This window comes from Sminthopsis crassicaudata, chromosome 1 (assembly GCF_048593235.1).
Source record: "Sminthopsis crassicaudata isolate SCR6 chromosome 1, ASM4859323v1, whole genome shotgun sequence".
NCBI lineage: Eukaryota > Metazoa > Chordata > Mammalia > Dasyuromorphia > Dasyuridae > Sminthopsis > Sminthopsis crassicaudata.
The window spans coordinates 498,650,783-498,794,961 of NC_133617.1; the positions used below are offsets into that span (position 1 = coordinate 498,650,783).

The following is a 144,179-nucleotide window of genomic DNA, read 5'->3' on the forward strand; positions in this document are numbered from 1 at the left end:
AAAACAAATACTATATGGATATGTCCACAAGCAAAGGTGACTTCAACATAATTTTGTCTTTCTGTTTTATCTTTGTTATCTTTGTTAAGAAAACATAAAAGGAAAAAAATTAGGCACATTGTTCATAAGTTGATAGTTCCACCTTCTCAGATGATTAGGCCCAGTTGTCCTCAGTGAGCAATAAATGAATAATGAAATATATGATTGGCTGATTACATACCTGATAAGGGAAGAACAGAAATGATCAAACATAGGATAGAGAATTCTGGGTATTCTTCTAATCAGATTTTTAACGAGAAAAGATTTCTTAAGGTATATATGTAAGTCTTCTAAACAATAATGGCTAAACTTCTAAAGTTAAAAATTATTTTAAATGCATAGGCACCTTTTATTATCATGTTTCATGGGAAAAATAAAGGCTATATTTCCAGTATCCAGAATCAAGTTGTATTTTAACTTATAAAGCACTTTGTCTTTTGTATGAGACATTTAACCCACAATGAAATGTTAGTGCTTATGACTTAGAAACTAATAGCTGTTTTATCAAATCATATTTCCTAGAAGGCATCTTCAAAGACAACTTTAAGATCTCCATCCAGTTATGAACCGGCAGGATTCTCCCTTCATTGCTCTGCTTCTTATCTATTGTGAATAAAACCAGATCTGTTTTGTTCAAATATCTCAGAATTACATTAAACTCTGTTTGTATTTCCTACTATGGCAAAATCTCTTTCTTATAATCCTAATGTATTCTCGAAACCCTGCCTTCACCACAGCTTTTCCCAAGCTAAATGGAAGCAAAATAACAAAGCCATTTCTGCCTTTTCTGATAAGCAATTAAAACATGTTATCTCTGTTACAGAAGGGAAAAAACATATTATTCTGCATGTGCACTCTCTATATTAGATTATAAAGACACTATTTTTTTTCCTTTTTTTAAGTTTTTATTAGTATCTGACAAGTCAGTTCTTAGTATATACTTTTGGGGATGATGGTGACTCACTCAATATTTATTCAGGAAAAAAAATTTTCTAGATCATCTATTATGTACAATCATATAGGTTACAAAGGTGAAGAAAATACTATCCCTGCTCTTAAGTCTGAAAGAGGGAACACAATGTAGTATTAGTTTACATGTGTATAGCACTTGGAAAATTTAAAGTTTTTTTTTCTACGTAACCCCTGAACAAAGTATTTAATAGAAATATTATCATATGAGATACCTGGGACAGTGAAAGTAGCATTAACGTTATAGTTGAAAATCTAAACTTGAATTTTGGCAATGCCCCTTATATCTTTATGTCCTTGGACAAGTCATATTGGAGGACCTCATTGTTTCATTTGCAAAACAAACTTTACTCAATTACCTCTAGAGCCTAGGACCCCCATTTTCATAGATAGAGAAGCTAACATTAAATAACTTATCCCATCCTTATGGTGGCAAGTATCTGAATTAGAATTTAAAATCAGGTCACCAGATTAGAATTGATAAACTATACTATACCACATTGCTTTTCAGATCAGCAAATAACTATGAATGTGAATGGGATAAATTAGATAGCAGACTGGATTAAAAGCCAGAATCTTACAATATGTTGTTTACAAGAAACACATTTAAAGTATAGTGATACATACAGAGTGAAGGTAAAGGGCTGGAGCAGAATATATTGTTTCAGGTGATGAAAAAAAGTAGGGGTAGCAATCCTGATCTCAGAGCAAGTAAAAGCAAAGATAAATCTAATTAAAAGAGATAAGGAAGGAAACTATATCCTTACTAAATGGTACCATGGGTAATGAAGCAATAGCAAACTAAACATATATGCACCAAGTGACATAGCATGGAAATTCCTAGAGAAGAAGTTAAGAGAGATGCAAAAAGAAATAGACAGCAAAACTATACTAGTAGGGGATCTCAACCTTGCTCTCTCAGAATTAGATAAATCAAACCACAAAATAAATAAGAAAGAAGTTAAGGAAATAAACAAAATGTTAGAAAAGTTAGGTATAATAGACTTTTGGAGAAAATTGAATGGGGACAGAAACAAACATACTTTTTTCTCAGCAATACATGGAACCTATATAAAAACTGACCATGTATTAGGGCATAAAAACATTAAAATCAATTGCAGAAAGACAGATAGTAAATGCATTTTTCAGATCATTATACTATAAAAATCAAATGCAATATAAAACCAGGAGAATATAGATCAAAAAGTAATTGAAAACTAAATAATCTCATCCTAAAGAATGAATGGGTGAAACAGCAAATCATAGACATAATTAATAATTTCATCCAAGAGAATGACAATAATGAGATGACATACCAAAATTTGTGGGATACAGCCAAAGTGGTAATAAGGGGAAAATTTATATCTCTAGAGGCCTACTTGTATAAAATAGAGAAAGAGAAAATCAATGAATTAGGCTTGCAACTAAAAAATCTGGAAAAAGAGCAAATTAAAAATCCCCAGTCAAGCACTAAAGTTGAAATTCTAAAAATAAAAGGAGAGATTAATAAAATTGAAAAAAAAAAAAAAACTATTGAACTAATAGATAAAACTAAGAGTTGGTTCTATGAAAAAACCAACAAAATAGATAAATCCTTGGTAAATTTGATTAGAAAAAGGAAAGAGGAAAATCAAATTGTTAATTTTAAAAATGAAAAGGGAGAACTTTCCACTAATGAAAAAGAAATTAGAGCAATAATTAGAAATTACTTTGCCCAACTTTATGTCAGTAAATTTGATAAATGAAATGGATGGATACTTTCAAAAATATAGCTTGCTCTACAAGTAAATTATAGAAGAAGTGAATTGATTAAATAGTTCAATTTTAGAAAAAAGAAATAGAACAAGCTCCCTAAGAAAAAATCCCCAGGACCAGATGGATTTACATGTGAATTCTACCAAACATTTAAAGAACAATTAACTCCAATGCTATATAAACTATTTGAAAAAATAAGGAATGAGGAGTCCTACCAAATTCCTTTTATGACACAGACATGGTACTGATACCTAAAATACATGTGCAGTAATGATATTTCTGAATTGTCTCACCTCTAAAGTTAAAGGAAATTGGACTAAAGCAGGGCTTCTTAAACTTTTTCTATTCACGATTTCTTTTCACCTGAGAAATTTCTATGCTACCCTGGGCATATATAATTATATAAAATAAGTGTATTTGTTTATTTTTATTTATTGATTTATTTAAAATTTTTGATAATAAATCATAATTTCATGATCCTCACATTCACTTACACAATCCTATATAGGGTTGCAACCCACAGTTTAAGAAGTTTTGAACTAGACAATCTCAAAGGTCCTTTCTAAATCTTAAAAGCCATGATTAATTATTTAAGGGAAAATATTTTTAATACATGTTCTGCTTAGTTTGCAGTATAATTATGATAATCAAATGAAACAATGTATAAAAAGAAATCTTATACAAAATAATCTTATAACATTATTTGAATAGCTTTCATGAATATTTTGAGCTAGTATGAAGTATATCCCCAGTGATAAGACAAATTTGGTAGACTGCTTTTATTCTAAGCATTATTCACCAATACAATGATGTCCTTTCATACTTTTATTCACATATGAATGCAAGAGACTGCATAATTTACTTTGCTTTTTGTCAAAATATTCTGCATTGTGACATAACGGTGAAACATACTAAGCATATGACATACATGTGTGGTACATAAAGATATCTTTGTGCTGGCCACATTCGCTTGATATCCCAACAGAAACTTGTACTCCAAACTAGGTAAATAAAGCATAAAAGTGGTGTCAATTTTGAGATTACATGACTAGATCTCATAATATCATCAAGTGATGATTAATAATATTTGACACTTAGACTCCCTGGAAAAGAAAACAAAAAAGTTCTTTCCTTCTAAATAAAGTTGAGGGAAAACTTCCTATATCTCTTTTCTTGGTTATATTTCTCTTTTTTTCTTCTACACTTTAAATAAACAAATGAATAACACAGGCATACAAGTCTTGAAATCCTATGCAATCGGAGCTCTAGAAATCCTTATGGAACTGAAGAGGAAATATGCATAAATTCAAGTCCATGTTTTGCATTAAGTCTGGCTCTCCAAGACTTATCTCCTGTCACCACAATCAGTGTTCTTGCCAAGCTAAACTACACTACACTTTGCCACACAGACATGTTAATGTGCTTTATTTCAGGGCATTTGCTCACATCATTACATATGCTTGGAATGTCCTTCCTCTCCCTCTTCATTTGTTTAAATTTTGCTTATTATTTAAAACCCAACACAAAGGCCACTTAATCCACAAAGCTTTCCCTGAGTCCTGTGTTAGTAAGTCTTCTTATTTGAACTTTACATAGCTTCTTGCTATATCATTACTATGTAATTTTGCACACTATGTTTACCTGTTTGTTTTAGAAGTGTATTAAGGGTTGGATTGGGGGTGTCCCATGGAGATGAATGAGAATGGGTCTTCAGAGACCAATTAATAGTTCTTTGAAAAGCAACTTAAATTGGCCTTGGTGCTTGCAGGACTTGTGCTTTGAGAAGCAAAACCTGGGTTTGGAATTCCTTCTTCCTGCCTCCTCTCCCTTTTTCATAATAGTACCAAGGGAATAGGATGCTAATTCAGTTTCTCTTTTTTACCTCAATTTCCCTTCTCCTCTACTTTCATTCTCCACTCTCCTTTTTTCTCTTTTCCCCTCCTTGCTCTTCAAAAGGTTAAAATATCTAATATCCCTACCTATGACTTCCTATGAGGAATGGAGTTTCCTTCTCTACCCAGAGGCCCAGGACATAAATCCCAAGCTTGGGTTATATGCTACCTCTTCTATTTTTTCCTTTCCTGATTATAAGTGCTCCTAAAATAAACATTTTCAGTTTTGGAGTCAATCATATGAGTTGATGAAGTTGAGATATCCACTGCTGGTAGTATTTAGGGAAGAATCCCAATAAGTACTACAGTGCTTTTAAGAGAAGATAATCACCAGAAAAATGAGAGAAATTCCTGACCTATCTTGGGAGAATATATGAATCTGGAGAGAATTGGGCAGAATTGAGGCAACAATAAAAAATCAATTCAGTAGGTCTTTGTAATAGGCATGTTTGAGTGCTTCAGGGAATGTTTAGGTTTTCTCTACTATTAGCTCTAGCCCTCACCACTTGTGTTCCCAAAATTTAAGGGTTACCCTTTATAAAGGAATAAGCCTGAACCTGTTCACAGGTGAGGCTAATCAGTGCAACCCATCTAACCCATCTGTATTGTTTGGGAAAAGTATTTCTCCCATATGAGCATTCTCATTCCAGTATTGCAAATTTTCTATACTACTCTTCTAACTGCTAAGAAAGGATTATAGGACAATTTTCAGGTATTACATCTCTTCTAGATTTTGGCAAAAATAGGGTCACAACAGTAACCTCACAGGGGGTGAGGATTAAATGAGATAATATTTGTAAAGCACTTAGCTCAGTTTCTGGCATAGCAAGTATTATATAAATGCTTATTCCTTTCCCACCTTCCTTTTTCTCCAATAACAGCAAGAGCAAAAATCAGCAAGGTACATATACAGCTAAATAGCTATATCGATAATGATATAGCATTTATACATCAACAGCTAATTACATAACACTGTTCATTTTGGCATCATCAAATAAGCATTATTATACAGATGCAATGTGTGGTAATAGAACAAGCTCAATAAAAACTCTTCTATGGAGAAAAGAAAGCAATATAATCCAAACAGATGTAAAAATAAAATAGCATTGAAAACAATATCATAACTTCAGAGAGAGAAGAATATAAAACAGTATAATAGAAAAATAAATTACCCTTCAAAAAGAAATTTATACAAAATTTTAAAACTGTAAATTTAGTATCCAATAATTTTCTTTAAAATTAGCTAATTTGGGGTTAAATTAAACTTTAAGGTATAAAGAAAAAAATATTGATTTAAGATAAATATTTAGAATTCATAAAATATGAACCATAATTTAACTAGAGATAGTAAATGAATGCAGTATTTTTAAATGTTAAGAAATTATGATTAATAAGAATAGGTTGAAGAAACTTAAATGATTTTTAAACCCTCAAAGCAGAGAACTAAAAAAAAAAAAAAAAAAATTCTAAAGTTTCTACTTTGAGCCACTAGATGGTGCCATCCATCAATGTTTGAATGTTTAGATGTATGAGAAACCCAAATTCCCAGCTTTCAAATTTCAGAATTTCAGCAATCTGGAACCTGTTTACTCATAGAACTTGATAGCTTAGTGATTAATGGTCCTGTGTCTCATTATTAACCTATTCTTGCCATTTGGAAGCTTATGAGCATTAATAAAAATGAATGAAGCAGTAATAAAATAAAAACTGTAAGGTTCTTTTTCAATTTCAATAGAAATTGGGGGTGGAAGATGGGTAGGAGGATATGTAGAGAATGCCTGGCCCTATAGTCAGATAGAAAAGGTCTATACTTTCTGACTATTTCTATATCATAAACCTCTTACTGGCTATTCCTTTGCAATCCCTCTAGATGCAATTAATAATGTAATGGCACCTGGCCAATAGAGCTCTATCCTAAAAGTATTAAAAATGTGTTTCCTATTGTCAGTCCTTAAGAAAGAGGATATGTAATGGAAAGACCCTACTTGGAAACATATGCAGACATTCTGTAACTGGTTCTGTTCTACTAACCATGTAGTAAAGAGACAGACTATTGATTCTCTGTTGAATCAGAACTGGGCCTGTTCAAAAGGAATTAAAGAGCCACAGAGAATCTCTTTCCTTTTGGGTGAGGTACTTTTCAGAGGAGACAGAACTACTGTAAGCCTCTGGATAGAGGAGAATTTGCTTTAATAATTAGGAAAAAAACATTGTAATGTCTCTGCTGACTATAGGCAAAGGCAAGGAAAAATGGAAAGAGTTAAACCTTAATTATCCTTTTTGTTGGTCCAAAGAGCAGCAATATCCCTCAGTCTCAGTCCAATCCAATTTCCGGATTCTGAATTTAAACTAAGAAATGAAATATTAATATTGCTTTGAAATATGAAATTGGAAAATATTATAGAATATATGACTTACCCTCTATGTTGACATAACACAGGCAATCAACCTTCTGTGGTTACATAATTTATCAGCACTGAAAAAGTAAAGGATATTACTTAAGTGCTCCCTTCATAGAATGCTTAGCCTAAACTATCTCCAGTAGCCCCATCTTATATATAATCTCATCCTGGCTTTACCTCTCAGAGTATCAGAGAGATACACCTGAATTATTCATTAAAATCCTTCACAGGTCATGAAAAAATCAAGGGAATGGAATTGTACGTGGGACTGGGACAATGATTATTTTGGAAGCATAAAGAAAATAAGAGGAAGGGCAGCTAGGTGGTGCAGTGGATAGAGTACCAGGAGGACCTGAGTTGAAATCTGGCCTCAGACACTTATTACCTAGCTATGTGACTCTGGGCTTAACCCCACTTAACCCCAATTGCCTCAGCAAAAAAAAAAAAAAAAAAAAAAAAAAAAAAAAGGAATAGAGGGATGTGGATGGTCTTTCATCTTTCTCACTATCTGGTGACATTTTCAGAAGCTGCTTTTTCTCACTTCCTGATTTAGACTTTCCTCTTCTGGTTTTCCATTAGCTTCTCTGAATCCTAGTCACAATCTAACTCTTTTGGTTCTTTTCTAGATTATATTGGTTAGGAATGCAGATGACAGCAACTGCTTGGTGGGCCAGGAATTCCTAGATCTCTTGCTACAGTTTTCCATTCCCATGTGCCTAACTGACCAATAAGACTGTGACCATAGCAGAGGCCATAGTCCAATAACCCCAGTTCTTAAAGTTAATGGCTACTAATCCTTATGATAGTCACTTGTCCTGAATTCACCTGGCAGCAGTCCATTTCCAGCAAGCATGAGTGAAGAATTTAATCCTCAATGGACTTGCCTGCAGAAAATACTTTTCTGGCAATCTAAAGGCAAAGGAGGGACAGACAGTCTGGAGCTTTCTGGTGTTAGAGGTCATTAGAAATGCTCCTTTGTCGCTTTCTGTGTTCTCAACAGCTTAGTTTAGCTCTGGTCCTTGGGCAGATAACAACCTAGAACTGATAAGAGAGTTTGGTATGGCTAGTCCCACTTGGGCATCCCTTACAGAGGGATTGAAAATTAGATGAATAGCCTTAGAGTCCTCTCTTCAGTGTGTATGTGGGCGTATCTGACAAATACTGAAAATGCAAAATGGAACTACAATTAAATAGGAGAGCAGGGTAGCTTGCCTTCCAGAAATTGCAAAACACTAGCATTATTGCAATGGAAATATAAGAATGGAATGTGTAGAATGGCAAACATAGAATACAATAGTACAATCTCTTAAGAATTAAAAACTAGTATCATTTGGAAGCAATATATGGTGTTTGTTAGACTAACATAAAAGGGAACAAGAATGTGTGTGAATATGAAGGGGCTGGAGATAAATGGCAGATAAGAAAGAATGATTCTAAAGAGACTCCAGAGATACATGAGGTAGAACCTTCTGAGAAATTTTCAATAATTAGGGGAAGAGTTTTAAAAAGAACAAGGAAAGGGAAAGGCACAACAGCAGAGGGGCAACCACTTGGATTAGAAAAAGAAACAAGAGTTTGCTAGTAATAGGACTTTATAGATAATTGCTGTTAAACTAGTCTATTTATTTATTTATGTATTTATTATTATAACTTTTTATTGACAAAACATATGCCTGGATAATTTTTTTTGGTAACATTATCGCTTGCACTCACTTCTGTTGTGACTTTTCCCTTCCTTCTCTCCATCCCTTCACCTAGATGGCAAGCAGTCTTCTACATGTTAATTATGTTATAGTATATCCTAGATATAATATATATGTGCAGAACTGAACAGTTCTCTTGTACAGGGAGAATTGGATTTAGAAGGTAAAAATAACCTGGGAAGAAAAACAAAAGTGCAAACAGTTTACCCTCATTTCCCAGTGTTCCTTTTCTGGGTGTAGCTGATTATGTCCATCATTGATTGATTGGAACTGAATTAGATCTTCTCTTTGTCGAAGATTTCCACTTCCATCAGAATGCATCCTCATGTAGTATCGTTGTTGAAGTGTATAATGATCTCCTGATTTTGCTCATTTCACTCAGCATCAGTTGATGTAAGTCTCTCCAAGCCTCTCTGTATTCATCCTGCTGATCATTTCTTATAGAACAATAATATTCCATAACATTCATATGCCATAATTTACCCAACCATTTTCCAATTGATGGACATCCATTCATTTTTCAGTTTCTAGCTACAACAAAAAGAGCTGCCACAAACATTTTGGCACATACAGGTCCCTTTCCGCTCTTTAGTATTTCTTTGGGATATAAGCCCAGGAATAGCACTGCTGGGTCAAAGGGTATGCACATTTTGATAACTTTTTGGGCATAATTCCAGATTGCTCTCCAGAATGGTTGGATTCTTTCACAACTCCACCAACAATGCATCAATGTCCCAGTTTTCCCACAGCCCCTCCAACATTTATCATTATTTGTTCCTGTCATCTTAGGCAATCTGACAGGTGTGTAATGATATCTCAGAGTTGTCTTAATTTGCATTTCTCTGATCAATAGTGATTTGGAACACTCTTTCATAGGAGTGGAAAAGTTTCAATTTCATCATCTGAAAATTGTCTGTTCATATCCTTTGACCATTTATCAATTGGAGAATCGCTTGATTTCTTATATATTAGAGTCAATTCTCTATATATTTTGGAAATGAGGCCTTTATCAGAACCTTTAACTATAAAAATGTTTTCCCAGTTTGTTGCTTCCCTTTTAATCTTGTTTGCATTAGTTTTGTTTGTACAAAGGCTTTTTAATTTGATGTAATCAAAATTTTCTATTTTGTGATCAATAATGATCTCTAGTTCTTTGATCACAAATTCCTTCCTCCTTCACAAGTCTGAGAGATAAACTATCCTATGTTCCTCTAATTTATTTATGATCTTACTCCTTTGCAATGGTCCAGTCTAGCTCCTCTGAAGGGCTCAGAATATGTCCTTGTCAAGATAAGTAAAAGTCCTTGCCCCACATTGTGGACTCCAATTTGTAACGTGCTGTTGTCTCCAGAAGCTGCTGATTGCCCTCTGGGAGGAGATCTGCTGGGTCAACTCAAATCTCTCGGACAGATTCTTCTTCCTGTAGAGAGCCGTTGTCTCCAGACAGTTGCCATTAACTCTCATCCAGAGAAGTGATTACCCTTCCTGCAGAGAGCTGCCTCTGGTCTAGAGCAAAGACTCCCTTTTCCTCCAGAGCTGCCCTCTTTATCCTCCCAGAGAATGGGCGTGGGATAATGCAAGGGCTTCTGGGAAGAATTACTTCAACCAATGAACTTGCTCCTCCTAAGCACACAAGCTCTTCCCCAGGAAAGGCTGGAACTAGAGAATTGTCAAGTACCGACTTAGCACTTAGTAAGAACCTAATATCTCATTATCTCATTAGCGCTTAGTAAGAACCTAACACTTTTTATGCCTAAATCATGGACCCATTTTGATCTTATCTTGATATATGGTGTTAAGTGTGGCTCCATGCCTACTTTCTGCCATACTAATTTTCAGTTTTCCCAGCAGTTTTTGTCAAATAGTAAATTCTTATCCCAAAAGTTAGGATCTGGGACAGCTAGGTGGCGCAGTGGATAGAGCACCAGCCCTGAATTCAGGAGGACCCGAGTTCAAATCTGATCTCAGACACTTAACACTTCCTAGCTGTGTGACCCTGGGCAAGTCACTTAACCCCAGCCTCAAAAAAAAAAAAAAAAAAAAAAAAAAGTTAGGATCTTTGGGTTTCTCAAACACTAGATTGCTATAGTTATTGACTATTATGTCTTGTGAACCTAACCTGTTCCATTGATCAACTAATCTATTTCTTAGCCAATACCAAATGGTTTTGGTAACTGCTGCTTTATAATACATAAAGTAGTCTATTTAGAATAAATAAATACATACACATTTTAGGAAATTATTTCAGTCATCTGAGAGATTTTTTTGGTTGTTGTTGGCTTTTTTTTTTTTTTTTTTTTTTTACTGTGAGTATTCCCTAGTCTGATGGAAATACATCTTTACAACTTAGTAAATAGTATTCAAAAGTTGTTCTGTCCTAAACATTAATCATACTGTAGTCAAATTGGTGATGAACCTTTTTGAAACGCTTAGATAACAGACATAGCTCATAATTGGGCCATATTAAGAGTCTTTCCAGCTTTGTATTTGCTGGCATATCATGATGAGGCATTCTACAAAATATAAGGGAATTAGAAACTCAAAAATTATTGGTTAAACAGAAATGTGGGTGTATGTAGGGGAGTAGTCTACTGACAGGCTAGACTAAACTAAGATAAAAGTACTTGGGGACAAGCTCATCACTTTCAACATTTGTCACAGGTTCATTTCATTATTTACTTTCTCTTTAAATTTATAATTATACTCTGAAACATACTCAAAATACTCTCCTCTTCTTCCTCATTCTCATCCTTTTCCTTCTCTTCTCTCTTCTTTCTCCTCCAGGTTGAAAGACAAACAAAAATCTGTGTCTGCTCTTATGGAACTCACAGTCTAATTGGGTAAACAACATGAAAATAGCTATTTATAAATAAGACAAATTCGTAAGGGTAAATTCACTTTTAAAGGGATAGAAAAATAGTATTCTCTTGTATGCTTCAGAGAAGGAGGGAGTCTCAAGAGTTGCCATAGTTCTTTTTATTCTCCTGAAGAAGCTTCCCCAAAACCAGGGGAAACCTGACGTTTTTTAATGAACTTACACACATATCATTTCTTTGACAATATTCCTAAAATAATGTTCCTATCTATTATAACCAGTGTTAGATAAAGAAATATTTTTAAGAGAAACACAGAAACTATGGTCACATAAATTGAAAATAAGAACCATTCCTCAATAGATGTATGGATTCAAAAGATATGAATTATGAGTTCTTGAAGGAAAATAATCCAAGCTATCAACAACCACACAAAAAAGTTCCAAATCACAAATTAGAGAAATACACATTAAAACATTTCTGCCATTTCATTTTACACATATTAGCATAGATGTAGAAAAAAAGAAAAATGAACATTTTAGAGGAGTCAATTGGAAAACAACACATTAATACACTATTAGAGGAGACTGAGATGTGTCCAGTCACTCTGGAAAGTAATTTGGAATTATGTCCCCAAAGTCATTAACCATGCATATTTTTTCATTGTGATACTATATTACTACATCTATCTCTGTACCAGAGATCAGAAAAAGAAGAAAAGTATCTGGAGAAACAAAACTATTCTTAGCAGGAGTTTGTATTATAGCATGGAACTCTGGGTTTAATGTATCATTAAATGAGCATTTTTGGCCATAAAGAAAAAAATGTAATCCTTATTTCTAAGGTCTAGATTATAGAGATTATGGAGACTGTTCCTATCTCTTTTCAAGCTCTAGGTAAAGGCTCAATTATTATTACTAGAGTCTTAAGAACTAAGATGAAATATTAGGAGAAAAACGACTAGAAAAAGAGCAAATTTCTATCAGCTAATTTGTGTGTCCTATTTGGTTTGGCCATTTAAAAAATGACAGTTGAGCAATAGGTTAATATAAAATACTTTTTCCTATGGAGTCATGGAGAAGGATTGTCTGTGATCCATAGATATCTCAGAAGACTCTGTGAAAGGGGCAGGGAGGAGGTACCTCTTTTATTGTGGACTATTTCTTAGCTTTATTGAAGGGAAAAACTAATCCTGAAGAGAAATATTAAAAGAGAGTTTAAAAGATCTTAATTATGACTTAAGAAATTGAATGATTTGGAATTAATTTTTCACTATTATGTGTATATGTATACATATGTATATGTTAAATAATGACAGAATATATTATTTCTTTGTTATTGCTCTAATTTGGTAACAACTTATATATTTAGCAATTTCATTGAATAATTTATATTTAATGGATTATGCTGGAGGCTCACATAAATGAAGAGATCACAAATTTATTAATGAGAAATAAATAATCCAAAATATCTCTTGATAGCTATAGATATTAGTATTAATAAAATATTACAATGAATGAAGTAAAAGTCTAAGTTGGGTGAATATGGTTAGACTCAGATCCTATTTATACCTATTACATAGATATTATCCTGTAACATTGCTACTAAAATTATTTATTCTCTAGAAAACAAAATTCATGATCAAAAGTTTTAATCTTGCTTAAGATCATTCAGCCAACAGGTATAAGAGGCAATGTAGACTTTATTCCATAATAATTTACTGCCTCTTTGGAGTTTCTTGGTGTCTTTTCCCTTTGGTAAGTCCTGAGATTTAGCTAAAGATATTAACAAATAATAACAATATATTTTCCTTCATGCATAGTAAGGCACTTGATTAGTTCTCTAAAACCCAAAGGGGATGCTTAATAATCAGTAGAAAATTCTAAAAAGATTTCAATTGCCAAAGTTGTGCCCAATATTTTTTAAGTCTGCATATTCTTTCTTCCATTTACATTCCCCACTCCTATAATTCTTGACACCTAATCACTAATAGTACTTCATCCCTGTCACTAAGCTATGTCAAAACTCAGGCTTTGCCATGCCTTCACACGGATCTATTCATATTTCTAAGATATTCACCATAGATGGTTATATCTTCTAATGTGTAGAGTGAAAGAGAGTTTAATTTTCTTGGCATTGCTTTTAATTAGGATGGAAAATGGTTACCATGCTCAGAACAACTGCCTAACTTGTAGGCTTTAGTCATCAGATAGAAAAGATTCATATAGATTTACTAAAAATATTATATAATTGTGATGCTTAAATAAATCTCTTCAAAATTTTAAGATAGTTAAGATTGCTATAATTTATAAAGGAAAGAAATACTTTCTTTTAAAAGGAGTAATAAATCTTTAAATCTGCTTTAATATAGCTGCTTGTTTTTATGTATTCTATTTGCAGAAAATTTAATTGCTCTTTAAAATTTTATTGCAAAAATTTAAAGTGACTTTTCAAGCTTTTCGAAAGTGCTTATAAACAATTTTCTGTTGCTTCTAAGAATAATAACTATTAGCCTTAAAAGTACTGTTATTAACTTCAAAAACCTAAAAAATACTTCTTTTAGGAAATTTCAAATATTCTAAACACAATATTTATAATCTCTTAGTAAGTGTTTTTTTCTTCAGAGGTGAGCTGGTCAATGTTTAAAAACTATCAGAAAAAAATTACTTCTTGACATACCTTTAAATTTAATCTGCACTAACGATTTTTCCCCCCTGAGGCTGGGGTTAAGTGACTTGCCCAGGATCACACAGCTAAGAAGTGTTAGGGTGCTCTATCCACTACACAACCTAGCTGCCCCTGCTTTAATAATTTTTAAAGTTTTAATCAATAAAACAACAAATCAAGCTTGAGTGTAGTTTCGGAAGAATTATCTTTCTCCACTTCACTAGAGTTAGCTCTAGCACATCCTTGGTCTTCTTCCATGTCTTTTTCATTATACTTTGTAGGTCCTGGTTTGTGTTCACTACTAGGTACCTAAACCCAACTATCATATTCCTCATTGCTTCTGTTCTTCCTAGAAATGGTATAATTAATCATCATTTGAATTTAAGCAATATTTGAATCAAAATTTTTGTTTTTCTTGGGAATACATTTTTCAGGTCATGCATCTTCATTTTCTCTTCAACATTTTAGCTGACTCTTTTTATTTTAGTTTGACTTCCTGGAAATAATCCAAAAATCCAAAATTCTGACATGTAGAACATTTTCCACCTGGCTATATTCCTTTGAACTTTTCCATCATACCTCAGAAACCTCTTCATTGGGGCTCTCTTCATATTGCAAGATGAACCAGCCTTCAGATTCATCAGTACTCTCTGCACCTCTGAGTAGTAATCAGAATAAAGAACTCTTTCCATATTTATATCCCCAGACCTTAGTACATTTTCTTCCTCATAAAAAAGTGTTTGGTAAATACTTATTGACTGATTCATATATGGTAGTATTACTTATTTCTTACAGGATTTCTCAAAATACTCAGAGAGATCAGACACTTGATATCAAAAAATGATCTATCTCACTCAATTCCTCAAAACTATTCTTGGTATATTAAAAACAAAGCATATTGGGATTAGGCAGGGTACAATTACCACCTCACTTCTTGATATATTCATACTATTGTTATTGATCAAGAAGGCTGTCTAGCCTTTTCAACATTGAAAAAGCATATGACTTCAAATTTTCATTGTTAAGAAAATCAATACTTAGTGTAATTTAGTCAGTCCAACTCCATGTTCTCTTCAAATCCCAGTCTCATTGGGCATTGTAAATTATATCCTGCATTATATTATGACCCCAGTCAATTTACAGTTGAACAATATGTTTCTGTAATTAACCCACAACACTCAATTTATTAGTTGTTTCTATTTTTAAAATATTACCAGTTTCTGTGCTTTCACCTGAGGCAAGCATCTAACAAACTTCATTTGATCTGTTTGAGTCTGTTCATAAAAGCTTTCCACAAGGCCATTGACTAGGGAGCACATGAAATTCTGAACCTATTAATAATATTGACTTTTGAACATTCAATGAAAATGTGCATTTCATTAGTCTAGAGGCTAATAAAATTGGTGCTGGGGTCTGTCAAGATCTGAAAATAGAAGGAACATAATTTCTGGGAGTAATATTCTGATTTACCTGATGAAATCAATGATACTATTTGAGCACAGTACTATTATTGTCATCTTTATATCCATTAAAAGTATGATCAAACAGAGTCCCAACTTTAGTGAGCAGTTACTAAAGCTTCTAATTTCAGAAGAGTTGATGATAGTGGTATTATTTAGGTCCCTTTGATACACACACACACACACACACACACACACACACACATATAATTATATGACTTCTTGAAAATACATTTGATAGACATTCAATGACCATGAGAAACAGTTTAAAATAGTGATGCTGCTTTTTAAAAATAAGTCCGCTTAGTGACTTGTACCTTGTCAACAAATTCACCAGTAGAATTATATTATAAATTATATGTAGATATACATATATGTCTCTACATGTGTCTATTTGCCATAACATGAGTACTTTCATCTACATACCCTGTTACCACAGACCAAGAACAGATTCCCTATTCTGAGCAATCCATAGATGAATAAAAATAAAAGATAGAAATGCTGGCAAACAGGAGAAATCTAGTTAGCAACAAAATATTCAACATCTTTACTTTGAGGCATATTAGAAAAGTAAGCACTTTAACAAATTACAAATGGAATTATTAATGTTGTCAAAATAGCAAAGTCAGTCTGAGTTACTATAAACCCATTACTATAGATCTTTCTAAAGGCTCACTTCCATTTCTTTGTACAGGTGAAAACATATTAATCTTTTAACAAGAGTTGTTGTCTACTCTTGTTTTGGAGCTGGTTAAATATGGCTGGAATTGACACTTCTTACCTGTGTGGCTCTCAGTGAGTCACTTAACCCTAATTACCACACAATAAAATTAAATTTAAAGAAAAAGGTGTGAGGTAAAGCTTTGAGTCTATTTAGTCCTAAAGCTGTGTCGTATTTGGGCTAAAAAATTCTTTAATTTTCAATTTGTCTCAATGACTATGGTTGGTAAAGAATGTGAAAAAAAATAGGAATTTGTAGACATTGGCAAAGTTCTTGAAGGAACTTAGCTATAAAATAGCTATCTCTGTCAGATTTCAGATATTTTGATATTACCAATGTAGGACAAATATAATTTATCTGACCTTAACTATTTCTAGGTTATATAACTTTAAAAAGTTATTGAAAAAGCCCCATGTCAACCTGACATCATCACAAGAGCTAGATGGAATCGTTTATCTTCAGCCTGATTCAATTGAATTAAGTACATTTGCCATCAAATACCAAAAAGTGAAGGTCTTGGAAATCTTGCAGGTCTTGTCTTTGGGTTATACTATAAAGAATTTTCCTGATAGACTAAACATTTTGCTAAAATTTCTTTTATATTATCCTCCTTGTGACAAGAGTATTGAAAATTTTGAGTGTAATATGTACAATAAGTTTTAGACCAGTGTGACTCTATAAATGACAAAGCAATGGCAACTAAGCATATAATAATAATAATAAACATACAGCCTTTCATCTTCAAAGTTATCTTTTGTTAACATAATTTTGAAAATGCTTGAAAGAATTTCTAGCTATTACTAAAGGATTTTCATGGGTGACTATTCACTTTTCTATCAAAGCTGCTTTTGTTGCCTTAGCTGCAAAATTATTTCCTTTAGAAATATGAGCATTTTGTCTAGTGTAAGCTTTACAATGCATCACTGATATTTCCACGGGGTCAACTATGAGGCTTTTAGCAAAGAGATAATCAATAATCTAAGGGATACCTTAGTTTCCATATAGTTAAGAAAGCCTCCATTTTTCTAAATTTGCCTAATATCAAGTCAAATCCCCAAGACATACTTGTTATCTGTATATATGTTTACTCTCCTTTTAAAAATTGTATTTATTTTATCCTGAACTTAAAAAACAAAACAAGCATTTCCATAACAAGAGTAGAACAGAAAAAAAAAAAAAACCAAACATGATTGCACATTAAATTGCAAATCTATTAGGTACAATTTGCTATTCCTTTTAAATATATAAAAGTTATCATTTAACTTTCTATTTTTCCTTTCTCCCTCTTCCCCTCCCCAGCCCTAGAGATAGCTACTATTAAAACACAAATATGTTTTTATATGTAAAATCTTTCTATACATACTTCTATTCATTAGTTCTTTCTTTGGATGCAAATAGCATCTTCCTTCAGAGGTTCTTTGTAGTTAATTTGAATATTCATAATAATCAACATGCTCTTGCTTTTATACAATGTATAATGAATATACAATTCATGGTTCTGGCTCACTTCATCATTATTTTGTGCGAATCTATCTCTGATTAATATTAAATTATGGTACCATAAATGGACACCTGATAGATTAAGTCTAGGCTTTTCTTCCTCAATTATTATAATGCAATCATGGTGCTCCAAGTCCTTGTTTTCTGAAAACAGAGTAGTGGATTTATTGGATTACATCACCCTAGAATGATATTTGGGTTGGACAACAAAATTGTACATAAGTAGTTTGATTTTTGTAGCGATACTGTGGCTAATGGATGTGCAATATAACCACTATTTAATGAGGAATATGCAGATAGGTCAAATGTTCCAGGGTTAAAACCTATGCTTTCTCCATTATAATAACAGCTGCCATCACCGTTCACAGACATCCTGGCACCTCAGGACCCCAAGATAAAAATGAACTGAAAAAGTATGCTAAGATTTATCATCTAGCCCTAATTTTTGAAAGATGACTGTATTTGCCACCCCTTCTCTCTCATAGAAAGACAAATGGAAAGGTTATTAAAATTGAAGCTATCAATAACTCGAGGGGATATAATAGCTTCTTTCAAGGGTAAAAAATTCTGTTCAGATTATTCTTCTCATTCTAAGGGATTAGAGGAATTGTTGTGTAGCATCAAAGTTAAAGCCCTGGCAATTTTAACAGAGGCAAGAACCCAATCTTTGCAATAGCTTATCAAACTGAGAAATTAGTGTAAGTATTTCTTAGTATGGGGAAGTAAGCCTCATTTTTAGAATTGGTTCACTTTGAAAGAGCAGTGTCTTCCTTTTGCAGAAAAGAAATCTATTTTACCTTTGACAGACAATACTTCTGTTTGTCCAAAGATGCCTTATATCCTTGTGTGGCTAAGAACATAAACAAAGCAAGAGTATTGATTTTATTTTGGTTTTCATTTTCAGAAGCTATGAACAATTGGGCTACATAATGAATCAAGGAGAACTCTTTTGGCAAAATAAATAACTTTGAATTCTCCTACAAATGTCTAGAAAAGATACTAGATGAATCATGGAACCCTTAGGGAATTCTTTGCCATACATTGAGATCCTTCATAATGAAAGGAAATACAAATTTAGATTCTTCAGCTAATGGAATAGAAAAGAAAGTAGAACACAAGTTGATGATTAAAAAAAAAATCACAAGGTCAGAAATACAAAAGTTATAATAATATCATCCTAATAGGATTGGAAACAAATGGAGTCATGGAAATTACAAACTTACTTGCAACTCTTAAATCTTTCTGGTAAGACAGGGATATTATATGGGGATTGTCCCTTTTTGATAATATTTTATTTTTCTAAATCTTATGTTATTGATTATATTCCCACAATTTGAGCTTTAGAGATAAGAGTATTATTTAACGAATGGCCATAATTTGTCTTTTTAGTAGCTAATGCACCTTACTAATTTTTTTTTAAGTCAGTAACATTACAGGAATGAATCTCCAAGACACAATATCTTTCAATTGGGGTGTTTTTTCCACTTTAGGTGAAATTATTACTTTCAGCACATAGTCAGCAAATCAGGGGACTTTTCTCTGGGGAGGTGCAAAAATATTCTCCCTGAGGTATATAGAAGCCCATAATTACAAAGGTCTCTTCCCAAAGACTGATAGGCAAATAAGGTGAAAGTAAAAAAAAATCATAATTTTCAAATGAAGATTCTATTTGACTGGTCTCCAAGTGAACTTGGCCCATGACGAGCTGAAAGATACAGAGCTGGGGTAGAAGCAGTATGTAAAAGAGCAGAGAAGGATTTGGAGAGAGTGCTTTTAATTTTGTTGTTCAGTCATTTTCAGTTGCATCTTTTTCTTTTCTTTTCTTTTCTGTTTTTTTTTTTCTTTCTATTTATACAAATCATTCTTAAATTTGTAAAGAGATATATTCTTTCTTAAGATACCAAAAATCCTTCTGCTTTGGATACAAGATTTCTAAGAATCTCCTTAAGTAAACTAATTTATCTTTAGAGCCAACTGTTGGTACAATGGATAACATGGAATTAGAAATCAATATGAGTGAAGTTCTACTTTAGATGTTTACTAGCTATGTGACCCTTACTAAGTCATTTAGCTTTAGTTTCTTCAACAGAAAAATGGGGATAATAAAAGCATCTATTAGAAATAGGCCACAACTATCTGCAGAAAGTTTGCTCACTGGTCTTTCAGTGTCCAAGAATCTTGATAACTAAGCCAAAGTATTATTCTGAAAAGAAACTATATATATAAACAAACCTTGAAATAAAAGAAAATATATTGAAAAGAGGAAAACTGCAGAGTATATGCATATAGGCAAAATGCAAAAGACTGCAAAAAATCAGCAATGGCACTTTAAAAAATATACATAACAAAAAAATATTCCAAAATAACTCATATATACAACTGTTTCTCAGGTTTGGGGTTTGTTTGTTTTGATCAGTTTATCAGGTCTTAGGGGCTTCAATAATGTTGGAAGAACACTGGTATCACAACCTTTTCAGGTTTGGATCAAGTACTTGGATCTATTCCTGGCAATAGTTGAAGAATTTTAGGTGACTGAGACAATATTTTTAAAATATCTTTGATTTATTCCCTACGAAGCAATCTCTCTATTGATATCTTATCTATGATATTCCTCATAAACTATTTTCACACCTCCCTTCCATTAGAAATGTGAAGGTGGTGGTTGGGCCCTGTAATGGTTTTAAAGGAGAGATAGTTTATGTTTTCTTTCTTCCTTCCTTCCTTCCTTCCTTCCTTCCTTCCTTCCTTCCTTCCTTCCTTCCTTCCTTCCTTCCTTCCTTCCTTCCTTCCTTCCTTCCTTCCTTCCTTTCTTTCTTCTTTCTTTCTTTCTTTCTTTCTTCTTTCTTTCTTTCTTTCTTTCTTTCTTTCTTTCTTTCTTTCTTTCTTTCTTTCTTTCTTTCTTTCTTTCTTTCTTTCTTCCTTCCTTTCTTTCTTCCTTCCTTCCTTTCTTCCTTTCTTCCTTCCTTCCTTCCTTTTTCTTTCTTTCTTCCTTTCTTCTTTCTTTCTCTTTTTTCTTTCTCTTTCTTTCTTTTTCTTCCTTCCTTCCTTCCTTTCTTTCATTCTTTCTCTTTTTCTTCCTTCCTTCCTTCCTTCCTTCCTTCCTTCCTTCCTTCCTTCCTCTTCCTTCCTTCCTTCCTCTTCCTTCCTTCCTTCCTTCCTTCCTTCCTTCCTTCCTTCCTTCCTTCCTTCCTTCCTTCCTTCCTTCCTTCCTTCCTTTCCTTTCTTTCTTTCTTTCTTTCTTTCTTTCTTCTTTCTTTCTTTCTTCTTCTTTCTTTCTTTCTTTCTTTCTTTCTTTCTTTCTTTCTTTCTTTCTTTCTTTCTTTCTTCCTTTCTTTCTTCTTCCTTTCTTCCTTCCTTCCTTCCTTTCTCTTCTTTCTTTCTTTCTTTTCTTTCTTTCTTTCTTCTTTCTTTCTTTCTTTCTTTCTTTCTTTCTTCTTTCTTTCTTTCTTTCTTTCTTCTTTTCTTTCTTTCTTTCTTGTTCTTTCTTCCTTCCTTCCTTTCTTTTTCTTTCTTTCTTTCTTCTTTCTCTTTTTTTTCTTTTCTTTCTCTTTTCTTTCTTTCTCTTTCTTTCTCTTTCTTTTTCTTCCTTCGTTCCTTCCTTCCTTTCTTTCTTACGTTCTTTTTTCTTCTTTCTTTCTCTTTCTTTCTCTTTTTTCTTTCTCTTTCTTTTTCTTTTTCTTCCTTCCTTCCTTCCTTTCTTTTTCTTTCTTTCTTTCTTCTTCCTTTCTTTTTCTTCCTTTCTTTCTTTCTTTCTTTCCCTTCCTTTCTTTCTTTCTTTCTTTCTTTCTTTCTTCTTCTTTCTTTCTTTCTTTCTTTCTTTCTTTCTTTCTTTCTTTCTTTCTTTCTTTCTTTCTTCTTTCTTTCTTTCTTTCTTTCTTTCTCTTTCTAATTTTCTGATTATGACATTTTTTTTGACAGTACATATGCATAGGTAACTTTTAACAACATTATCCCTTGCACTCCCTTCTGTTCTGAATTTTCCCCTCCTTCCCTCCACCCCCTCCCCTAGATGGCAAGCAATCCCATATTATGTTCTCTTTCTATCTCTGTCTGTCTCCTCTCTTCTGAATAATATAACTTGGAGTTTCCTTTCTTTGGGACTTCCCAGGAGGAATTGGTGGAAGGATGCCCATGTCTACCCTTGAACAAATGGTAAAATGTTCCCACGTGACCACATATACCATGTGCTTGGGGAGATCCCACTCGAAGCCCTGCTTGGCTCTTCGACCTTGTTTCTTTACCTGAGCGTAGGTGACTAAGCAGGGACAAGAGGGTCATTATCAGCCTTGGAGAAAAAGTGGAGGCCGTAGGGTCTCCTGAATCTCCCAGTTGGTAACCATGGGAGCTGTCCCACAGCTACTACAGTTTTACTTGAAGGAGATTATCCTAGACTAAAGGATGCACACGATGCTTGGCTCACCAGAAGACGTGAACTTTGTGGGAGGTTTTCACACCCGCTAAAATCTATGAAGGTGAAATGTCTGCTCAACCATCCCAGCTGGAGTGCCCATTTCCCAATAGTGTAAGAGAGTACATAAGTTCTACATTTCTGCTTCAATTTAAATCTTATTCAAAGGATGTTTGAGTCTTGCGTGCTCTATGCGCTTTTTTGGTGATGGAAATAGCCATCCTAAAGATCTATATTGTAAATTAAGTACCTCCCTAATCTCCTTTTTTGAAGAGATCCTAGAGCTCTGCCTCACCGGAGTCATTATTTTTGGGGCACCGGGAAAGCGATTAAACCAACCACAAGGAGCTAGAGCGAAAGACGAGGGGAAGAGGCTGACTCCTCCCTTCAGGGACCATTGAGGGCTGCACCTGGTGTGTACTCGGGGAGCGAGCTACGAGACCCTTAGAGGAAAGGGAGAGTCCTGCTGGGTCCGAGGGCGGTCTGTGTTGATAAAACTTATTTTATTTGTTTTCTAAGGCGTTTAAAAGTTGTTAGGCATATGCAGTGAAGGATGAAGGAACGTTAGGTAGAATAATGGACTTGCGTCTGGAAGCTTAATCCATCCGTATTTATTAAGAACTTACTGTGTGTCTGGCAATGTGCTAATTATTGGGGATTTTACCGAAAAAAAAAAAAAAAAAAAAAAAAAAAAGGAGGGGAGTCTCTTGCTCTCGGTGATCTTACAATTCAATGGAGGAATCACACAGACAGACACAAAACAAGCTATATACCGACGGATGCGTAGGAAAGAATCCACAGCGGGAAGGCACTACCATGAAGGGCGGGTGGAGAAGGCTTCCAGTAAAAAACGGGATTTTAATTAGGGTTTAGAGGAGGCCCGGGAGGTTCGGACCGGAGTGGGGGGGAGTGCCCGAGCCCAGAGCGGGCCCAGTTTGGGAGCAGTCGGAAGGCCCGGGTCTCTGGCTAGCAGTGAAATCCTGGGCACGTCTTTAGCTGCTCGGTGCTCCCGATTTTCTATTTGTAAACCGAGGACTGTGGAACTGCACCGGCCCGAAAGTCCTTCTGACCTTTACATCGGGGAACCTGTTATCCCTATTAATAAAACGATCCTAAGGACTGTGTGCAACGTCGGTTTGGAGACCTTGAGATTTCCGTTTTATTTCATAGAACTTTTAAGTTAATAATTTCTTTTAAAGGTTTTTTTTTTTTTTTTTTTTTTTTTCCTCTTGTCCTGACACGGATTGGGACTTGTCGGTATTGAAGAAAATAAACTCCCAGGTCAGAAACTGAAACAGACGTTTAGGTTTAGATTTCCTCAGTGCGCCTGCGCAAACAGGCAGCGGTCAAACCAGCCGCGTTTCCTAAGGCTCACGGCAAGGGGGAGCTGCGAAATAATTCACTCCCCATTTTCTTCCTGGTTCCTCCTCCCCTCATTGTCCTAGAATACCGTCAAATGAAAAAAGCGGTCCGTAAGGCGGGATAGAGGCGCTCTAGCCCTCGCTGAGCTCATCTCTATTGCCTTTTGTCCTCCAGCTTCCCCCTTGGGACGCTAGGCCTAGCGGCCCGGTTGCTAGGCGGAAGCCAGGCGGTTACTGCGGCTGTGGCGGCGGGATAGACGGCGGGACTCCTGCCGGGAGGTTTGAAAAGCGGGTACTCCAGCGGCCGAAGGCCCCCGCCCGGCCCCGCCGGCACCGCTGCCTTTCCTTAACGGGCCTGGCTGGCGGAGGCCGCCGTCACGCCGGCATTCTTGTAGGAGCAGAGGAGATGTGCGAAAGCGCCCGGGAGTAGGCGCCCCGGAGGGGCTGAGGCGACGGCGGAGCCGGCGAGAGCGGGCGGCTGAGAGCCGGTGACTCTGGGAGCCGGGGAAGGGGCGGGGTTGTCCTCCGGGCTGGGGTCTAAGGGTGTATTCGGAGTCCTCCCGAGAAGGGCCTATTCTCATTCAGGACTCTTTCCTCCCTCTTGGAACAAGCAGCAAAAATGGTCTCCAAGTCCGACCAGCTGTTGATCGTGGTCTCCATCCTGGAAGGTAAGCGAGCCTCCCCCACTCCCCTCCCCCCGGGTCCTTTTGTTATTACGACAGCTGGCGGGGGGTGGGGGTGGGGAGAGGGTGCCGGGGGTCCTTCCCGCCCCCACCCCTCTCCTCGGGGACAGCCCCTTTGCCTCTAGTGGTCTTTAACTTTTAAAGGAGTAGTGTGGGACTCTGTGGATGTAGATGTGCTTTAAAGGTGAAGGTTATAGTCTGCAATCTTCTTCTAAACTTAGGAACTTTGAAACCAGCAATTAGAACCCTGGCCCCAGGGGTCTAATAAACGCCACTAACTCTGGTTCGGTGTGAAAGGTAATCCCAGGACATCTGGTGGCAGTAATAAGAGCCAGACGTTTAGATAGCTCTTTACAAACGTGCTCTCATTTGGTTCTGACAAACAGCACTGGGAGCCCGCGGGTGCTATTAAACTCATCTTACTGATGAGGGAAACTGGCAGAGAGAGACCATGGCTTGCATGTAGCAAGCAAGTGAACTTGAACTTTGAACTCAGGAAGCATTTATTGAGTACCTATAATGTGTCTGATAATTATATTAAACGCTGGGAATAGAGAAAAAAGGTCCATCCCCGCTCTCAAAGTGACAGCCAGTAAACATCTGTGCAGGATATATAGAAGATAAATTGGAAAAGTAATCAGAAGAAAGGCATTCGGATGAAGGCTGGTCCTGACTTCAGTGTCCCATCTATCCATTGTGCCATCTAGCTGCCTCTAAAGAGCTTTGAATTGGTAGTATCCCATGTTTTATTATATAAGGACAGCATATGAATGTTCTTTGGTTTATGGCCCCTCAAAAGTCCTTTTTCTTCAAGTTCTCTCCTGCACTGTATGTGTTAGGTATTGCAAAATGAAGATTTTGCTGGGCAGTTTCAACAGTTAATGATGGGACTGTCACTCTTTTCAAGAATGAATTGGTAGATTTAAAAATATTATTCTTATGTATTTGATTTGGGGGAATATTTAGAAAATAAGTGCAAATACTGAAACATACATGTTTCTGGAGAAAAAAAAAAACGGAAACAAGCATTTCAAGTAAAAAATTTGAAGGAAAAAAACCAATATCCAATTACAGAGGATCATAACATGGATAATCTTAACTATGAAAAAGAGTATATTATTTCAAGGATTGTTTATATGTATAGTTTCTTTTCAGAATAATACTTTGGCTTAGTTATCAAGATTCTTGGACACTGAAAGACCAGTGAGCAAACTTTCTGCAGATAGTTGTGGCCTATTTCTAATAGATGCTTTTATTATCCCCATTTTTCTGTTGAAAAAACTAAGGCTAAATGACTTAGTCAGGGTCACGTAGCTAGTAAACATCTAAAGTAGAATTTGAACTTCACTCACATTGATTTCTAATTCCATGTTATCCATTGTACCAACAGTTGGCTCTAAAGATAAATTAGTTTACATAAGGGAATTCTTGGAAATCTTGTATCCAAAGCAGAAGGATTTTTGGTATCTTAAGAAAGAATATATCTCTTTACAAATTTAAGAATGATTTGTATAAATAGAAAGAAAAAAAAAACTAAAAAAAAGAAAAGAAAAGAAAAGAAAAGAAAAAGATGCAACTGAAAATGACTGAACAACAAAATTAAAAGCACTCTTTCCAAACCCTTCTCTGCCTTTTTACATACTGCTTCTACCCCAGCTCTGTACCTTTCAGCTCGTCATGGGCCAAGTTCACTTGGAGACCAGTCAAATAGAATCTTCATTTGAAAATTATGATTTTTTTTACTTTCACCTTATTTGCCTATCAGTCTTTGGGAAGAGACCTTTGTAATTATGGGCTTCTATATTATATACCCCAGGGAGAATATTTTTGCACCTCCCCAGAGAAAAATCCCCTGATTATTATATTAGTTGACAGAATGTCTTGTATAGCAAACAGCTAACAAAGTAGTTTGGAATAGAGTACATAATGGAGAATTGCATGTAAAATATGCAACAAGACTGGGAAAGTAGTTGGACTTTAAATGCCTGTTTGAAGATTTTGTGTTTTACAGTAGCGATGATAGGAATCTGTTGAAGAATTTTGAATGTGTTGGGATGATGTATGACATAAAACTTTAAATTTGGTCATTGTGAAAAATAGTTTGGTAACTGTGAAAGATGGTTAGGGAAAGGAAGAACTGGTAAATAGGAAAACCAGTAATATTAATACAATAGCAGAAGTGAGAGATGATGAGGGCCTAAATTGTGGTGAGTCTGATGTACACTAAAGGCTATTCATATATATCAACATGATTGGATAAGGGGGTTAAAGAAGTAAGAGTCCCAGATATCTCAGGTATGGGAAACCAAAGAGACTGACAAGAAATGTTGTGATGCTGTCAACAGAAATGGGGAAGTTTGGTGATGAGTTGTTTGGGGATATGAGGAATAATTTTTATTTTTGGCTTTTTTGAATTGATGATGATGATTAGAATCTAAGTGCATATATCCAATGGACTAGATATTGGGAATATGTTAAGCACTGTAGGAGGTAGAGAGCTATGAGAGAAATCAAAGAGAGAAAGGCCCAAGACAGAGTCTTAAGAGGACATAATACTTAGTGGATGGGACCAGGAGAATGTTTCAGTGAAGGAGTTGAAGAGATGTGTAAGAAAGCTCTGTGATGAAAAGAGTGTTCATTAAAGATAAGAGGTTTGAGAAAAAGGCATTGGATTTAGCAGTTTAAAGGTGGTAGTTTAAAGGTGGTGCATCAAAAGAGTATCATACAAGTCAGAAAGCCTGATTTGAATGAATGAACGAGAACAGGATTTATTGAGCATTTAACCACATTTAAAATACTATGCTAAGTATCAGAGATGCAAACTGAAAAAATACAACAATTCCCTGATCTCAAGGATCTCACATTTTAATGGGAAGATGACATATATGTAAGGTTTCAGCTGATGGTCAGATGAAGAGCTCTCATGATCCTTAGGATGCAGAGGCAAAAGAGGTCATCATTCAGACTAGAAACCTTAGGAGTTATCCTAGACTCTTCATGTAAGAGTCATCCTGAACTCCTCACCTTTGTGTCTTCGCTAGAACCTTCTCATCTTTGATACTGCCACCACTTTAGAATAGGACCTCATCTGACCTTATACTGGGATTAGGCAGTAATTTGCTGTGGGTCAGCCTGCTTCAAATCTTTTCCCCATTCCAGTCCATCTTCCATTCATCCATTAAAGTTGTTTTCTTGATTATGTCTCTCACACACACACACACACACACACACACACACACACACACACACACACACACACCCTTATACAATAAACTCCTATTGACTCTAGAATAAAAAAAAAAAAAATGTTGTATTTGCATTCAGAGCCTTTGATAACATAGTCCCCTCCTCTTTTTAGTCTTCTTACATCTTACTCCTTGACTCACTGTGACATGATCTCCTGACTGTTCCACAAATAAAACACTGGATTTTGGGCATTTTCTCTGGCTTTCTCCCATTTCTGAACTTTCTCACCTTCTATTATTGACTTCTGTGCCTTCCTTAAGTCCATTTAAAATTCACTTTCTGTAGGAAGCCTTCCCCAATCCTTCTTAATTTTAGTGTCTTTAGTCACTTAACCCCAGCCTCAGAGAAAAAAAAAAAGTGCCTTCTCCCTGCTGATTATATAATAATTGTGATTATTATATCTTGCATATGTTTTGCTTTGTCTCTCTTTGTTTTTTTAATTAAAGCTTTTTATTTTAAAAACATATGCATAGATAATTTTCAGCATTCATTCTTGCAAAATCTTGTGTTCCAATTTTTTTCCCCCTCTTCTTCCCATCTCCTCCCCTACATGGAAGTAATCCAATATATGTTAAACATGTGTAATTCTTTTATACATGTTTCTACACTTATGCTGCACAAGAAAAAATCAAATCAAAGAGGAAATAAGGTGGAAAAAAAATGCATGCAAACAGCAACAAAAAAAATGAAACTACTATGTTGTAATCCACACCTAGTTCCCACAGTCCTCTCTGGATACAGATGACTCTCATTATCACAAGACCATTGGAACTGGCCTGAATCATCTTACTATTTTAAAAAAATTGTCTTCCTTTATTTGCTTTCTCTATTAAATAACTCTTTTTAAGATAGGTACTATCCTTTCCTTCAGTTTGTATCTTCATGCTTAGCATAGTCCCTATCATATAATAGGTGCTTAATAAATATTGATTGATATTGGCATTTTGAAAGGAACATGAAGAAATGGAGGCCTTTTTTTTTTTTTTTTTTTTTTCTTCTATGAGTTTGTTTTCAAAGAGTCTGAAGGGACTAAGCAGGTAGCAATATTTAGGTGAGGGATCATTTTGATGATGTCTGGATTATTATGCAAAGTTAGATTTGAGTTTGACTGTAAATAAGGTAGTATATGGCTAAGTAGATAGGTGAGGGGAGGATCAGGCAGCAAGGCTACATTATCAAAAGTTTCATTATGCCCAAAAAGTTATCAAACTGTGCATACCCTTTGATCCAGCAGTGCTACTACTGGGTTTAGATCCCAAAGAAATACTAAAGAGGGGAAAGGGACCTGTGTGTGCCAAAATGTTTGTGGCAGCTCTTTTCATAGTGGCTAGAAACTGGAAAATGAATGGATGCCCATCAATTGGAGAATAGTTGGGTAAATTGTGGTATATGAATAGTATGGAATATTATTGCTCTGTAAGAAATGACCAACAGGATGAATACAGAGAGGCTTGGAGAGACTTACATCAATTGATGCTGAGTGAAACGAGCAGAACTAGGAAATCATTATACACTTCAACAATGATACTGTATGAGGATGTATTCTGATGGAAGTGGATATCTTCAACATAGAGAAGAGTTAATCCAGTTCCAATTGATCAATGATGGACAGAATCAGCTACATCCAGAAAAGGAACACTGGGAAATGAGTGTAAACTGTTAGCATTTTTTGTTTTTCTCCCCAGATCCAATTCTTCCTTTTCAACAACAACACAATTCGGTTCTGCACATATATATTGTACCTAGGATATACTATAAGATATTTAATATGTATGGGAATGCCTGCCATCTAGGGGAGGGGGTGGAGGGAAGGAGGGGAAACATTTGGAACAGAAGGGAGTACAAGGGATAATGCTGTAAAAAATTACCTATACACATGTACTGTCAAAAAATGTTATAATTATAAAATTAATTAAAAAAAAAAAGTTTCGATGACCATGGTATCCTCATGGGACAATGGGGGGTGGGGGAAGAGGTCTACCTTGATTAGAGCAGAGGGTGTACATTTTTGAATAATAGGAAATATGTGTGGAACCAGATTATGTAGGACACTGAAAAAGTGTTTGGAAAAATTAAATTTTTTACTGTGGGGAAATAGACCATTCTAAGTCCTCAAGTAAGGAAATGCTCAAATGAAAGTGATGTTTTAGAAAAACTTAACTAGGCTACAACTAGAAGACTGGTGCAATAGTACAGTAAATAGTGAGGTAATAAAAACTTATAATTTGAGTGCTATCAATGAGAATGGAAAAAGAAGTGGTTTGACAAAGGAATTGATAGCATTTAACTGATTTTTGATATTTTTTGTGTAATGGTCAGCTTTTTGTCCCTCATGAAATAAGAGATTATATATATCTTCTAATTTAGGGAAGGAAATTACTCTACCTGAATTATGAGGGAAAATTGAAGTAAAAGTAATTCTTATTGCCAATTATTCTGGTAATTATCCAACCTTTTACTTAGCTTTTTGCTATATTACATATTGTTAGAAAAGAGTTATCTAATTTTTATGTAAAATAGTCCTGTTTTTATTTTAAATTTTAACTTGAAAAGATTTTCCAAATTGTTTGCAAATTTAAATGAGAGATTCCAGTTTATAGCATATACAGAAATCTGTTAATCCTTTTAGTTGAAGAAAGAGCTGTTTAAATGTAAACAAAATGTTTTTATGAAAATTTAATGCTATCATCATTTTTCATTTATTTATTTTTTGTGAGTTAAACTTTCAAATATAACATTGACTAGTATGTGGTTTTTTAATACATATATAATTCATATGCAGGTCTGTATTTTTGCAGGGCGTCATTTTCCTAAGCGTGCTAAACATATGCTTATAGTAGAAGCAAAGTTTGATGGAGAACAATTGGCTACTGATCCTGTGGACCACACTGACCAACCAGAATTCGCCACTGAATTAGCTTGGGAAATAGATAGAAAAGCACTTCATCAGCACAGGTGACTATTAATGCTCAGTGGCAATTAAAATTGCTTTAATATTTTAATAATTTTTCTCTTCAGGCCTGAAAAAGCAATATTTTAAAAGCTTTCTTAATCATATTTGTAGTTAACTATGAGATATGAGATAACATTTTGATTTTGTTTTGAAGATGTATCTTAGGCAAAATTAGATTGTAGAATCATAAACTTTAAGAACAAAGAGAAATTAGTAATATTATAATCTAAGCTTTTTCTTTTTTTTTTTTTTTAACAAGAAAGTGAAGCTAAGGAAAGTTGTGACTTGTTTAATATTACCCAGCTAGTGATTGAATAAGGGGTACCCAGATCTTCCATTTCTCTGTCACTGTTTGATTACCATTTATTTTCTATCAATCAGCAAACCTTTAAGTATTTACTATATACCAAACATTATGCTAAGATAAAACAATCTCTAATTAGAGTAGTTTATATTTCTAATTGGGCAAATGACAAGTGTGTATATAGCTATGTAGTATAGACTAATTTGGGAAGGAGAACACTAGCAAAAGGGAGTGGTGATCAAAAAAATGGTGCTTGAGTTGTGACTTGAAAAGATGAGTTCTATGAGGAAGAGGTAAGGAAGGAAATCATTACAATATGGATAAAGCCAATGCAAAAGCACAGAGACAGGAGGTGAAACCTCATTTATAAAGAACAAAGACAAGGCCTTTTTCTGAATGATAGTCCAGAAGATGGCCTGTGAAGTTGGGTTGAGTCCAGGTTATGAAGAGCTTTAAATCCAAATAGAGGAGTTTATATTTTATACTAGAGATAATAAGAAGCCATTGGAATTAATACAAGTAGGGTAGGAGCTTTGTCAGATTATAATATATCCATCTGGATATATTATGTATAAGGGAATAGAATATTAAGAAGGTATGAATATTTTTTTTTTTTGATAAGCTGCCTTTTTTATAAGATGGGATTATAACAAAGTAAGACAGACTTTCAGTAGTGGAAGTGGGAGATATGCAGCATCCCATCTATGAGAATAGGGTATAAAATTGGACTGTTAAAAACAAAACCATCTTTATTTATCCTAATGAAAAAGAAAATCCAAAGAAGCAGGAATTTATAGTTTGATTTTAGCTAAAAAGATATGATTATGGAAAGAAAGCAGGAAAACTATAATTAAAGGCAACGTAAATATTTATTATATGGTATTAAATGGAGATGAATGGCCCAACTACCATGTTTTTAAGGGAAAATGTTCTGAAATGGGGAAAAAAACCCTAGTTAATATTCTAAGCGACTAACAGTATACACTGTTAAGTCCCATCAAAAATTCATTTCATCAAGCATTGAGCATTTACTGTGTATAAGGCACTTGTTAAGTTTGAATTCTCTTGGGAGAAGGAAGGAACACTATATGCAAAAATAAACATTTAGAAACAAGGAAAGACGAGAAAGTAGAGATCCTTAATATTGAGAGGAATATAAGAGAACATTTATTGAGGATAAACATTGAATTAAACTTTGAAAGAAGACAAGAATTCTAATAAGCAGAGGAGAAGAGAGGATACATTACAGGTATTGGGAACTGCTTGTGCTAATGCATGAAGATGGGAGACAGAGGATATAATTTCAGAAATAGCTACTAGTTTAGTTGGCTGGAAGAGAGAGTTTGTGAAGGGAAGTAATATGAAATCTGGCTGAAAAGTAGGAGGTTGCCATAATATGGTTAATGAGTTTAAATGCTATCCTATAAGCATTGAAAAGCTACAGAGAGGAGAATGTGGGTAAATCTTTAAGAAGCTGTTCTTCAGGCCAAAAAAAATTGAGCAAATGCACTTTTTAAGTTTTATAGCTCATGATCAATTATAAATTATTACTAAATTCACAGTTGCGCAAATTATAATCTTCTCTTTGAACTCAGTGTGATATGTGTATAAGACAGTGGTCCTCAAACTTTTTAAATAGGGGGACAGTTCACTGTCCCTCAGACTGTTGGAAGGCCAGACTATAGTAAAAACAAAAACTCACACATTGTTTCTGCCCCTCAGCCCATTTGCTATAACCCGGTGGGTTGTATAAACGTCCTCAGCTAGCTGCATCTGGCCCACGGGCCGTAGTTTGAGAACCCCTGGTATAAGATATGTTAAATCAAATCAAAAAAGCTTTAATTGTCTAGCTGCATGTCACAGAGAACCAGTCCCCTTCTTAGTAGTTTGCTTGAGTTTATTTAACATGTATCCAAATACATGGATTTCTTTCTAATTATTATTTATTGAATCTGTTCCACTGATCTCTTTTTTAATATACTACCCAAAAGATGTTCTGCTTTAAAAAAAAAAAAAAAAATCACTTGTGGGGCAGCTAGATGGCACAGTGGATAGAGTATCAGCTCTGAAGTCAGGAGGACTTGAGTTCAAATCTGGTCTCAGACACTTAACACTTCCTAGCTGAGTGACCCTGGACAAGTCACTTAACCCCAACTGTCTCAGCAAAAAAAAATATATATATATACACACACACACACACACACACACACACACGCATACGCACATATCACTTGCCTAGATATCCTTGTAATGCCATATAAATATGGTTCTTATTTTGGTTTATTTTATAAAGTATTTTCTTTGTAATTTGACTAATAAAGCTTTTAACCAGTGCAAATCAGTTGTCAAATCATTGTTAAGATGCTACTGTACCCTAATCATGAATTTGGAATATTCATTGGTTTAGGTTTTTCTCTGAAAATGTTTTTATGGTTCTATTTCAATGTATGTCACTCTCAGACATTTAATGCATTTTATTATATTAAATAGAATGCTTTCTGCTTTTTCCTCTCTCTGGGTTTTATCAATACTATACAAAAATACTTATTCATGGATTTCTTTATATCCTAATTGCAGAAACTATAAGCTAAATTTTTTTTCCTGAAATTTCTAAATAAATCAGTACACCATTTTCAAATAAAATTAATTTTGTCGTCTCCTCGTCAGTAACCATAATGAAAATAATTGCATCTTATTTATTGATATCTTTTGCAAAGAATGAGGAAGTAGAGAAATCCTGTGAAAAACTGACATATACTTTGAATACTAAGTGACTTAAGCACAAAAGTGAAAACAGAGGAGGATGGCCAAAAATTTTTTTTGACAAATGATCTGGGTGTGAGAAATAAGAGTATCAAGATTTGCAGACTACAGAGAAAATCTGCCTATTAATCATGAGACACTGGTTATTGGGGAGCATCAAACATTATGAATCATGAAATTTTGTTATATTTTAACAGATAGGAACACAGCTGATTATTGATATGAGGAATTTCCAAAACTGTATGCCTGGTGATATCAAACAGAATCATACCAGTATGAAAAAAGGAACTTTCAAAATAAGACTATTTAGGCACTAGTTGAGGCAAATCCAATCTAACCTTCTAAGCAAGAGGAGGGGGAAAAAAAATTGAAGAAAGGAGAAACAGTAAAAGAACAGACATGGAAAAAAAGATATCATTTAAGCAAGCAAGTCCTAATGGAACTTAGAACTCACTTCCATTAGCAAATTTGAGGTCTTTGAGAAGTAGAGAGGTATGGCAGTAAAGATAAAATGGATTTAGAGCATAAATTCATTTATAAATCTTATGGAAGTGGTTGGTGAAAGTATAGATTCATGAAAAATCACAAAGCAGTGAAGGAAGCACAAATTTAGAGAAAGCACAGCAAGAGATCCATCTCAACAAAATCCTCCCAAAAACATAAAAATGAGACTAGAAGAAGGAGGAACAGATAAAAAGGAAGCGCTCTCTCTCTCTCTCTCTCTCTCTCTGTATATATATATATATATATATATATATATATATATATATATATATATATATATATTTCTAATAATTCCTTTTTGGAAATTCTAATAATTTTCTTCCTATATATGAATTCTGAAATCAGAACACCTGATATGCTGCATGAAGAAAGAAATTGTGCTAAGGATAACAAACATAGGAAGTATATATAGCTAAACAACACAAAATATAGACACTGACATAACAGAATTTTGTGTATGCTCAGGGACTCAAGATAGTTTCAAAAGCAGGAAGGATATCAAAGAATTAGAAGAATATTAGGTCCTGTTATTAACAAAAAAATGGTAACTAAGAAAGTAGTTATAACTACTGAACTAGGTGATTGCTTCCAGTCTCTACCTTTTCCAGTTGATCAACTGTGACTCATCTGCAAGATGATCTTATGGGTCAAGTCATTCAAGAATTCAAAAACTATCCATAGCCCTTGATGTGTAGAGGTTAACTTGTCCCTAACAAAGCTGACTTAAATTTTCATTCTGAGAATTTATACCTCAGAAAACAGGGCTTGATTTATTGATAGCTGTCTAGATTTAAGAAAGTAATGGGAGAAAATGTTAATAATGCAGATTATTTAAAAGTGTGACATACAAATTTTTCTCCCAGGGCATCTGGTTGTTAAAGATTTAATTGCATACCCCTGTCTGTGGCTCTTAACTGTTTATAGGATAAAATACAAATTCATTAGCCTGTATTTAAAGACCTACACATTATGGCTACCACTTACTTTCCAGCCATATTTCATACTTCCTTTCATAAACTCTCTCCTGAGCCAAACTTTATTATTAGCTGTTTTCGATATATTCTGCCTCTCATTTTCATCTAATTAGTACAAGAAGTTAAAATATTTTTAACTAAGTAAAACTTCCTTTCCATAATACTTTGTATTTTTGGATTCTCAAAGACTAGACTCCTATGTACATTTTCTTTTGATTATTTATTATACTATCAGCTTTTCTATTTTGTATCAGTTTTGGATAATTTTGATAATTAATGATTTATAATGTACCTTTAGATCTAGTGATGACAAATCACCTTTGTTTTTATTTTTAAAATTATTTTCCTACATAGTCTTAATCATTTGTTTTATTATTATCTGATTATATAAAGTATTCTCCTTCCTAATGTAACATAACATAAGCTTTGTAGATTAATTTGGGCAATGTTGTTTTTATTGTATTGCCATGAACAAGAATATTTCTCTACTTGTGCCTTTCTGGATTTCCCTGCAAGTAATTGTATTTAAATGAACAAAAAAATTATATTTAAACAAACATTTGTTTGTATAAGTTAAATCTCAAGTATACAGTTCATTTTGTTGTTATTTTAGATGGAATTTTTCTTTCGATTCTTGGGTTTTGTTAGTAATATATTGATTTCTGTGAATTTGTTGTGTATCTTGCTACTTTGATGCAGCAATTATCTTGTAATTTTTATTGTTGATTATCTAAGTTTATTTAAATATTAAATTAATAGCCTTTTTATGTTGTAGAAGCATTATCACTGTTACTAACAATTTAACTTAAATTTTTTTATATAAATTTGTTTTGTTTGTAGATTGCAGCGTACACCAATCAAGCTCCAGTGTTTTGCTTTGGATTCTTTATCTACAGCTAAAGAATCCATTGGGTACATTGTTCTAGACTTAAGAACTGCCCAAGAAACAAAGCAGGTATTGCTCTTTAAATTTTTTTTTTTTAAATAAACTTAAAACATCAGCAAACATGAGCATTTTATGTATGCATCAGACCAAAAAGAGGATTGTATTTAAAATATAATGTACAATTTGCTTTTTTTTAAAGTATATATAAACTATAATATGAGAGTATCAATATTTCCCTGCTTGTCTACTTCTGAACTTTCCTTTATTAGGTATAATTCTTTATGAAGTAATTATAATGATTGCTTTATCAATAGAAAATGTCATTGTTGCTTTTAAAATGAGAATACATATGAAAATAGGTTGGATAATGGATCTTACTGAAGATGCCATGTCCTGAATACATTACCTTCATTTCTGAATATGTTCCTCTATCCTATGCAATGATCTAAGTCTTCTATCAGCGATTTAAAGACAGAGAAGAAAAAAGAATTTAGCAAAACTAATCAACACATTAATAATATCGAACAATGTTTCATATTATACAAAGTGGTTCTAACTTTTCTTTGGAGCCAAATATGGTCATGATAATTACTCAGCAATGAGTTTCTTATTCTTTTTCTTTTCATATTCATCCTTATCATTGTGTGGTATTTGTGCCCTTTGTAGTCATTGTGTATCAGTTATCTATTATTTTCCTAGTACTGCTTATTTTATTCTATGTCTGTTCACATTTATCTTTTCATGCTTCTTTGAATTTTTCATATTTGTTGCTTCTTATAACCTAATCATATTCCATTAAATTTAAGTATTATAACTTGTTTAGGCATTTGCCAATGAGTATGTTTACATTGTTTCCAGTTTTTCTATCACATAAAATACTGCTTTATATTGATGATTATATAAGGAAATCTCAGACTTCCTTTGAGTATGTGACCTGATAAGATTTTTCACTCTTTTATTCCCTTTTTATCCATAGACTTGTCATGTCAGCTAAAGATATCATTGCTTTTCCTTTATACCTTTTTAAAAAAATCTTACTTTGTTAAAGCACAAAAAAAACCCCCAAAACTTATGTTCTCAGTAGTTATAGTAAGATGCTTCTTTTCTGCACTGAAGCTCATTTTCCTTTTATGGAAGTCATTTTTATTCTGCCAAAAATTTTTATTTCTAAGATTTTTTCATCCTGGATATATTTTCTTTCTAGACTTAGACTCTTGGTCTTTTAAATCTAGAAGGATCCTTAGATATTGCGAATCCAACATTCTTGACTTTACAAATAATTTGAGATGAAGTCTTTTGAAAGTCACAGAACTATGTAGTGGCAGAGCTGTGATGAACAGGTGCTCTGAAGTGCAATCATAGGATTCTTTATGGTGCACCATGTTGCTATTAGTAAGGTATTTTAAAATGCTCCCTTTATAGAGAATTTTTAAGAAAGAGTTTTTCCCATAACATCTCTTAATTTATAGTATTAATATTGTTATCCCAATATTACAAATGAGAAAACTGAGATACTGAGAGGTGAAGTGACTTGGTAATGCCACACAAACAGGAAACATCAGAGGTAGGATTTTAACTGAAGACTTTCTGACCCCAAGTCAGGTAGTACTCTTTATTTTGTACCTTGTTGCCTTCCATTTAGTTTTTCCTAACATTTTTGTCATAGTACCCTTTTTGAAATGTGAAAAGTTACTAGATATTTTCTGTTTCTCTTCTCTTACTCTGACCTGTAAAAAAGAATTGTAAAAATTAATTTAATTTTTCTTTAGATTGTTTCTTTGATGATAGTTCTGGCAATAAAAATGTCTAGTTGCTTAGACTGAACATGCTCAATATAGAATTTATCATTTCTTCTAAATATATTCCATATTTTTCTGTTCCAATAACCCAGGTTCTCAGTGTTGGATTATTCAACTTTTTATTTTATTCTATCAAGTTGGTTGCTAAGTGTGTTCTTTAATGCTCCATAATATTTCTTGATACCAATCCTTTCTTTTCATTTCTGTACCTAAACCCTATTTTAGGCCCTCATCATTTCTCACGTGGGCTATTCTGTTAGTTTTTAATTAGTCATCTTGCTTCTACTCCATTTTCCTCCTTTTTTTTTTTTTCTTTAAATGAGTCATTTTGGGGTTAATTGATTTTCCCAGGGTCACACAGCTAGTAAATGTTAAGTGTCCGAAGGCAGATTTGAACTCAGGTCCTCCTGACTTCAAGGTTGTTGCCACTGTGACATCTGCCTGACTCATCCATTCTTCTAATCCATCTTTTGCTTACATACAAAAATAATCTTGAAGCACAAGTCTGATTATTCAATCAGATTATTCAAATGCTTGAATAATTCCCTGCTACCTTTTAAGATAAAATATTGGCTCTTCAGCCTTAACATTTAAAGCCCTTTTCAATATAGCCTAAATTTATATTCTTAAAGCTATTTCACATCACATCTTTTTCTTCACTGTACATTTCAGCCATAGCTACCAGTCCCTCAAATGTTTTCTCATTTAGTCATTCCATGACTCATTTCTGTGCCTTTTCCTTCCAGATTTGGGATTCCTTTCCTTTTCATTTTTAAGCATCTTATAATACTTAGATTTTTTTTCAAGGTTTAGCCTAGCATCTACTCAAACTTTTTCTTAATTTTACTATTTGTTAAAACTTTCTTTGTCTACGAAATGTATGGATTGGACTAGATGATCGTTTTTATCCCTTCTGGGTCTAGACCTGATCCTAGGATTTTTAGATTATATTATTTTTATTTCTTTGTATACAGTGTCTGCTCATTAGAAAATAAACTTGAGAGTTAGGACTGTTTCATATTGTCTTTGTATCATCTATGTCTAGCACAATGCCTTTCATATAATAAACATTTGAGAGCGTTTTGAAACAATTTAATTTTTCATCTATTGGGGACAATGATGGATACAAATTGGAAATTATAGTAACAAGTGAAACCCACAAGAAGTTATTTGTGGGATATTCAGATTTTGGTTACTTTTATTAGTTAGAAAAGTAGAAAAAATTTAGCAGAATTAGTATCCAGCTGCAAGGGATTTGAGGTTTGCTGGAGCGTAGTACTATGTGTTGATGTTTTATTACTTCTATAAAATATATAAAATCAATTAGAAAACATTTATTCAGTACTTACTACATACTAGCCCATTTATAGCTTTTCATCCTTTGAGACTCTTGTCCATATCTCCTTTAATAGGAAGTCTTTACGATAAATAGGACAGCAGCCTTCTAGCTTAATGTTCATGGGTACCAGTTTGGCTTATAGGCTGTCTTTTATCTGTGTGACCATCCTGACTCTTTTTGTAGTTATACTTCTCTTGAGTGTTAGATTTTATACCATTTCATGTGCTATAAGCCTTCCATATGCCTCTCCATTTTTCTTTAGGTTATGTTCTCTTTAGGTTTATGTGAAGGATATTCTGTGATTTCACAGCTAGATTACAACTAAACCAAAATCCTTTTAAAAAAGTGAAGTTTTCTTTTATGGGGAAACTTGGGGAGGAGTACTTTTTCAGTTTATCAAATGCAATGCAGCTCAATGTTGTCCTTTTAATCAGTTCTGACCCCAACTTATTATTCATCTACTATTGTTGATCTAGATATAGGTCTATGAATTATCCATCTCTTTACATTTTAGTCTGGACAACCAGAAATCTTCATTGACTTGATTTTTGTGAATGAAGAGCTAAAATTTGTAAATAGTTGCTGAATTCTTAAGTGAAATTATAGATCTCATCTAAGAGGAAGTGTAGTATTTGAGGGCAGAGAAAAATAGCATGGTATTATCCAAAAATATAGGACTATCTGGAGGATTTCACTATCCAGAATTCCTTTTCCTTTGATAATGGCAAACATTTTTTTGTGAGCTCCATTCTATGCCTTATTTGATGCCAATAATCTGGATTATCTAACAGTTACCTGTTTTTGTATCAAAGAATATCGTATATTAGTAATAAGTAATAAGCTATCACTTATATAGCATTACTATATAATAAGCTTTATGCAAAGACTATATACAGTTTTTATTGAATTTGATTCTTACTGAGGCATAGATGTTAAGTGACTTGGCCACGATTACACAAGTAAATGTCTGAATCTGGATTTGAACTTAGACCTTCCTTACAAGGGGCTCTTCTATCCCACTGTACCACATAGTGGCTCCTAAGAGAAATGTTATTGGAAGCTAACATTCAGGCTTCTTTTAGCTCTTCTGAGTTTTTTTTTTTTTTTAAATAATAATTGGCAATCAATAAACACTTTAGAATCTGTTATGGCGCATAGTTTTAACAATATACTTTGCTGTCAAATATCATTTGCAAAAGCCTTCTTGTATACCTCTTAAGATTTTTGTGGAAAATGCTTTGGATATATTTATAAATTATTTTAAGTAATTCTGTAGAGATCAGAAAGTTGTTACTTTTGTGCTTATGAATTTCCTTCTCTTCCTCCTAGTTCCCTTCTCTCCCTCCATTTTTTTCCCTCCAATTGTTAGGTGGTATTCTCTCATGAAGACAGCTTGAGCTTTAAACCCTTGACATCTTAAAAAATTGTACTGTTTTTAGCATGTACTTTAAAAAAAATTCTTCCTGTTTTTTGAATACTGCTTCTCACTAATTTTTTTTTTTTTCTTTTTTGCTGAGGCAATTGGGATTAAGTGACTTGCCCAGGGTCACACAGTTAGGAAGTAATAAATGAGGCTGGATTTGAACTCAGGTCCTCCTGACTTCAGGTCCAGTTCTCTATCCACATCTAGCTACCCCCTGCTTCTCACTATTTTATAAGGTGACATTGTCATCTTCTTTAAGATTTTGCAAATATATTTATATTATAAATTGCCATTGTCCTTGGCTGCCGTAATGTTTTCTCTTGGCAAAGAAGTCAGTTTTTTCCTATTTGAGACCATATCCAATAGAGCATAATCTCTTTGAGGTGAGGGCTGTTTTTAATCTTGTTTTTGTATCCTTACTGCCCACCTAGAACAGTGTCTTGAATATAATAGTAAATATTTGTTGAATTTTTAGTCTTTTTAAGGTTTTTTTATGTTCCTTATTTTGGTGATTGTTTTACATTGATCAAACATTGATTTACATTGATTAAATTAAATCATTGTGGAAGTAAATAAGGTCTCAGGATGAATGGGCATTTTGTATTTGTCTTTGTTTAATGGCTAGTCTATTGCTGATAAACTTTCTATAAACAGCTACTGTGGTTGTTGGAAATATTTGGTCTCAGAGTCTTTCTTGCAGAGTAGAATCTGCCAAAGTTTATATTTCTCTAGCTTAGCTTTTAAGAACCTTGCTTTTAAGGACTGCATGTCTTGAATGAAGCATCATGTGCAGTAACGTTTATGGATATATGTATATAAAGACATATATGTGTATATAAGCATATATATACATATATATGTATGGAAAATAGATACAGAAAAATTAAACATTCATAGTACATTATATTCCTTAGACTCTAGCTACCTGAAGATATATATATATATATATATATATATATATATATATATATATATATATATGTATATAAAATTTATGAAACTCCTGAATAAATCTTGCCACCTATTCTGTCCAACCGACTTAAAGGAATTTCATGGCTGGCTGGCACTCACCTAATCCTTTATGGTATAGCATTAGTTCTTTAGTTAAAGAGAGTCCTCTGGTGAAAGTCGTCTAAAATCTTCAAATTATAAACTATTACAGAAATTGCTCTCTAGGAGGCCAGTGACATACTATTGAATGCAGAACCCATGTGATTTCAGGTGTCCTCAGACTCAAAGATTACTCTTTGAGTAGGTAACCCTCAAAGCTAGAGATGTCTGTTATTAGAATTGTTAATGTCTTATTTACATTCAGAAGGAAACATCCAGAAGGCGACAGTTTGAAGTGGAAAATCCAGAAAACTTCCCTTTCATACTGCCTTGATTAGGTGGAGGTCACTTACTGTGTATTTTTCTAGCAATTTTTTTTTTTTTTTGCTCCTTCAAGTGGAGAGGATAGAGGGGGAAGGGAAAAGTTCTTCTACTTCTTTTTTCTGTACTCCATTCTGGAAGTCTTTAGGGAGAAGAGAGTTCTAGACAAACATAGGAGAAAAGACTACTGCTAAGCAATTTAAACAATGGAAAAAGAACCAAGGTAGACTTTAGAATGTTTACATTAATGGGAAATATAATTGATGACTGTCTAAGCATGATTAATTCCATACAAGGAAAATATATGAAAGTTATAACATTTTTACTTGCAGACAATGCTGATGTTGCTATTGTATACTAATTGCGGTATATTATGTTTATTTGGTATTCTCAAGGCACCAAAGTGGTATGCATTGCTGAGTAATAAATACACAAAATTCAAATCTGAAATACAGATAAGCATTGCTTTGGAAACAGATACAAAAGCACCAGTGGATGGTTTTAAAGCAAAGGAAGCACCACCTCGAGAAGGAAAAGGTTGGTACTGATGGACTGTTCTGAGAATTTGCATTTATTGCCCAAAATCTGGTGGTTGGAGGTTGATATTGATTAGGACTATTTTTAGTGTTGTATGAAATAATTGTGATGCCATTTGTTGCCTTTGGAGCTAGACATCTTCGACTTACTTGTCAACTCTCTTACTTAGCCAGCAAGTATTTATTAAGTGTCTGCTATGTATCAGGAATGTACTAGTGGGTGCAAAATGCAAAAGTGAGATGGTCTCTGCCTTCAAGAAGCTTATATACTAAGTAGATACAGGATGCATATAGGATATATGCAAATGAATATTCAATGATTTTACTGGGGGGGTACTTTCAGTTAATGAATTGGAAATGTCCCCTAAAAGAAGGTTCTCCTTGAGCTGAGCCTTAAAGGTAACTAGACATTTCAAAAGATAAAGATAAGGAAGGAGGAAATTCCAGATATAGGGGATAGCACATGCAAAGGCATAGATGTATGGATAGAGTTTTATACATAGTAGATGTTTAATAAATGTTTATTGATTGTTTATCTGCAATGTGAAGGGAAATATCTACACAGGCTGAAAAAATAGGCTAGAGTAAACGGTTTTAAATACTGTTTAGAGGAATACATATTTTATTATTTTACATGGTATTTTATTTTTTCCCAATTACATGTCAAGACAATTTTTAGCATTCATATTTACAATATTTTAAATTCCAAATTTTTCTTTCTCTTTCCTTCATTCTTCTAAAAATGGTAGGCAATTTATATAGGTATTGCTAGATCACTTTCCTTTGTATTTTTTTCATTAGTTCCTTTAATATTCTTGTCCTTTTGCTCTTCCAGATGAATTTTGTTATTTTTTCTAACTCTAAAACAAATTTTTGGTAGTTTGATTGATAATGGAGAAATATATATTGTGAAAGCAATGGGGAGCCACTGAAGCTCCTTGAACAAGGAAAGTGACATATGCTTTTAGAATATTAGTGCAGCAGTTAGAGCTTCGTTTTCAACTGGTGAAGCTATTTGTAGTGAATTTCAGTAGCAGTTATTTGAATAGAATGTAATGTAGAATGTAAGAAAGGATAGAGAAGGGAAAAGATTACGATATGGAAAAGGTTGAATAATAATAGGACGATGGGACAAGGGAATCAAGGATTAAGTTGAACTAATTAACTTTTAAAAAATTAAGATTTTAAAGTGAGGAAAATGAGACCAGAGCAGTGCTGATGGCCAGGGAAAAAGTAGGTTAGGATGAGAAAGAATGAGTTTAAAAGGGATGAGGTATTGGGAGAAGTAGAAGTACAGATTATGGTCAGAAAGATGAATTTCAAAGTTAGAGCTTGTGAAAGTAAAACTTGTGGATCATAATGAGATTAAAGATATGACCATCTATTTGTAGCTGAGGTACAGGAAATATGCAGGCACAGAAAAGATATAGAAAGTAATAGACATCAGCCTATCTTATAAGAATAAAGCCCAGAAATGGGGTGGAATGTACAATATAGTAAGCCAGTACTATACTTCTTTAGAAAGGAGGGGGAATGACTAGGACAGTAAAAGATAACTACTATGAGGATCTGGATCTGATGATATATCTGAGTGGCATGAATCTCAAAAGATGAAAGGTAAACTGATGGTAGAAGGTGAAGGAATTAGAAACATATCTATTATCTCACTACTCCACTTTGGTCATAGGGAACATAAGAAAAAAAGATATGTCTAGTAGTGGAGAGGGTAGCAAAGGCTACACTGCTTTCAATTGGAAGCCAAGTTTCTGTGACTGCAAGATAAAAGAGTTTTGAGAGGAAAACATCCAGTATATTAAGACAGTTTGAAAAACAATAGAATGAGTATTTTCAAGGAACAGTGGAAGGAAGAATGTTGAGTTGGAGAGATTATCCAGATAAGACAGGCCATATATGGATTGTATGGGGAAATGAGAATTGGCAGTCAGGGAAAAAAAATTGTGATCCAGGGTGTGTTGAACAAGGAATCAGAAAGATCATGTGTGGAGCCAGGAAAAGTAGATTATCGCTATCTTTTCAGTAACAGTGATGTTGCTAATTATTATGCCATTCCATGAACTAGAAGAAAGGTGGGAGAGGAGTAAATGATAAAATTCTTGTGCTTCCAGTGTTCTTGCAGGATGGCTAAATGAGATAAAGATTAGCTTGAGTTAAGAGTAGTTATGGAAGGTCAAAGTAAGGTTTGACTTCTTCAGTCAGACACTTGTGCCCATGGACAACTTCAAAAACTGAATGGATTAGCCCCTTCTTGTCTCCTTTCCTCGCTCCTCCTTGAGAAATAGAGAAGATCTCTGGAAACTCATTACTTGTGTGAACTTAAGCCATATATTTATTCTTGCCCAGGAATGGGGAGAGTGGGCCTCAGTTTCCTAGGAATTGGATTAGGTGACCTCTAAGGTCAGTCAAGGGCAGCTGGATGTTACAGTGGATATTGTCCTGCGTGAACTCAGAAAGATTTATCTTCCTGAGTTCAAATCTGTGTTCAGACACTAACTGTATGACCCTGAGCAAGTCAGTTAATCCTGTTTGCCTCAGTTTTCTCATCTGTGAAATGATCTGTGGAAAGAAATGGGAAACTACTTCAGTATTTTGGCCAAGAAAATCCCAGATGGGGGTCACAAAGAGCTAACATGGCTGAAAAATAGTTGAACTCATTAATCCCAACTCTAAATTTATGTTTCCATGATTTTATGCTTCATAAAACAAAAACAAAAAGAGCCTATAACAAGCAAATTTTGATACTGAGCAGTTACAGAGCTTATTTAATAATGTCCAAAATTGCCTTTCAGGAAAGTAATCTTCTAGACTGATATAGAAGGTGCTTATGAACCAATCAAGCCAATCAGTCAAAAATATTAAACAGCTGTTATGTTTTAGACACTATGCTCGACATTAAAGGAATTTGTATCCTAGTGGGGCAACTATATATAAAATATACAACATTAATGTAAAGTTAACATAAATATATACAAAGTTGAGTGCATATAATAATTATGCTTTCCTTATTTTATTTCTATATTTTATGTTTACTTTATTCCTGGAACATGCTAAGAAATATTGGTTGGTTGATTGTGGTCTAATATATAGTGGAAAGAGCCTTGTCTCTAGAATCTGAAGAATTGGGTTCAGACCCTGCCTCTGATATTTATTGCTTGTATTAGCAAAAATGTTAAGTGCAAATTATTTAACCTTCTGGGCTTCAATTTTCTTAACTTTTAAAATGAAGAAATTGGGCTTCATGGACTTGAAAGGGTTCTTCCAACTCAATTTCTATGGAATCAAACCAGAATCATATACTGTTTATACCACTTTTTTAATTCACTTAATTAGCTTAACAGAAGGACTATTTTTTTTCCCCCACAAAAAAGTAATAATGCTTCAAAGGAAATAATAGTTTTGGCTTATACTAGAAATGTATAGAAAAGTATTTTCTGAGATATGCTAAATTGACTTTTTCATAACAATTTTGGGTGGTGAAATAGATTAAAACTTATTGCTATTGTCTAGTATTATAGTATATAACATTGATAAAATTAGGTTTACACATATGTTTAAGTATAAAAAATATTTAACATGATTTCATGATTAAATTAGAGGACTACAGTTTCAGGAGAAATGAAAATTAATTTCCTCCAGAAGTCATGTGAGAATTTCGAGTAGCTGAAATACATGACAAACAAAATTATCAAGAATTGGAGTAAAATACTTTATCAAGGGAATATGAATGAAAGAAGATTGGGAGGATTGTCACATGGCAAGAATGAGAGATAATTTACTTGTTAGACTTTGTGCTCTATTATTAACCTCTTGAAATATAGAAAGTCCCTAGCACATTGGGAGAATTCTCTGTAGCAAACGTCAAGAGGAAATGGACAAAAATCGGGCCCAAGATGGGAGTGGATGAGACTGACCTGTGCATCTCTAAAAGAGATACCTGTATCACAAGTCCCAGTGTGGGATTGTGCCTATATGTCTGGTTGAAGGCTTTATTCTACCAGGTTACACTTTCTTTACAATGTAAAGATTTAGCTAGAGCACTGTGAGATTAAATGACATGACTAGGTCATAAAGGAGGAAAAAGGACCCACATGTGCAAAAATGTTTGTGGCAGCCCTCTTTGTAGTGGCAAGAAATTGGACTCTGAGTGGATGCCCATCAGTTGGAGAATGACTGAATAAGTTATAGTATATGAATGTTATGGAATATTATTCTTATATAAGAAATGATCAGCTGGATAATTTCAGAGAGGCCTGGAGAGAATTACATGAATTGATACTAAGTGAAATGAGCAGAACCAGGAGATACACAACAACAACAAGATTATACTATGATCAATTCTGATGGATGTGGCTCTCTTCAATAATGAGATGACTCAGGCCAGTTGTAATGATCTTGGGATGAAGAGAGCCATCTGCACTAAGAGAGAAGACTGGGAACTGAGTGTAGATCACAACAAAGTATTTTCACTTTTTTTGTTGTTGTTTGCTTACATTTTGTTTTCTTTCTCATTTTTTTTCCTTTTTGATCTGATTTTTCTTGTGCAGCATGACATTTGTGGAAATATGTATAGAAGAATTGTACATTTTTAACATATATTGGATTATTTGCTATCTAGGGGAGAGGTGGGAGGAAGAGAGGGGGAAAAAAGGGTAAATGTTGAAAACTTTCCATGTATATGTATGTAGAAAATAAAAAGCTTTAATTAAAAAAAATTTTTTTAAATGATATGCCCAGGGTCACATAGTCAGAAGTTACTTTAAGACTACTTCTCTATTCATGGTATTTGCTCCCTCTGGAAACATTGTTCTAATTGTATAATGGAAAGAGTACTTTTATCACTACACTGGAGGTACCTTATAGTTTAAATACATTTTTTTTTTTTAATATCCTGGCTTAGGATATGAGTTTCTATTATGGTATTGTTTCTTTGAAAGGATGACAGTTTTTTGAGTGTTTGGAATATAACACATTTGTATGTTGGGGACAGGTTATTATAATGATTTTAGAAATTACCCAATTTTCTAGAAGGGCTCAATATAATTTTATTCATTTTAACAAGTATTTTTGAGAACTCATTGTGTAAAGGGCTTTTTTGATTATGTAAATGTGACTACATCTTGTCTTTCATATAAAGATGAATGATCCTAACCTTTAAAGAATTTTAGTATTGTTAGGCAGGTGAGACGTTTAGACAGAATAACTCAAATATAGTGGAAAAAGATGTGTCATAAGAGAAGTATAAATAAAATGTTATAGATGGTGAGAAGGGAAAGTGCTTCTGACTGAGGGAAATAAAATTTGATGGGTTAGCATCAGGGTCTTGAAGGATTTGTATAACTTTGGCATTCTTGTTTGAGTCAGGAGGGAAAGGAGTCAGCCCATTGTATGTGTATCACCAGAGTGACTGAACCATGAGAAGTTTTTATATGATGCCTTCATAATAAAGTGGTTTGGTAAAAGCAACAAAATCTAATTTATTTATTTATTTATTTTTAAATAAGGGTATTTGGTGTTAGGGGAGGCGAAATAGGTAAAAAAAGTTTTAAAATATGGTCACAATGCTATAAAAATTTGAAAAATAAAAGTTTGAAAAATCTTTTGGCAGTGTTCTAATGAATTAAATCAATTATTTTCTCCATGTAAAGGGCCTGTTGTGTTATCTGGAATTGATCCCAAAAAAATTGTAGCAGTCTTGAATGAAGAAGAAGGCTACCATCAGATTGGACCAGTAGAATATTGCAGAGATTTCTTTGTTATGTCAGTGACTATAGCATTTGCCACACAGTTGGAACAGGTAAGATTTTTTGCTCTGTGTGATTAGAGAACCTTTTGTAAATTACTTGAAAAGTACAAATTTAATTCATATAGTTGTTTATGCTAATACAAAATTAGCTTTGAAAGTTTCTTCTGTCACAAGGCATCTTTTAAAAGATACTGTTGTACAATATCCATAATCATAATATAATACAATATATAAATATGTTATTATACATTACTACATTATATAATCATATTGCTAATATAATGACATTACTATTTTAGCGATCCATATTTATTGTATGTCAGTAGATCTGTAGTATATCACATATTTATACCTATATATAGAAATATCTATATACCTTTAATCCCAATTCTTTCTGTTACAGCAAACAAAGAGGTTATCCATCAGTTAGGGAATTGCAAAATGTTTAGTATGTGAACGTAATGGAATATAATACTATAAGAAGTGAGAAAAAGGATGCATCCAGAGAAATCTGGGTAGACTTGTGGGTAGAACAACTGATATAATAGCTACAACATTGGGAAGAAAAACAAAGTTGGAAGATTCAAAAAAGATCAGTGCAGTGACTGACTATGATTCCAGAGGACCACTTATGCCTCTTGCTACCCATTCCCTAACAGAGAAGTGGGAAAACAAATTTGAGATATATCTTTCCAGACATGGGCAGTTCATGGATTTCTCTTGCTTTACTATTCTTATATGTTATTGTCCAAAGGTTATTTGCCTTTATTTTTAATGAAGGGGTAGAATTACAGACTGAGAAGGGAACTAACTGTATTAATCTCTACTTTCACTCCAGAGAAAGCACAGAGAAACCCTCCAATCTTCCTGTCCTTGGTGTTAGAACCTCAGGCTTATTTTATCTTGAATATCTTATTTGTACATAGATGTTTGCATATTGTCTGTCCCATTATACTGTACTTTTTGAGAGCAGGTAATATTTTTTGCCTTTCTTTGATTTGTTTGTGCTTAGATGTCTGCTGGGGGCTGAGCTAATTTACAGTTCTAAGTAAAAGTTGTTGAGGGTTTTCTTTTTTTTTTTCTCTTGAATGTTGGCAGGTTTCAAATGCTTCAGCTATGACACACTTCCTTTCTTTTCTATAGTCCTAACACACTTCAGTTTTTGTTAGAGAGATTGGACCAGGCTTGAGGATGACAGAGTAGATATCAAGGAGACACTTCCATTATAACTATACTTTGTTTGGAGGAACCAGAAGAGGGTCCATGGAAAAACCTGGAGTTTCAGGGAACACATTTCAGAAACTCCTGGTGTAAATCATTTCTTCATAAATCAATCAGTGTACATTTATTAAACACTATGTGCTGGCAATATACAAGGCTGAGATATCTCCTCACAAGAAGCTTGCATTCTAATAAGAAGAGAAGATCTAGGTGTATTCATATATATATTTATATACATACATACATACATACATACATATGGTAGATGATAGAGAGATGAATGATAGAAATGGATAAATGGATAAGTGACAAATCAGTAGATAGCTAAGTAGTTAGTTAGCTAGATGGATAGATAAATGGATAGCTAGCTAGCTAGATGAACAGAACTATTAAGCTTTAATGCCTTACAACTGTAGTACACTTTTGGGATATTGCGTATATGTAGATACGTATGTATGTATATATTCAGAACAAATATAAAGAAAATATATGCAAAGTAAGGTATGTAAGGTAGAGTGAGGGAGGGTACTGGTAGGTGGGGAAATCAGGAAAGTTTCTTTACAGAATATAATGCTTGAAGTGGATCTTTAGGACCTTCTTTCAATCTCAGGATAACTTTTCCTCTGGAGGAAATAATTGTATATGCTATAGTAGAAAGAATACTGGCTTTGGAGTCAAATAACCTAATTTTGAAACCTGGTTCTTGCAACTGTATGGGCAGGATACTTTCCCTTTTGAAAATCAAGGTTTAACAAGATGACTTTTAAGACCCCTTCCAGCCTCAAAATCCAGTACTCATATTAGGTACTTAGTAAATGCTAGTTGGCAAACTGACTTCTCCTTTCTGGCCAGACCTTTTTCCTATTGTGATAAAGTTTCAGACATACACACACACACACACACACACACACACACACACACACACGGACGCACACACGTATTTGGCTGAGTAAAGGCACTGTTTCTCTTTGAATTTTATGATCATTATTTGGTCATGCTATTTTTAGGCATTTGATAGAATTCTTGTGTGAAAATTTCATCCCTCTGTTACCATTCACTTAGTCATCTTAGAACTGTTTATTTAATTTTTAAAAATTGCATTACATAACTATGTTCTGCCAAAATCCGTTTTTTTAATTTTTTGATAATTTTGTCCAAATTTTATAAGTCACGGCTCCATGTTGTTTTAGAATTAATAAAGTGCTTTTTTCACACAAGACTAAGCATTCCATTTTATAGAGTAGTTAATGATTTGCCCATGCATATATCACTAGTAAGAGTTAATTTTAGGCTTTAAACTCAAGATTTCTGACTAGATTGGCACTCTTTCAACTGAACCATATTCTTATCTGTATTGTCTCTTAAAGATCTTGAATAAAATGATATAGTTGTACTTTAGAATTATAAAGGTAAGAATCCCATAATATTATTAGGTTATGATGTGGCAAATAAGTTGAAAACTATCATCCATAATTTAAAGAAAATATCTTAGGACAGACAGGAGGGTTTAATTTGCAGCTTTTAGTATTTCATTTTCTTCCCTAAGGTTTTGAGAATTAGTTATGTTTCCTTTAATGACCAGGATTTGGATCAGTAATTTATATTTGACTTTGTATCTAATTTCAAGAATAGCATCAAAAGAATTTTGCTTATAAATGTCAGTGAGGAATTATTTGAATGACTTTTTAATTAAAAGAAAATTTTTGTGCTTTTGATATAGAGATCAGAGAGACTTGAATGGTTTTCAGAACAAATATTTAAAATATATATTAAAAATATGAAAATGATTAGAGATTTTATTTGGGGGGATTATATGAATTTTTAGTACAAAAATTAGATTAAATATTGATTTACTTTATTTTTTCATTAATTTATAGTTAATTCCATGTACAATGAAACTTCCAGAGAGACAACCTGAGTTTTTCTTTTATTATTCACTATTGGGAAATGATGTTACAAATGAACCCTTCAATGACTTGATAAACCCGGATTTTGAGCCAGAGAGAGCATCTGTTCGAATACGTAGCAGTATTGAAGTACTTCGTATTTATCTTTCTTTACACTCTAAACTACAGGTAAATGTTTCAGATTCGTCTTATAAGGGATTTTTAACATATAGAGATGCTTGAATCTTTTATTTTTTTCCTACTGTTTTAATTCCAGCAACCTTTATCCACAGCAAGGCTGTCAGGATTTTGTAGCATTTATAGACAAATAGATTCTATTTTATATAGATTAGATTGCTACTTTGACTTGGTCTTTAAAGATAGGGCAGATAATTTTGTGTCAGCATTATCCCATTCTTGTTATTTTCCTTCTGTTGTTAGCTGTTAGTGGGGAATACTTAAGTTTTGGAAATGATTGAAGGGATTTTTTTTTTTTTTTTTAATAATGAATCTCAAATAGGAAAAGAGAGATATATTCTGTATAGGGAAATTGGGAATTTACAGTGGGTATAATCTACAGGGATTTGATTTGAGAGATTATTTGCTTTTCCTTAGGAAGGGGAATCCAAGCTCTTGGAGATAAGTGACATTCAGAGGAGAGGGACACCTCATGGGCCCAAGGAAGAGATTTTCAAGTACATAGAGGGATATAGGGACATAAGATTCTTACCGTGGAACAAAATCTTCTCTATGACTTGCAAGAATTGGTATTTCTAAGAATGAGACACAACAAAAAAGGAACCAAAAGATAAGAAACAGTTGTCAATTTTACTTGTTTCTACAAACTATTTTGCGTTGGGATTTTTTTTCTCCTCTAAGTTTTACTGTTTTATATGCTTATAGATTTGTAAATTTTTTACAAATCCCTTATGATTCCATTAATTCTTTAAGTATTTAAGATATTTTGGTAGGAATATGATTTCCCCTAAGAACTATTATAATTGCATCTTTCAAATTTTATTGTGTTGTTTCTACAATTTCTCTATAGAAACAAGTAAAACTGAAAAACATTTATTTAAGAAGACCAGTAAACTAATAACTCTTTAGCCAACCTAATTGAAAAAAAAAGGAAACCAAATCAACAAAGTAGCAAATGAAAAAGTTTTTGTTGTGAATTACAATAAAATCAGAAGAAATGAATAACCAGAACCTATTATACAGTTATATGTTAATGAAACAGAACACAAAAAGTTAATTACTTAAAAAAAATCTAAAATGCCTAACCACATCAAAGACTAAATAGATTTCTTGAGTAAATCCAATCTCAGCAAAGGAAATAAAACTAGCTCTGAAGGGACTACTGAAGTGGGAACATGGGGAATTCCTGGTTTTGATGAATTCAGTGGAATAATTCTATCAGACTTAAGGAATAATTAGTACAGCAGGATAATTCTATCAGATTTAAGAAACAATTAGTAACCATATTACATAAATTGTTCTCAGATATTGAAGGGGGAAAAGGAACAAGCATTTATAAAATGCTAATATGTTGTTGTGAAAAGTCCTTTACAAGTTTATATCATTTGATTTTCACACAACCCTGTAAGGAAAGACCTATTTTACAGTTGAGGGAATATAAGGCAGATAGGAATTAAAAGACTTGACTAGAGTTATACAGCTAGTTAGTGTTTAAGACTAGATTTGAACTTGTCTTGAACAAGTGCAGCGTTATATATTATATCCACTGTACCATCTCACACCTTATGAAATTCATTTTTTGAGAAAAATATTTTTCTAATATCTAACCCAGGGAAGAAAAAAATACAGTTCTGTTTTTTGTACTTTAGATCAATAGTATTAATGATTCATAGATTTTTAAAATAAACTCTATTGTAGACTACAGTAATTTATCCAATAAATCATGAATCATAATTGTGTTGGATTTATTTTAAGAATGATATTTCAAAATTAGTAAAAAAAATAGTCAACATCATGTTAAAAAGCATGTAAAACAATAAGATTAGCTCAATGGATATAAAAAAAGTCTTTGACAAAGTACAGAATTCATTTATGCTTAAAACAAAATCTGAATAGAACTTAATAACTCAGATACTTATAAAACAAACATCACTTAGGAAAAACTCCCTATTTTGGTGAACTTCTGAAAAACAGGGAGAGTAGTCTGGTAGAAATTAGACCAACATCTCAAATCATATTCTACAATGAATTCAAGATGTATATTAATATTAAAGATCTTAGTATAAAAAATTTAGAAGAGGAGGTCACATACCTTTCTATGCCATTGGAAAGAAATGTATTACTTTGATTACATGAAACAAAACTCATGTAGAAACAAAATTATTTTATCTAGGAAAAGAAGAAAATGTATCTCATCAGGTTTTGGGTCTTAAAATATAGACAGTGAACATATAACACATACATATCCACATATCAGAATGCCAAAAGGCATTCTCAATAGGATGTAAACAAAAAATTCTCCACAGAAAATTTGCAAATTAAAGTGACTAAAATATCTGTCCTCTTTGACCAAGATTCCACTAGTAAGCTTATACCACAAAAAGACCACTATTAAGAAGTAGATCCCTACATTCACTGAAATAATGTATAGCATTCCTTTTTTTTTTTTTTCCCCTGGTAGCAGAGAGTTGGAAATAAAGCAGATACTTATAAATTGAGGAATGATTAAATAAATTATTGTACCATGAATATAATGGAACATTCATAGAATGATGAATATGATGAATATTTTATAGCATAGCAAGATCTTGAACTGATACAGAGTGAAGTAAGCAGACCAAATAAAATAGTATTACAATAATTACAACAATGTAAATGAAAAGTATAATAAAAAAGTGAATGGTGCAAAATTATAAGGAACAAAGTTGTCTTAAGAGATATGAGATGACACCCCATAAATGGCATATTGTACATATTTTTGGATTTTTTTTTTTTTTTTGGATCTTTCATGTTGATTTTTTCCTTTTTCTTATTTATTTCTTAAAACGTACTATTTGTTAGTGAGATGGTCCTCTGGAAAGAAGGAGAAAGGGATGTTGGAGGAAACTCTGATGACATAAAAAAAAAAAAGTCAGTCAAACTTTAAAAAGAGGTGAATGAGACAGATTTCCCATATTGTAAAATCTTTCTCGTTATTTCATAGTTAAGCTTCTATAATAAAATGGTAAATTAAATTTAATTATGCCAAAAGATAGTACAAACAACAAATTTTTTAAAAAATTGAATATGTAATAAGTCTTTTTCATCTCCTTCCCTTTTCCCCCAGAATATTGACTTGTGGTTTTTAAATTTGAATCAGAAGCTTATTCATTTGTTTTTATAATCTGACGTTTTTTATTCTTTTTCTGTTTGAAGAGAATGTTATATATTTTATTTTAGTTGTTGAACATTTATAATCATGTAACATTTTTCATGTCAGTAACTGCTGATCAATTATTTTCACATATTGTATCAATAATCATTTCTTGTTTTTGTTCTAAAGATAAGTGCTTTAATTTTAGACTTTTTTGTGTATTTGATCTTTTTTAATTTAAATCACACTGTTGGTTATCTTTAAGATAGAACATATAAATTTTTTTTAAGATGTTACTTGTGTCATAATGTAGCTAAATAAGACCTATTCATTATAGTCATTTTGATTTTATTTTACTATTCTGTTTTCTTAAAGTGGTAATTTAAAGGCTGTATTTTAAGGAAAATAATATTCAATTGCTGATCAGTATATATTATTGAAAAAACAATTTAGCAAATCAGTACCTGAGACTATATATTTTTTAATGTGGATGGAAAACTTTTTCTAAAAAGATAATGTAAAATAAAATAATGAATTTATTAATAACTTTATGTGATTGTTAGTTTTTTCAAAATCACATGTATAGATCACTTTAAATTTAATTAATATTTGTTGCATGGCCCAGAGGTTTATTACATTATATACCCTCTTTTGAGGGAGTCTAATATTACTTTTATGTCATACTTTATTTTTATGTTGTGTGTTACTTCTTATATGTTATATTTAAATTTTTCTATTAAATGTAATATATTTTTAAATGAGTTATGGGGGGCAGGAAGGGAGAAGCATTTTAAAGATTTATTTTAGAGAATTTTTCTTCCATAAAAGATTCATCTTTGCTGTGGAGACCAATCACTTGGAAGCACAGAAATTCCACTTACTGGATTGTTGAAGAAAGGAAGTACAGACATCAACCAACGCCCTGTAGCAATTGAAGGTGCTTTTACCCTTGATCCACCAAACAGAGCCAAACAAAAACTTCCGCCTATTCCATTAGAATTGGCACCTACTGTAGGAGTATCTGTGGCTTTACAAAGAGAAGGCATAAATACCCAGGCTAGTATATTTATCTTTTTCTCTCTTATAATTTCACTTCCTCTTTCCCCATGCTTATAATGAACTTTTTTTCTCATCTCCACCTCATAAAATTCTTTTTTCCATCTGTGTGTACCTTCAGCACCACCTTCTAGGTGAAATCTTTCCTTATTTCTCCCTCTTCCCCCACAGTTGCACCTGCCTTTCCTCCCAGACTATCTTGTAAGACTGTATTTATTCTCTTCATATTTATATTTTATACTTAGGGGTGTATTCAATGTCTTTCCCATTTAGAATGTAAATTCCTTACAGGGATTACTTTATTCTTTCTGATTGTATTCCTAATGTCTAGTACATAGTAGGTACTTTTAATAGATGCTTATTAATTTATTGATGCCTTCAGTTATTTTGCTTAAAATATTTTACTATATATAAAAATCTAAATCAATCTACTTTACCTTGCAACATAAACATGAGCCTGAAACTGTTCTAAGATATTGGCTCTGATTGTGTTATTTCCTTTAAAATAATAATATATAACTTGAATTCTTGAAAAGATTGCATGGTTCCTATCCCCTGGCAACACCAGTTTATTTTGATAAGAGTTTTTCCCTCTCGGAATTCTCTTAATGAAATTGTCCTTTATTGGTTCCTCATTTTCAGTGACTTTGGCAGAAAAGAAAGCTTTCTCAGAAGAGAATATACTGTATAAATTCTGGAAGCCTTGGTCCACAGGAGAGAGTCTAGAATTATTAAGAGAAATTGAATTCACTTTAGCACACAGTCTTATAAAAAGGGCACAATTAGTGTTTTACAGTTACTAATACTGACCTATTAACAGATACTATATAAGTATTATAGAATCCTAAATACATTGATAGGGGAGCTAGTTGGCTCACTGGGTAGTACTGGGCTTGAAATCAAGAAAATTCATCTTTTGGAATTTAAATCCTGCTCCAGATGCTTATTAGCTGTGTGATCCTGGGCAAACCATTTAAAATGAGCTGGAGAAGTAAGTGGCAAATCACTTCCATATATCTGCCAAGAAAACTCCAAATGAGGTTAAAAGAAAAATGGACAAGAATGAAAAATGACTCAATAACAACAAACAAGAAAACATAACTATATATAGTAGCTGCATTGGCAGCTGTCTTCCTTTAGCTTTTGGTTTTTTGCAGGCTGATAAGTAAAGGCAGGAAAAGTAATATAAGAACTTGAGAAGATTGTGGGGGAAATAATAGAAAGAGAAGAGAAAAATAATTCAAGGAAAGAAAGTATAACCCTTTCAGTATTTTTTCCTTTTCTCACTTGATACCATTACAAGGATAATAACACATTAATTCATGACCAAAGGTAATCTCCTTCCCAAAAGATCCCCTATGCTGTTCTATTAATTAAAGTATACAATTCTCTTAAATTAGTTTTTCTTTCCCACTAGGAATCTTTGATCCTCTAAATATTAGAATCCTTTTTGTTTGCAGTGTCCTGATGCTAGAGTTTCTAATAAATCACAAACAAAAATAATTTAGGAAGCTCTAAAATGGAAAAATAATTTAGGAAGAATCAGATTTATGAAAGTAACAATTTAAAAAGTAACCTTAGATTTGCATGGCTTTAAAGAAAAATAATTTTCAAATTGTGCTTTCTTTATAAATTATTTAGCCTTTAGTTGAATTCAAGACCCAGTGTGAACAAGAGCACTCGAAGAAGAGAGTTTTAACTCCTATACAGGAGAAGCCGTTGGCTGAAGAGAAATCACCAATTCCTCAACCGTCTATTCAGCTTCAAAATCGCCAGTCACCACCTACTAAAGATGATGCAACAGAAAGCGAAGTAGAAAGTTTACAATATGACAAGGACATAAAAGGAAATCAAAAGGGTAACCTTGTTTTTTTTTTTTTTTTAATAAACTTTTCATTACATTTTCAAGTAATGTAACTTCTTTAGTAATTTCAGAAGCTTTTTATATGTCCAAAGTAAAAATTTCATTTCATTTTAAAATAATTGAGAAATGAAAATAATAGCTGATTTAATCAATCTTCTAGGTGAAAAAAAAATAATTCATTTTAACAAACATTAAACCGTATGAGTAAGGTGCTATAGTATGAGCAACTTGTACATAAAAAGTGATTTATTTTAAAGAAAATCACTTCATTTGTAAAATAAAATTTGCTTTGAGCCAAAAATATATATATTGTGAATTATGAATTGTCATTTTTGGAATCCCTCTCCATATAGTTTTATGATGATAAAGGATTCTTCATGCCAAAATACTATCTTTTAAATAGCTTACATATTCCTCTATTCTTTGACCGTTAAATTGAGAGAAAGTGACTGAAACCCTAAGCCTGCATCTAATTTTGTAACCTTTTTCATTTGTTGGGATTCACTTTGAATCAAAAAAATGTTTAAGCAATTAGTAAGTTTCAAATTGAGAGGTAGAATGAAGTCATCCTTGAAAACAGGAAGAACTGAGTTCAGGTCCTGTCTCTGACACTAACTGGTTGTGTGGCCTCAAACACGAAACTATCAATGTTACAGGTAGTTCTCTAAGACTTTTAAGTTGTAGAATTGCTGGTTTTTTCACCAGTAATTTTCTACACTGATGGATGTGGGCCAACAGTTAAAAAAAAAAAATAGAATAATGTCTAACAATTTTCAAGATACTCTAAGAACTAAAGAAAATGTTTCAAGAGAACCATTTCCTACCTGTCCCCAGATGAGCCAACCAATATGTTTTCATGATATTTTTTATATCTACAATGCATTCTAAAGATTTAAAAAAAATTGTTAAATTTAGTGTATAAAATCTACTTCTTACCATTGCTAGATAACTTTAAAGATGCAGACTGAATGAAAATGCTTGTTAATGTGGTACACAGTAAATTGTACTTTTTGTTCATTATAGCTTATAAAATATTTTCTTTGGTAATAGCAGACTGGATTAAGGTTAAATTTCTTTCTCTTCTTTTGGCAGGTGGGATAGTCAATTAAAATACTGAAGTAGGAGTTAGAGACTTAGATTACTATTCAACTGAACTTTGACTAACTTTGCAACTGGCAACTTTGATCAAATCTCTCAAATATTTTGGGGTTTATCTTTCTTTTTGAAACTAGAATAGGAATATTCCAGTTCCCTACTTCAGGATAAAGGAAGTGATTGAACACCTTTGTGAGATTTTTATTGAAATTTAAACTTTTGTTTTTGTGTTCATGTCAGCCTTGAATTCTCCTCCATCAGTTTCTCAAGCTCATCTGGTGACTTCTGGTGCTTCCGAGATTACTTCAGGACAAAAGATTGCTGTTCCAGCATCATCACATCATTTTTGCTTTTCAATAGATTTAAGGAGTATCCATGACCTAGAAGTTGATTTTCCAGTCAATTGTATGTTAAGGTATGGTTTAATCTTGCTTTAGACACTTTTAAAAGGAGATGTGCCTCTTATTTTCTTTTGAGGGTTTGAGAGAGTTAAAAAAGCATGAAATTTTTACTTTTAAAAATTTCTTTGTTTGAAAAAGGAGAACTCAAGATAACATTTTCTCTTCCATTTTTGGTATTAAATTGTTTAATTGATCAGAATTCTCTCTCTTTTTTTTTAATTAAAGCCTTTTATTTTCAAATATATGCAAAGATAATTTTCAACATTTACTCTTGCAAAACCTTGTGTTCCAACCCACAGTCCTCATTCTGTGCTCAGATGGCTCTCTTCCAGAACAGAATTTTCAATATATATATATATATATATATATATATATGTGTATATATATATATATATATATATGTGTATATATATATATATATATATATATATATATATATATATATATTTTTTTTTTTTTTTTTTTTTTTTTTCCTGAGGCTGGGGTTAAGTTACTTGCCCAGGGTCACACAGCTAGGAAGTGTTAAGTGTCTGAGAACAGATTTGAACTCCTGAATTCAAGGCTGGTGCTCTATCCACTGTGCCACTTAGCTGCCCCTTCAATATATTCTTAATAGATCAGAAAAAATTAAGTAAATATACAGGAAGCTCTTCTGACATTGAATAGTTCTTTGTTTTATGACTAAAATATTATGGGTCCAGCTGATTCTTCTTCAAACTTCAGTTGCATTTGCTACCTTGTTCTATGCAACTGCTCATGTTGCCCGAACGAGAATCTTTGTCAGAGAGGAATTAAAAGTATTCAATTCAATTAAATTAGTATTTTGTTAGATGCCTGTCAAGTACAAAAGCACTGTGATAGGCACTGAAGATACAAAAGTGAGGGAACACAAAGAGCTGATGTTTATTCTGGTTTAGAAACTAACATAAATTTGATTCAATGATGAAAGTGACCTGGGTATGGTAGAGATCCTCAGAAAAGTCATTTTAGAAACCAGGTACAGCATCATGAAAGAGGCAGCTCTTGAACTGGGGTGTGAAATTTCTGAAAAGGAAGATCACAGCATGTGTGGATGTGGAGGGAGCATGTTCTAGGACGAGATGATGGTCTTCAAGGCTGCAGAAATGGGGAGGAGATAGACAGGCTGGGGAGCATGTGTGATCATTCTGTGTGTCTGGAGCAAGAACTTAGTGAGCTGAAGAAGAGTTGAATGAAAAAACTGTCAGGATCTGAGGATTTTGATTCAGTCTTTTCTTTTATAGCTGAAGGAAACTGAAGCTCAGAAAGGTAAAATGATTTGCCCAAAGTCATACATTGAGTGGCAGAGCAGAAATTCTGTCCTTAGTCTGTTGACTCCAAGCTTGTGTTCTTTCCATACATAGTATAAAAATACCCATTACTCTGCCCATTATAGTAATAGTTATAGAGTAGTTTATATATAGTTATAGTTATAGAATAGTTTAGAGTAGTTAGTATAGCTTATAGAGCACCAATTAAGTACTAAGCATTGTGCTAATCCTTCTACAAATATGACTTTTTATCCTCATAACAATCCTGTAAGGTAAGTGGTATTCTCTTTTTTGCAGATGAAGAAAACTGAGGTGGATATGTTAAATGACTTGCCCAGGGTCACATAACTAGTAAATATTTGAGGCCATATTTAAACTTGGGTTTTCCTGATTTTGGGCCCAGTGTTCTCTCTACTAGGCCACTTAGCTGCCTTGCATGATAGCCTCTCCTAGCAGAAGAGAGAGCTTCAAGAGGTACCACTGCTTAGAGAATTAATTAGATGAATTAAAGAATGAAACTAAGAAATAGCAGCAGGAATGTAGGAGCATAACCAAGGAGAATGCTCTGTAAGAAACTTGAGACTTCATAGGAAAAGGGGGAAGGATAGTTAAGGGAAGAAGGCAACTTAGTGTAATAAAAGGATCAGGTATATCCTTTACCTTGAGAAATTATTTTTTGATAGAGTAGTGAGTACAGAAGCTAGAATAGATGTTAAAAATGGTGTGGTCACAAATTTAAAATAAATTTTGTAGACATTTAGCCATGAAGTAAAGCTTGCAGGGAGAATCAAAGGAAGGCTTTTGAATGAGGAAGTCTGGGGTGATGGAAAGGATGCAGGTTTAGGTGTTAGAAGATCTATTTTTAATTTCAATTCTAACTGAGTAACAGTGTGACTATAAACTAATTAAAAGTAAATTCAACAGTGTGTAGTAATCAAAAATGAAACAAAATACAGCTCCCCTTCTTTACCAAGTAAAATATAAACTGCTTGGCTTGCCATTTAAGAACCTCCAAAATCTTTGAGCATTTTCCAAGCTTATTGCATGTTCTCCTTTAGTTATTTTCTGTTCCAGCCAAACAAATACTCATTGTAACTGGATTTTGTCCTACCCTTTCCTGCCTCCTTTGTGCAGGCTTGAATTTCTCTCACATTGATGTGAAGGATATATTGGAGAGGGAAGAGGAAGAAGAACTGGTGAAGGAGACAGAAAAGGAGCAATTTGAGAGGTAGGAAGAGAGGGCAGTGTCAAGGAGACTAAGGGGAGGAGAGTATTGAGAAGGGTTTTACAGTGTTATGTACTGTGGAGAATCAAGGAAGATGAAGACTGGAAGAAAAGGCCATTCAATTTGTCAGTAAGGTCATCAGTGATTTTGAAGGGAATAGTGTCAGTCTAGTTTTTGTCCTCAGCAATCTACTGATGGGACTTTGAGGATTGTATGGGTGGTGGAAAAGTATGGACAGAGTATAGATTATCTTTTACTTAATTTTTCTTGGCCTTATCTTTCAGATGAGTGAGTTGGGATATAAGATCTCCAAGGTCTCTTCCAGCTCTAGCATTCTATGATTTATGGCTTATGTTATTTGGTGAGCTAATCACCTGAAAGTGGTAAGCATGTATATTAATTGACTTGGAACTAAAATCAGGATATTATCTAGTATTCTTCACTCCATAGGAGTGTGTACTTCCTGTAGAAATTATTCATTCAAAAGCATTTGGTAAATACCCATTATGTTACAGAATGTTCTGCTGGGTTCTGGGGAAGATTACGTGGGGAGCTCCACACCTTCAATTGAAGAAAAAGCACAGGCACAGATTTTAATTATAATATATAATATTATATGATTAGGGAATATATTTCCCTAATACAATATAATTTTTTTTTTCAAAACAAAGTGTTGTCTAAGGTACAAAGATGAAGTTTGTCACATACTTTTGGCATTGGAAAAGAATGCATGAAGTAAGTGGCATTATTACATTAAACAATAGAAAAGAAATTTTTCAGGCAAAGAAAGGAGGGAAGACATTTTAGACAAAAACATTGTGAGCTTACCTGTTTAGGCATAGTATGTTTGGGGAAGAAAGCATTAAATTTGTTTGTAAAACACATGGTGTATGGAAGTTAGTAATATGAAATGAAATTTAAAAGGCTATATGGTAGAAGGTTAGTGCCTTGAACACAAATAGGATTATTGGTAGGGAATGCTGTTTAGAGGAAGTAGGTGTTTAAATTGAAGTTATGAAATGAGATATAATTTTCCCATGAAAATTATGTTATACAATGCTATAAAATTTCTTTTCTTTCTTTTTTTTTTTTTTTTTTTTTTTGGAGGGACTATTTTCCTGTTGGAAATTTGTTGGTTCAAGCATTTTATAAAAATGGCAATATACTCCCTTCCATAAATATATCAGAATTTATATATCATGAAAGTTCTATTTTCAGAGAAACCACTTTGCTTAAAATTCTTTGAAAGAACCAATTTGCCAGCCACACTAGAAAATACTCTCATCACATTACAGTTATACCACCAAATCCCCTTCCATACTCTCATTCTTTTATTCTATTTAAGTGTCCTCATTTTTCTTATTTTTGTCAGAGCCCTTGAGCTTCCAAAAAGGGTTTCTTTTTAGTATTGCCCTGGAGTTGAAAGACCATGGGCCAGACTGAGTCTTTAGATTATGATACAGAGAGAAAAGAGACATGGATCCTAATGTGGGCTCCAGAAAGAAGGTGATATTTTAAGATCGTTTTTTCTATTGCATGCCTTTTCTAAGTGTCAGAAATGAATATAAAAGACTTGAGTGCTATAAATGTACACTGTCAAAAGTATACCTTTTAAGGCTATGACTTGGTCTCTGAATATCAAAAAATAAAGCCTTTTGATCTAACTTTTGATCTATCCTTCTCTTTTCTCCCTTCCAAACTTGTGGAAAGAGTAGTATAAACTTACTGCTTTTTCTTTATCATATTCTCAACTTCTTATATTCTAGTTTACAGCTCTACTATTTGCTAAAAATTTTTTTAGAGTCACTTAATACAACCTATTATCTTCCTCATCTTCCTAGACTTCCCCTGATTTCCATATCTTATATTTCTGGCTGTGCTCTTTCTTAATAGTTACTTGTTAAGTAGCTTCTCTGACACTCTTCCTGCTGCTTGTATAATTGTTCCCTCTTGTTTTTCTTCATTATTTTCTCTTTTCCTACCTTCAAGTGGAAACATTTATCAACTTTTGTCCTCATTTATTTTTTTTTAAACAAATTATCCTTATCTATAGTCCATGTAAAACCTCTCTTACAAGTTTCAGGCTTGTGAAATCTCTTAACTTCTTTATCTAGATTATAGATGTAGAATTGGAAGGGAATTTAGAAGCCATCTCTTACCTCAGTATTTTTAGTCCTGTCTTGCTATTCTAGATCTTTTAATCATGCTTAATTCTTCCTTTGCCGTATCCTCCACATACAATCTGTTTCTGGGTCCATTTTTTTCTACCTCTATAGTATAATTCCCCAAGCCTCTCTGTATTTTTATTCTTTCTGCCCTGACTTTAAAAATTCAGATATTCCAATATCCCTCTCTTAGACCATTGTAATTGCCTTCTAGCTGGTTTTCTCATAAGCAGTCTTTTTACTTATTTGCAAAGTCAAAAGATTGAACTAGACCTACTTAGGTCTCTTCTGTAGTTTTAAATAAGAACTTAAAAATTATTATATTTTGTTGAAAAAATGCATTTTGGGTTTTTTTTTGAAGAGTGATGCTGCATTGAGAATGTGGAACATTATCGTTATGTGTAATTATATTTTTTTCTTGGTTGCTGTAAAATTAAGCAAAGTATCATTTATCAACAAGTGGGTAAAAGACCATTAAGAAAAGATTGTGCTTTTATGAAATATTTGAAACAAAATGGTTGTGAAGTGTATGTTTGTTGACATATTTTAAGCCAGAGAATATTTAGTAAGCGGAGTGTTACAGTAGAAAGAGCTCTGGATTTGGAATTAGAGTAATTGGGCTCAAATCCTCAAAATGCTATGTTAAGTTACTTGAATATTTACAAGATCTTAGCAAAGATTTTTTTAGATCTTTCTTAAACTGAGGATTTGGAGTGATTTTTTTTTTTTTTTTTAACACTTTGTCTCTAGGACAGGGCTTCTTAATCTTGAGCCTATGAACCTGTTTTAAAAAATATTTTCATACTTTTAAAAATATAATTAGTTGGTTTTAAAAAATTCTATGTATTTTATTTTATGCATCAAAAAAACATTATTCTGAGAAGGCTTCATCATGCTTCCCAAGGAGATAATAAGGGGAAAAAATGGTTAACCTCAGCTTTAGGATACAAATAACTAAGATCCTTTTTTTTTTTTTTTTTTTTTTTTTTTTTTTGGTAAAAAAATTTATTGATATGTTCTGTTTTTTAAAATCATTGTTCTTATTCTAAGTATTTCTTCCTTAGCCTCTCCCAAAGAGCTATTCCATATGACAAACAGTATCTGTTAGAGAGACTAAAAAAAGATTAACACAACTGATTGATACATTGGAAAAGTCTGAAAACATGGACCTTATCCTTTGTGGAGAAGGTTTGGGAGTGTCTTTATCTCTATACTAGTCTTTGATTTTTAAAATTTTTATTCTGTTAATTTGTTTTTTTGGCATACTGTTCTTTCATTTACATTGCTGTAGTTAATATGTATGTTTTTTACCTTGGCTCTATGTACTTCACTCATCAATTCATATAGATCTTTTTATGATTCTCTGTATTCACTACATAACACAATAACATTCCATTACATTGATGTACTGCCATTTGTATAGTCACATCACAATAGATTGGCATCTACTCTGTTTCCAATTTTTAGCTATCATTAAAAGTGCTGCTATGAATATTTTGGAGTTTTTGAGGAGACTCTTTTTATTGGTACCTTCTTTGTAATGGAGTCTCTAGTTGAAAGGATATCCACATTTTAGTCACTTAATTCGCATAATTCCTAATTGTTTTCCATATTGATTGTATCATTTCACATCTATATCAATAATTTATTAGTGTACTCCTTCTTTACCATCCCATCCCTATGTAGTCTGTTGCCATTTTAGGGTCATTTTTGTTGATTTACAAAGTATCGGATAAAACCTCACTATTTTCTTTTAATTGCATTTCTCTTATTAGTAATGATTTTGAGCATTTTTTTTGTGTGTTTGATTTTGAATGGTTCTCTTGAGAAATAGTTATTATATATCCTTTGACTGTTAATTATTGGGGAGTGGCTATTTTACATGTACACATGCACATTTTTTATATATTTTAGATACGAAATTCTTATCAGAAGAGTTTGCTACGGAAAAAACTTTTCTCATTTGACTACTTTTGTCTTAGATGCATTAATTTTATTTATGCAAAAGCAAAATCTCAGAGATTTTGTCATTTGTGATTGCTTCTTTTATTTAATTAAGAATGTATTTCCTCCTCATAGCTGTGAAGGCATATTATGTTTTTCTTCTAATTCTTTTTGTAGCATGCTCTTTAATATTATGTTAGTTAATATTAATATTAAGCATATACTTTTATTTATTTCCCCCTCCCCCCAGCTGGGGTTACATGACTTGCCCAGGGTCACACAGCTAAGAAGTGTTAAGTGTCTGAGATTAGATTTGAACTCGGGTCCTCCTGAATTCAGGGCTGGTGCTCTATCCACTGCGACACCTAGCTGCCCCTGGGAAATTATTTTGTAATTGTGTTCATATAGTTTCTGACTTTTCCTTGATAGGTAGACTCCCAAATATTTTATATTATCTATAGTTATTTAAATTCTGCACAAGAAAAATCAGATAAAAAAGGGGAAAAAGTGAAGGGAAAAAAAGCAAGCATGCAACAATAACAACAAAACAAAATAAAATACAATGTTGTAATCCATATTCAGTTCTGACAACCTTTCTCTGGGTGCAGATGGCTCTGTTCCTCACAAGTCTATTGGAATTGGCCTGAATCACCTTATTGATGAAAAGAGCCATGTTCATCACAATTGAACATCATGTAATCTTCTTGTTGCTGTGTATAATGTTCTTTTGGTTCTACTCACTTCACTTAGCATCAGTTCATGTAAGTAAGTCTCTCCAGGTTTTTCTGAAATAATCTTGCTGGTCATTTCTTATAGAATAATAATATTTCATAACATTCATATACCATAATTTATTCAGCTATTCCTTTTTTTTTTTTTTTTTTTTGCTTTATCTTATTTTTGCTTTGTCAGCTATCATGTATTCACTATTTTATGCATGGTAAAGTTTTCCCACCTCAATTTTATTTTGTGTATGCTTTTGTTTTTTAAATGTGTTTCTTATAAGCAAAAAGCAGGGTGTTTTTTTGTTTTCGTTTTTTTGGTAAGGTAATGGGGGTTAAGTGACTTGCCAAAGGTCCCACTATTAGTAAGTGTCAAATATCTATGACCAGATTTGAATTCATATTCTCCTGACTCTAGGGTCTGTTCTCTATTCACTGAGTTAACTGGCTGTCCTAGGGCTTTGTTTTCTTATCTAGTTTGTCCCTTTTCATATTATTAGATTAGTTAATCCATTCATATCTAAAGTTCTGATTTAAGTTTATATGTTCCTCCCTCTGTTTCAATGTTTTTGTTCTAGTTGTGTTGCTCCTCCCTCCCCCTTTTTCTGTAAGCATAGTAATATGATCCTTCAGTTACTCTGTTATAATCTTTCTTTAAATTGACTCTGGTTGCTGCTGTCACTTCTCATCCTCTCTTTTGTTATCCCTTTCCCTCTAGAGTTTTGCTTCTTAGTTCCTTTCTCTTTCTTGCTTGTATATAGTTATGATTGACCTCAATTAGACAAATAGATTTCTCTTTCCCCTCCTTCCTTTCAGCTAGTCTTACTCATTTTTTAAAATTTCATTTTTTGTGCCTCTTTCCAAAAATGATTTTTCTCATTCTCTTTAATAACAGTCCTCTCTTTTTGTCTACTTTTTATGTCCTCATTCTCTATATCCTCTATATCCTCATGACCCCAATAATTATCTAATCTTCCTTTTCCTTGTATTTATTCATTCAAAAGATCTTCACTATGGTAGTTCTTTTCCACTATATACTAGAATTTGCTCTGAGGATTCCCTGATTCCTCTTTTTCATAGTGTCTGAGAAGACACTATCCCAGGCTAAGAGTCTCCACCACTGTATTCCTTACTATGCAGTCTACCACTGATTTGTGTTCCCCAGGTTACCTTTTTTTCCTACATTTGCTCTTCCCTGTGTCCATGTTCTCCCACTCTTTCAGATGCCAGTTGCTCCTACAGTTGCAGTCCTCCAACTCCCTCCTCCTAATGTATGAACTTTTCAAGCATCAAATCTACCAGGAGAACCATGACTCTTAGATTGTTCCTTATATATGCTATCTCCAAGATCAGTATGTTTTGCTTGCATAGTGAGTGTATTTCCTTTTTTCTCTTCTACAAAAGTGTCCTTCATTTCTATATATTTGCCTTTCCAATATATTGTTCTCTCTTACTTTACTTGTTAATTGTCATTAAAGATATCATTTTTTCTATCCATTATTCTTCCTCTTTAGGCCATTAATTCTGCTTTCATAATTTTTCATTTTTCCCTTTGAATCACTCAAGAACATTATGTTTTGGTTCTGTGTGCTTATATTCTACAGGGTCCCATTTCTTTTTTTTTTTTTTTTTCTTCCAGTACTTTCTGAACTAATTTATGGGATCTGGATGCTATATTTCCTTCTGTCACTGATTTTTGAGTTGATTTATCTTCAAGATTTTTGACTTTTCTTTTTCCTGAAATATTTGATAATTTAATTTTTCTCTCATTTTCCCCCCCTATCAGTCACATGCTAACTCTCTCTTTAATTGTGAGATGGTCTCAATATCTCAATGCAAAGCTCATTAGCCTAGGTCTTTACCCTAATTGAGACACTTTCAAGTAGTCAAAAGCAGCTTCCCCACTGGAAACTTTTTTTTTTCCCCAGTCTTAGTTGAATGCTTCACACTGCCTTTTCTCCCTGCAACACATACACTATGTCTTTTCTAGGTGTCCTAACCCACTCTGTTCCTTGGTTCTTTGACCTGGTGAAGGCAGTTTAGAGCTATATAATGCTGTTTTCCCCATCTACCTATCCCCACCCCATCACTGGCTCTGCTGATATTACACTGTTGATACTCTTGATTTACTAGAACTAGCATTACAAACAGAATTGATAAAAATTATTCCCTGGGCCATCTACACTAGAGAGAGGACTGTGGGAACTGAGTGTGGATCACAACATAGCTTTTTCACTCTTTGTTGTGATTTATTTGCATTTTATTATTATTTTTTTCTTTTTGATCTGATTTCTCTTCTGTAGCAAGAAAATTATATAAATATGTATACATATGTTGGATTTAACATGCATTTTAACATGTTTAACATATATTGGATTACTTGCCATCTAGGGGAAGAAAGATGGGGGGAAAGAGGGGAAAATTTGGGACACAGAGTTTTGTAAGGGTCAATGTTGAAAAATTATCCATGTATATGTTTTGAAAATAAAAAGCTTTAATAAAAAAAAAAATTCCTGCGGCAGGCTGAAAGAAGGCTCTGATAATCCAGATCAGTTTAGTTCTATGGTATTCCTATCTTCTGGAGGGTAATCTAATCAGAAATCCAAGTTATGTTAAGTTAATTGAAATCCAAGTTAATTGAGGCTAAATTTTTGCTATAAAATAACTTATAGGGTCAACTAGGTGGCGCAGTGAGTAGAGTACCAGCCCTGAAATCAGGACAACCTGAGTTTAAATCTGGCCTCAGACACTTAACACTTTCCTGGCTGTGTAACCCTGGGCAAGTCACTTAACCCCAATTGCCTCAGGGGAAAAAAAAAGATTTAAAATAACTTATGGCCCATGGCTTCTCTATTGGCCTCCTTTGGGTCATTCAACCATGGCACTCTACCTCATAGTGTCTTTCCCTTACCTCCCACCCCCCAAAGCCACATGCTATGTTTCCTAACAACCCCATTATGCTCTTGGCCCCACTTCTTCTCCTTATAGCTCACTAACTCTTTGGGGCTGCTAAGCCCCTTTCAGGATTTGGCCTGACTGCTAGGGACATGGCTCAACCTCATGGGGGTGTTCTTTCTTCTGGTAAATGGCAAGTGCCATTAGGGAATTTGCTCTTTCCATCATTAATTATTAAAACCCTTTTCTATACTCTCCTTAACCTATTTCATATACAGTGTGTCTGTGCCTCTGATTTTATCTGTAACCTGTTCCCCTAAATAAACCCACCTTTTGCCAGAGAGAATGGTCATTATGAATTCTTCATATGACCTCACCTCATCATTTGATGTCTACTATCATATGGGTGTCTACATCAGCTATATCAGCTACATCACTGATGCTATGAGATTATGGCCCATTACTTTTTTAAAATTATCATTATTTTAAAAAAAACCCTTTATTTTCAAAATATATGCAAAGATAGTTTTTAACATTCACCCTTACAAAACCTTGTGTTTCAACTTTTTTTCCTTCTCTTCCCCTCATCCCTTCCCCTAGACAGCAAGCAATCTAATATATGTTAAACATGTACAATTCTTCTATACATATTTTCACAATTATTATGTTGCACAAGAAAAATCAGATCAGAAAGGAAACAAAAATGAGAAAGAAAACAAAAATCAAGCAAACAACAACAAAAAAGGTGAAAATACTATGTTGTGAAAACACTCAGTCCCCACAACCCTCTCTCTGGGTATAGAAGGCTCTCTTCATCACAAGTCTATTGGAATTGGCCTGAATCACCTCATTGTTGAAAAGAGCCATGTCAATCAGAGTTGCTCATCACATAATTTTGTTGTTGTATACAGTCTTCTCTTGGTTCTACTCACTTCACTCAGCATCTATTCATGTAAGTTTCTCCAGGCCTTTCTGAAATCATCCTGCTCGAATGGAATATTCTTATGGAACAATAATATTCTATTACATTCATCTACCATCCACAAACTTTCTAGTTCCATGCCACTATAAAAAGGGCCACTACAAAAGAATCGCTAGAAACATTTTTGCATATGTGGATTCTTTTCCTTTTTTTATGATTTCTTTAGAGGCCCAGTAGAGACACTGCTGCATCAAAAGATATGTACAGTTTGATAATCCTTTGGGCATAGTTCCAAATTGCTCTCTAGAATAGTTGCATCAGTTCACAACTCCATCAACAATGCATCAGTGTCTGTGTTTTCCCATATCCTCTCCAACATTTATCATTATCTTTTCCTGCCATCTTAGTATGGCCTATTATTGCTCCTGAACAGATGGGGTCTCCTGGCTGCTCATTTGACCTGAAAATGAATGATTAGAATTACCTAAGGCTCTTTATTCTAAAGGCAATTGGGCATTTAGTCTGCAAAAGAAAAGACAAATGTAGAAATTACAGCTTGACCTAAGATAATTAGAAAATATGAGTTCTTACACGATTTTTTTTTTTTTACTTTGTGTATATATCAAAACAGTAACATTTCTATATGGTATAATCAAAGCATAGGAGTTGTCATCCCAAAGTTTTCTGGTCATTAACAAGTAAACCTCTTTAAATCTAATTTTTTTTTTTTTATCTTTAATTTGCACATTCAAAATAATACTTAGGATCATAGTATTAAAAGAAGCAGTGATTTTAGAAGCACATAGTCTAATTTCATGTTCTTAAAACTAAACCCTGATAATCTTAAATGATTTGTCCAGCATTATAAAGTTAAGTGAAAGATCTGAGATTTGAAACTAGGTATGAAAGGAGCTGGGTGGTTCAGTGGATAGAGCTCTGTGTCAGTCAGTAAAGATTTGAGTTTAAAGTTATTATGTTTCTTCATCTGTGAAAAAGAGAAGAATAATGTCTTATTCTTCCAAGAATATTAAACTCATATCTTGGATTACTACTGCTGTGTAAATATTAGATACTTATGCTTATTTAAAGGTTTTATTTTGTATTAAATAGTTACTAATGATGACATAATTGATTTAGTGTTGGAAGAAGCCTAAGAAATCATTCAGCCTCATCTTGTTATAGATAAGAAAACTAAGGCCCAGCAGATTAGGATACTTATTCCACAGTCAGAATCAATTGCAGTGCTGAGATTTAGGTCCTCAGGTGCCAGTGTACTTTCTTTGAAATTTTTTTGAACACTAAAGCAAAAGTGACTAATGGTTGTTTTCCTGTTCAATAAACATCATTTATTGATGCATTTACATAATTTCAGCTGTTTTGTAAGGAAATTTTAAAATGTTTTTCTTATCAACATTGAATAAATTAGTGTAACTTTATCTAAGAACATATAAATAAATACATCATAAGCTTGATTAATTTTATCCTTTTCGGGGAGTTCATTTTTACTTCCATTTTATTATTTCCAATTAGATTCTACCTTAGTCAGAATTTACATCTTATAATCATATCTCTTAACCATTTGCATAATTTTTATATGGTACTAGGTATTCCTATCCATTCTTTGGAAGTGCTGCTCCTATCATGACTAATCCACCTGTAGAAGTTCGAAAAAATATGGAGGTTTTTCTTCCCCAGTCTTACTGTGCATTTGATTTTGCTACTTTGCCTCATCAACTCCAAGATACCTTCTTGAGGTATGTGTCTGTGTATGATTAAATAATGAGGTTTCATAAATGTATTTCATATGAAAATTACTAATTTACATTCATAATGTAAAAGAAATTCCATAGGAAAGAACCAAAAACATTTTGAACATTTTATAGAATTTCCTTTAAGCAAAATCTGTAACATTGTGTGCTTCCAAATATTTTATTTAATATGAAAGATTTTAAATTTTTTTGTTATTTAATTTGTCTGGATTTGGTTTGGTCAATTAGCAAAAAATAAAAAATTTGAATGAGGAAGAATTGTTTAAAAAAAAAAAACTGTTGCTGATTCCTAATTTAGTGTATATGTAGTTGAAAAGTTAAAGAAAAATGAATTCCTGGCTCTGTCATTATTAAAAGAGATGTATGCCCTTGGCATTATATCTAACATGTCTGTGTCTCAAGATTTTTATCTGGACTGTAGAAGGAGATGCCTTATGTCTAAGTTAACAGAAAATTTGAAAAGATTCTCTACTATGAAAAGAAGAATGGGAAAAATTAAAAATTAAAATCTTTAACCAGAAATTAGAAAAAACAAATTGTAAAGAATTTTTTCCTTTAAGATATGTAGATACAGATATTAATAATTATTCATTTTTGCTACATGTGCTTTCACTCAAAATGATGATTAGGAAGACATTAAAAGGAGTTGTATCATCTCAATTTGAACTTAGAAAATACAAAACATTTAATTCAGCGAAAAATCTTTATCTTCTTTGATTTTAACTATGTTATTGTAAAAAAAATTTTTTTTTCTTTTATCCATAGGTTACCACTGCTTGTTGAACTGTGGCATAAGGATAAAATGGCCAAAGATTTACTTCTAGGAATTGCAAGAATTCAGCTTTCAAATGTCTTATCTTTAGAAAAAACACGATTTTTAGGTGCTCATGGTGAACAATGTTGGCGTCAAACTTTCAGTGAAAAGGTTCCTGTCACAGCAGCACAAGGGTAATATCATTACTAAACATTCTTCTATTTGGACCAGTTACATTTTATTATATTTCTATTTTAATGTAACCTTCCAGTTTCTATATTCAATTTATATCCTTAGAAAACTGTCTAGAGCACCAAGAAGTTAAGTTACCTAGCATCTTACAGTCAGTATATATCAAGAGGAGAAATTGAACAGAGGCTCTGTTTTTGGCTCTGAGGTCATCTTTTCTATCTTCAGGGTTTAATTTGAAGAGTACATTTTTACATTGTAGAATGATAAAATAGGAGACCATTTATTCTCAGTACAGTAGACATTCAACATTAATTAAATTTTTATTGAAGCATGATTTGTCCTACTACTTTCAGAACATGAATGTTAAAAAGTCATAGGAGATACTTTTTATCCCAGAATGCTGCCTCTTAGGAATAATATACCATTCTTAAATGTGGCAAAGTTATCTATCTAATATTATCTGTAAAGAAAAACAGTTTTAAAAGCTTTAAAATCTATGTTCAATGTAATGACCAGATATTTCTCCGGCGGACTCATGATAAATCAAATTACTCATCTTCTAATAGAGAAGTAGTAGATATAAGAAACAGAAAGAGACATATTTTCTGAATAGGGACACTGGATATATCCATTTTGTTTGATTGTGCTAATAACAAAATGATCAACAAGATGAGTTATTGATCTATAATAGTAAAGGGAGTTCTCTGGCATCATTGCCAATTTCCCCATGTCATGTCATCATGGAACAAAAAAAAAATCAAGTTGTTCATGTTTTTAGTTGAGAGACTGTACTACTATGAGCTTATTTAGATCTGCTCTGTACTACTATGAGCTTATTTAGATCTGCTTTCTACAATATCCCTAGCCATCGTTCCTATGGTCTTTTACTGAAAGAATTTGGCAGGGAGTTTGGGGAAGGGATTGCATATATTGTGAAAATGTAACAAAGATCTGGTTTAAACAGGAAAGAAAATTTAATAAATATTTTGTATCTAAAGTTCATGAAGCATGAATTACATTATTCACTGTTTCAAAATTGTAATTAAGAACAAGTCAGTTACATTTTTATAAATACTACATAGTATAAATTGCAAAGAAGATGGTGATTTCCTTTGGTAGAGTGAATTTTCTTACCTTGAGTTCCCTGTATTGATGAAATCAGAAGCCTGTTGTCTATTTCCATTTATTCCTATGCTTAACATTTTGTTTTTAAAATAAAGGGGTGTTGCATTTTCTCAAAAGCTTTCCCCCCAGAGATAGCTAGGTGGTGTAGTAGATAGAGCACCAGGAAGTCAAGAGGACCTGAGTTTAAATCTGGCCTCAGACACTCAACACTTCCTAGCTGTGTGATCCTGGGCAAGTCACTTAACCCCCATTGCCTCAGCAAAACAAAACAAACAACAACAAAAAAAAAGCTTTTCTCTCCTACATCTTTCAATATAATTAGGTGGTTTTCGTTGTTTTTATTTTTATATTGGTCTATTATGTTTATACTTTTCCTAATACTGTTGTGTTGTTTTTTTTTTAAATTTTGTTAAACATTTCCTAGTTACATTTTAATCTGATTTCAGTTGTACTGGCATCTTGGAGTCCAGTTATCTTTGACCTAGAGAACTGAGAGATTGGGACTTGCCCAATAACCACACTGCTTAGATATATTAAGGGCGAATCTTCTTGGTTGTTAGGGCTATTCTCTTTTCAGTGCCATGCTGCCTTTCTTCTTCAAGTTGATAGGAGCAAATTAATGATTGTTCCACAGTTCTGAACCTACCAAAGCCATATCCTTCCATTTTGGTCATAGGATGGTGAGATTGAGAATCTCAAAATTGTAAGTGACTCAAATAGAAAGATATATGATGGGGATAAGTAAGCCAAAGCATATTACCAGTCACGATGAGGGAACATGGAAACCAGAAAAGCAGATAAAGTGATTTTCTATTGAGAGCAGACTAAAACAAATGGACAACTCATATCTTATGCTGCTATACCTCAAAGTATTAAAAGAACCATAGTGAGGCCTTTGTGAAAAGATTAAATAAGACTCAATTTTTGCCCTCCCAGAGTTTATTCTAGTTAGAATCTCTAATTCATTGGGTAGGTCTTCTGCAGAAAGACATGGACAGGAATTATACAGATTAAGAAAGCATGGAAGGCTTTCTGTATTGGCAGAGGAAATATTCACAGGGACAAGATAATAATAATTGATCTATCTAAGTAGGTTAAGTAGTTGCTAATGGCTCAATTTTTATTTTTTATCTTTTAAGTAAGTATTCTATTGTCTCATATCATTCATTATGATAATTGTAATAAATTATACTTCATGCATTCATAGGAGTTTTCAAAAATGTATATGCTATAAAAATTTGAGAATCTGGGAAAAAGTGACCTAGTTTTCTATTCATTTCTCCTCTTTATTTCCATTTTTTTTCTCATAACTTTCTGTTTAAGAAATAGCTCAAATTCAGATATTGTAGAGATTGCCATATGGTGTTAGGTAATATTTGACATATAGGATTTGAATAAGTTGTTCATAGAACTTCTTTTGGGAAATCTATAATAGGATTAAATGTCTGTATTTGTCTTTGAATCCAAAATGTCCTGAGGTCTATCATTCAAGGAAACTGAAATAGGAGTGGAAAAGCTTAAGCACCGGTGAAAAGCCACGGTACTAAATTGGCATTATAATCGCTGAGCCCACTAAAAGGCTACTATAATTTCAACAGCAGTGGTACCAAGACAGTGGCATATGGGCTCTTTCTTTCTCCTTAAATCTCTGCTTTCAAGTAATAGCAAAATTGCAAATAAAAGGGGAAATTGTGTTAAGAATTTTATGTTATGAATTGTAATTTTTTTTTTAATTTTTAATTTATAGGACAAATAACAAGATAGCAGATCTTTCTTATACATTGACTTTAGAAGATCACGGACTTGTGAAAATTCGTGAAATATTGATACCTGAATCATCCCAGGTATATATTTACACATATATAGATATCTACATATATATGAATACATATATATAGATATAGATATTTACATATATATGAATACATATATATAGATATCTACATATATATGAATACATATATATATATATACATAATGAATATATGTATAAAATACATACATACATGTATGATATTTTTAATCTTATACTGGTCCTTTTAAAGATTCCTAATATCAATATTTCTTTTTGGTTAAAATATTTTCTCAATATTTCTCCCTAGGGTTTAGCTACAAATCAACAGAAGCCACTTTCTCCTCAAGCACTTTGTGGTACAGAAACACAGGCAGAGCCCCGAGAAACTCTAGAATACAAAGCAGCCCTGGAGTTAGAGATGTGGAAAGAAATGCAAGAAGACCTATTTGAAAATCAGGTTAAACATTTCCTACTTTTATGATGTTTTATGATGTTTTAGTAATATCCTTTTGAATAGCACTTTGAATATCCAGTCTTATTTTTGTTCTGGTAGGAGAGAGTATTGAGATGCTCTCCACATTTGTTTGATAAAAGAACTGATGTACAGAAAGGGTCAATGAATTGCCCAGGGTCACACAACTAGGATTATAACTTTATGTCCATGTTCCTTTTATTCATCCCCCACAAAGAAAATCAAGCAGTAGCTCTACTTTATGATTGGCCAAACTGTTTATATAGCTTATTCTGTAATTGATAACTGTATGTAGTACTCCTTGTCTTCCTGTAGACTTAATTGCCTTGAAATACAGAGCCACAGTGACCAATAGACCAATAGTCAGACCCTTGGCTATGTAGAGATTTTTTGTTGTTTTTGTTGCCTGGCCCTGTGATTTCATTGGTAGAGGGAGCTCCCAGTGAGAAAGCTCCCCTACATCAGTTCTGCTTCTTCATTCTTCTTCAGACTCTGAGGGTTTAAGTGATTTTACTTGTATTTGTGCAAAGAATCAGTTAGTATGTATCCATATACATACTATATATGAATGAACTGACTTCATTTTGTAAAATGATTGTTTATTATGCAAATGCCACTTAGTCAACTTTAATTTGATTTTTTAAATAGTCTGATAATTTTAATCTTATGATTAAGTCAAAACTTCTCTATATTTTTTCTTTCCAAAATACTTATTACTATTTAAGGAAATGGACCATAGTATCATTTGTTAATGTTGGCCTTATTTACTGGGATAGATATATTACTTTACTCAACTAACAAGCAGTTACCTTTAGAGAGCAAGGTGAAGTAAGAGAAGGTATAATAGATTTAGAGCTGGAAGGAAACTCAGAAGTCATATAGTCTAATCTATTCATTTTTCAGATGAGGCAACTAAGTCCAGAGATGTTTGGATTTGCCTAGGGTCATATAGGTTGTAAGTGGCATGTCCAGAATTAGAACCCAGGTCCTTTCCACTCCACCAGAAACTTGCTTTTACTATTTTCAGTAGTTTTTTTGTTTGTTTGTTTGTTTTGCAATTTGGTGGCAATCTCTCCATTCCTTTATCCATTAAATCCATTTCCTTGAGCTCTCTTCTTTTCTGCTTTTACATATTTCATTCTTACTAAAGTAGAAATGACTGATAATTCACTAATGGTTTAATGGAAAGCTCTTTTGAGTACTTGTATTTTCATAGGTAGTAAAGCATTTATTCCCATATCTATCCCCAAAATCTAAATCCCTCCCAAAAAAATTTTTTGTTCATGTATAAGTCAGACTTGTCATGTCAGTAATTTACATTTATATTCACATTTATATTAATAATATGTTAAGGTTTTATACCTATATGATACATAGTGCTTTCTCCAAAATGACTGGTCCAGTGATATAAGTAGTCCTAGTGTTGTAGACTAGTATTTAGGCCAGATATATAGTTTGGGTTTCAGATCAGAACAGTTGATTATCTTAACGGTTAACAAAAGGAAATGAACTTTGCTATAGGATGGAAAGAAATCCAGCAAGAATTTAGCATTGATTCAGTGTGGTGCAGTTTTTTGCTTTTTCTTTTACCATTATGTGATTAAAGGAAAGAAGGATTCCTAACTCTTCATGCCTTGGCTGTTGTATTTAGGCCCCAAAAAGCTATACCAGTATTCAAGCCTGGTTTGAACCAATTAAATCTCTAGTTCCAATATGTTTGACTTGCTAGCCTATTATGCTTGGGTTAGGGGCTTAAGAAAGGCCAAACTAATCCACATGGCAGGAGATGCTTGTAAAAATTGTTCTAGCACAGAAAGCATTATCTAATGCAAGAGTATATACACTTGCCTATTTCTTTTTTGACAAAGTGAACAGTCTTGTGATTTTTCTTAAGTGGGACTTCTCCACTGATATAGATCTGTACAGCTCTTTTGTGACTTAGAATCTTAAGAAAAATTTCTAACTCCAAAGGTGAAATGATTTGTCTGGGATCACATGCCCAGTGTGTGGTTTAGATAGCATAGGAAGCTATGCTACTCAAGTGTGCAGTTAATTGCCTTGCTTTTGACCATATAGCTAATAATTGTCACAGCTAACTTTTCAACCTTTGTTTCCCAACTTAGCATCATCAAATATTTTAAACTGGAAAGAACTCTTGAGATCACCTCATTCAATCTTTCTTATTTTATAAATGAGGAGATGGCTACAGGAAGGGGAAGTGTCTTGCACAAAGTCATATAGTTATTACATGGTAAAGCTAGGACTTACTCCATGCTTATTGTTCCTTCAGTTAATCCATGCTAACTATATTGTGTCCTGGCATTTTTCTTAAGTTCCATAAAAGGAAACAAAAGAAATAGAAAATAAGGTCCGTATGGAGTACTTTTATGTAAAGTATGTTCTAGATAACTTGCTATTGATTCCTATTATAATTTCAGGTAGGCGTGTCAAGAGTTTGATTTCATGTTCTGGCCTCTCCTAATTCCAGGTCCAGCACCTTTTCTACTGAGACAATGGAGAGTATTGAATTTAGAATTGGTAAAGATTTGAGTTCAAGTTCAATATCTGTTATTTATGAATTCTCTGATCATGACAAAGTTAGTTAATTTCTCCAAGCTTCAATTGCACATCAATAAAATGGCAATAAATACCACCTGTAGTAGTTGTTGTAGTAGTTCACAGGATTCTTCTGAAATTCAAATGAAAAAAAATATTTGTAAAGCATTTTGTAAATCTTACAATGATAATGGATTGTCAGGGATAAAAAATTGGATAATCAAACTGACACCAATCAACTATACCAACTTCATCTAGAAGTTTAATCAATGTTAATTAATTGCCATAACAAATCATATGACTTGCCATATGGAGAAAGATAGCTGCTAAATGGCAATACAAGTTATAAAATCAACTAATCTGTAAAACTTTAAGAATTATGTTCATTAGAACTAGCAAAATATTATAACAGAAATATTGCATGATAATCAGCTGTGAATGACTTGGCTAGTTTCAACAATACAATTATCTTAGACAATTTTGAAGATGAAAAGTACTATCAACTTCCAGAGAAAAAACTGATATAGTCAGAATACAGATTGAAACATACTTTTTAAAATTTTTTTTATTTTTCTTGTTTTGGGGGGATGGGAGAGGGACTGTTTTCTTTCACAACATTTTTAATATGAAAATATGTATTGCTGAGTGCATACATATAACCTATATACAATAGCTTGTCTTTTTAGTAAAGGGAATAGGATATTGAGGGAGGAAGAGAATTTGAATTTCAAATTTTTTTTAAAAAGAATGTTGGGACAGCTAGATGGTACAGTGGATTGAGCACCAATGCTGAAGACAGGAGGACCTGAGTTCATATTTGGCTTCAGACACTTAATATTTACTAGCTGTGTGACTCTGGGTAAATCATTTAACCCAGTTTGCCTCCTTCTCCCCCCCAAGAAAAAAGAATGTTAACTTTTACATGTCATTAGAAGAAAAAATAAAATATTAAAAGGGAAAAAAATTTATTTAAGGAAAGGGTGTTCATTTAGTAGTATCAGCTTATAGAACAAAATATAGGCAGTATAAAGAAAGCAGTCTAAAAAAAATGTGGAAAAATACTCAACTAGACAAGGTCCTCCTAGAGGCATTCAGGATTAAAAAGAAAAGGAAAGGCTACAAAGAGGAAAAAAAAAAGAGTTGCAAAATCCATTTTAATAAATGTTTTCTTCATCAAGGATTGTGGAATTTAGACTGTAAAAGGTGCCATTTTTTTAAGGTGCCATTAAAAGAGGTAGAAATAGCACTAAAATTAACAAAGATGGCAAAAGCAGCTATTCATCTTATCAGTTATTGATTGAACAACAACCAGTTGTTGATCAGTGACCTTCTGCCCCATCCCCCCCATCCCCCCCACCCCCCAAATAAAATATTGAAAGGTTTGAGATTTTTCTTCTATACCTTTAAAATCTTCCTCCTGGATATCTTTATTTATTTTTTTTTAATTAATTCTTCAGCGAACTCATAATTGAATTACTTCCATATACAGATGGTAAAAGTGACTCAATTGTGAATGTGTTCAATTGGAGAAATAAGGTAACTTTGCTATGGATAAACAAATCATAAGTGCTAATATAAAAAGTATCTGGAGAAGGAAGACACAAAAAATGTGGGCAAAAAAAATTTCAAATTTTATCAATATCAGTAGGGAAGGTTGTGGGGATCAAGGTTGTTGATTAATCAATAACTTAATAACTACTGATTTATGTGCCTCCTTTGGCTTCCACACAGAATCTTTTATACTAATTTCTTTATGAATTGTAGGGGAATGAGCAGCAATTCTTAAACAATATTCAATAATGTACCACATCTTTACCATTTCAAAATAAACTAAAAAATGTAGAAAATATAAAATCTCACTGTGATTGTTGCTTGTTATTTTAAAAGTACTTAAAGCAGTAGACCAGAATACCAACACCATTTTACAAGGCTCTTTTACAGCAAGATGTATATGTGTCTGTGTAAGAATATACACACATGGATATATATTAAGCTATGTGTATATATATATATATATATATATATATATATATTCCTACATATATTACATATATGTGCTTATAGATAGATAGATTTGTGAGGTCCATGTAGGACAAGAACAGGCTGTAATTTAAGAAACTCTGGTAAAAACAAGAGTAAAGAATATTATTTAGAAACTGAATGAAATGAAAAGAAAATTGACAGGTTATCTGCCAAGAATTGGGAATGACAAGTGAATAGCAAGAATATCCCACTGGCTGATAGAAGAAAGCAAAAAAGTCTTCCAACATATAAGCTCGACTGTTTTATGGTGGATCTTTAGGACAACATGGTCTTGAGTTCTAAAATGTGCGGGAATGGTTGGTATTCTATATCTTAACACAATAAGGTCACAGATTTGAATGTGTTAATAATTAACACTTACATATTAAGTTGTTTTTTTTTTCCCCCCATGCTACTTCTGCCTCTTAAATACATAAGATAGTTAGACTTCATTTTTTGGCAGTTCTTACTGTTTCCACAAGATCTGAATATTTGTGTACTTATATTGATTACATTACTTTGTGATTCTTTGTTTTATTTTATTTAGCCAGCATATACATAGCACTAGGGCAGTGGTCCCCAAACTTTTTAAATAAGGGGCCAGTTCACTGTCCCTCAGACTGTTGGAGATCCAGATTATAGTAAAAACAAAAGCTCACATTCTGTCTCTGCCCCTCAGCCCATTTTCCATAACTTGGTGGGTCGCATAAATGTCCTCAGCGGGCTGCATCTGGCCCAGGGGCCATAGTTTGAGAACCCCTGCACTAGGGTCTTATATTTTATTTCCTTTTAACAGAATGTTTTATCACTTTTCAAATGACAGTGAAGGGCAGCTAGGTGGTGCAGTAGACAGAGCATCAGCCCTGGTGTTAGGAGTCCCAGAGTTCAGATATGACCTCAGATGCTTAACATTTGTTAGCTTTGTGATCTCAGGCAAGTCGCTTAATCTCTATTGCCTCACCCAAAAAAAAAAAAAAAGGATAATTAAAAATGTTGGTGAATCAGTTCAGCAAATGTCTATTTAATTCCTACTATGTACACAAAATTAGCTAGGCTCTAGGGACATAAAAACCAAAGTGAAAAATTGTTTTTCTGTTTACAAGGAACATAAATCTCACATACTTCATCTCAAGATTTCTAGGGCTATTCAGAAAATAGGACCAAGGAAATTGTGTTAGGATTACTTTCCTTTTGCCTCTAAGTCTGTTTCAGAGGACTACTAAGAATTTAGGATTATTTTCTCTAAAATAAGTTGCTCTATATTTATATATTTGTTATATATTTAAAAATAAAAGACTTTATGCTCTGTTGAATGATGCTTATGGAAATTCTTACACTAACATATTTTTAAAACTTTGAGTTAGAATGCTTAAGAAAATCTTTGGGAGATAAATGTTTAATATTTAGCTTCAGTAGAGCTACTTGATTTTATTCAATATTGTTTTTGTTTCTTTTTAATAGCTGAAAAAGAGGGAACTAGCTCACATGCAGGCTCTTGCAGAGGAGTGGAAGAAAAGAGATAGAGAAAGAGAATCATTAGTAAAGAAAAAGGTAATTAAATTATTTATGAAGTGGTCTGTAGTAAGCATATTTGGAACTGTACATTTTTTCTCACCATTTTTGAGAGTCTTTTTTATCTGAAAAAGAAGAATCTAAGAAATTAGATTGTTCTATTATCTGATTATTTCTTTGAATTGTAAAGTGTTTAGTTGTCTGTAACCTTTCTTCAACAAATATGTTAATCTCTAGATAACCTTGAAATGGATTTAATGACATTCATTCGAAACTTATGATGAGGAGATAAAAACCAAAGTCTTCTACCAATCAAGTCCATTTTTCAAAAACAGAATTTTATTTTAGTAATTTTTTTTTTTTCCTTTTCACAGTTTTGGGTATATGCTTGCATTTTGAATTAAATTTTGGGCTTAGTTTGTATACACTTCTCAAATTATATACACTTGTATAAAATAAACTGTTTTTACCTATACGACTTTGATTTCCATTAGTAAGGTTGTTAAACCGAGGAAATGCTATAGGCATCACATTCATTTCACAAAGAATTTGATCTGCCTTCTTTGATTTCCTTATGAATAAAAAATATAGTTTGAATGATACAACTGTTAGGGGAATTCACAGCTGCTTAAATAGTTTTACCAAACTAGTATTTATTAATAGCTTAACCTCAAACTTGGGTTTGAGTTCATACAGCTATTTATTAATGGCTTTAATTCAGTGCAATAGGGGGGGGGTCTATCCTTGACTTTTATTATATAGAGTTGGTGTCTCATAAAATCTTAGATTTAGAACTAACCTTAGAAGCCATCAAGTCCAGCCTCCTTTTTATGAAGAATCCCCTTTATGACATCTCTAGCATATTTTTGTTCAAGTATTTCAGTAGACCCAATGACAATATTTAGATGAAAAATCCATTCCTTTTTTTGATGACATCTGATTGTTAGAAATTGTTTTATTATACTCTCTAAAACTTTCTTTGTTTTTCTTGGATTTTTATGGATGCTTTCTTTTGTAACATGTCTAATGTGGAAATTGTGTTTTGTATGTATGACTTCATGTATATAATTAATACTATATTGATTGCCGTTGTAAGGATTAAGGAAGGAGTGGAAGAAAAAGGATTTGGAACACAATTTTTTAAATTAATTAAAATAAATGTAATTGGGAAATATTTGATGAAATAAAAATGTGGCAAAAATTATGTTTTATATTAAGGTGAGATAAGTCTTTCATAAATTGATGGTTTTCAATATTTTGGTTGACACATTTTAAAGCAACATTTATAAATTAATTTTTGATCATGATGCCAAGGGATCTAGAAAATATGTTATATGTATACAACAGTTAAGAAACAATTGTATTTAGGCTGAAAAGAAGATTAAACTAGCTTCATAATAATAATTAACCCATGATACCATAATATGTGTGATAATCTTAACTATTTAAAATTATGAATTGATCATAAATATTTAAGAATGGGGACTAAGTTTGTTTGGGGCTTGCCAAGTGAATCTTATTAAATAGTGAAATTTTTAGCTCCAACTTAAGAAAGAAATTGACAATTAGAACGGTTCAACATTTTAATGAACTTGCTTCATGGAGTGTTGGAGTCTCCATCACCAGAGATCAAATTGGACATTGTATGATCAACTATTTGTCAGATATGCTTTAGGAATAATTATTTAATTAAATAACTTCTAATGTTTCTCTTCCAGATCTGAGTTTCTGTGATTCTAAGATTTATATAAAGCTTATAAAAATATATATCTTTAAAATTTCTTAGGAAAATAACATTAATTTTTAAAATATAATTTTCAGGTAGCAGAATACACTATTTTGGAAGGAAAACTTCAGAAAACTTTAAATGACTTAGAAAAGCGTGAACAACAGCTTTCCAATGCAGAATCAGAGGTATATTATCCATATACTTAATTTCAAAAGAGCATGTACCAGTGTGTATGTAGCATGCTTCATTGTAATCTGGATTTCTAACAGCATATCAGTATTTGAGATTTCCCCATGGACACATTGCCCTCCTCTGGGTTGCTATTTTGGTCTTCAGTGTTAACATAGTAACTTTCTATGGTTAGGCTTCTTTTCTGTTTCTTGCTCATTTTCTTTCCTTTTCTTTTTGTATTTCCTTTTTTGTGCCTTTTATGTGCCTTTGCATTCTGCTCCTGGGGTAAAGAGGACATTGTCCCAAGCTTTCCAGTTCTGATCCTTGGCTTTGAGCACAGAGGCTCCTTATATTTGGTGTCTTGCTCTCAGTAGGCAGTGGCCCTATCTGCCCTCCAGAAAACAGTTTCCTAGTTTGACAGATTGTTTTCTGAGTTGGGACTAGAGGCTGCCCCACTGGTCTGCTTTATTATTGAACTACTACTGAGGGTCTCAGTTGTTGATCTGCTGTGATTAAGATCCCCTCACTGGTTTTCCTGGAAACTGTCTGAAGTGGGCTGAACACTCTTTTCTTTTTTTTTTTAGATTTTACAATTTTTTAAAAAATTAAATTTATAATTATACATTTTTTTGACAGTATATGTGCATGAGTAATTTTTTTTATAACATTATCCCTTGTATTCATTTTTCCAGATTTCCCCCTCCTTCCCTCTACTCCCTCCCCTAGATAACAGGCGATCTCATACATTTTACATGTGTTACAGTATAACCTAGATATAATATATGTGTGTAAATCCAATTTTCTTGTTGCATGTTAAGTATTTGATTCTGAAGGTATAAGTAACCTGGGTAGATAAGACAGTAGTGCTAACAATTTATATTCACTTCCCAGTGTTCCTTTTCTGGGTGTAGTTGTTTCTGTCCATCATTGATCAGCTGGAAGTGAGTTGGATCTTCTTTATGTTGAAGATATCTACTTCCATCAGAATACATCTTCATACAGTATTGTTGTTGAAGTGTATAGTGATCTTCTGCTGAACACCCTTTTCAACCCAGTGAAATTTTTCTTGAAATTCTTCTAATCTCTCTTGAGTTGGAGAGTGGTTTCATGCCATCAGATTCTGTTCAGAGGCTTGGTTTCATGTGGTTTTCCAGGGAAACTCAGATTACTAACAGATTAAACAAAATTATTGTGTTAGCATTCAAAATATATTTTCTATTTTGGTGATAAGAAATAAGTAAAAAAGTTATTTTTAATATGAATAAATAATCTTTCCCTTACAATTTCAATAGAAGCACTGTGGTTTTTTTTTTTTTTTAATGGAATAAGGAAGAATTAACAAATGAGAGAGGTTGAAAAAAGAGAAAATTACAGGTTAAATATGAAGTAATTTATATTTCTAGTTCTTTTACAAATTATCTTTTACTAAACAAGAAAATTCATGAAAAAGTTGGCCAAAAGAGCCACCATCTTTTATTCCCCTCTAGAGAAAGTTGAAGAGAGTAAAGTTTTAAAGTAGTCTTATAGACCTGTTTTGTTCTTTTGGTGAATAAAAATTATTTTCTTATTAAAGAGAAGCAGTAGCTTCCTGATTATTATAGTTTCTGGTGCAAAAAGCAGACAGAAGACTGTAATATCATTACAAATTATCTGATAAGATAGTGGAACTATGAACTGTGAAGGTGGCTTCTGGGAAGATGAGTATATTTTGTAGTGTCTGGACTAGCTCTCTGGAGTATCTTGGTACCAGCCTGAGTCCTTGATCTTAGGAGAGGAGTAAAGAAGCAGAACTCAATGGATGGTCAAATATAGAGTCCATTTATTTCAAGTTCTCTCACCCTTAAATACCCTAATACCTTTACATAACTATTGCACACTGTGCATGTGTCAACTATAGGATGCTGAACATGCAGGGCCACATAAATACCTTGCTATTATTATGGAGATGCTTCCTTGCTGCAGGTATCTCTACTTCAAGTAGAACACAGGTTGTCACACCCCCTGACTTCTCAGGAAGGTTGAGAAGCACCCAAGGGAAGATAAGAGCCCAACCAGATGTTTTTGGCAGGTTTCCCTCTAGGCTGAAAGATCATTCAGAGTTCCTCCACTATCTGTGGGCCCTCTACAATATTTAACATGCAAAACCCCTAAAATTTACAAAATTGTTAACAAATGTTAACAAAGTAACAATTGAGGAAAAAATAAGAAAAATAGTTTTAAACTGAGTATGATATCTAAAATAGCTAGGTTGAGAGCTTTGCTTTACTTGCTTTCCAAATAATTTGGAAAGAGTTGTGTGTTCTCTCTCTATCTTAAGCACTAGAAAGAAAAAAATAGATTACTGCTGTCAAACCAATAGATGCATAGTCTCAAAATGCAGGCACATTCCCTAAAATCCACAAAATTATTTTGTACAGGGCAGTTCAAAATATGCTAAATGCTTTTTTCCCCCTTAACTAGAGGGTTTTTAAAAATAAGATATATTATTTTAGAAAAAAACTTTATTTTCATCTTCAAATATTCCTTATAATTGGGTTGAAATGATTTTTTCTTCAGATGAATAGTAATAAGGTGACCCACTTTCCCTAAATTAGGCAGATAATCTACTTAATTTTCCTGTTCTACTTTATTCTCTGATCATATTAGCAACATGAGATAATTTCAAAAAGATATATGTAGGTTTCAGTGTTTATATTTTATTTTTAAATATTAGCATTTATACTTTTTTTATAAATGCTAATTCAGTTGCTAGAGTAACTATAGTCAAAATGGGTGAATCTATGTTTGTTTTCATATATGTTTTACAGAAAGGATTAAAGCATAGTGTGAAAGGATACATATTTGAGATAGAAAAAGTGACAGATACAAAGTTTTGGAGAATGGCTAAATAAATCCAATGTCCTTTAATTTGTGATAAAATAATGAGCCAGGAAACAATAGAGGTGATTTCTGAAGTAATGATTAGTAGTTTTTAATTTGTCAGGCAATTAGAATCCTTAAGTTCTGAAAGAGGAAGTGACAAGATGAAAACCACTATAATAGGATGAAAGTTTTTCCTAATTGACTTTCCAGGAATAGAACAAGTAAAAGTGTTCTGGGCAGAGATAATAATACTGCTGATAGCAAAGACAGTATGATTCCTATCCTATTCTCAGCTCTTCATGAGTAAGGGAGGCGGACTACTCATTCAAGGGAGAACAGAACATAAGTCTACATTTCTACCCTTCTAAGCATGAATTTTATCAAAGGATATTACTCTGGTAGATTTTTGTTTTTTCTGTGATAAATAAGAGAAGATGTCATAGTTGATAGTTTTTTGTTTTTTTTTTTAATCCCCAAGTTGTTTCTAGGCTAAGCTGTTTGAGATCAATGTTGAGTGATTATTATGCATATTCAACCCATTAATTCACTTTTCTATTTTGTAGTATGTGTCTTCCTGTGGAAGTTGAGATTTTGTTTGAGATTTAAAAGAAGTCAGGGAGATCACTAGGCAAAAATGAGGAAGGAGAATGCTCTAGATGAGGTAAATAAAAGTCAAGTCAAAGAAAATGCTCAGAGCTAGGAGATGGAATGTCTTGTTCATGTAGCAGATAAAAGGTTTTTTTTATAATTTTTTTTTGACAGTACATATGCATGGTATATGTACTGTACATATACATTTTTTTAAACAACATTATCCCTTGTACTCATTTTTCCAAATTTTCCCCTCCTTCCCACTACTCCCTCCCCTAGATGACAGGTAATCCCATACATATTAAATGTGTTACAGTATAAACTTAGATACAATATATGTGTGTAAAACCAAATTTCTTGTTGCACAGTAAGAATTGAATTCCAAAGGTATAAGTAACCTGGGTAGAAATACAATAGTGCAAACAGTTTACACTCCTTTCCCAGTGTTCCTTCTCTGGGTGTAGTTGTTTCTGTCCATCATTGATCAACTGGAAGTGAATTAGATCTTCTTTATGTTGAAGATATCCACTTCAATCAGAATATATCTTCATACAGTATCGTTGTTGAGGTGTAGAGTGATCTTTTGTTTCTGCTCATTTCACTCAGCATCAATTGATGTATGTCTCTCCAAGCCTCTCTGTATTCATCCTGCTGGTCATTTCTTACAGAACAATAATATTCCATAACATTCATATACCATAATTTACCCAACCATTCTCCAATTGATGGGCATCCATTCATTTTCCAGTTTCTAGCCACTACAAAAAGAGCTGCCACAAACATTTTGGCACATACAGGTCCCTTTCCCTTCTTTAGTATTTCTTTGGGATATAAGCCCAGTAGGAGCACTGCTGGATCAAAGGGTATGCAGAGTTTGATAACTTTTTGGGCATAGTTCCAGATTGCTCTCCATAATGGCTGAATTCTTTCACAACTCCATCAACAATGCATCAGTGTCCCAGTTTTCCCACATCCCCTCCAACATTCATCATTATTTTTTCCTGTCATCTTAGCCAATCTGACAGGAGTTTAGTGGTATCTCAGAGTTGTCTTAATTTGCATTTCTCTGATCAGTAGCAGACAATAGTTGATGCAGAGGTAGGAATGCTAGAATTTAAGGAAGACCTGAGTTCAAAGCATGCCTGAGACATTTTGAAGTGTGGGTTGAAGGTATTAACTTACTAGGTTCAGATTTTTCATCTATAAAATGGGGATGATTCTAGCAACCACCTAAATAAGTTTGTTGGCAAGATCAAAAATGTTATACAAATGCTAGCTATAATTTTAATTATTATCAAAATAAACATTTCTGTTTAAAAGAGGATTTCCCTCTAACATTAACTTGCTTTGAGTATATGCCAACTTGTGGCATCTGTGAGTCAAAGAGAACAGAAATTTTAAGTCACTTTTTTTGCATAATTCCAAATTGCTTGTATTAATTCACATCTCCACCAACAGTGCACTAATGTCTCTATCTTCCCACAATCCTGCAACATTTTTACAGCATATCCCATAATACTTCCACTCAACATCTGTAATAGAAAAAGTTTTCAGGTAGCTTAGAGATTCTAATCTATCCCTTTATTCTTCATTCATAAATAGAACTGAATATATCATTTCATAATCTAATATGTTGCTAGAATAGCTGCATATTATATGATTCTTTGAATGTGATATGAAAATAACGTGAAGTTCTTTGAACTGTTGATTTGGATCTTAGGATATCACGTGATAATAGTAGTAGATGTTTCAGATCATTCAGGCTGAAAAGGGGAAAATGAGTTACTTCTCACCCTTCTGTGATAGGAAATCAAAAAAATTATTCTTCAATATATTCAATATAATTCTATCTTCCATTATGTTCCAGCATTTGCCTGATTGTACTCATTCTGTTTCTGTGCAAAGTCCCAGTCTTCCCTCCTTTGAACCCTGCAAGTCAGTCCTTCAGGCTTAGATTACTTATAACCTAATCTCTGTCTGAGCAGATACAACGGCAGCTGCACAGCCGTTATTGGGAATCCATGAGCTGGCTTAGATTAGGTATGGTCTAGAATAGTTGAGATGAGTAGGCCGGATGGATTACAACCTGTGTGGCAGATTTTTTCCCCTACCCATCATACTTCCCTCCCTCAACTCTCAACCCACCCTTCTTACTCATGCAGCCATCACCCTAATTCAGACTTTCTTCACTCTCCCCTGGATTATTACAATGACAAGACTGTTCCCCATCCTCTCCATCCTTTCACACTGCTTCCAAAGAGATTATTGTGAAATTCAGTGTCCAAACATGTTATACCCTTTCTCAGGAAGCTCTAATACATTCTTATTGACTCTAGGAACAAATCTAAACAGTCGCTGAAAGCTCTTCCCAAATTTGCTTTAAACTACAGTAACAACTTTTATTATAAATTACTCCCCTTCCTTGGAAATGATGGTAAACACAAGAAAAGAGGACATATTAAACATTGAAGATAGCCAGTGGAAAGCTTGCAGACACAGTAAGACATTGTGATATATGAGAAGCAGAAAGAGGCAATTTGGTAGAATCCTAATGTGAGGGAAAGAAGAGGATGAAAGGAGGGGAAAGCAATATGTAGTGAGACTAAAAAGATAGGGTGAGACAAGATTGTGATGCTCTGTCCAGAGGAGTTTCTCTTCTATGCTAAAGGCTACAGGGAGCCACTAGACCTGATTGAATAGCTCAATGGCTTGATCAAGTTTGCACTTAAGGAAAATCACTTTGGAAATTCTATGGAAGATAGATTTCAGTGGAGAAGCATGAGGTAGGGTGACCAGTTAAGTCTCCCAACTTATTCAAAGACTTATTCAAAAAATCTAGGCAAGAGGTGATGAGGACCTTAATTAAAATAGCGTGTAAATAAGAGAAGGTTATGTTATTCATGTATATTCAGTATAATTGTATGACATGCTACAGCAGTAGAAATGACATGACTTGGTAACTTATTGAACATGTAAGGTGAGAATGAAGAGTCCAGGATAGCAACAATATATATATATATATATATATATATATTTTCACACACTATATGTATATAGTACACTGGAAGAATGCTAGTTCTAGAGACTAGGGCCGAATATATAGATCTGTGAATAATTTGTGGAAATGATAATTAAATTCATGGAAGCTGATAGTCTCACTAAGAGAGTGAGTGTAGAAAGAGAAGGCCTAAGGCAGAGATTGTTTAATCCTTACAGTTAGAGATAACAACATGGATGATGTTTCAGAACTGAGAAGGAAGACAAAAAAGAGAAAAGTGATGAGATTGGAAACCCAAATGCAAAAGCATTAAGGGAAGTCAGGTAATGAGTGTAGAGAGCATTTTCTAGGACCCATTTGCCAATTTGATGTGTGCCTGAATTGATATCCACAAAGATTCTTTTAATTTGCATTTCTCTGATACTCATTTTGAGCAGTTTTTATATGACTAGTTAGCCATATCTTTTGAAAATAATTTTCATGTCCTTTGACCATTTATTTTAATATGTACTTCTTTTCTTCTCATTCTAGTACTTATTTAATCTTTCATAATCATAGTTGCATTTTATTCCATGTTTGATCATGTTATATTTTTGTCAATATTTATAAAAATATAACCTTCCATTCTCATTTTTTTAATAATGTAACTTTTAGTATTTAGGTTGTTTATTCGTTCAATATTTGACAGTTCTTCATAAAGATATATTTATTTTAAGCTACAAAGAAAAAAGAAAGAGCTGCATTTAGACCATGAAAGAAACCTTCAGGAGCTTCAGGATTCTGTCCGAAGAATCAAAGAAGATTGTGCTCATCAGGTAGAGCTGGAGACTTCAAAGATGAAGCAATTGGAAGGAGAGAAGCAGCGACTTCAGCAGCAGGTAAGAGACATTGGCAAATTGTGCCTATTGAATGTAATTGGGAATGTTCAACAGAATAAACAAGAATACAGTAGAACATAGATAATATTAACATGTGATTTTCTAAGTCAATATTTGATCAGCAGAGTGCATTTCCATTAACACCACTAGTTCAGTAGTATTAAACTTGTGGTAGGTGGTAATCCAGTAATTAAGTAACCACTTAATCTTTCTGAGTTTCAGTTTCCTCAGCTTCAAAATGAGAAGAAGAATAATAGTGCCTCTTATATTTATCTCAAAATATTGTGAAGTTCAAATGAAATAATATTTGTAATATCCATTATTATTATTGCTATATTTTATTTGTTGAAAGGGCATATTTTCTTTTATTGGACAGTAATGGATGGATGGGGGGAAAATTCAATTAAAAGTGATTTTGTTTTATAGTATTCATTCATTATTATGATTCATAATATTACTCCTTTAATTTACACTTGCTTTTTGAAGTTGGGAAATATGGTAGGTTTTATTTTTCATTGTTTCATAACTCTTTGTATGATGTCATATGTAGAGAAAACATCTAATGCTTTTAATTTGAAAAGTATTCCAGCATAGTAAGTAATTTAATAGATAACCCCTTTGAACTTTTGAAACAAGAAATATAATTCTAAAAAAGTATTAGTAAAAGCAAGTGAGACATGAATTTTGTTTTGAATTTGGATTGTTGTTAGCATATATTTCTATTCTTTAAAGGCTTTTATCTAAAATATTAAATCTTCAATATTATGTTTTGTATTCTTAAATAGTAGAGAGATTTTCTTTATTTGACCATTAAAAATTCCTTTTAAATAACAAGTCAACTAACTGTAGTCTTCTTTAGGTAAATTAAAGCTGAAGTACAGTGCAACTATTGCTATTATGAATATTTTTCCACTTTGTTTTAATTTCATTTTCTTATAAGACTATATATACTAAGCTTATGTCCCCCATCTTCCCATATTCTAAATCCATAATGAAATGTTTTGGCTCTTTAGTGGAAAATTCATTTCAGGAACATTTCCTTTTTTTTTGAAATATCATACTTGTGGCAATTTTTTGTCATGTAGCAAAGAATATAGAAACAAGCAAAAAGGACCTTCGAGAAGCCAAAATATCAAAGCCCATCTACTTTATTTGTAACTGAAGATTTCATTTGATGTGTTAATTTTTTATTTTATATATAGTTCAGAGAGGCTTTGTTGTTGGAAAAGAGACTTTTTTTAAAAGCTAAGTCAATAAATAGCAATAGCAGTCTGAAAGTAAGTGGACACATAAAAAGTATGCTTAAATACTCAGGCCTTCTGGGGTTATTTTGTGAAACCCTCTGATACACTTCAGTAGTCTCTGGAGATCCCACTGAAGACCACTATAAAATAGTAAGTAGTCTAACAATACATCATTGTAATGATAATACCTGAGCTTTAGTCATTAATAAAAGATTAAATCATGTTTGTTTCATTTAATTTAAAACAGTTCTTAAATATATAAGATATGGATTTTCACAAAAATGTTTAAACTTATTTTACAGTGTGAAGGGAATAAGGCTATAACATTATTAATAGGAAAAGAAATGCTATAAAAGACATCATCTTCATCTATGTGTGCAACCGGAAAAGAAAGTTGGCCAGTTATAATGAGATTGAGAAGATAACCATCTGAATACTGTTCTGGTACCTTAAAACTATAGAGTGAATCAAAAGAAGCCTTCCAGCAGATGCCTTAGGAGAATTTATAGAAAAGAACTGTAGAAGATTCGGAGATATAGAGGGGTTGTGACTTGCATTTAAGGAGGGAGTATCTAGACTGAAAAAATCATAAGTATATCAAAATTTCAAAGGCATTATAGCTAGGAAATTCATCTTGTTCATCAATGAAATTATATGAAGGATTTATTAGTACACTATCCAGTTGCAGATGTTTCTAACTTGGGCATAAAATAAAAATCTAATTTTTTCAATCTTTCTTTAGTTACTATGTAGGTTCCATATTGGTTAGGTGTTTTCTTTTTCAAACACAATGGAGTGTAAAGACTTAGAGGCTTGACTATTGCTTTAATTAAGGATCTATTTGGTATAGCCATAAATCAATTAAGAATGTATCTTTTCTACTTCCTGTTAGTGCTTACCCCAAAAAATCTTAAATTCAAATTTTCTTTTTTAAACTTTATATCATGTGTATTTTGAGAAACACTATTAATATATACAGTGCTTTAGATCTTTATTGTTTTTGCTAACAAAAATCAGTGGCATTTTATAGCATTTTTAGGTTTACAAAATATCTTATAAATATAGTTTCATCTGTTTCTTACAACTGCTGCATAAAATACATAGCTACATTTATTCTCATTTTACAAAAGAAAAATTTTACTTCAAAAAGAACCTTGCCTGTGGTCACCTAGCTCGTTAAATATTAGAGACAAGAAACAAGTCATATCTTTTGCCTCTAAATCTATCACTCTCTTCACCTTGCCTTGCCTATTTTCATAATTAAAAGATTTATATTATTTTTTGATTGTTTTGTTCAATCGTCCTTGTCATAAAATTCATAAAAGTAACACCGCAGGATTTTCTGTTTTGTGTCCATGAAGAAGGCTAGTATAACTCTATTAAGGATATTCTATTAAATTAAGAAACCTAAAGAAGGTAAGGTATAAATGCTAGGTCCTATTGAGTGAATTTTTAAAATTATGAAGCTTACCTGAAAATAATCTTAAAAGTTTCTCTAAGAAATATTTGAAAAAAATTCTTTTGTGTCCACATTTAAAAGAACTTCATTTACCAAATTAAAATAAGCTGTGGTTGATCTGAATTTTGTAACATTTTACTTATGTATTATTATTAAATTAATTGGATTTTATTCTTTAAAGTTTTTTGTTATCTTTTTGTTATAGCTTTATGATGCTGAAATTAAGTATAAAACTTTGGAAAAAGAATTCCAGCATTTCAAGGAACAACAAAACAGCAAGCCAGAAATCCGTCTGCAGTCAGAAATAAATCTTCTCACATTGGAAAAGGTACCTTATTTACTTACTGCTAAATCACTGGAAATAGTTAAGCTATTTGAAGAACACTAGTCAGATAAATAATTTATACAAGCTAATGACAGGAACATAGATTTAGAAAGGTGACAAGGGCATTACAAGTCATCTAGTACAAACCCTTTAATTTTACAGATGAGGACACTAAACCCAGTCAGGGACTTACACTGGCGTCTTGTGACTCCAAATGTAGCACACTTTCTACTGCACCACATGATGCTATTTTAGTGGAATACTGTGTACCAAGATTACTTGTGAAGTTACACATTCAGCACTTTAAGACTTTTAAAATTTGAGTGGTTTAAATATTTGATCCTGAATTATCTAATTTACCTCTATTCCGCTGCAAATTAAACTTACTTGAGTTGTAGTTTAATAATTTTAGATATTTTAAATGTCTTACTTACCCATTAAATAGGTGTACCCATTAAATAGGTGTAGTATTTGTGACACAAAAGATCATGCATTCTTTCTACTCATGGTCCAAGCTTTAAAAATTTTTGGAGGGAATCATGAAATTGTGCTGCTGAGTCCTGTACAAATTCACTTCAATTCAGCTTACACATAATACATATATACAAAGTATTATAATGACAGTTGTTAAAAAAATCCTTGTCTTTAAGGAATTTATAATAATTATAACAATATAATGTGATCCTGTACAAAGATAAATACGTGTTGTAGAATGTAATTTGACCTGAATTGAACCCTCACTATTACCCTGCACTTAAAAAAAAAAAAAGTTTATTAGTAAGAATTGTTAAATGATGGAGAATGAAGACTTTTTTAAAAGACCATTAACGTTTCCAATTAGGAGCTCATTCTAAACTTTTAGGAGTGGTGAAAAGTAGATGTCAATTTGTGACCACAAGGGGGTGGAGTGAAGCACTGAAAAATAAATATTATGTCAGAAATTTGTCAACGAAAGATAGAGAAAAGGATTGTAGCTCCATAATTAGTAATTAGTAAGTAAGAATTTGACTTTTTTTTTCCTTTTTTCCCTTCTTTTCTTCAATATATTTAAAGGTAGAAGTCCCAGAGTAGATAGGAAGAGATAAGAATAAATACACAAATACACACACACACACACATACACATACACACACACACACACACACACACACACAGCGTTTTTTGGAAGGAAGGAAATTGAAGGGAGTTTTTGACTGAGTGTCCTGATTTTCATAATGTATTAAGAGGTCAGTTGTATGCTGAAATTAAGGAATATTAGAGGCTTGTGGAGTAAGGAAGAGGTTTAGAATGGTTACTATGATTAGTTTACTAGAAATTTAAGGCATTTTAGAGCCAGAGTAAGGGTCCAGTAGAAACTAAATAATACAGATTTGTAGTAGACTTTATTTGAGTGAATAATTATGATTTTTTATAATTAATCTGAATAGTCCTAAGAGCAGAACTAACAGACAATGGTGGGAATCATAATTTGGGGATTAGCAATGTGAACATAGCAGAATATCAAAAGGTTATGGTGTACTGAAAGATCAAAATTGAAAATAGTATTGGACCAACCTAGATAACCAAAAAAGAACTAAAAGGGGATTGATTGATAGATTGGGAGATTGGAGAGTGCTTGAAGTAACAAAGGTGTTAGTAATGTCAAAGTGCAGGTTCATGTCATCTAAAAGAGTGGAGGAGACAGAAGGTTGAACTGGCAATCAGTGTTTGGTAGTATAGCATTTTTGAATGGTCATAGAAAAGTGTCTAAGTATGCTAAAAGTAAATTGGAGATGGAAGTCTTTAAATTTGAAAAAATTAAGAAATTTTGAGTTCTCAGTGTTAGATTATCAGAGCAGTTAAAGTTGTTGAGCATGATGACAAGATTCCAGGTGAAAGAGCAAATTGTAAACTGGTTGTCACAGAAGTAAATGAAGGTAATTGATTGTCCTAAAAGACATTGATAGAGATGTAGGGAAGATGGCATACATAGATGGAATGAGAGAGTTGACTAAGTGATGTTCTAGAAGAAAAAGTGGAGAAAGTAGATCAGGCCCACACCATCTCTTCTAGTAATTCCTGGGAAATGGGAGGAATGGCCTTCAATGCAGAAGACTATGGAGAAAGTTATATTTAAGGAAGCCAGGTTTCAGTTAGAGTGATAGATAAAATGAAGGATTAAATTTGGAAAAACTTGAGGATGTAAGGGAATCTGAGCAGCATAAAATAGGGCATAACTTAATGATTTTAATAATAATAGCTAATGATGATGATAATAATAATAATAACTGACATACATAGCTTTTGAAGGTTTGCAGAATGGTTTATATATATTATCTCATTTTTTCTTTAGAAAAACCTCCTGAAATAGATAATATTCATCCCATTTTACAGAGGTTGAAATCGCGACTTAGAAGTTTCAGTGATTTTGCCCTAAATCACAGTTAGTAAATATTTAAGACAAGTTTTGAATTGAGGTCTTCCTAAGTAAGAGAGTCAGTTGGGTAGAAAGTGAGAACTGAACTACAAAAAAGATTGAGAATAGAAGAAAAAATTGTCACTAGAAAGGAGCTAAGAAAATTCGAGATATAACAGGAATCAATGAAAGCAAGAGTTTAAATTTAGGCAAGAGACATAAATTATTAGTAGGGAAATGGATGTTATATTAGATAAGCTTATAACTTTAGTCTTATGAAAAATTCCATAAAGGGACTCATGAATTAAGAATTTGTTTTTGTTAAAAAAAAAAATACATACATATATATCTACCTACATACATATATACATATACATATACATATACATATACATATATATATATATATATATATATATATATATATATATATATATATATATGTACATATTCACAACAAATTGAACTTTGACCCTTCCCCCACCCAAAGATGATTGTGTCTATATAAATATCATGTTTAATTTTTAAAGTTACTTATTTTGAAAAATCTGCCATCTTCAGACTTAATATTAAAAGTAATAGATACCTTCAAAGTATTAGAAGATATAAGCAGATATAAATTCCTTCCTACTTGTAAATACTACATTACCAGGCCTTTCACAAAATATTCAGAAATTGAGTCACAGATATCATTATGGTCTGATGCTAGACATTGAATTATTTAGGGATATTTATTTTCATCTTGTAACTTTGATGGTATTGTCACTTATATAAACCTTATTATAGTGTAAATTTATGACAGAGAACATCAGTCCACTATGTTTTCTAAGTCTCTCTAAGATCTGCTACAGCAGTCTATACATAGATTACTCAACAAATGTCGATTAATCTAGAAGTAAGGGAGTTGGACTATTTGGATCCATTATCAAGATCTAAAATTCTGTTACTCCTAACAATTGAAAATTTTCTTTTGATTAGTCTATTATATCCTTTACCACTATTTTTTTTCAAGATTTTTTGCCTCTAGGTGGTGCTGTAGGTTATATAACTAAGTTATTAGTCAGGTTATATCTAGATTTGATATTAAGATTTTATGTGATCTGTACTTCGTTTTCCTTATCAAATATATAATCCTTTATCAGTTAAAAAACTAAGAATAATAAGAATGTAAAAAGCTAGAGTATATATGGAAAACATGAAATCCATTTAAGGTACGGGACTTTTCTGTCATTGACTTTCTCCTTCACATTTTAAACTTCTAATTCTAATTAGTTGGTAGAATCAGTAATAATGATTATATTTGCTCGTGCAAGAATAGTTATATTTAAAACATATGCAAAATAATTTGGGATGAGGAGTCTCATTTGAATGGAATGTTGACTATATGAATAAGAATAATGTACAAAAAAATACCAGATTAATGTGCAAAAAGGAGTTCAAATTTTGAAGGGCTATAAGACAGGGCTTATCCCAGATGCAAGAGGTAGCTTTTTTATTTATTATAAACTGGAAATCAATTAGGAGGCTATTGTAGTTATACAGGTAAGAGATGATAAGGATCTGAATTGTTTTGTGTTAAAAAGAATTAAACTGATGGAATAAATTTTTGGAGAACAATACCAGGCAATTGAGTAGAAGTAAATAAGAACGAGGTAAGGAAGAATTTGAGGGATGTGAACCTGATTAAGTAGAAAAAAAGATCATAGTACCCTCAACATAAGCAAAGAAATTATAAAGAGAAGGAGGTTTAGAGCAGGAAAGGTAATGATCTCTTTTTGGATGTTGAACTTGGGATGGGGGCAGCTAGATGGTGTAATGGAAAAAACACCAGCCCTGAAGTCAGGAGGACCTGAGTTCAAATCTAGCCTCAGACACTTCCTAGCTGTGTGACCCTGGGCAAGTCACTTAACCCCAATTGCCCCCCCCCCAAAAAAAAAAAGAACTTGGGATGCTGTTTATCATAATGGGATAACCATTTGAATGTCTTGAATGAGCAGGTGGTGATATGAAACTAGAGGGCAGAAGAGAATCAGAGAAAGAAAATAATAACATTAAGTGCCTTGGAGATATAGATAGAAAATCAGTATAGTCCCTGTTCTCAAAGACAGTACATATAGGAGGATAGAACATATGGGATGGTTCAGCTGCAGGACAAATAGCAAGGTCAATAACCCATGAGGACGCACAGCAGCAAAGCAGTTGGCAACTTCTTTATTTTTGTTGAAAGAACCACTCACTATTCTGTTGATCACTCAAATTCCCAGTCTAAAAACTATTTTTGACTCTTCTTTCTCACTTAACCCTCATTTCCCTCTCATTTATTTATATTCAGGTGTCACTAGTTCTATCTTCTCTGAATCTTTTACATCTATCCCCTTTTTTCAGTTCATATAGGTACCACCTTTTTTCAGACTTTTTTCAGACATCTTTTCTTATCTGTACTATTAGAATCACTACTGATTGAGCTTTCCCAGCTTTCATTCCTTACCTACTCCAATCTGTCCTCCACATAGCTGTCAGTTAATAGTCGTAAAAAACAGATGTGACAATCACCCTCCTATTCAATGAGCTCTAGTGATTCTCTGTTACCTCTCAGATAAAATACAGACTCCTTGTTTGACATTTCCAAACTCTTTACAATCTGATTCCAACCTACATTTTGATAAATACACATTATTCTTATTCATGCACTGTATATTCAGGCTAACCTGACCTTTTTGTTTTTCCTGGTACAAGATGTTCTCTCTTTCATCCCTGATTTTGAATGCCTTTTCCTCTCTGCCCCTTGGAATCTCTAGCCTCCTTCAAGGTTCAGCTCATGTACCACCTTTTTCAAGAGGTTTGTTCCAGATGTGAGTGATCTCAACTACTTATTTATTTTGTATCTCTTCCCCACTTTTCTGTGGACATACATTCCCCTGGTAAACTCATAAATTCCTTGAGGATAGGAACTTTCTTGTCTTTGTATTTATATCTTCCAAAACCTGTTATAGTGTCTGTCAAATGTTAGGTGTTTAATATGTTAATATGTTAAAATGTTAGGTTGATTAATAGCATATGTAGAATTGTGTAGTTGTTTAATAGACTAGAAAAAAGAACCAATCATTGAACTGTATTATTACAGTTACAGTGAACTCATATATTCATTTACCATTCTTGTTAAAATGCAGGATAAAGAAGTCAATTAACATTAAAAGTTTCATTATAAACCCTTAGAAACCTAAAGAGAGAATAATCTTATTCTACATTCTACTACAAATCTGTGATCCATAAAAACACATAACAAAATAGTGAACCTATTATTTTTGATAAGAGTGTGTGTGTGCATGTATGTGTGTATGTTTGTGTACAGGTGATAAAATAGTTAATATTAATTGGAATTTGACATTAAGCTTTTTCCCATCACATTATTTCCTGATGAATTTTCTAAAGATTGATTTTTTTGGATGGTGAAGAGTCTTCATTCTGTAAAAATGTTGGGAGTGGTGTGGGAAAGATTGGATTATTTTGCATTAAAATGCTGGCTTGTTAAATCACTATTTTACTCTAACAGGCACATTTTTACATTATCACTTAAATAGTAAAACTGTCTGTTGGCTTCATTGCTTGGTACGTGGTTTGAAACTTTGAGAAAGTACATTCCAAAAGCATAGCCAAGTTGGCTCCAGTTCATGCACAACAGATTGCCTGCTGCAAGTAAAAATAATCATTTTATTAAATAATTTTAGTGTTTTTCTTTATATATTTAAGAAACAATTGAAAATAAGATACATATTGTTAAAGACATTTTTCTCTTTTACTTTTTGTTGAGTTTAGAGCATTCTTCAAGTACCTTTGTTTCTATACTTTTGCTTAATAATCTGATTTTTATTGTTTTCTCTAGTTTAAGATTTTACAAAATATAATTATAAAAATAATCTATACCAGTCCTCTTAATTTTCTTTTATATTATAGGACCAAATTCTAAATAAAGGCTTTTATCCACAGAAATAATTCATTTCTAAGAATCCAAAGTGCCGGCTAAACTGGAATGCTAACAAAACTGCTTTTTTTTTTTTTTTTTTTTTTAATAGGAAAAAAAGGATTTTTTTTTTTTTTTACCATGCAAAAGATCTTTATATAATATACATATATTAAACACATTTATAATAACTGTCTGGAGGCTTATACTAATCTAGGCCCTTTGTGTATAGGCTGTTAGACCATAAAAATAAGGCTATATTTTAAACAAGAAAATGTTCGTATGCCATAATATTTACACTAAATTATATAACAGTTTTAGATTATGTCATTTGTTACACTACATAAACTCTTTTCTTTAGGCAGACTCTTTGTGTATCTTTTCTTTCAGTGATTGTATACTGCAGCATAGCATTTCATTTGATATGATTTTAATTACTATTAGGTTGAACTTGAAAGAAAGTTGGAATCAGCAACTAAGTCTAAACTACATTACAAGCAACAATGGAGTCGAGCTCTGAAAGAACTTGCAAGATTAAAGCAGGTATGTAATTCATTGAACTTTGTTTTTATTTTAATGTATGACTTTTCTTTTTAGTTTTCTTAGACTCATACATTTAATATTATATTAGTTCTTGTCAGACTTCTAAAATTTGAGACAGTTTATTAAATGTAGAAACTTTTTCTTCTTTTAAAGTATAGAGCACTACTTGAAATTATAACCATTTTGCACTTATGTTTTTAACTGTAGCCATCTTTTTCTACTCTCACTCATGGGATGTTGGGAATATATCTTTATAGGCATTCTTCAGGTCATGTTTTCTTCTTTCACTTTTACCTATAACCAATTGCTATTCATCTCCCCTTTTGTGGTGTTTCTTTTCTAATGAAAGTATTGGAATCATTTTTTTTTTAAATGTGAGAAAAAATAAGGGTTATCCTATTCCTCTGCCCCACATACTATCAGAAGTTTTAAGAATCTAACATGTTTAATTCATTAGGACATAGGTCAGTTCACTAGGCTAGAATACATGACTTGAACAGGTAGATGGGAAAATGTAAAGTGTGAAAGCCTCATAGTTTTTCTTGGTTTGTTTTCTTTTGCTTTGCTTTTCTTCCTACTACTGAAAAGCAGTGACATGAAACAAAAAGCCTATGAGCAGGGACATCTGTTAGAGGGATAATTGTGGGCTATTTACAATTATGAGACAAAATATCCAAACACAGATACTGATGGAAAGTTTTCAAAGAAATAGATAGGTAAAGTGGACTAGAATGGAGGGAGATCCTCAAACTATTAAGGTCAAGTAAGGTACAAACAAGGTTATTTAATTTGAGACTAATTTAGGTGATCTAAACATTTTAATATCTTAAAAGTTAGTCATGATTAATTTTTATCTTAAACTTGGCTTTTGTCCAATACCTTCATTTTTATTCTGGCATATAAGTAATCTTGTTGGTTTTTTTTTTTTTTTTTTTTTTTGCTTTTAATTTTTCTTCATGATCATCAAATGGTATTTAATATGTACATATAATGCTGTATTTAGTACAATTATAGGCTTTGTCAACTATCATTTACAAAGTACAACAATGAGAAATTGTTTAAAAAAAAAAAAAAAGCTAAACTGCCTTCAGGAACCTACTATTTAAATGGGGAGAACTTAACAAAACAGTACCAACTGACTATATTAGTACTGAAGGGATTAATGGCACAAGAAAGAAGAGTTAATCACCAATCAGCCTATATTGCAAGAATTGAGAAATGAAATTAAAGAAGCACTATCTTATGGTTTCAGATGCTATACTGAGAAATATATCTTTGATATAATAAAAAGCCATGATGGGTTCTTTGTCTGGCTTAATATAATGTGTGTGTGTGTGTGTGTGTGTGTGTATGTGTGTGTGTATTAGTAGGTGTGTATGTATGTATTAGTAGGTGCTTAATAAATGATTATAACTGATTTAAGACTTATGGCATTCAGGGTAATACATTGGGGTAGCATTCTTTTTTTTTAAGTTTTTTAAAATGTTTATTTTTAGTTTCAAATTCTCTTCCTCCTTTTCCTTTATCTTTTCTCCTTCTCCCCTTGAGAAGAAATATGATATTTGTTATAGCATTCATAAGTGTATGGTTATAAATTATTCAAAAATATTAGTACAATCCTATAGCCTTATAATTTTGAATTTTGAGAAATGAAAGATGACCAGCTTTAAAGCTGTTGAATTGTTCCAAGCAAGAAGTGCTAAAGGCCTTTATCCTAGGATATTACTTGTCAGAGCTACAGAAATTAAGAAGCACCTATGAAAAATTACAGTTAAAAAAAATCAACATTAATAGATGTTTAGGTAAAGGGGGAAAATTTACTTGGAAAGCTAAGAAAGCAAGAGGATTTCAGTACAATAATAATAGGAAGTTGGGAAAATGTATGGTTTGGAAGTTAAAAGATCAGTTTTCATTGAGATATACTAATTTCCTATATTTAACTGCAGCTAAGAAACTGGAAAGTTGTAGATTTGAAAACTATCAATAAATAGCTTGGAAAATGAGAAGTTGAGTAAAAGATGTTAATTATAAGATAATATGCCTAGAATGATGAGCCAGAAAAACAATGTTTGGGGGATAAGAGGAAACTTGGAGAGCTAAAATGTCAAAGAAACCAAGGGAATAGAAATCTAGAAAAGCAAAGCAGAATAGGGGAGGTGTTTCCCATGCAACTATAATAAGGAGGAGAAAACTGAGAAAAGATCTATTATTGAATTTGTATAAGAGGAAGTCATGGTAATAATTTCAAGAAAATAGAGACATGAAAGCCATATTGCGTTGTTAAGAAAATAATAGTGGGTTATAAGGAAATGGAGACTAGAATGGACCACCCATTCTAAAAGTTATACAGACTAGTTTAAGAATTACTAATCTCTTAATAGGGTAATTCATAGAAGTAAATTGTGCTCTTGTGCTACCAATAAAGATGGCTGTTAATATAAAGAGAGAGTTTTGATCAGTTTGATTAGTATAGACATTGTGGTCACCTTAGTCTTACCAGCAATGAAACTGAAGTCCAAGGAAGGTAGATATCTTGCCTGAGTTCACACATGAAAGCCCAGATTATCCTACCCTAAATCAGGCATTCATTTTGCTATATTGCCTCTTTTGTTAATGTGAAATAGTGAAGAAATGTGAAATAGTATCAGTTTATATGTAGTAATTTAGTGGCAATTAAAATAATGACATGTTTTCAAGTAATATTCATGGAAAAAATTTCACCTTTTGAGTAGCATTCATAACTCTATGAGTATAAATTGCTATAATTGTTTTTAACAATCTTCTAGTTTTAGAATTTAAGATATGAGAAAGTAGAGTAATTATACTATTTTTTAAAAATCTAAAAAATTAATGATTTAACAGTCTGTTTTCTGCCATTTTATACTGAAACATTAGTGTTAGATCACAACTTGAGAAGTACTACTTTAGGAAAAGGGCAAAGAAACTCAGGGAATTGCCATAGTACATAACAAATTGTGATGTTGTATAGGTGAAAGTTTAAATTCAAACTTGGACAAGCTGTCACTTTTCATTGGTGTGAAAATCACTTCAGAATTTTTCCAAAAACTCTTGATTAAAAACACATTTATTGTGGATTGAATATAAAATTGGAATTCTTGATCTGTTTTTGTTCAGAGGATAGTTTGTACAATTTCTTGTTTAAATTGGATTAGTACCATGTTAATTTTGCATTGCCTCTGGTGAATAGCCACGGGGATGTAATCCATGCCAGTAATTTGTCACACCAAAGCCCTCTGGAGGACCATACAAAACATTTGTATCGTGTGGATTAGACGTTGAAAGCCCTATCTTAGATGGTTAATAAATGTTAATGACAAAACCCAGCTGGCAAGTTGTAGAAATGAGATCTAATGCTTTATGCCCATTGCCAAAGAAATGTTTAAACAGAGCTTTCCATTACTCAAAGGTGACCTAGTATAGTCAATTTGTGAATTAAAAAAAGCATAATCTGCTAGCTAAGTATTTAGAAAAATTCTTTTTTCCTCTGCTTTGCCACCATAAAAGTCACTGTTTCCAAATAATATTTCTTTGTTCTTTGTTAACTTGTTAAGTTAAACTATAGCTATGACAGTATAAAATAAGTGAAACACAAAATGTTTCTAACTTTGAAATTAAAGTAAATGATACCCAGATATTCTGTTTGTTATGGTGGGGTGCAGTGCAACACTGATTATAAAATGACATACATTGTTGGAAACATCAGAAGCAATTTAATTTTCTCTTTTTAAACTCTCCCCCCCCAATACTGTAGTAAATTATGTAGAAATAGTTTTTAATGTATTTTTAATGTTTAATTTTTTTAATCAAAAACTGTCTCATTTAATCTATTAAGAAAATAAACAAGAAATGTTTCCCCTCTTTTTCCTGTTCAGTGATGGGGCATGTAGTTACTTTAGTGCACTGAACATTACTTTAGGTATCTAAAATAGTTATGGGTGCCCTTTAGAGTCTTATTAACTTATTTACATATGAAGAAGAGGCAACTGTTTTTTTAAGAAATTAAGTCACTTTTGAAAAAAAATTGGTTTTCTTTCTCTAATATAGAAAATTCAATATTTTCATTCCATATATTAAAACAAAGTATATTTTTTTCTGAGAAAGGAAACAGTCCTGAAATATTTGCATGTAACTTCTTTTCCATGTATGTTCACTATAGAGCTGTTTAAAAATAAGCTGTTAAATAAGTTTTTAAAAAACCCACAGACTTCATTGGCTGACATGGGTGCTATCTTGTCCAGTCTCTTGCTGAACCACTGAGAGTAATTAATTTGATTAATTTGTAAGTAATTTAGCCAAGGGTGGGATATAAATCTTTGTTTAAAAAAAAAAAAAATGATTGGAAGGCCAAGTCTTGGTTAAAAACTGTGTCTTGAAACCATCCAGGCCCTCCTACTGACTTGTCAGCTCTGGGTTATTTTCAGAAAACTTGACTTGAGTTCCTTAGCTTCAGTTATAAGTTTTTCCCACAGACTTCTTGGTATCTGTGAGTAGGAGAGTGAGTAGTGACCACTTTTTAGCTATTGTTTAGTCTAGTATATATGTATGTTTACATCTTCCCTCCAGATTTATAGGCAGCAATGGCAAAATAAAGATTGTACTGCCTTGATGGAAGAGCTTTTTATTCAGAGCACCTGGCAGCAAGGCGGGTTTCTTTTACTAGTTCTTAATTTTATTTTCTTTTTAAATGTTATATTGATAAGAGCTTTAAATCATTCCCAATTAATTTTGAAGAAAGGTAAAAATTCTTTAATTTTTAGGAAGTTATTTAAAAAGTAAATAATTCAAGTATCTTCATTCACATATTACCAGTAAAATGAATTTAGGAAGTGGGCAGTACAACAGAAAATATCTAATTTCACTGTGGTTTCTTTGTTTTCAATTATGGGTTTGTAGGAAAGCCGAGCAATTTTACTTGTAATTTTTTTTTTTTTTTTTTTGTAGTAGCATAATGCAACTATTGGTGAGATCTCTCTCCTCTCTTCCCCATGTAACTATATTCTTGCATTAGTATTATATACATTCTATGTTATATCATTATGAAACACATAATTATAAATATTGCTAAGTCTACTTTTCATAACTCATTTAAAGAATAATTTTACTTTCAACAAACTTATTAACTTGTGAATTTCCAAAGGAAAGAAAGAACAGTGATTTTGCTTTTGATATAGATCATTTCAATACCTATAAAATGAAGCTTGTTACAAGAAAGTTGTATTGAAATTAAAATAGGAACATTATAGTGTAGGAAGAACATAGACTTACAAATCAGATGGCAGACAGAATTGAAGCTCTGACACTTGTTAGCTGTGTGATGTGGGAAAAGCCACTTAGCTCTTCTGAGCCATTGTCTTAATTCTATAAAATTGGAATAAAAATATTTATCAACTTCACAGAGGGTGAGGAAAGTAAACTACAAAGCAATTTAGAAAATGTGAGATTTTAATATAGAAGACATACATTGAATCATTTTCATTTTATGCACACATCCAGAATTGCAATTTTCTCAAAATATAAACCAAAATGTCTTTTCAAAATAACATGTTATGTATTGGGACTACCTGCCATCTAAGAGGGGAGAGGGTGGAGGGAAGAAGGGGAAAATTTAAAACAGAAGGTTTTACAAAGATCAATGTTGAAAAAATTACCCATGTATATGTTTTTTAAATAAAAAGATATAATAATAAAAAAAAACATTCCAAAAATAAAAATATAAATATAAAAATACAAAATAACATGTTAAAATTTTTCATTGGTTTTAAAGTTAATTTTGATTTTTAATTTACTTAAGGAAAATGTTAAAAATGTGGTTTCATAGTCAACTTAAGAGAACCATTATGCTGCTGTAAAACTTGAATTCAGAAATCTGATTTTCATAGGTATCTTTTCACTATTTTAATTATTCCTTTAGTAGATTGTCTTGGTCACTGATTTTAAGCTTAAGAATTTCATATCATATTGTCATGTAGTTGTGGATTTTATAGTTTTTCCTGTCTAGTAGAAGAAGTAGTAAAGAAATTTTTAAAATATTTACAATAAAAATGGCAAATCAGTTAACAGGAAGCAGGAATCTAATCCCATAGTCCAATGTTTTCCAGTTGCGATGTTTTAACTACTGAAATACTAACTTTTCAGTGTATGAGAAATAGAAAAATATTAAATAATCCTAACCATGTAACAGAAAGTATTGACCTGTATTTACTCTTTTTAAAAATCTTATATTCCTTTTCCTGTAGCTATCAGAGTAAAAAGGAAATTAACTTTTTAAAAGAAATCTATCAATAGATCCCAATTAGCATTTATAAGAGTTTTCTCTGTGCTAGACTCTAAATTAAGCACTGGGGGATATGTTGAAAAGCAAAAACTGCCCTAGCCCTTGAAGAGAAATCCTGAGATCATATTCTGGGGGAGATAGTGTGTAAACATTTCTACAAATAAGACCCATTCAAATAAGTTGGAGGTAATCTCATAAGGAAGGTATTATCTTAAAAGGCACCAGAACAAGCATCTTAAGGAAAGTGGAATTTAAACTGATAATTGAAAAATGCAAGGAAGTGGAGATAATTCTAGACATACAGGAAAGCCAGGGGAAAAAAAGTCTGAAACACAAAGGAAGGTAATGTTGGATCACAGAATGCACATGGAGGGAAATAAACTAAGAAGAGGCCAGATTCTAAGCATCTTTAAAACCCAAACAAAAGATTTTAGGTTTATATCTCATAGAGATCATTGATACTCAAGCAAAAAAGCATTTAATTGCCAGGCACTATGCTAAGTTTTAAGGAATACACAGAATAGCATTGACAGCTAATTGGAAAGAAAATGTATGAACACATATGTACAAATAAGGTATAAAAAGGATAAAATAGAACCAGAAAAAGTGTCCAAGGAAAGCAAGAGATAGTTATGAGAAGGGAAAGAATTATAGGCATGGAAGATAGCCAGTGAAAATGTAGTGAGTTGAGAAATGGACTTGTCTAAGGTACAGCAAGGAAGCCACTGCCTTTGGTTAGCAGAGAACATGGTGGGGACAGGGGAAGGGAATCAGGTTCTGAGAAGACTAGAAAAATAAGGAGGAGCCAGGCTGTAAAGGTTTAAAAGGCCCAAATAGGCTTTTTTATTTGATCCTGAAGTTAATAGGAAGCCTGTGGAGTATATGGACTGGGAGGAGGGAGAAAAAATAAAGGGAAGTGACCTGCTCTACCTATGTGATGAGAGACTTGAAGCCGAATGCCATTGCAGTAGTCCAGGTTAGAGGTGATGGCAGACTGAGCAAGAGTGGTGGAAAGAAGGGAAAATAAAATAGAAGAAAGATGCGAAGATAGAAATGATAAGACTTAGCACCAAATTGGATAAGTGATATGAGGGGTGGGTGGAGTTGAGAATGATCCTGAGGTTGTGCACTTAGGTGCACATTACCATCACCTGATGGTATCTTGACAGTAATAAGTAAATTTGGAGAGAAATCTGATTCTTTTTTAAACATTGAGTTTGAAATGCCTATTAAATTTGATATACATTGAGTTTGAAATGCTTATTGAATTTGATATATAAAAAAGACACTTTTTTGATGCAGGATGAACTCCGTAGAAAGGTTAAGTCTAGATCAAGGAGTTCCATGCATAAAGATAATAATTAAATCTGAAATAACCGATGAGATCACCAAGTGAGACAGTATAGCATGAAAAGAGAAATCACAGGAATTCTTCAAAATAGCGATAAAAACTGCTTAAAACCAAAATTTATGATACTTATTTTGTGAGTGAACTATCAAGTAATTTCAGGCTTTGTAGTATTGAAGAAGGATAACATCTATAGATAAAAGTAGAAATTTGTTAAAATTAAACTCTTAGAAATCATTCTTTCATCAAGTATTTTTGAGTACCAAATGAGTAAATTTGCTTTTTTTTTTTTGCATTAGATAATGTAGATATGATGATGCTGATTTTTATTGTTTATTATATATTGTTTATCAAATTCTGATAATCATTTCATAGAATTATATTTATGAAGACATATAAATGAGAACATATAAATGTGTAATATCTGGGTTAGCTCTCTGGAGGATCTCAGGACCAGCTTTGATCTTAATGGACGTGTGCAGGAGGCAGGAGAACCACCAGGAGAATGGTCAAAGATGGAAGGTCTCATTTCCAGTCCTTCTCAGCCCTTATATACTTTAGTACAATTAACATCATTACAGCATCCTGAATATGTGTGAACTAGAGAACCATTATATCACCATACTAAGTACTAAGTATATATGTGAACTAGAGAACTGTCATCTCATCAATTCCACTAAGTTAACATCTTGTTTCAAGTATACTTTCCAGAGTTCCAGTCCTCTACATATTACTCCAATTCACTTGAGTAAATACTCAGATAGATATGTGATTTGATCAGCTCTGGAGTTTATGCCAGTGGCACAGCCATGGCTGCTCTTCTATGCAGTTCCCCTGCATGTTTTAGCAAAAATTTGCCACAGTGGGTCTACCCAACGTGCTTGAAACCTTCCAATTGCCAGTGGAATACTTTAGCTCCTGGTTTTTTGTTTAAAGAAATGATATTACAGGTGCTTTGATATTGAAGTTCGAGGGATATATTACTATGTAGATTGCCATATATAATCTCAAAGACTTAAATGTGCTTGTGCTTCATTATTAAATATTTAATAATTTTTTTAGCGTGAGCAAGAATCTCAAATGGCTCGTCTTAAAAAACAACAGGAAGAACTAGAACACATGAGATTGCGTTATCTGGCAGCAGAAGAGAAAGACACAATGAAAACTGAGCGACAAGAACTATTAGATATAAGAAATGAACTTAACAGGTATAGTATAACTCTTAACTCTTGAAATGAAACTGCTAATAAATGATGCTTTATGCTAAAATAATTTTGAATTTCATCAATTATAGTTTAATTTATAAATTAATATATAATATATATGAATAGATATAAAATAAGTGTAATTTTTAAAATGCCATGTATGTCTCAACTTTTGGCTATGTTAATTATTCCTTACTTTGTGATGTTAACAAAAAAAGAAAAAATAACAGTAATCATGAATTCACTAATCATGTCAAACTAATTTTATTTCCTTTCTTAATATTGGTTATTAACTAGGTATCTAAGGGAATACTTTGAATATGATTTATCTTACTTTAATGTAATAAAGTATCTGGTTACATTATAATAGACCAAGCTAAATAAACATGCTTTAGATCAGGGCTTCTTAAACTTTTTTCCATTTGTGATCCCTCTTCACCCCATAAATTTTTATGTTAACCCAGGTATATAGGTATATAAATTAGGTACATAAATCAAATGTTTCCTGATAATAAGTCATAATTTTGTGACATTCCCACACACATATACATTCAGTTACGAGACCCATATATGATCACAATCCACAGTTTAAGAATCTGGGCTTTAGATGATAGCACAATTAGGTGTCTTCAAAGCTGATTAGGCCCAAACCCAAGGAGTATTCAGTAACAGGTAGGCAGATGCCAATCTGAGTGAAAATTCATGGGATGGTCAACGTAGGATGAATTACATAGCTTCTTGAACCCTGTCCTGTGAAATACTTTTAATTGTGACTTGGAAGAAAAGATAGAGACTTATCAAATTTTAACTAAGACAATTGAAATTGACAGCCAAACAAAGATTTTTAGAAAATCTCAATGCAGAATGTTGGATGAAACCAGCAATATGCTATTTTTTTTTTATTATAGCTTTTTATTTACAAGATATATGCATAGGTAATTTTTCAGCATTGACAATTGCAAAGCCTTTTGTTCCAACTTTTCCCCTCCTTCCCCTCACCCCTTCCTCCAGATGGCAGGTTGATCAATACATATTAAATATGTTAAAGTATAAGTTAAATGCAATATATACCTGTCCAAACCATTATTTTGCTGTACAAAAAGAATCGGACTTTGAAATAGTGTACAATTAGCCTGTGAAGGAAATAAAAAAGGCAGGCGGACAAAAATAGAGGGATTGGGAATTCTATGTAGTGGTTCATAGTCATCTCCCAGAGTTCTTTCCCTGGGTATAGCTGGTTCAGTTCATTACCAGCAACATATTATTAATAGGATATGATAGGATCAATATAAAAAGTTACTTAAATCCAGGAGAAGGAAGGCCTGATATGATAGCATTTCATGGGAAAATTGCAATAGTAATTACAAAATGAAATACTATACAGTATAGATTGCTTTTTGTTTCTTTAAAAACCAAAAAACAAAAACCTAATTCATTATTGGACTTCATTTATAATGATATAATGTTCTTATCAAAGGAGGATAACAGATTCTGCCATAGACAGACTACCTTCAGATGAGAGCTACCAGTATAGTGAAGGTCTAGGAAAACATGCATAATTTGAGGGACCCAGAGTTTTTTTGCTTAAGAAAAAATGGGTGGTGATGATAACTCCTAAAATAACTCAGACAGGAGATTATTGTAATAATAATAATAATTAACATTTATATAGCTCTTATTGTGTGCCATGCATTGAACTAAGCTCTTTAGATTAGTATATCTCTTAATCCTCACAACAATCCTAGGAGGTAGTTGCTATTTTTATGCCTATTTTACAGATGAGGAAACTGAGGTAAACAGAGGCTAAGTGACTTGACCAGGGTCACTCAGCTGGTAAGTTTTGAACTCAATTTCTTCCTAACTCCAGGTCCAGTATTCTACCCACTGTACCACCCAGCTGCTTGTAAAAAGAGTGCTGGATTTTATAGTCAGAGGACCTCTAGAGTCAGGGAATCCCAGATCTTTTACTATCTGCATGATCTTGGGCAGGTTACTTTTCATTAAGCTTTTATTTCTTTGTCCATAAAATAATGGGGTTGAATTTAAATAAGCTCCAAGGTACTTTGTGTCTCAAAAATCTTTGTCAGTCAAAATCTGAAGGGTTATCATGTGGAAAATATGATACAGGTTTGAAATGTTCTTCCATTGGGCTGATTTATGACTAATATGTAGAGCTGTCCAAAAAGAAAATGGATTGAAGCACTGAAATCTCTGTCATTAGAAGTATTCAAGCAGAGGGTATGTAATTTTGATTCTATATTCTAGATCCCTTCCACTTTGTAAGAATTAATGGATGTAACAAAGTTTGAATTACAGAAATAATTTAGTAGTGAGGTACTCTGTTAATTCAGTTGATATTATCAAAGATAATATTAAGTACCTTGTGTGTACACAATACTGTGCTAGATGTTGGTATGAAAATACGTGGTACAGGAAAAGTCAAAATACAGGTAAAGAATGTCTTCTAAAAATTAGATCCCCCAGAGAGACAATGACATTTCTTAACCTTTCCTTTTTTTCAGCCTTTGTTGACAACTTGTTTAACATGACTTATTTTACTATCAAATGATTTGGAATGTGGTTAATAAATACAAAAATAGAGAAGTGGTTTCCTTTCAAAGTGGAATTTGTTTCTGTTTTATCAGGTTAAGGAAACAAGACTCAGAACAGTTCCAGAATTCCAGAGAGATTGCAAGTGGAAAAATGGAGAGCCTGGGTGGAAAAGCTTTTGAAGAAGATTTGGATGATTATCTGACTCGTCTAATAGAAGAAAGAGATACTTTGATGAGAACGGGTGTGTATAATCACGAGGATCGGATAATAAGTGAACTTGACCGTCAGATCAGAGAAGCTTTGGCCAAAAGCAGTACCAGTAACTAATAACATTTGGAAAATTTTTACTAAGACTTTGAATCTGAGTTCTAATTTCATTGTAAAACTCTGAAAACAGGAAGATGTTAAAAAAAAAAAATTCTTTTTTCTCATCCCTAAAGAGGGTTTTTTGTTTTGTTTTGTTTTGTTTTGTTATTATATAGTATTTATTTGGTTTTTATTTACTTTATATCTATTCTACCTCTTCTACACTGGTTTTATTTGTAATTGCTTTTTATATACTTACTAAGCAACTTTTCAGTGTTTCTCATAATCTTTTATTTGATGGCTAACTTTCAAAATAGCTTTTCACTAAATTTTTCTAGAGAAAGATGACTGCAGTAATTTCCAGTGACATAATTTTATACACTGAGCCAAAAAAATATATGTTGCACTTTATAAATGCTGTGTTCTGTTACATGTATGTAAATATTTTAAAGTTGAGACCAGTTGTAAATGCAATGTTTTATTTTAATTCTTTTTTAGACAATATGCCTTTTATTTCTGCAGATGTGTAACAGTTGTAGATAATGTCTTTAAGCAGGGAGCAGTATGTTCAATACAGAGAAGCCATGTTCTATTCAGTAGGCAGCAAAAAATGAATATCCAGTCAGCCTATTTGTTTTAATACAACTTAAATGGTTTTAGTTCCTTACTAATTTCAAGATACATGGAACCCATGTTCACATTTTCAAAGTATTTTACTCTTAACTTTTTAGAAAAACATCTTGATACTTGGTTTTTGTTTTTTCTTCTAGTCCTACAAAAAAGATAAAGTTATTTTCCCTTACCATTAGAGATATTCCTTTATTTCAGTAATGTTGACTTAATAGTACAAATCTTTTGTTCCTCAATGGGGAAACAGACATTTTAAAGGCTTCAGTTGAGAAAATAAATGAATGAAAGTTGATGCTAATTTTTTCCCTTCCATTTTGGCCTTTTTTGAAAAAAAAATGAAAATAATTCGTTGGATTTCTTTATAGTGCCAAGTTTGTAAAACTCCAAGTGTTTGTCTTCTTCAGAGTCAGGCATTGTACTTATTCAGAACTCTTTTTCCCAGAGCAACATTTTTTTTAATCTTCTTTTTACAATACTTTTTATCAGTGTACTCAAAATTTTTATAACAAGTTAATTATTTAGGTCAGTTTTATGAATTCCAAAGTGGGATAATCTGAAAATTTGACCCTTTGGGGAAGGATATTCTACTTACCAATAATTCCCTTAAAGTCATTATAGGGCATTTTAAAGAGCAACTTAAATTTCTTTTTTTTTTTTTTTTTTTTTGGATAGAGGTAGTTAACTTCTTTAAAAATTATTTCAATTTTTATTTTTTTTTTTTGACAAAATGCTAGTCAACTAAAAGCAACATGACAGTTAAGTAAATAAAAAGATGTGAAAATAATAAGAGGGTGGTGAATATATGAATCAGGACTCTAAAATATTAATTATGGTTGCATGTTTTCTCTGATTTTGTGCCACTTGAGTGGAATTTCAATTTTTTTGTGTGTTTGAGGAAAAATTTGTTGAAAATATTTTCTATCAGTTTCTCTGGGTGCTGAATGTGAGTTTTCAAACACTAGATGGGGCCTAAGAGGAAAAAAAAAATGATCTAAAATGAGTGTGTGGTTTACTTTGCCTGAGGGAAAGGGATGGGTTTTTTTTTCTATGTAATTTAACAAATAAAATAAGAATTTTATGCACTTCTGAATTTTTAAGTAATAGGCTCATATAATTATATGCCTTTTGCTTCTAGATAGTGAGTGAAATGTTCTTAGGAAGTTTAGTTTTATATTATTGAGGGTATTTTAATTCTTTTTCGGGTCCTTTCAGCATTAGCTATTTCATATGGAAATAAGTATTCTCTGGAATTGTGGATTATACCTTTAATTGTAAAAAAACAAAATAATAACATTCTCTTTATATACTATTCATGGAAAATAAGATTCATCTTTTAAAAAAAATTTTCAACTGAAAATTAAAAATTCTTTTTTTGTTTTTTATAATAGTTTTCCATTATCAAAGAGGATTTATTGCTTATTTATCTTTACATTTAGTTTTTGAACTAATTATAGGTGAATAATAGTAGTTTACCTCATATATAAAAATAGCAAAATATGGTTGATGTTTTTTAATGTTTTATCTCCTGAAAGCAGTGATCACAGATGATTCAAATGAAAAGCAGATAATTCCAGGATGACATCCCTTAGTGGACTAAGCCTTCAAGATTCTTCTCTGAAAGAGAAGATTTATGATTAAAAAATTTATGATTTAAAAAAAAAAATAAATGTCATACTGTTGATGTCTTATCACAGTAACACTTTTCCAGCTGTTTACCCTAAACTATTTTAAAAGTAGTTAGAATTGTTCAGCAGTGCCTTGCCAAAGTGGCCTAATCACTGCTATAAATCACTGTTTTATAATATTGAAATTATAAGCTGGAATCTGTCTTGTTGATATGTATAATTGTAGCATCCTTTTGTAGACATTATGACGTCACCACCCTTACATAAGTACTCCAACAACATTGAACTGTGTTGGTTCTTGACATGTGGTTTTCAAGAAAATAATGTGCTTCAAGTTACAAGCTAACTCAAGCTGAAATCTTATTGTATTGATAACTGTTTCTAAAGTTTTTACATCCCTTCTTTACTGGTTTTAAACATCATTTGAATACCAGTTCAAATGAATACTGTTTTAATTCTGATAACAAAAAGTGAATTTAACAAATTCTTGAATGCTAGTGTTTGTCTCTTAGTAAACTTTTAAATAAGTGCTCTAATTTTAAACATGAGAATGGTCAGCTGTGTTCCAGGGAATATTTATTCACTGATTCATTTCAAAACTCAAAATAGTGTATATATAAAGAGAGATTTGTACAGTGTTTGCAAATCATTTCCACAAGACTTTATTAAGCTTACTATCTCATACATCACAGTTCTAGATAGAAAGACAAAAACAATCATTTCTTTTAAGGAGCTTAGATTCTAACTAATCAATCCTGAAAGATCTAGCTGTTGCTGAAGTCCTTTCCTCTAATTGGTCAGTCTGCCCAGAACCTCTATTTTAAGGAAAGTATTTGCCATATTCACACATGAATTTTAGTTTTGGTTTCCACTTCTTAGTATTTCTCTATCCTAACTCAGTAGCCTTCTCATCTTAGATCACTTTCCTTATCCCTGCAATCTCTTCTCTAAAATGGAGAAGGGACTGACTACTAATGTGTGAAATGGAGTAATTATGTATCTCTTTTAGGAGAATCTTACTGCCTTTTGATGAGTGAAGTTATTACAATAACATCTGAAAATAGGAATCATCTTTAACACAATACTGTGACTAAAGTTGTTGTCTCATATAGAAAGTCATTTGCAAAATCAGCCCTCTAAATCAGTAAGTACTTATTAAGCTCTTAATAGTGTTAGGCAATGGGGATGTAAAAATAAAAATTAAATATTCCAAGCCTTCAAGGAGTTTACATTTTTACTGTGGAGAAACTATTTGTACACAGATAAATATATACAAAATAATATGGAAAAGATAGGAGAGTACCAACATATTGGGAAGATTATGAAAGTTTATATGATGCAGCATTTGAACTGGTCCTTGAAGTCAGCTAGGGATTTTAGTCAACAAATATTTATTAAACACTTATACTGTGTCAAAGCAGCTAGGCCTAGAGTGTGGAAGACCTGAGTTGAAATCTGTCTTCAGATACTTAACTGGATGGTGACCTTGGACAAATTACTTTACCTGTTTGCCTTCATTCTACTAGGATAGGAAGTGGCAAATCTTTTCTGATATTGTTGCCAAGAAAACCTTATGTTCAGTATGGTCTGAGGGATCACAGTACTGAACAACATGTGCCAGGTACTGTGCTAAGACTTTAGGATTCACAGAAAAGCAAAAAAAAAAAAAAAAAAATTTAGTCCCTGACCTCAAGAAATTTATATTCTAATATTCTAATGGGAAGGTAACACATAAATTGATTGGATACAAGATAAGCGCTGAGTAGATGGATGATGATAGGGGAGGTTCTTTAACAGCTGAAAGAAGGTACTGCAGAAGATAAATATATTATCTGACTTGAAAAAGATTCTGACAGACAGAAGTTAAGAACATTTCAGAAATGGGAGAGAGCAAAGGCGTGGTAACAACTGAATTATAGTGTTAATGTAAAAGGGTCAGCAAACAGGGCAATGTAATTGTTTTATAGAGTACATAGAAGGGAGAGTAGAGTGTTAAGCTTGAAAAGATAGGGCCAAATGGTGATGAGATTTTAGTAACAAGAATAGGCCTTTATATTTGATATTGGAGGTAATAGGTAGTGGAGTTTATTGATTGTGGAGGGAAGGTATGTGACATGGTTAGATCTACTCTTTAGAAAAACTTTTTACAGGTTTGTAAGGATTAGATCGTTTTTGGAAAGAGGGTCATTTAAACCACTCAGAGGTATAAAAGTGTCTATAAACAATTGTAGCTAGAAAAGGGCTAGTTGAGATGATTACTATGGAAACAGCTATAATTCACTACAATTAAATGTAGCTGTTGATCAAGTGAGAAGCAAAGGATGGGGCTTCTGCTCAAATAGAAGAAGAAAAATTAATAGACTTAACTGACAGTAAAATTGATAATTGGGAGAAAAATACTATTGGAAAAATGGCTTCACAATACATGTAATTATATTGAAATGTATTCATATTATTTATTCTTTCTGTTTCCACCATGAGGCAAGGAAGTCAAAGAGTACACAGCAGAGCTCTTTTTATTGGCCCAGAAATGCTAGGAAATTCAGTTAAGGCTGTTGTCATTAGTACTGTCTGTCTAAGCATAATAGATTGTGGGTATAATGGAAGCAGAAATTCTAAAATCACATTCAGCATAGCAAGACATTCACAATATGACATTTGACAACTGAAGCTAAGAGATCAGATTCATCTTATATGCTCACTGAGCAGAATGGCAGATATTTGACTCTCTCTTCCCCTCCTTCCTTTCCTTCCCCCCTTCTTTCCTTTCCCTCCTTTTCTTTCTCCTTTTGTCTTTCTTGCTTTCTTTCTCCTAAGATTGTATAGTTGAATGAAGATAAGTAAAATAGGAGAATGATGCAACTACATTGTAGTAATATGATCCTTGCACTAGATCAAAAAGAATAGAATCACCTTCACTTTTATGACTTGAAAATTCAAATCAATTATTGAGGATATTTATTATTTAGAAACTATAATGTATTAAGAAGAGTGGCCAGTTCAGTAACAAGGTCAAGACTTGCTCAGTCTACTTTGGGAATTATTTAACAGGGGAGATCTTTCCTTCCCTGTTTCAGAGAAGGCATAGGCATCTTCTGCCTATTTCTTGTTGGTTCACTGACTGATGATAGATTTTCAATTGACTGTTGAGTTAGAACTAAGTATGCACACAAAATGTTAGAATGGGTGGTCATATTCTCATCATATAACCATGAAATGATTCTTCTTCCTCTATTGTTTCCTTTTCTGGAAACAGAATGGACCAGGTTATGAGTTTTGAAAGGATGGAAGAGTTACCAGAGATCCAGGAACTGGATTAATTTACAGTCATATACAGAATTTGATAATTGTAGCAATAGAGCCTAACCTTGCGGAGTAACTTCCTGGACCCAACACAGCTTCCAAGATATTGTACCCTGCATCTATGCTATACAAGAAGTAGATTCTGAGAAGGGACTCCCTGAGTCAAGAAGGAGCAATGATTTTAAGGGATTGAATATACAGAAGAAAAAGGATACTTCTTATAGGGGATGCTAGCTTTAGACCTTGTTATATCTTCTCATTAAATTTTTTTTGTAAAAGCCAGCTAATATTTAATGGTTGTATTAGAGAGAATTTGATTTTGGGTGCAACACATTAAATGGGAGCTGATGAACAATAGTATTGTAATACACCCCAATTCCCCAGGCTTACTCATGGGACTCTAAGGCAAACAGTAGCCAGCCATGATCTGGGGATCCAACCAGCCAATATAAATTGGGTTTGGGAAAGTGAGGCCCAGATTATGAACTACAGTAACATCCCATTTGTCACTTAAGTGAAGTCACCATTGCTACTTTTTTCTAAACAATGAACTATTTGTCTTAACTCAGTGGCCAGAGATGTAAACCTTTATCTTTGTTGTCACTTGACTCTGAAAAGGAACATATAAGGCATCATTTGAGCACTTAAAATATTTTAATTTACCACACCCAAAAGAGCTATTTCAGAATCTGTTATGTTAGTCATAAAAGGCACTAAAGGGTAATCCACCATTGTTAGAAATGTAATTGTAGACAGGCGGCTGTATATTTAGATCCCATTTCATTTGCTTCTCCAGGGGGTTATATTAGTAGTGTTTTCATTAGAAATGTTTTTCCAGATGTCTGCTCTGCAGATATGAAGTCTCTCATTGAGTCAGGAGTTTGGCACTCAGATGAGAAGGGGGGAAATTCGGCTTTGAAAGATTAATTTATGGAAAAATAATTTATTGGCTTTCTGTTGTATTAATGTACAGTAATCCCCTAGAGCTTTATTCAGATAGTCCTTTTATTCGTAAAAGTATAGAAACTGTTCTCTATTTTAGAAGAATATTAAACCTGTCATTTATAATAGAAGAGAACAAAGTAGTACCCATTAATAATACATTTTTGGAAAAGTTTCACTTACAATTTGTAGACAAATATTTTTCTTTTTCCCAAATAGCCTACCTAATACATGGACAGCATTGTATTATGAAGCAAGCCTTTTCATGATTTAAAACATTAACCGAGTTTTTGTGTGTGTGTGTGTGTGTGTGTAAATATGAATATACATAACAAGTCTGTACATATGTTTATATATGCACACTTATGTTGTGTATATATATATATATATATATATATATACACCATTTTTTAGATTAAAAGATCAACAGTCAAAATATTATGAAATTATGCTTTAAGGATTATGGTTTAATGTTTTTATTTAACATTTGTTGAATGCCAACTCATTTTGGAAAAACAGACACAGCTATGCTCTATGAAATGTCTTCTGAAGTGTCAATAAAACCATTTTTTCAGTTTTCATTGACTTCTTACTTTGCTTCTCAGAAATCCTTTGTGAACTGTTAAGATTTTGTTATTTTAAATTCAGAGAATTTATTTTGTATTTTCAGATAATATCTATATCTAATCTACATGTAGATAGATTAGATATAGATATTTAAAAGTTTGTAGAGTAAGTGAGATTGTAGGAAACAACATAGTGAAAATGGATTAAAATTTTAGTCTGAATTAATATTTCTGTCAAAAAAACTTCAATTCCTACCCCATATGGCAGATGAAGTTTCTTTTAGGGGTGGGGGTACGTGCAGATCTTGCTCAGTGACAGACGTTTATTCAGGTAAGTAATCTTGCTATGTAAACCTACCTTAAAGTTTAGGTGTGAAATAAAAAAGAATTATTTTAGTAGTCCTAGTAAAATGTCCAATAGCATGATTTAGACTAAACCGAGCCAGTTCTCTGGAAATATCTTATGGCAGCAATATATGTGCTAAATAAAAGAACAACCACAAAGAAGGAAATAGAAGTTTTCATAGGAAAGCTAATAGAAAGATGAAGAAATTTTTAAAAAGGCATAGTGCAATTAATACTACAAAGTCAAAGAAAGTGAGGGGAAATTTTGACAACAGATTAAACAATGGAACTGGTCCATCACATCTGCATTTAAGAATTGATATGTTACACAAAATTCCAAGGGCTGAGAATCACATTAAGAAATACAAAAGAAGATCTGGCATCTAAGATTGGAAATAAGATCGCCAAAGGAAGAATTCATTTTTTAAAAAAATGTGCCAGTGAAGAAAAGATGATGGAAAATCCCAATAAGTCAATGAATTAAGAAGCAGAGTGATGCAAAGGGAACAAACAAACAAAAAACCTACTTTGACAGAAAATGAACAGTGAGACAAAATTTAAGATATTGTAGAAATAGGAAAAGACTTCAACTCTATATAAAGTAAAGTATCTTAACTAAAAGATAACACTTGAAGAGAGTCTGAATATTATTCGTCTTATGAAGAAAATTTTATCACTTTCTTGGAATTTAGATGAGAATTTTTCAGAAGTATTAAATCAGTCAAGTTTTTAAGCACCTGCTAAGAGATAGTCACATGTTCTTGGGGCACAAAAAACGAAAACGAAAAGAATCTCTGCTTCTGATTAGGAAGACTTGGGTTAAGAACCTTTATCTCTGTGCCCTAACTGACTATAGACAACTCAGTTAATCTGTCAAGGCTCTAGGTAAGCATCTTTCTATGACTACAAGTAAGTTTCAGGTGATTTCTATATCAATAGATCAAGTTGTCAAAGCAGGTCTTTGCATCAATGAAATAATGTCTGGATGTGGAAGGATCGAAGGAGGAAGAGAAAGAAAAAAATGAAGGAAATGTGCAAATTAGCAGAATCAACAGAAGCCTGACAGTTATGCGTCAAGGTTACCTCACCCAGAAATGTACTTCCAAGATTTCAGAATTTCAGTATCAAAAACATGATTTTGCAGAATCCTGGAGAAAACAATTATTCATATTTGTGAGAAAATTAAATTACTGTTTAAAAATGAGAAATGGAAGGAGAAAATGGAATATCATTTACAAAAAAAAAAAAAAAAAAAAAGGACAGGACATTTATTCACCTCTGTCACTAAGGAGGAGATACTTCCAGCATCAGCAATCAATATTTTTAAAATGTTGATTTCAAGGGATATTTCATACAATATCTAAAATTTACATTTGACTTTACCAAAAAAAAAAAGGCATACAAATCAACATGACTTCCTTTATAGACACTGATTCTCAAGAACTCTAAATAATCATTCTCACAATATTGGATACTACTCAAGTAGGGTAGCCCAATTCCATTGAGGCATCTTCTAAACTCCTCTACCTGTGCTGCTTTAATTGGTTTTCTCTATCCCACCCCCAACCCCATTGTAAACTGGAGATTCCCTATAAATCAGGGGACCAGGTTTCCTAACATAACATCCTGGGTGCCAATATCTTAACAGTTTGGATGTCTACTGCAAGGCATGTTGAGTAGGGCACATGGTCTCTGGTTTTCTCAAAGTTTTGAAGTTAGAATAACCTAACTTTGGAAAAACATGGGTCTCTGCCTCTGCCTATATTCATTTAAAGAGTTCCTCAAGAGGGCATACAAAGATTTTCAGTGTGATGTGTCTTTCTAGATCCTAAATTTGAACAGGACTAAAATAATATTTCTAAAAGGGAAAACTTCCTAGCTTTCCCATTACTATTGAATCCTCCCCATCATAGACATTCAGAATAATGATGATAGAATTTGTGACTATAAAAAGACAATTTCACTTAGCCCATATCATTACAAAACAAATCCTCCAAATATCCCACCCCTTAAAACCCTTTCTAAGAAGTACTTGTCTGAAACATCCTGGTGGAAAAATCACAACCTAAATGCAATTTTCCATTCTTCACTCTCATTCCCCACCCAATACTTAAACAGTTATAAAGTCCCACAAATTCCACCTTCATAGCTCTCATATCCCTACCCTGCTTTCATCACCTTATATCTAGGAATATTGCATACAATAGCATGCTGATTGATTTCCCTCTTTCAAGTGTTTTCTCCAGTGCAAGGATTATTAAAAATTTTTCCACTCATTGTCCAAGAAATTTTTACATGATTCCATCTCAATTCTGAACTAAGGTGTTTCTATCAGTTTGCATGCACAGTACAAAGTGTGTATATTGTGTTTTCAGAACCTAGTCTTCAGTGAAGTCATGTGGTGCAACACAGGTAAATCCTGCCACAAACACTAGATTGTACTTTTGATTTTGAGTTAACTTTTGGTCATTGCATTTGGAATATTTGCCAAATTTCTCATGACCCCCATATTCAATTATGTTACTCACATAGGATTGAGACCCATAGTGTAAGCAGCTTTGTTCTAGTATATGCTCCACTCAACTATCAAGTTGATCTTCCTAAAACCCAAATCTAGCAAGATAAAATCATTGGTTTGGCTTTAAAAGCCCTTTATAATCTGGCCCCTTCCTACCATTCCAGTCTTCTTACATCCCACTTTCTTCCATATACTATGTGATTGTTACTCTGGCTACACCTGTTCCTTACACATAACACTCCATTTCCTCATATTGGCTATATTCACTGACTCTTCTCCAGGCTTGATATTCAGTCTTCCTCTTCATCTCTGTCTCTTGGCTTTCTCCAAATATCAGCTTAAGTTTTCATCTTCTGCTTGGAAACTTTTCCTAGTCTCTTTAATCTTAATGCTTTTCCTCTGAAATTATTTCTATTTAACCTGCATATATCTTGGTTATTCAAAGATTTGCATCTTATTTCTGCCATTAGTCTGTGAGTTTCCTAAGAACAAGAACTGTTTTTGTATTCAGAGCACTGAGTTTAGTATCTGGCACATTGTTGGTGTTTAAAGAGTTGTTGTTGACAACATATTTGTGGTTCCCTCTTCGTTGTGCATTGCCCATGATTAGGGTTTATTTTCATTGAGAAAATTGGTCCAGAATTGGACCTACTGATATCACATATTTACTGGATTTTCTACTTCCCATATTATTGTCAGACAGCTACTTTTTTTGAAAAATGGAATGGAGTTTTGAAGTATCAATTTCATTTTTAAAAATTATTCTTTATATTGTTTCTCTTTTATCACTGCCTATGCTACACTTCTTGCATCACTGATGTCACTAAATGGAAGAACATCTCAATGAAGATTTTTGAGATTTAGCTAAATGTGGATAACATAGGCATGTTACATAGGCATGGTCGCTTTTTAAGGAAACAAGAAGGCTGACCTTTGGATTTGATTGGTTCAGAGAGAGAGAGGCTTGACCACTTGACCTTGTCACTTGAGGCACAGAGAACCAATTCAATGGGGAATTAGTGTTTCTGAGGGTTTGGTTGAATTCCTACTTCCCTGTTACATGTCTTTTTAACATAGCATTTTGCTCTGACAAAGGAGGCAAAAATGAAGGTGAAGGGAAGCAACCTGTTTTTAATAAATTAAGCCCTTTCTTAATCTTATTGTAGGTAAATGTATTTTCATTGGTTTCTGTGGTCCACAAGAGTTTCATTGCATTCCACTCCTGAGCCTGAATCACTAAGTTATTTGATTTAGGCATAGCTCAAAAAAGTCTGTGAAAAGACCTGAAGAAAGCAACAACTCAAATATCACATATGGGGAACATTAAATATGCCCGTTTGATTGGACTATAGAATGCATGAGGAAGAATAATGTACAGTTTGGAAAATAGAAGTTCAAATTTTATCCTAGAGGCACTAAGAAGTTTCTTGAGAAGTAGAGTAATGTGATCAGATCTGTGCTTTAGCAATGTTAGTGTGGCAGTAATATGAAAGATAGATTAAAGAGGGAGAATTTGGATTCAGAGAACCTTATAGGAGGCTACTGCAATAGTAGAAAATAATATGAAAATAATAAATATTAAAAGTAGAAAAAATAGAAAAATATGGACTGGAAAAATATTGTCTATAAAATTATCTCAAATGTCTGGCATGCAAAGTCTGTGGGGAATTAACCCAAATCTGTAAAATCATCAATTATTCCCAAATAAATAAATGGCCAAATATTATGAAAAAGCGGTTCTCCAAAGAAGGAACACAAACTATCAATGACTATCTTTTAAAATTCCCCCAAATTGGGGGAAGCTAGATGGCACAGTGGATAGAGCAATCCACCTGTCCTGAAGTTAGGAGGACCTGAGTTCAAATCTGACCTCAGACACTTTAACTGGGCAAGTCACTTAATCCCAATTGCCTCAGCAGAAAAAAAAAAGAAAAAATTCCCCCAAGTCTGTTTTGTAATGGCAAAAAAACCCACGAAATTGCAGGGATCCTCATCAATAGGGAAGTGGTTAAACAAGTTGTGATATTATTGTGATAGAATATTACAGTCATATAAGAAAGATGAGCTCAATGATCTCAGAAAGCCTGGAAAGACTTGCAAGAAATAATAAAAAAACAAAATGAGTAAAATCAAGAGAATACTATGTATAGTAATAGTAAAATTGTTTTAAGAGTGTTTAAGAAATAAAGAACATATGAAGAAAAATACTATCTGCATCCAAAGATAAAACCAACAAATAGATGTATAGAATAATTTTATGTGTGTGTATATGTGTCTAATGGTGTGTGTATATATATATATATATATATATATATATATATATATATATATATATATATATATACATTGAGTTCTATTTGCCCACCTATTTCCTGTTAATTCTCCTAAAATCATTGGCAAACTTGACCTTTATTCTTTATTTGTCCTTGGAATATAGGTGGGTTTTTGTGGTATTAGGGTCTTGGTTAAGCAATACCTGTTTCAAAAAGGGGGTCCGTTCTGCTTCAAAGGTTAATAATTAAGTCAGAGGGATTAAAGGTTTCTAAAATTACTAAGTAGACTCGGTTTACCTCTGGTTTTTCTCACTCAATAAATAGAGATTAGCTAGTTTGTAGACTTCTTGAATATCTCCAGGCCATTAAATAATCAGGTTCTTCTCTAAGCAGTTATCTCTTAAATGTTTTTTGCTGGAAGAGCAAGTCTTTGTTCTTCTTCCCAGAGCCTAATGATTAAACAGATGCTGAGTCTTATTATTCTGAGAAGTCCTCAGTTTCCCATTTCACCCATAGTTAAAGTATTAGAAAGTGTTACAATGTTTGTTACATTCCAGCCTGTCACAATGCTTACTCAAACCTAAATGGTTGACTTATTACAAATATTTGAATTTCACTTTCCCAATTTACTTCATACATTAAAATCCAAATGGTAGGTTCAGTCTATCTTAGTTAATGATTTTATGAGAAACCACATAATCCCTCACATACCTATTTGCGTCTAATGGAAGACTTCTCTGGGGTGGAGGAGAGGAGAGAGAAGAAAAAAAAAATTTACTCAGTAGCTTTGTTATATATTGGCTGGGATTAAAAAATATAAATATAAATATAAATATATATATATATATATATGTGTATATATATATATATATATATATATATATAGTAGGTTTGTGGTTTTATATGCAAGCATCTTTTTAAATAATTTCTAAAAATTCCCTAAATTGTTAATAATCAAAAACACAAACTAAAATAATTCTAAAATATCACCTCATGCTCATAAATTTGGCAAAGAATGGAAAAAAGTAATGTTGGCAGGAATATAGTAAAACAAACATACTAATTCATTGCTGGTGGCACTTTGACCTGACCATTTTGAAAAACAATTTGGAATTATGTGAAAGAAAAGGTTGAAGAGGAGGATTCTGGGAAGATGGTGGACTAGTCATTAAATTTCAAACTCTCCAGATTTTCACCACAAACAGAACAAACGTACTTCAGGGTGAACACAAACTGGTGAAAAACAAGGAAGACTTGGGACAGAACAATGATCCTCCTGAGGCAACCTAAGACCTCCCTCCCCCAGCTCCCAAGGCCAGAGATTAACAAGTGTGAAGTGCAAAGACCTCCAGGTTAGCTCTACAGAAACAGTCAGTGAGGAGCCCTAGGAATGGCTGGATTTGGCAGGAATCTAAACCTGAATTACAGGGAATTTTTCCTTGCCTACAGTGTGGGGATCTGACTTATGGAAGACTATGGGAATCTGCTGATTAGGATCACCAGGCCCAGCAGTGTTGCACAAATGAAGTCTTAGTGGAGAAGGAAGCAGGACACCTGGTGAGTGCAGAAGCAGTGGGTCAGGGATGTTGCCCACTTCCAGCACTTGCAAGAGGGGGGAGCTTTTGGTTTGAAGTTCCAAGTCAGAGGGCAGAGCTGAAGTGAAACCAGATACCCCCTTCCCCATAATTAGAGATGCTTACACTAATAAGCTTTTTTTTTTTTTTTAAAGATGAATTAGCAAAGAAGAAAGAAGCAAATCATAGAAACTTACATAGAAACTAACAAGGAAGACCAGGGTTCATCTTCAGAGGAAGATATCTAAGAAAAAAAAAACTTCTACCCAAAGAGTAATGTGAAATGACTTCTTGGCCAGAGATAATTTATAAAAGAACTCAAAAAAGAATGTAAATCCAATGAGAGACATTAAAAGGAAAAAAAGAAAGAAAACATCCAAGAAAATAATAATGATTATCAAAAAAAATAACCAACTAGAAAAGTAGATAACAGAGTCTCAAAGATGAAAATAATTCTTTGAAAATTAGAATTGGGCAAGGGGAAGCTAGTGAAGCTATACGAGACCAAGAACTAATAATATAATGAAAAAAAAAAAATAGAATAGAATGTGAAACATAAGAAAAACTTGATCTTGAGAACAGATCAAGAAGAGATAAGAATTGGACTACCTGAAAGCTGTGACCAAAAAAAGAATCTTGACACAAAAATGCAAGAAATAACCCAAGAAAATTATCCTGAAGTGAAAGAACATGAGGTCAAAATAGAAATAGAAAAACCCACCAATTACCACCTCAAAGAGCTTTTGTGAAAAACACATAGGAATATTAGTGCCAGATTTTGAAAACCCCAAATTAAGGAGAAAATTTTGCAAGGAACAAAAAAAGAACAATTCAAATATGCTGAATCTACAATTAGAATTGTACAGGATTTATCAGTAGCCACAAGGTCCGGTAGGTAACCACAGGTCTTAGAATCATATATACCAGCAATCAAAAAATCAGATCTGTGGCTAAAAATATCATATCCAGTAAATTTATCTATAATATTGAATGAAATATTTATATATACATATATATAACAAACTTGAATATTTTAAGGATTGTCTTAACCAAACTTGAATTTAATAGAAACTTTTACATATAAAAGCAAATATCAAAGATTAATCTCAAAGAATTTCTAACATGGACAAATTGATTATGTTTGTTACATGGAAATGTATTCCATATGTTTAAAAGAATATCAGTTATTGGGGTAACTCAAAAGAAAAATTGAAGCAGAGTTGAGTATGATCTGACTCTAAAATGCAAAACTATCTAGAAGAAGAATAGACACTGTGGTATTAGAAGGAGCAGGAGCTCATAGTTATGAAAACTTAGACACATCAGGAAAGGATTAGTCAACACTAAATATAATATCCTAAAGGCACCTTCCAAAATCTATAAAGAAATAAGGAGGAAGGGAATAGGGTAAGGTGGGATATAGAAGGGTGTTAGTTTAATTAAAGTAGGATAAGGTATGTAATTAATGGGAATGGGATATAGAGGGAAGGAAAGGGTGGGGGAGGGAAGATAAGGGGTGGTATTCCTGGTGAGGTAGGTGGGGGAGATTAAATAACAGCAAGGCTAGTTTAGGAGTAGAAGAATTAGGCTGGAATAAAAGCTATGAGATAAACATTACAACAAGGATCAGGGGTAGAAATTTTAAGGAAAAGTAGGACTAATAATCATTAATTTTAGAAAAAGTCAGACTTAAAGATAAAATCAAGAGAGAAGTCTACATAAAATGTCAACCATGGCAACATTGTTTCAGGTGTGTTTACATATGGGTAAATGTATATATATATATGTGTGTGTGTGTGTGTGTGTCTCAGTATATGTGAGTATGTATGTAGGTATGTATATGTAGATATAGGTATATGGGTGGATGGATATGAATATATATGTGTATATATATATATATATGTGAGTGTATGTATATATATATGTGTGTGTATGTATATGTATAATAAATATATCTGTACTTAACTATAGCCTGCTTGAGAGGTTGGGGATATGAAGGGGGGAAAAGTGCATAGCAGAAAACTAAAGAGAACCTGTAAGAAAACAAAAGAAAGATGGACAATCACAAATATAATCTCTTCTATTATTATATATGCTTTATTGAAATGGAAATTTATTGTTATATATTTTGAATTCTTTCTGATGTTCTGCTACACACATGACAATGTTTTGTTTTTTGTTTCTGTCTTTTTCTATCCTATTTTTCAAAATTTTGTATTCAGTTCAATAAAAAAAAAGAAAAGAAAGAAAAAGGTTAAATAAATTGTTCATATCCTTTGAGCTTTCTCTTTCAATCTTTAACCTTTATGGCCAATTTAGCATTAACAATAAATAAACATTTGGGGATCTCATTTCTAGTATGCATGAAGAACAGAGTGAATTTTGTAATTATTTACATAAAATTCATTGTTTATTCTTTTTTGCCACAGCCAGAGACTTCTATTTAAACTCAAAATTTAGTTTGGCCTCCCTCATGACAAAAGGAACTTGAAGAACACCTTCCCACTCTGCAGTCTGACAAGTGGAATGAAGAGTTGTTTTTAAAATAGAAGTAAGGCTTCACTGTGGATATAAAGAAGAGAAAGTAATTGAAGAGATCAGATAGAATACTGCCCTATCAACAGCACACCAGAGGTTAGAGAGTGGAAGAATGTGACAAAGAGGAGAAAGAGAAGTAGAATACAGAACTGGAAAAGAACTTAGTAGAGAACAGATGGGACTGTACCTTTTGTGAAGGAATTTAGTTAATAACAATTATTTATTAAAAGTGTTAGCGTATTGTACTTGATGCTAGAAGTACAAAAGTAAACACTTAAATTCCTGCTGTCAAATGCTAATAAATATAACAGAAATGTGTAATTAATTAGTGCAATAGATATGATCAGTTTGATGATTCTTCCAATCAATTTGATAATATTACAGGTTGTGGGCATTTATCAGAAAGACTTCTTGTACAGATAGATGCTTATTTACTAACACCTTGTAGTTACTGGGGCTTTGTTCAGTATGTTTGACTTAGAATGAGAGTGAAGGGAGTAAACTCATGTAGGAGAAAACATGTAGGAGACATCTATGAGTACCCTGAGAAATGACTTCCTCCTTCTCTGGCTTGTTTGTTTTTTTACTTTTACTTTCAAGTTAAATTCCCACAAAATTACTCTGGAATGAAATCAATCAACCAGAGGGAGAGTCAGAGAGGAAATTCTTCGGAATCAGTCCCTTTGGATGAACCGAGTCTGTGCAATTTCTAAGTGGTTGCCTCCTTTGGTGTGGAAGGACCTGGGCTATGTGTCACATAAGAGATATAAAAATTAAAACCATAGCTCATACCCAGCCACTTGGGAAAGATGACAAAAGATGAAAATGGTTAATATTGGAGCAGCTGTGGAAAGATATGCCTACTAATACACTGTTGGTTGAATAATGAATTCATCAGACCATTCTAAAAACCAATTTTGAATTATGATAAAACTATGACTAAAATGTTCACATCTTTTGACCCAAAGGTCACACTGTAGGCAGGCACAAGCTCCAAGAATGTTGGAAGGAGAAGAAACTGTATACATCAAAATGTTCATATTTACTAAAAAGGACAATATAAAATTGGTGCCATCAGCTGCATTATTGTAAAAGAAACTGGAAGTACATGAATACAGTGAAATGTTTTTGTAGAATGTTGGAGGGGATGTGGGAAAACTGGGACACTGATACATTGTTGGTGGAACTGTGAACAGATCCAACTATTCTTGAGAGCAGTTTGGAACTATGCTCAAAAAGTTATCAAACTGTGCATACCCTTTGACCCAGCAGTATTTCTATTGGGCTTACATCCCAAAGAGATCATAAAGGGGAAAGGGACCTGTTTGTGCCAAAATGTTTGTAGCAGCCCTTTTTGTAGTGGCAAGAAACCGGAAATTGAATGGATGTCCATCAATTGAAAAATGGCTGAATACATTTATGAATGCTATGGAATACTATTGTTCTGTAAGAAACGACCAGAAGGATGATTTCAGAGAGGCCCGGAGAGAAGCTGAGTGAAATGAACAGAACTGGGAGATCAACAACGACTATAAACAATCAATTTTGATGGACATGGCTCTCTTCAACAGTGAGGTAATTCAAACCAGTTCTAATTGTTCAGTGATGAAGAGAGCTATCTAACCTAGAGAGAGGACTGTAGGAACTGAGTGTGGACCACAATGTAGCATTCTCACTCTTTCTGTTATTTGCTTGCAGTTCGTTTTCTTTTCCAGTTTTTTTTCCTTCCTTTTTATCCAATTTTTCTTGTGCAATAAGATAACTGTATAAATATGTATGCATATATTGGATTTAACATATATTTTAACATATTTAACATGTACGGGACTGCCTGCCATCTAGGAGGGAAGGAGGAGGTAATTTGGAACAGAAGGCTTTGCAAGGGTCAATGTTGAAAAATTACCCATGCATATATTTTGTAAATAAAAAGTTTAATAAAAAAATCACAATAAATTAAACACTCAAAGTTAAAAAAAAGAAGAAATGTACTATAACAAGTGATAAACATTAAGAATTAAGAGAAAGGGGCAGCTAGATGGTGCAGTGGGTACAGCACCAGCCCTGATGTCAGAAGGACCTGAGTTCAAATTTGACCTCAGACACTTAACACTTCCTAGCTGTGTGACCCTGGGCAAGTCACTTAACCCCACTTGTCTCAGCAGAAAAAAAAAATAAAGCCTTTAGGAATATATTCAAAACATAGGATCTAAATCAGGAGAAGTAGGAGTTCCGGGTCACAAGGGCAGTAAGATGGAGAACTAAATATTTTCTCATCCCCATCACCTCTTAAAACTCTTCAAAACAGCAATTATGCACTAAAGATAAAGCAAGTTCCATTGCCTCCATAGTTAATAACACCCAGAATTTTAGCAAGGTTAAAAAAAACAACAACAACAAAAAAAAACTATAAACTAATGCTTACTGATTCTAAGGTCACTCAGCCCCTCCTATGCTGCACTAGCATTCTCACAAGAACATGATGTCCCCTCCCTCTTTCCAGTGCTGTCGAGACTCTAGTTCTAGTTTGCAAAAATTTGTCCTGGTTGTGATGAACACCCAGTCCAACTGCAGCCTTTCTGGAGCAAAAGCCTGCCAGAGACCAAAATCCCATAATACCAGTGCTGATCATTTCTAAACTTCCATTTGTAGACCAAATAACTAAGAAATAGAGGGAGTGAGACAGGTTATTGGGACAGTGAACTATATGGAGGCACTGTGTAATGACAAAAAGAGTTGAACATATAGCTATGGCCAATTCTGACCACCCAAAAATCACTTTGTGCAAATAACTTAGGCTGATGAGCTATAAATTACCCAGAAAGTGAAGAAGCTGAGATGTTTTGAGATCCAGGCCCATCAAAGGGGAAGGAGTCAGAAAAGGAGTGAAAGGGGGAAATGAGCTGGGGAAAAGAGGACTGAAATTACCAAAGACTTCAAGAAGAAAATCCAAAGATGTTGAATATATAAAATATAAGCAGAACATAGAATCACAGCATTATGCGCTTTGTAGTTATTTGGAGTATTATTTCCCTTTCTGTTTTTTGCTTCTTGGGTTTTGTTATTACACACAAACACTGTTGATTTTTGAAGATTTATTGTGAAGCCTGCAACTTTGGTAGAGTTATTATTGTCTCAATTTGTATCTTTGATGATTCTACAAGATATTCCAAATAAACCATCATATCATCAGCATATAGTTTTATCTCCTCTTTACCTATTTTTGTTTATTTAATTTCTGTCTCTTGTCTTATTTCTGTAGCTACATTTCTAAAAATGTCAAATACTAATGGAGAAAGTGGGAATACTTGCTTTACTCCTGAAATTATTGAGAAAGATTCTAGCGTAGTCTTGTATTGCATATATTGTTTGCTTTTGCTTTTAGATTTTTTATATTAAATTAGTCCCTTTATGCCTAAATTTTATAGGGATTTTTTATATAAAAGTGTTGTACTTTGTCAGAAGTGGGGTTTTTTGCATTTATTGAAATGACTTTAGGATGTTCTTAATATGATTATGTTGATTATTTTCTTAATTATTGAAAAATCTTTATGTCTATGATATAAATCCCAGTGAGTCATAATGAATGATTTCTTGAATAAATTACTGTAGTCTGATAAGATTTTTCTTTAAAATTTTTGACTTGACATTCAATAATACTGTTTTACAATTTTCTGAATTTTATCTTTCCCTGGTTTATATATTAGAATCATATTTGTCTCATAAAAGAATTCTTATAGAGTTTTTTTTTTTAGTTTTTTTGAGTATAGTTGAGTATAGAGAAGAATAAATACTAACTGTTCTCTAAAAGTTTGATGGAATTAAATTAAATTAATTAGAATTAATTAAATGCATTAAGACAAAGTTTTTTTTTTTTTTCTTTACTTTTGGTAGTTCCTTTATAGGTAGTTAGTTTTCTGAAGGATGTCTTTCTGATGTTCTAAAGTTTGGGTATCTTACATTTTTGAAAATATTCCTTGTTTCATTTGAGTTCTCATTTTTGTTAGCATATAACTATGCATACTATGTTCTGACTTCTTTTCATTTCTTGTGGGTTTGCTGTGATTTTACCTTGATCATTTGCTATTTGATTGATTCTGCTCTTTTCTTTTTAAATCAGATTATCTAAGAACTTATCAATTTTATTTGTCTTTTTAAAGGACCAGGCATTTTAGTTGATCATTTCTATGGTGTGTGGAGCAACGTCTGTCATATACTAGGTACTTTCTTAATAAATCTTTGTTGAATGATTTATCTTTGCCACTATTATTTGTTATAGTTCTAGAAAAAATACTAGGCATAGCAACCAGATACAAAGAAATTGAGATAATAAGGCTAGCGAAAGAAGGACCAAAATTTTCTATTTTATAACAACAAAGATAGCTATCATTTTTAGCACCACAGCACTATGTTCCAGGTATTGTGCTATAAGATTTACAAATGATAGCTTATTTGATCTTTGTAACATCCCTGGGAAGTAGATGCTATTATTATCCCAATTTTAAAATAAGGACCCTGAGGCAGACATTGAGATTTATCTAGAATCAGAGATCATAAGATTCTGAGATCAGATTTTAACTCACCAATGGCCTGGCATTATCTGCAGCACCAATAAGCTGTTACCATATGTTGGTTTTCTTAGAAATGACTTGAAGTAGTAATTGCAGGTTACCTCCTTTTTCTTTATATATTGAAATGCTTCTCTTTGTTGATGATTATTATGCTAATAAAAATAGAAAATTTAAAGGAACACAAAAAGGCATATAAACTGATGGAAAATAAAATAATTTCAATACTGTAAAAGGGAAGGACAACAACAAAAAAAAGATACCAAATGCTTTATAATTTCCTGTTTGGCTCCAGAATTAAGGAAATGCAACCCCTTCTTATACACACACCCTTCTTTGTAAGAAGGGGGGGGGTGTCACGATGGGTATGGAATTTTACATATCTTGTCACAAGTGGTCCAGATGTTGCTTGGTTTTGCTGGACTTCTTTTAAAGCCTGTTTTATAAAGGGACAGGACAACTGGGAAAGGGGAAGATGTACTTAGAAATTAATCTAATAGGAAAACAAAAAGCATCCATAAAAATATTTTCAAACCTTACCAATATGCAATTTTCAAACATTAAAGCTATATTCTATTTGAATCTTATTTTCTTGGGGAAAAGTAAAAATCCTCCTTGCTTTCTTCAGATATTTTAATATCATAATAGAGTAGGAAATTAATTATATGCTGTCCTGATAGAATACATTAAAAGACTTAAAGCACCTGTCCAAAGTGCTTAAACTGACCTTTGTTCATTATTTTATATTTTCAGTGTGTGAGTATATTGATTAAAAAGTGATGACTCCTTCTTGATTATCTGGAGTGGATGGAATATATACTCTTCCTTTTAACTATACTTTCCAGATAAAGTGTAACTTTATTTAAAAATTGATTTTCTTTCATTTTTAGGTGTAAATATTTCTGCTAAGAAGTGTATACATGAACATAGTTTAACATTTTATTGTTGATTAGTGTCACTATGCTTCAGACATTGGAAACATTTAATTAAACCTGTTCTGGTCCTAGGACTTCTTTTAAGTAAAATTTTTTTTTTTCCTTTTTTTTTGATCATTTACCACTATTCCATAAACATACAATGCAGGATTTATAGCTACATGACCAATGTAAAAGAAAACTTTTCTGTTAAATGATTAATGTCATTTTGTTGTCGTTTGTCCTTCATTTTTGAAAAGGACTGTGATATCAGGAAGACTAAAGCATGCAAGTGAATAGAATTTAAGTGAGGGAGGGATGTGCAAAGTCGCCTGCTGTACTTTCCCCTCCTGTGTCTTCTTAGTCCAGTAGCAAGATATAAATCAGGATAACTAGAGATGGCCTGGATGCAATGGGTGACCTTGGCCTTTTTTTAAGTTGAGGTCTTTAACAAATCTCAGTTTGAGTGAGACAATGTCCATTCAGTGATTAAGTTACATAAAACCAGTTACATAAGTAACATCATCAGATTAATGTCAAAAGATGAAATAGTTTCTGTCTCATTTTCTTACCTTCAGCAATCAGGGGCCTTTGATTCTTCAGTGTAATTTAAAATAGAATTTATTCTGTGACCATTTCAATCTTTTCACTCTGAAAAAATCTTCCTCCCTCTCTCCCCTCCCTCCCTCCCTCCCTCCCTCCCTCCCTCCCTCCCTCCCTCCCTCCCTTCCTCCCTCCCTTCCTTCCTTCCTTCCTTCCTTCCTTCCTTCCTTCCTTCCTTCCTTCCTTCCTTCCTTCCTTCCTTCCTTCCTTCCTTCCTTCCTTCCTTCCTTCTTTCCTTCCTTCTTTCCTTCCTTCTTCCTTCCTTCCTTTCTCTCTCTTTTCTCAAATTATTTCTCTCCTCTCTTCCTTTTTCTTTCCTTCCTTCCTTCCTTCTTTCCTTCCTTCCTTCCTTCTTTCCTTCCTTTCTCTTTTCTCTCATTATTTCTCTCCTCTCTCTCTCTCTTCTCTCTCTCTCTCTCTCTCTCTCTCTCATCTCTCTCTCTCTCTCTCTCTCTCTCTCTCTCTCTCTCTCTCTCTCTCTCTCTCTCTCTCTCTCTCTCCTCTTTCTTTCTTTCTTTCTTTTTCTTAAAAAAAAAAAAATTTACCACAGTTTTTTAGTATGGAGAAACATTGCCATCTTGTGGATTTTGAGGATATTGATGCTAAGGAACTACTAATGGCAGATTACACTTTGACACCTATAGGCAATAAATGGAAACTCTCAGCAATGGCCAACTCTTTAACATTTTTTTCAATTGCTTCCAAATTCATTGCTGCACTATGTGTTTGAAGGTGCCGTGTTACTGACATTTTAGAAGGCTGTGTTTTATTTAGTTAAAGGAGCACTTTTACTATTTTATGTTATACTTATAAAGATCAGAGGCAAGATGGTATAGTGTATAGAAAGTTGGCCTTATAGACAGGAAAACCTCTATGTAAGCTCTGTTTCTGACATATACTTCCTATGTCACCCTGAGCAAATCACTTAAATTCTCAGTGCCCACAGGCAATTTTCCAACATTATAAGTTGTTGACCATCCCTTAACTAATATATCTGTCCTGTTTTTTTTTTAATTAAATACTACCTAGTAATTAATACATTTTCTAATTGATGTTCTAATACTGATGTACTACTCTTCTAATAGGTTATAAATTCTTTAAGGATTGTACTTACACATTTTGTTTGTTATTTAGTTATTTTAGTTATGTCCAACTCTTTCTGACCTCGTTTGGGATTTTCTTGGCAAAGATACCCCAGTGGGTTTGCTATTTCCTTCTCTAGTTCATTATATAGGGGAGGAAACTGAGGCAAACAGGGTTAGATATTTGCCCAGAATCATACAGTTAGTAAATTTCTGAGGCCAGATTTGAACCCAAGAAGATGAATCTTTCTGACTTTAGGTCCAGAACTCTATGCACTCTGCAATCTAGCTGCCTAGCCTAATGTATTTTTTTCATAGGTATTTAATAAATATTAATTTTAAGTGTACTTTTTGGTCATAATTTGTTCTCTTTATCCTTTAGACAAATGTGCAGAGCCTTCTCCCTATGGAATGAAATATTTTCTTTTATGAAATAGAACAAAACATTTTCCTTCATGAAAATATCTTCCTAATTAAGTCCAGGCCCAAAATAAATAATAAAAACACATCTCTCTAACTTACACCAAGGACCATTTTGTGATTGTGAGAATTTGGTTAGCTCTGACAATAAATAGATGACTAAAATCTTTTTCCTTATCTTAATACATCTTTTTAAATCATGCATAATATTTTAAAGTGTAACATATTTCCATTACCCTAAAAAAAATGAATTTTGGTGAATAAGAAATGTTGATCTCTATACTCTTGGCCTTAATATTGTTTTCAAGTATCACTCTCTTTTAAAATAAGGAAATTATTTTATTTTATACATATATACTTTAGTATAGTCTATATACACTATATATACACATATATATATTTTATATATGCACATATATTTATACATGCACATATATATTCCTAATGAAGTTTCACATTACCAGAAATTGAAACACCAATAATATTTATAACCATACATTTTAGAGGTTCTTAGTGAGCTTTGGCCCAATTACTTAGATTTTATTTTGCTCTTTCAAATTTAAACTCTGGAACTTTTCAGGATTTAGTTTTAAGCTCAGCATTAATGGATGTGCCAAAAAAAAGGAATCACATGGGAATTCTCTACAAATGTTTATACTTGTCTGTGCTATTTGTTCTTCACATAGCTTTTCAATACCCTTTTCAAGTTTAAAATATTTTGGAAAGTTATCTTGATTGAAATCTTATATATGTATAGAGAAGGACCTTTTAAATGTTCTTCTAAAAATCAGAGGGGAAAAGTGTGATATAACCAAAGTCTAAATAAAATTTTACTTATAATAATTGGAAAGGGTAAGTATGGCAAATTGAAGAATTTCTCATACATTAGGGCATGTATGCATTGACTCTATGAAACATTAAAAGATATGCATGATCAGAGTCTCTTTGGTCCTCATGACTGATGGGGGGATTGGAGGGATGACATACAGAAGAGTAGAAGTTAGGGAAGGCAGAAGATTTCCAAAGAAGATTAAGGAGTGAGCAGCTAAGAACAGCTATTTTTTTTTAAAAGAAGAAACTAAAAATCTCCTCCTCTCTCTTTTGTGCTTATCACTTAGGCTTCTGGCAGCTGCCCCCTTAGATTTCATAATGGGGTAGGTAGAGGAAGTTTTCTCCTATTACCCTCTCTATCATCAATTTTATAGTTACATGGACATAGCAGTAAGAATACGTGTTTGCTTATGTACATGTGAGGCAGGATATTAAATTCCTAATTCCCTCTTCTTTGTATTTGATTCTCTGAGGATAGATAACAAAATAGGGAATTTGGATGTTTCCAGCCCTAGTGACAATCATATGTATTCAAGAATTTGGGAGTTCAGAGGTTGGGAATAACAACTGACGGAATCATCCTGGAAACCAATGGATCATGCTGTGATGTGGGTGGGGATTCAAGAGAAGAGAAGCTCTAGATATAGAGCTGATTTTTAGTTCAGTTTTTCTCAACATTCTTGGGGGTATGGAAGGTCTTCCCTACCTCCCTTTAGAATAGAGGTTGATATGTGAAAGCTTATGTTGTAAGTATATATTAATGCATACTTACAAATCTTTTGTGTTTTAAACATTTCTCTTGTAAAGGAAATATATGTCCTTTACTGGTCAGTGGTATAGTAATTTTACTATCCAGATGATTCTAACTTCTCAGGACTGTCTGTTCTCCAGGGTTATATGATTCCTTCTTTGAGAAGATGTCTATCTTTGGCCTATAATATCACTCTAATATAGAATATCCTGGGTTCAGCCTTACCTACAGATGAGTTTTTCTGATAAGTATGTTATTGTGAGCCAGGAACAGGAGAGGTATTAGTTGATCTACCATATTCTCACAAAACAAGCCCAGATGTTGCAAGCAAAACAGTTGTCATGTAGACCTGGGGAATTGGGGTTTAAACATTGCCCATAGGTAGAATGCTCTCGGACCTAACTGTGGGTAAATTGGATAGGAGGAGTATAAAAGTGACTTCTGGGATTTTAGCTAGGGATTCCTGGAGCCCCAGAGAACCTTCTTTCTTACTGTTTAAGAAAAAATTCCTGTCAGCAGTTTTATTTGTTTTTATACTCTGAAATGTTTTTTAAATTGCTTTGAGAATTGCTTTTACTTGAAGGTATCAAAAAACTTTTAGCAAAAGAACAGTTTGTTTAAACCCTCAGGCTCTGAGTGGTTCATTGTACCAGATGCAGGATACTGGCCCTCCACAGTATTTCTTTGTTGTTGTTCAATCATTTCAGTCCTGTCCAACTCTTTCTGACCCCATTTTGGGGTTTTCTTGGCAAAGATAACTGAAGTGGTTTGTGATTTCCTTCTTCAGCTTATTTTGCAGATGAGGAAGAAGCAAGCAGGGTTAAATTGCTTTCTCAGAAACATAGAGCCAGTAAATGTCTGAGGCCAGATTTGAAAACACAAAGATGAGTCTTCACTTCTCTGAGTGTGATGGGTTTTCATCTGGTAAGCCTTCTCTGCTCATTAGGGTTTTGTAAGTAATTCCATGCCCTGGAGGGAAAAAAAGGGACTAGAGGATACATGTTGTCACCTCTTGTCAGTGTATCTGCAATTTTTAAATGATCAAATAGGCCTTCACAAAACATCTCAGTGTTATTATCAACTCTAAGACTTTTGTGAATTATAACAAATGAAATTAATTTAAGCACTAGAAATGCAATATTATATAATAATAACAATTAAGAAATAGTAGTATTTTATTAACATGTAATAAATAAAGCAACAGATAACAACAAATTAGTAGTAACTCAAAATGATATACACAGGATGAGTTACCAAAGCAGTTACCATAATTTCACTCAAAACTAACAATTGGTATAAAACTAGGCAAATAAAACCTAATAAGTCAAACCATTTGTACTCTTACATAATCTCATTAATACATACTTAAAGACACATTAGAAACACAGCACAAGTAAAATGCATTTGCAGTTATAATTCTTTTATGAATCTAATGGCTTGCCATAAGAAAAAGGAGCATCCATCAGAGACCAAAAAAATCACAAACAAAACAAAAACTGGAAAACTAGACTTTTTAAAAAGGACTGGAAAAAATGGTCAATAAAAGGAAAATACTCCAAAATAATCATTTGAAAAATAGAAAAGTAAAATGAATGATTTCCAAAAAATAGCCCAAAAAAGTTGGACTAAGATTCAGTTCACAGTTAAAAATCCCAAGGAAAAAGAGGTCTTCTAGAAATAGTGTCTCCAACGTTACTACCTTCAATGTTAACTTGACAAAACTTTTTTTCAAAAAAAATAATAAGTTTTTACTTTTCAAAATACATGCAAAGATAATTTTCAACATTCACCCTTGCAAAACCTTTTGTTGCAATTTTTTTCTCTCTCTCCGCACTACACCCCTCCCCTAGAGAGCAATTAATCCAATATAGGTTAAACATGTGCAGTTCTTCTGAATATATTTCCACATTTATCATACTACATGACAAAAATCATATCAAAAATAAGGGAAAAAATGAGAAAGAAAACAAACAAGAAAAAAAAAAAGATGAAAATACTATGTCGTGAACCATAATCAGTCCCCTAAGTTCTCTCTCTGGATGCAGATAGCTTTCTCCATCACAAGTGATTGGAATTGGCCTGACGTACCTCATTGTTGAAAAGAGCCAAGTCCATTACAGTTGATCATCACATAATCTTGTTGCACAGCTGTGAATTTTAACTCAGGTTCTCTCAGGCAAACAGAGCATCAAACTCCTATACTAAAAGTCTTCAATTTCTGTATCAGCCCTTCTATCACTCTTAAGTTTAAAAGGAAAGGTCCATGGAAGTGATCTGAACACACACACACACACACACACACACACACACACACACACACATACACACACACAGGTATTTGCTAGAAAATTATAATTATTGGTAACAAAAGTTCTTTACATTCTTGAAAGGCAGTATATATGACATGGCTGATAGGTCAATGGATTTAGATTCTGGAACATCTAAATTCAAATCTCACCTCAGATCCTTATTAATTATTTAACCATAGACTCTACTTAACCTCTCAAAGTATTATTTTTCTCATCTTCAAAATTGAGAGTAGTAATTGACTCAAAATCTTTAACATGCCTTTCAACCCTAACTCTATGATGCCATTTAGAGTCCTGTGATCCTTGATTATACTTCTATCTCAGTTTAAGATAATGATATTTTTTTTTTCCTTTATAGAATTAAATTCTCCTTTCTCAATCCTATTCAGGCACTTTTGATAGATGTGTGTGTTTTTTAAGAGCTTCATAATTAGGTGGCCTTTTACAAAAATTAGGTAGATTTTTATTTTCCAAATATATGCAAAGACAGTTTTCCATATTCCCTTTGCAAAACTTTGTGTTCCAAAATTTTCTTCCTCTTTCTCCCCATCCCTCCTCCCCAAGACAGCAAGTAATCCAATATAGGATAATTATGTTCAATTCTTCTAAATATATTTTCATATTCATCATGCTGCACAAGAAAAATCAGATCAAAAGTTAAAAGAAAAACATGAGAAAGGAAGAAAAAAACAAGCAAACAAACAACAGCAACAAAAAAGTGAAAATAGTCTTCTTTGATCCACATGGTCTTCATAGTTCTCTGTCTAGATGTGAATGGCATTTTCCATCACAAGACTTGGAATTGAGATGGCCTTTTTTTTAAAAAAAATCTGTTTTAAACAGCATAGAAATGAAAGTAAGCATTAAAAATAGCCTTCCCAATTCCAACTGTTTGATTAGTGTTGAAGAAACTGAAAAGCTTTTCTCCCTCCCATATGCTTCCTCTACTAGATTAACAAGGAAAACAGAGAGTGAAAGGTGAACAAGTAACCAAAAGTGACTCTTTACTGCAGAGATGCAAAGGAAAGCAAACTAGCTATGGAAGGAATCCAGATCATCTCACCACCTGCCCTCTGTTGCTTCATTTTGACCTATTTACTCTCTGATGCTGTGTTGGTGTTAGCTTAGCTGCCTCTCATTTACACCTGGTCCCAATATGATCACTGCCATAGTCTCCATTCACAGCACCAAGTAAGCAATAGCTGCCTATTCTCGTGATATATAAAAAAAAATGAATCCCTTGAAGGTGTTGTATTCTGGGTCCCCATCATTCTCACGGCTATTACAATTCTGTTAAATTCCTTCAAAGTCAAAGCTATGGGAACTTGGGAAACTATGGTCAATACCTGCTTGATCAAGAGCAGATGCTTTCAGCTAACCAAGTCTCCATGATAAAGTCTCTATGGGAGTCAATCTTTACAAAAACTACAAAGATTGCCAAAAGTTTGGATGGTTGCAAAGAAGCATGCATTGGAGTGGGGAAAATAGGGATACAGATATTGTAATGAGGGTGGCAACTGAATGAAGTGCCTGAAACAAGTAGAAACAGATAATCAATAGGCAGAGGATCCAAGAACTTCTTAATTCCATCTTGGAGAATATATTTTCTCTGAGGCCCCCTGTAGTTATTGGAACATCTCTTTCTCAATTAGTGTCAGAAATCTTTCACAGTGACTAACCCCAAATAATCTGGAAAGGGAAAGGGGTGGAATTTAAAACTCAGAACTACTTAGAAAGATGTTTGATAATCAAGAAATATTTCTTTAGTACCTAATACATACCAGGTCCCTTGCTTAGCACTAAAGATTCAGAAAAAGAAACTCCTCAAGGAGTTTATAATCAAATAGGAAAGACAACATGCAAATAACTGTGCAAACTATATTCAGGATAAATAAGAAATAATTTATAGAATTAGAGCATTAATTAAGAAGTATTAGGACAGATTTCCTGTAGAAGATAGGTTTTTTAGCTGGGACCTATAGGAAGCTGAAGAAAACAGGAGACCGAGATGAGAAGGGAAAGCATTCTTGAATGGGGGGATAATCATCAGTGAAAATGCCTGTGATAGGTAATTGTACTATTTCAAAGTCCGATTCTTTTTGTACAGCAAAACAACTGTTTGGACATGTATACATATATTGTATTTAATTTATACTTTAACATATTGCTCAACCTGCCATGGGGGGGGGATTAGAACAAAAGGTTTGGCAATTGTTGATGCTGTAAAATTACCCATGCATACATCTGGTAAATAAAAACTATAAAAAAATAAAAAATAATAAAAAAAAGCACTATGAAAAAAAAAAAAAGAAAATGCCTGTGATTGGGAGATAGAGCATCTTACAAGAGGAATAGCAAAAATTTGTTACTGAATAGTAGAGTACACTGCAGGTTATAAGGTGTAAGAAGACTAATAAGTTGATGAGCTAGATAAAGGGATGGGAGAGCACAAGTTCTAAAGGGCTTTGAATGACAATATATTTGATCCTAGGTTTTAGGGAGTCACTAGAGTTTATTGGTTGGGAAAAGGGGAAGCTTGTACTTCAAAAAAAATTTTTAATAGCTGAGTAGAGGATGAATTGGAAAGAGTGCGGAATGGTTTGTGGCAGACAAATCAACCTTTCCATAACCTATTACAGTAGTCCAGGAGTAAGATAATGAAACTCTACATGGAATGTTGGCAATATCAAAGGAGACAACTTGAGTCGATATCCCAAAGAGTTCATAAAAAAGGGAAAATAACCCCTATGTACAAAAATGTTTGTAGCAGCCCTTTTTGTAGTGTAAAGAACTGAAAACCGAGTGGATTTCCATAAGTTAAGAATGGCTGAATAAGTTAAGGTATATGAATGTTGTGGAATAATATTGTTCTATAAGAAACAATCAGCAGGATGATTTCCAAAAAGTCTGGAAAGACTTACATGAACTGATGCAAAGTGAAGTGAGTAAAACCAAGAGAATATTGTACATAACATCAAGATTGATGGACCTCTTTTTAATTATTAAATTTTAAAAAAATTTCTACAAAAATTTTATGCATAGGTAATTTTCCAGCATTGACAATTGCAAAACCTTTTGTTTC

The 144,179-nt window shown here is 32.9% G+C and overlaps 1 protein-coding gene across 3 annotated transcripts; it reads left to right on the top strand.

Annotated features, from left to right (window-relative positions):
* The first annotated feature begins 23,535 nt into the window (after positions 1-23,535).
* Positions 23,536-115,245, top strand: CEP120 (centrosomal protein 120). Of its 3 annotated transcripts, none has more exons than XM_074281498.1 (20): positions 23,536-24,358; positions 30,418-30,574; positions 35,958-36,072; positions 42,331-42,472; positions 48,135-48,283; positions 51,331-51,528; positions 55,499-55,726; positions 57,368-57,584; positions 58,926-59,100; positions 71,853-72,002; positions 72,783-72,965; positions 75,836-75,932; positions 76,191-76,340; positions 82,395-82,484; positions 84,267-84,359; positions 91,513-91,674; positions 94,583-94,705; positions 101,503-101,601; positions 110,307-110,452; positions 113,095-115,245. In XM_074281498.1, exons 1-20 carry the CDS (start codon positions 24,310-24,312, stop codon positions 113,327-113,329), a joined length of 2,958 nt encoding a protein of 985 aa, XP_074137599.1. In that variant the 5' UTR covers positions 23,536-24,309; the 3' UTR covers positions 113,330-115,245. The 3 variants fall into 3 exon arrangements, with proteins under 3 accessions (XP_074137599.1, XP_074137600.1, XP_074137601.1); XM_074281499.1 differs by having other exon boundaries at positions 23,592-24,358; positions 30,402-30,574; XM_074281500.1 differs by lacking the exon at positions 30,418-30,574 and having other exon boundaries at positions 24,194-24,358.
* Positions 115,246-144,179: the final 28,934 nt, after the last annotated feature.

Coding starts and splice junctions, on each gene's coding strand:
- CEP120 (XM_074281498.1), top strand. CDS start 24,310: ATGGTCTCCAAGTCCGACCAGCTGTTGATCGTGGTCTCCATCCTGGAA. Junction 84,360..91,512: donor TTTCCAATGCAGAATCAGAG/GTATATTATCCA, acceptor ATTTATTTTAAG/CTACAAAGAAAAAAGAAAGA. Junction 101,602..110,306: donor AACTTGCAAGATTAAAGCAG/GTATGTAATTCA, acceptor TAATTTTTTTAG/CGTGAGCAAGAATCTCAAAT.